The following is a 144,179-nucleotide window of genomic DNA, read 5'->3' on the forward strand; positions in this document are numbered from 1 at the left end:
TTAAGATCGGCATAGCTCTTTTGGCGATCACGGGCAGTCTTAAGTCTAGCTTGAATCTGAGCAATCTTCTCTGTCGTTTCGTGGACTACCTCGGGTCCGGTGATTTGCTTTTCGCCTACTTCGGCCCAACAAATAGGAGATCGGCACTTACGACCATACAATGCTTCAAAAGGTGCAGCATTAATGCTAGAGTGATAACTGTTATTGTACGAGAATTCGGCGAGTGGCAAATGCCTTTCCCAGGCCTTTCCAAAATCAATGACACATGCACGCAGCATGTCCTCCAAGGTCTGAATCGTTCGTTCACTTTGCCCGTCAGTCTGAGGATGATAAGCAGTACTCATGTCAAGACGAGTTCCCATGGCTTCTTGCAAAGAACGCCAAAATCTGGAAGCAAAACGGGGATCGCGATCGGAGATGATTGATAAAGGTACACCATGACGAGATACAACCTCTTTGATGTACAGCTGAGCAAGTCTTTCCATTGTATCAGTTTCCTTCATCGCTAGGAAGTGTGCAGATTTGGTGAGGCGGTCAACAATAACCCAAATAGTATCGCATCCGCCCACCGTCTTCGGCAGCTTAGTAATGAAATCCATTGTGATCCTTTCCCACTTCCATTGTGGGATTTCCGGCTGTTGAAGTAACCCAGAAGGTCTCTGATGTTCGGCTTTAACCTTCGAGCAAGTCAAACACTTACCAACATAAGTCGCAACGTCCTTCTTAAGATTCGGCCACCAATACTGTTCTTTAAGGTCGTGGTACATCTTACCTGCACCGGGGTGAATCGAATATCTCGATTTGTGTGCTTCATCAAGTATCAGGCTTCGTAGATCTCCATAGTAAGGTACCCAAATTCTTCCGGCATAACATCGGAGTCCAGACTCTCTAACCTCGAATCGAGAGACAAGTATGTTCAAATGCTCGTGAGATATGTTCTCCTCCTTGAGAGCCTCAACTTGGGCTACTCTGATCTGGTTGTTGAGGTTCGAATGGATGGTGATGTTCAGAGCCCTAACACGAAGAGGTGCCGTCCTCTCCTTTCGGCTTAAAGCGTCAGCTACAACATTGGCCTTGCCAGGGTGATAACGGAGTTCACAATCGTAGTCGTTGAGCGTCTCGATCCATCGACGCTGTCTCATATTCAATTGCTTCTGATCGAAGATGTGCTGGAGACTCTTGTGATCGGTGAAGATAGTGCTCTTAGTTCCATACAAATAATGTCTCCACAATTTGAGTGCAAAGACAACGGCTCCAAGTTCAAGATCATGTGTAGTGTAGTTCCGCTCGTGAATCTTCAATTGGCGGGAGGCATAGGCAATAACCTTTGATCGTTGCATCAGTACACAACCAAAACCACTCTTCGATGCATCGCAATAAACAACAAAGTCGTCACTGCCTTCAGGAAGTGATAGGATAGGTGCGGAGGTTAACTTCTTCTTCAAAGTTTGGAATGCTGATTCGTGTGTGGGTTCCCAAATGAACTTCTTGCCCTTGTGAGTCAGTGCGGTCAAAGGACGCGCAATCAGAGAAAATCCTTCGATAAACCTTCGATAATAACCGGCGAGACCTAGAAATTGGTGAATATGCGTTGGAGTAGTGGGGGTCTCCCACTTGCTGATGGCTTCAATCTTGGCGGGATCAACTTTGATACCCTGGTCGCTCACAACATGACCCAAAAACTGTACTTCCTTCAACCAAAATTCGCACTTGGAGAATTTGGCGTAAAGTTGCTCTTGTCTTAAGAGTGCAAGCACTAGCCGAAGGTGTTGCTCATGTTCTTCTTCGCTCTTAGAGTAGATGAGGATATCATCTATGAAGACGATAACAAACTTATCCAAGTAAGGCTTGCAGACACGATTCATGAGATCCATGAACACGGCAGGTGCATTTGTCAAACCGAATGGCATCACGAGGAACTCATAATGACCATAACGGGTCCTGAATGCAGTTTTCATCACGTCACTTTCCTTCACCCTCAGCTGGTGATATCCGGATCGCAAATCGATCTTTGAATAAACGCTCGATCCTTGTAGTTGATCAAAAAGATCATCAATTCGTGGGAGAGGATATCGATTCTTGATAGTCAATTTGTTGAGTTCACGGTAGTCGATACACATACGGAAGGATCCATCCTTCTTCTTCACAAACAACACCGGTGCGCCCCAAGGCGAGAAGCTTGGTTGGATAAACCCTCGATCTAATAGCTCTTGTAGTTGACTCTGTAATTCTTGCATCTCGGAAGGTGCGAGTCTATAAGGTGCGCGAGCTACAGGTGCAGCTCCTGGCACTAAGTCAATCTGAAACTCTACTGCTCTCTGCGGCGGTAATCCAGGCAATTCCTCTGGGAAGACATCAGAAAATTCGTTCACAATTCGTACGTCGTTCACGTTCTTCACCTCAGTTTCTACCGCCTTCACATGTGCTAGGACAGCAAAGCGTCCCTTCTTCATAATCTTTTGCGCTTTCACGCAACTAATGAGGTTCAACTTCGAGGTACATCTCTCTCCATAGATAACCAGTGGTTCACCATCTCCTTGTGGTATGCGAAGTGCTTTATCTCCACAGATAACATCGGCCTTTATCTTGCTCAACCAATCCATACCGACGATCACGTCAAAACTTCCCAGTTTGATAGGTATCAAATCAATTTTGAAATCTGCACCAGCTATGTTGATAATAGCTCCACGACTAATATGGTCAACCTTTTCAAGTTTTCCATTGGCTACCTCGACAAGCATACTTTCCTTCAAAGGAACTAACGACCAATCTAACTTATCACAAAAATGTCTACACACATAGCTCCTATCGGCACCAGTATCAAATAGGACAGAAGCTAAAAGATTGTTGATCTTGAATATACCTGTCACCAAGTCGGGGTTGTCGCGAGCGTCCCTTGCATTAACATTGAAGGCTCTAGCACGTGGTGGTCCGCCATCCTTACGCTTGTTAGGACACTCGTTTCTGAAATGGCCCGTCTTTCCACATTCATAACACTTCTTAGGCCCATTGTTGTTGTGGTTTGGCTTCACATTCAAAGTGGTAACCTTGCAATCCTTGCCAACATGTCCAGATCGTTGGCACTTCTCACAGATAACATTGCAATACCCAGTGTGGTGCTTGTAGCACCTATTGCATTGTGGTAGGGTTCCTTTGTAGTTCGGATTGGTGCGGTTGTTGTTGTTGGGGTTGGTGTTGTTGTTGTGCATGTTGTTGTTTTGCCTGAACCCTTCATGTCGCTTTGCCGGGTTTTGATCATAGTTCCTACCCTTGTTGTTGTTGTGGTTGTTGTCCCATTTCCTCTTTTCACCACTAACAGTTTCAAACTTAGCCTTCTCCGGCTCGTCCAGGATGATTTGATTCAAGAGAGTATGCGCCATGCGCATTGCTTCGGGAACACTTGGTGGCTTGGATGAGGTAACATTACCCTTGATGGACTTAGGAAGTCCCGAGAAGTATTTCTCCAAACGCTTAAATTCGGGGGTGACCATGGTTGGACACATAAGAGCCAATTCCAAAAACCTACGGTTGTAGCTGTTAAGGTCGTTCCCTACGGTCTTCAATTGCATAAATTCGATTTCCATCTTTTGAATCTCGGTTCTCGGACAGTATTCCTCGATCATAGCACATTTAAATTTTTCCCAAGGCGTAGCATACGCCTCATCAATTCCTTTCGCTTGGGCCATGGTATTCCACCATGTGAGCGCGCCATCCGAAAGTGTGCAAGATGCAAATTTCGTTTTGTTAGCCTCAGAACAATTGCTAACCCTAAATACCGATTCCAACTTTTCGAACCATCTGGTGAGACCGACGGGTCCCTCAGTGCCACTGAAGTAGTGTGGCTTGCAGTTTTGGAATTCCTTGTAAGTACACCCATCTCGGACGACAGGTGGATTGACAGGCGGTGGTGGTGGAACTTGGGGTTGTCTTTCAGCTAGTGCAGCAGCGACTCGCTCGTTAATCATTTCCTCAATTTGTGCCGCGGTGGGGATAGATCTCCCGTTGGCCATGATGTTCTATACAAACATTTTGACTCAAGTCAAAATCCATTATGCAAATAATAATAATATAGTATATAACAACCAACATGAAAGCAGCACAACACATGTTGATTAAGTAATGCAAGCATATATAAGTACCACAAAACCATGATATGATAATGTAAATAGAACACTTGCGCACAAAGTAACAACACAAATTCCATTCATTAATGATAATAAGTTCATACATTACAATAAGTTCGTACATTACATAAGTGAAATATGAAATTACAAAAAGAGATTACAATACAGAATCTAGTACAAAGTCCTACGGCGATGGTGGGTACAAGATGTCCAAAACATGAGTCATCTGCTCCTCGAGCTCAGTAACTCGAGTCTGGAGAATCTCAATCTCCCGCCTCATTTCCTCATTAGAGGAAGGTGATGGGGCAGGTGGTGCTGGCGGTGCAGGTGGAGCCGGTGGTGCTGAAGTGGATGGTCCGGCTCTGGGTGGAGACGGTAATATCAGTGGGTCGGCGGGGTACGGCACCAGCCGTTTACGTGCAGTGATCCTACGACGCCGACCATAAGCGTCAGTGACAGTACGACCAGGAATTATGCCAGCGAAGCGATACCGCTTCTTCGGCGGGGTAGAAGGTGCCTGAATCGGTCGGTCAGCGGGATCCTCCTCATCACTGGAGTCGTCAGATGAGGTGTCGTCTGAAGAAGCATCGGTGGAAGAACCGTCGTCTGAATCATGCGGTGGTGGCGCGGGTGGCTCAACATATCCGAAAGCGGCCAACATCTGTCGGTGTCGGCCTGGTGTAATCACGGCTAAGCGGCCGTCGGCAGTGCGTCGGCAAGGTGTGCGCCAGTGGTTACGGAAGGGACCTTCCCCGAACTCCGCGGGGATCTCCATGCCACCAATGCGAGCCAGTTGCCTCAGGGGTCTGGAAGAAGACGCCGGGATAGGCACACTAGAGCTAGCTCCAGAACTAGAGGCGCCGGGGTCGCCAGTGGGTGTCGGGGCCGGAATGTCAGCAGCAGCAGCAGCAGCAGCAGCAACAGGTGCAGCAGTGGGAGGAACAACGGGGCCTGAGCCGCTCGGGATGTCAGTAGGTGGAACGTCCGACATCTGAACAAGGAAAAATAAATTTTCCATGTCAGTATGTCATAAAGCAAGCAAATAATAGGCCAACAGTTTAAATCATGTATAACAATAAGTAGCATGGCAATATCAGTAATCGTACGAAACTAGCATGCAATCGAAAGCAAGTAATAGCATGCAGTAGTGAAATCACGTAGTAGCATACGGCATATAGCAGTAACAGTAAGCAGCAGCATGTAGTAAGTTCAGCGGAAACAAGTAAACTAACAAGTTGTAGATTAGCCCTATTAGTGAATCCTACTCGGGTCGGTCTTAGACTCACTAATGCATCCTAATTCCCTACAACCAATGCTCTGATACCAAATGTGACGCCCCGTACTAAATCATCATGTACGGACCATCAACAACAGGATCATTACAAGGTTAAGTACTATATGCGTTTTCAAAACAGAGTTTGCATTCATAAATAAAAGTGACGTCATAACATACGTCAATTGTTTTACAAATCAAAAGTATGCTTCGCTAAGTAGAAGCATTAAATAAGTGTACGTGACCATAATGGTCGTTACATAACATAAGTTCATAAGTAAAAAGTTTGAATGCAACATAAGTAGTCATGCGATAACAACTCTAGGCAGCGGGTTCTACAGCACGACTAGTAAGATAGCGGAAGCGACTTCAAGCACCTGAGAAAATACATGCTTAAAAAGGTCAACACAAAGGTTGGTGAGCTATAGTTTAAGTATAACAGTAATGTAGGTAGGCCACGAGATTTCAGTGCTACAACGAGCGTTTCAAAAGTATGTAAAAGTATATGCTTAACCGTGGGCACCCGGTAACTAACTTAACGTTTAATGTACCCCCTTAAAGTGCACTTGGCAAGTGCGTATAACCTCGAAGTATTAAACACTCATTAAATGCTAGCGCTACTAGCCCGAGTGGGGATGTCAAACCCTATGGATCCATATCTAAGATTCGCGTTCACGGTTCAAAAACCAATGATTAAACGTTACCGAGCTAAAGGGAATGTTTCTGCCGTTATATAACCCACACATATATAAAGTTTAAGTACTCGTGCCTAGTATGTAAAACATAAAATCCGCATGTATTCTCAGTTCCCAAAATAAGTTAAAGTAAAAAGGGAATGCTATAACTCACAATGATTAGTAGTAATGGTAAGGTAGTAGTCGGAAAGTGGTGTGCAAGTAACGGTCCAAACGTCCTCAACCTAAGTCAAATAGCACTAAGTCAATAAGTCGTCTCAAAAGGTTTACAAGTACGTAATTAAGGTCATAAGGGTCATCATCAACCATCATTAAACAAAAGGTAACAAGTAAGACTCGTTTATGAAAGTCGTTTAAAACAAAGGCTGACTTCGGTCAGTCACCACGGCCTCTACCCTTACTGAATTAAGGTGAGACCAGTGGTCATGGCTCCGTCTATGAGTCCCTTAAGTGTGGTAAAATTTACAGAAGCAAACTCGTCTTGGTTTGACCGTGGCGACGGTCTAAGTGCGAGTAGGTCAGAAATTTCTGCACAACGTTAAAGGACATGGTAACGATCGGAGGGCCATAAATCCTAAACCGTAACTCGGATTAAGACGAGTCCTATATGAAAAGTTATCTACTCGAAAAGTTCTATCTAAAAATCAAGGTTAGAACAGCCCAGGTCTACTGGTCTGTTCCAGAAATAGCTGAACAGAAACTTTTGGACAGAAACAGTGGGTTTTAGGTGAGTTCCGGTGTCTTGGTGCTTGATGCTCATCATGGTTCTCATCCTTGATGCGTATAGCTTCAAGTGTACAACTCGTTGATGTGTTAACATCATTTTGACCAAGGTTTGTCCATCATAACTCAAGTGCAAGTGTTGTAGGTGTTTGATGAACCAAGGTTACATGTAAGTTTATGAACAAGTTCATGAACACTAAGAAAGATCACAACCAAGTGTTGGATCCATGATACTTGCACCAAAGTGTAAGCTCTTGTTGGTTTCATGTCCTTGTTCAAATGTGTAGTAAGCAACTAACAATAAGAAGTAAATAAAAATGAAATGATAAGCCTAAACCAACCATGAAGGTGGTATTCTAGTAACATACAACAAACAAGAACACAAGTAACAATTATAAAGATTATAAACTTTAAATCTTTTGAAACAAAATATGTAGAACATAACTAGATAGATTATGTTCTTGGATGTTCTTGATAATACAAGATATTATGAAGAATCAAAACTAAGAAGTTTGATCTTGTAACATGAAAGTAAGTAAGTAAACAACTTAGTATCTTACAAGTAATTAACTTTAAACAAGAACAAGTAACAAAAGTTTTAACAACAAAGATTGATGATGATTATGTGATGTAGAAATCAGTTTTTACCAACAAAGAAAAGAAGAAAAGAAGTTGTTACTTACAAGAAAGAAAGAAGAACTTGAGAGAAAGATAAGAGAAAAGATGAAGCAAGTGTGTGTGTGTATATGAGAAATGAGTGAGCAAGTGAGAGTAATGAAGGAAAATGAAATCAAAACTCCACTAAATGGGGTACATGGATTCGGCATTCAGCTGAATTGGGAGGGGGGAGGACAAAGTTCTTTGGTTATTAGGGTGTTAAAGCTTCAAAAGTTGGTTAAAGAGTGGTTATACATGGGGATTATGGCATGACTAGATTCCAAATGTTCAAACCAACTAGTTACAAGTCCTAAGTAATACTTACACTTTGAAAGAGTGGGCTAAAGGTCCATTAATAAATGTAGGGTGGGCTTACACAAGTCCATTAACACTAAAAGGCCCAAGTTTGCAAGTAGTTAGCAAGTAATCCAATAAAAGTCCAACGTAAGCCCAAGTAACTAACTAATAGCTTTAGTTAATTAAAATGATTAATAAAATTAATCATGAATGTAAATAATATCTTAAAATATTATTCGTGCAAGTTCCGGGTGTCACAAAGACGTTTCGGGCATTTAAAGTTCAAGTACGGGCAATCAAAGCAATATGTAAATGTAATAACATACATTCGTTTAATCACACGTATTAATAATAATAATTATTAATAAATAACGTTGGTAAAACCAGGGTCGTTACACTTGCTCGGTGCATTCACTGAATATCCTATTAGTTTTTTTTAAAAGGAAAGAAAAATTATAATAAGTTATCCAATTAATAGACTTTTCTGATTTTGCCCACGTTTCGAATAGCCAAAAGATGCAGCAGAGGGGCAGGATTCGTTTGGTCTCAATATAATTGAGGACTGTTTGGCTCCAATAACCCGGTCCACGTACAAATCCAACTATTACTACGAACCAGAAAATTTTGATGTCTATTAATTTAACCACTTAAAATAAATTTTCGTAATTTTAAGAAATTTAGATAAGAAGTAGAATAAAAATCTATGTCCTAAAACTAGAATAGCGAGAAATAAGAAAGAAAAATAGTTCGTCGGAAAAAGATCGAAAAAGAAAAATAAGAAAGAAAGATAAAAGGCGACGGAAAAATAAAAGAAACTTATAAAACTTAAAAACACTTGACTAACCTAACCTTATTACTACAACTAACTTAAAATTATAATCGCAAATTGAGATTACTAATTGGAATGATAATTGATACATAGGTAAAAGTCGTCTAAAAATATTAAAGCTTACAGGAAAAACTAAATCCCAAATAGAAATAACTTAAAAAGAAACTAAAACTTAAAAAGGCGTCGCAAAATTCTAAAGCACCTAAATCTTAGTCTAAAGAAAAAGCACTTAAGGGATTCTACGGCAAAGCCTAAAAATTTAGAAATAAAAATAACTATGGCAAAAACTAAGTTTAAAACTAAATATGAGCTAAAAATACAAATATTACGCTAAAACGATTAAAAAGGGACAAAATATAAAAATATACAAAAAGTTGTAAAAATTACAATTTTTATAAAAATATTATTTTTATATTATTTATTTATTAAAACTATTAATTTTACAATTTAATTAAACTAATTTAACTAATTATATAAATTAAATAAAAAGTAAAACTTAAAATAAAACTAATTATAATAACAATAAGTATTTAGGGTTATAATAATAATAATTAATAATTACTCCGTAATTAATTGCAGTTAGGGTTTCTGTCGGTGTCAGGTCTCCTCCGCGAGTCGCGGTATTCGATGCAGCAAACCCCGCGAGTCACGGGGGTTCCAGAATTCAACTGACAGGTTATTTAATATTCGACGCGTTTTTTTCTTCTTCTGTTTTTATATTTTCTGTTTTATATCAAAATATTTGTATAATAAAAACTTATATTTAAAAACTTAAATAAAAATAGAACTACTTTATAATTGTAAAAATATCTTAAAAATAGATTTAAAATTTTTTTATTTTTTTTTCGGTTTTTTTTATTTATAAAATATATTTATAAAATAAATTAAATAAAACTTATATTTTTACAAACTAAAGAAACTTTATAAAACTTAAATTTTTATCAAACTCCTAAAAATATTTATATTTTTGTTTTTCTTTTTATATTTTCGAATATTTAAAACGTATTTTTATAAAAACGAATTTTAATAAAAGTAAACTAATTTTTTTTTTTTATATTAGCGTTGCGCTTCCGGCTTTTAAGAGTTCCCCGGAAGCGGCGCCAAAAATACTTGATGTTTTAGCAGAGTAGTATATAAAATAGCTATTAATTTTAGCAGAAAATACTATTAAATACGATACAATTTTACGCAAGATATTTATTTATTTAGAGAATGGATATACTTAAACCTTGCTACAACACTTATAGGCAGTGTACCTAATCGTACAGTAGTGTAGTTTTTAGTAAGTTCGGTTAGTTCCACAGGGAATCTTTTTAAACAAAGCTTAACGCTATATTAGTTTACTTTTATAAAAATACAAATATATATATAAGTAATATTATTATTATAAAGGGGGGTTTTTACCGTTTAATGACCGGTTTGTCGATTTTAAAACTTTAGTCACAGTTAAAACCAAATGTAAAATATAAATACAAGACTTAAATTAAAGCGTAAAGTAAATAACGATAATGAAATTGCGAATAATAAAAGTGCGATAAAATAAACTTGCGATAATTAAAAAGTACGATAATTAAAAGTGCAATTAAATAAAATAACAATAAAAATGCGATAATTAGAAGTGCAATTAAATATAAAATAAAGGAAATTAAATATGAAATAAAAGAATTATGCTTATTTAAACTTCCGTAATCATGATGTTTGACGTGTTGATTTTAGTTTTATGCCCATGGGTTAATTGTCCTTTATCCTGGATTATTTAATATGTCCGTCTGGTTTTTGTCCATAACAGTCCATCAGTCATAAATATAAAGTGCGAGTATCCTCGTCAAATTATCCTTATACCCGAAGTTAAATATTCCAACTAATTGGGGACTTAAATTGTAACAAGATTTTAATACTTTGTTTAATAATTACACCAGGATGTCGACTGAGTGTAACCCAAGGTTTTAATATTTTGTTATCAATTATACCAAGTGTCCTTGTACATAATTTTACCCCTGTTTTAATTATTCTAGTGGCTATTAATCCATTCCCGTGTCCGGTTAAATGAACGATTATTCGTGCATATAAATACCCCGCCCATCGTGTCCGATCGAGTGTATATGGTAATTTATAAGGACGCCCAATTGTAAATCTTTATATTAACATTAACAAACTATCATTTAGTTAAACAAATATAAAGCCCATTAATAGCCCATAGTCTAATTTCCACAAGTGTCGTTCTTTTGTCCAAACCCAATTATGATACAAAGCCCAATTACCCAATTTTAGTAATTAGCCCAACATCATGATTACTTCGGATTAAATAAGCATAATAATAACTTAGCTACGAGACATTAAATTAAAAAGGTTGAACATAACTTACAATGATTAAAAATAGCGTAGCGTTACACGGACAGAATTTCGACTTACACCCTTACAACATTCGCTAACATACCCTTATTATTAGGATTAAAATTAAAATTAAAATTAAAATATAAATATAAATATATACGATATAGATAGAGAGATGGATATTAGATGATGAAAAATGATCAGAATTCGGTTGGCTTTATAGGCAGTTTCAGAAATTGGGGCTCCGCGACTCGCGGCCCTTTTTGCCTTCAAACTCCGCGAGTCGCGGAGTTTGCTTTTACAGCTCACACAAGTTTGGCTCTTTGTTTACCGACGGTTTTAAATATTTATATAATATATAAATAATTATAAGAATTATTTAAATATTATATTATATTTATGTGCATAGTTGACTTGTAATTTTTAGTCCGTTGCGTCGAGCGTTGAGAGTTGACTCTGGTCCTGGTTCCGGATTTTCGAACGTCCTTGCGTACAATTTAATATCTTGTACTTTGCGTTTTGAATCTTGTACTCTTGTAATTTCGAGACGTTTCTTATCAATAATTGAAACCTCTTTGATTGTCTTTTGTACTTTTGAACTTTTTGGTCGTTTGCGTCTTCAATTCGTCGAATCTGTCTTTTGTCTTCACCTTTTATTATTTAAACGAATATCACTTGTAAATAGAACAATTGCAACTAAAAGCTTGTCTTTCTTGAGGAATAATGCTATGAAATATATGTTCGTTTTTAGCATTATCAGATACTATGGGAGGCCCGGAGGGGGAGCAAATTGATCGACCGCTCAGGACCCACGATTTTCAGGGGCCCAGTATTTTTAATATATACTGATATAATCGAAGATTTGAGAAGTCGTGGAACTAGTAAAACACAACTAAAAGCAGCGAAGGCAAAGCACAATAGGTCCAAAAGCAACAATCAAAGGTCTCAGAAAAAAGAGAAATCAAAATCCACTAGCATTTTAGCAAGGCCAAAAGGGCCTTTTTTAAATAGTTTATATTATTCGTTAGGGCCCAAGGGCCCTTTTCTCCACCTCGATCTAGGCCCATAAATTCTCGGGACCAGCCCTGACTGATACGGTCTCTTCGAGTCGATCAGAAACTCCTAGGATAAAGTCGATTCGAGATAGCTAATCTCTCAAAAACAATAGAATAAGAAGAGACTTTGGATTTAATCCACTTTTTCATTCATTTCTTTCAAATGCAAACAACTTACAAATTTATACTAGTACTACAATAACTGCTACTTGCAAGTTAAGTTACGAAATACGGAGTACACGATATCTTCTATTTTTAACAATAAAAGAGACTTGTAAGGAGCTAGAAAAATTGAAACATTAAAAATTGATGAAGATGAATTGATTATTTGATCTTTTTCTAATGTTTTGGTGATATAAATAATGCTTTTAAAATTGATACTCCCTCCGTCAATATGGAATATCTCAAAATAAAGGGGGCTGATCCGTACACCACTTGTTTTTTGCCATACACCACCAAAATATTTTTTTGGACTATTCTGCCCTTTCTATTAATTACAGTATATAAGTAATGCTTTTTGGACTATTTTGACCAACTGCTTTCATCTTTTACTCTATTTTAACAATTTAAATATACTTTTAACTATTTAAAAATAAATATCGTGACTAACTGCAAATAATTATCCAACATGATATTTTTGTACCTTTTATTTATGAATTAAACTACTAAAAAACAACAATAAATTACACTTCTTCTATAGAAAAAAAAAACAACGATTTGTATTAGAATACTATAATCACATTATATACTCCTTATACACATGTGTCCAGGACTACAAGAATCAGTACTCCAAATATGTCAAGCTTCAAAAAAGAAGTGTTATGGAGCAGGTAGCCATATCAAGGAGTAAGGCTACTCCTAATGACAAAATTCCACTGTCAATAATCCTCCACAACCATGCCTATGCAAATTGAGTCAAGGTCCAGAAACATTAATTATTAATTACTAGAATCATTTAAACAATCAATTACCCATACGTCATTTGAGATTACATAAAGATCAAATAGCAAGTAGTAGTCTGTCATAACTTCTAAAGTACCAAAATACTTAATAGCTATTGTACCGTTAAACTAAATAATCGACTTCAATGATAAAAAATTCCACTGGAAAGATCAGGATAAAGATTTAAACCAAACATAATGTTTTCATCATCTGTATTGCTAACCTCATCTCCCGCTTCATTGCTCCTTTGAAAAAAACAACCAACACTCGAGGGATTTTGTGATCGTGAGGATTCAACATACTCGAATCTCGATGGATCTCGTGTCGTAGAAGTTATTCCCTTTCCTTTTTTCTTTTTTGACTTTGGCGGTCTACCTTTTGGTCGATGAATCATCGGCTCAAAGTACGTATTTGATTCGTTGACAAGTTTAGTAATCACCGAAGTAGCAGATTGTTTCTTGTTTAAGGGCCACACTTGATACTTTGAATACAACTCCTCGAGCAAGTTATGAAATTTTGTTGCTTCTTCAGTTTCATTGTGTTGATCAACTTCTGAATTCAAGGAGAATGTATCAATCCTCCATTGGGGATGAATAAGCTCTAGTGGAATTGCCAAATCTATGAACTCAACCATCTTGTGTGCACATGGAAGACCCATAGTAGCCATTAAATGACCTGTGCAAGGAGTCATTATGCCTATAAAAATGACATACATAACAAAGGATGATATTAGTCATAAGTGTGTAAGAACTAATAACATAATATGCTCAAATATTACCTTTTTTCATTTTCTGATATTGTTCGGATATTTCCTTTAACGCAAACTGAGATACGCGATACAAAATATCTCTATAAACGGGGATATTGCAACAATGAGGAACTTGTATTTTCTCACTTGCTAGTTTGACTTTTATCTCATTAAACTCATGCTCAACCGCAAGACAAAATTTCTCCTTTACCTTTTGAAAACCACTAGTGGAATTTTGTAAATACATTTTGAGTTTTGAATGTGCACCTTCCGCCCTAGACGATGCACGATTACGAAAATGTAAATACTTATCGGTCCAAGGACTAACAAACTTTTCTTTCCAAGGCAACCATGTGTTCCTTATGTACTCAATAGCATCTTTCTTGTTATTATAAATTGACTCAAATTCAGCCAAATTATTCCAAAATATTGCTTCTGTCGTTGAATATACCACATTTTTCCAACTCAACATGAACATTTCAAAATCTTCAGCACGCTTAAAATACTTCTTGCAATTCGCTACTACATTCTTTTCAATGTGCCAAACACACAAAAGATTTATTGTGGATGGAAATACACTGGTTATGGCATTCATTAATGCCAATTCTCTATCTGACATAATCACCAAAGGTTGTTTCCCGTGTCCAAGAATCTCGTTAAATGCATTTAGGGCCCAAATATAATTCTCTTCATCCTCTTTATCCAAAAAGGCAAACCCAGCATAAAAAGATGTATTAAAACATGAAACTCCAATAATATCAAGAAGAGGCATATTGTATTTGTTAGTTTTATAGGTGCAATCCATCACAAATATATTAGAGAAGACTTTCACCAATTTGCTTGATAAGGGATGTACAACAAACAAACGAGTTATACGCCCTTCTGAATTTTGTAAAACATCATAGAAAAAATCACCTTTTTGGAGCTCCTCAAATAGGGCACCAATCTCTGAACGATTTCCTAAAGTTTCTCTCTGGATTTGTTTCTTCACATTGTAAATAGTTCTAGAAATTGCAGGAAGACTTGGGTCTTTTAGTCTTAGAGAAGAAAGAATCTGTCTTGGGGGTATTCCAGCCCTTGTCATGTCTTTTACAACTTGTACCTTATTAGGTGACAACTGGCGGAATGATGGATGACCAGAGATATCTGTGGATGGGTCATGGTTGTGTCCCAAGTGTTTTGGCTTTAACACCCAATTACCGTCACATCCCTTGCTACCTATTATTCTGAAAGGGCAGTTAACCAAACGAGTTGCTGTATCTTTTTTCCGTTTATCTTCAATACCACGTACATCTCGATAAGAACCTCCCCGATCACATTGCAAAGTGAAGAACTTGTCCTTTTTTGAGTTGCGGATAGATATCCCATATCCCCTACCATTATAGAATTCCCGCACCCTCTTCAATAACTCATCAGACGATCCAAATTTTGAGCTAGATATGAAAAGCTTTTCCTTTTCAACAAACAAATTTGATGAATCAACTGAATTCTGTGACATAGAATAAATCACCATTACACAACTTGGCATTAGTACAGAAACATATAATAAACAAAATCATCTTGTAAATATATATAATGTTTAATTAAGAACAATAGTAAAACAAGAATACAAACACTAGGAATTGAATGATGCAAAAAGCCATCAACGTCGATAACTACAAGTACTTATTATTGAACATAATTCGTATCATCATATAAACCAGGCACTAGTATCGATAAAAAAAACTTAACGCCTCAAATATTTCAAATAAACTAACGAATGGTTGTATTCAATCTAGGGCATTAGCAAATAAAAAATTAGACCACTAAAATTAGCAAATAATCGATTAGTATATATTCATTTAAGGGTTCAGATAATACCTGTGTCTCCATTATTATAATAGATTGAAGAAGATGCGAAAGAAGAGAAGATGACAATAGCAGGTAGCTAAAAGGACGGTGAACAGGTATTTTAATGTGAAGGGTTTCGATTTTGGGGAAATAAAGGAGCGCGAGAATTAAAAAGGGCAAAATAGTCCAAAAAAATATTTTGGTGGTGTATGGCAAAAAGTGAGTGGTGTACAAATCAGCTCCCCAAAATAAAATACTGAACTATTAATATGGAACGGAGAGAGTATGTTTTAATTTGGTGCTACTATCCAAAAAATACTTGAATACTAAATGAAAAAGTGATTGGATACAGAGACATAAATTGAAAGTTCCGTGCACAAAATTCCAAAATAAAATTAGGTAAACGAAGCACACAATTGATCGTAGTAGCACCCCATAATTAATAATAATAATAAAAAAAAAAAGTAATTGTAAATCGACAAAAACAAATTACCCATGGGAGGTTTTACCGACCTTTGTGGTCTAGTGGTTTAACGCTTTGTGTTCACACTACAAAAAACAATAAATAAAAAAACCCATCGTCGTCTACCTCCAGCTCCCAACCCTACCCTTCTCTCCCTAATTCTTTTCCATATCTGCAACATCCAATTTCTACAACCAAAACTATGATCCACACTTACGCGTACTAATTTCAGATCAACCCACCTACTTCATCATCACCGTTTGCCGTCACCATCCCCGTCGCCCCGCACCGTCACACGTTGCTCCATCACTTTCTCCGTCCCACCCAAGGTCGCTGTGTTTAGGATTTCACCAAATCACAAATTGAATGGACGATTACAGTATATACATACATAATTTGAAGGGTAATCAGGATCTTCGAAACAAATGGACATTGGTTGCAGTTGAATCTTAATGGTATATCTTATTAACTTCATTATTCACTCACCCATGTATATATCCATATATATTTTCGGTTTCATGTATATATACGTTTTGCCCTAATTCTTAATCTGGGTCATCACTTTAGAGAGTAAACAAAAATATGTGGATTTAATAAAGAGTTTGACACTCTTCTATTATGGAAGTTTGTAAAATATTGGCAAGATTTATGTCTTTATTATATAAGAATAAGAATAAGAATATATAAGATAAAATGATTGATTGTGTAAATGACCACAAGATCTGACTTGTGAAGAAACAGCTTATACACGTAAGGTTTGATCACGTTTTTTAGGTTGTAAAGTTTTATTTCAAAGCAGTGAGTAGGCAGCTCCTTTAGTAACTTAATGTAGGGATTTTTAAAAGCTTAAAAACATGAAGTAAACTTGAGATGGAACTTAGCAACTTAGGTGCTAATACAATATTAAAAACATTTAAGTTGCTAATTAACATGATACAAGTCTTGAATTACCAGATGCTTATATAGATGCTTATATAGTGTTAAGTTATAGATGAGGATTCTTTAAATTTCCTTAATTTGTTGTGTTACATGATTAGGTACCTCTATCTGTATGCTAACAAGATGTATTAGATGAAATGAATTGTGGCCAATGAAATGGAGACTCAAGTTTTTGAATTTCCAGATGAGAGGTGGGGACTTCCGTCAAACGATACCAGTAACAAAGAAGGCTTATAAACAATAAATTGCTAGTCTTTCAATTGTGTGTTGACACTTATGGCATTACTTTAAAGTGATACAATTATTTTTTTTTCTTTTTTTTGCAGGATGGAACAACCGCGAACGATAACTGAATTTAAGGTAAATCATACCAACAGGGCACTAGAAGCAAAGGTCTACCATGTATGGATGGCCCGCAATGTACGAAACAACATACCTACGGGATGCTGTTGCATTCTGCTCGATCACTATGTTAGTACTGGATATCATCCTTAACTTTTCTAAATATGCTGCATATTTTTTGAAAATAGCACTTATTCGTCGATATTCCTTGATATACATGTGTCGGAGTTTGCTTAGTTGATATGCATGTTTTTAATTACTTATTTGTCGAAATACTACCTATTTGTTGAAAATAGTACTTATTTATTGAAATAGTGCTTATTTGTTAAGTTTTTGTGCAGTACTTTTTTGTTGATATACATGCTTTTATTACTCATCTCTTGAAAATTGTATTGTAGTTCCATATTTCTCCATATATACCACACGATGAAGATACATTTTTTTTCAAAGATTAAGGCAATTTTATAAGGAAATCAGTGTGTAGGTTCAACTTTGAAGAGGAACCAAGTTTGTGAAATTAGTGGTTAGTAAGGCACTACTTGAATTCTCTGTTATTTTTAATTTCAACATTCATGTTTTGACATCAGTCAGTTTGGTCTAAATATGTCAATAAATTAAATTTTTGTGTCTATAACAGTTAGGATTAGGTTTTCGCTGTCAAATTTAGCATACTCTATTCACTTCACTATATAGGGGTGTTATTGTATAGATTAATTTCTTATTTGCAGTTTTTATCTTGATGTTTGTAATCCGTGATTTACTACGCTTTTGAATTTTCTCAGATTATATTTACTAATTCTCGGAATCTGAACATGTTTTAGTGGTGATAGACACACGGTTTAGTGGTGATAGACTGTGAAACAATGGTTACAACAATGGGGTTTGATTATAAAAAACAATTGTCACCTGCAATCAAAGCTCTCGAAGAAATCAGGCAACAGTCGGAGAACAAAAATGTGACCGCCACAACACAAGGCCTGTTTAACCGATAATCCGGGCCTGACCGGATCTCATTTAAATCAAACTAGGGGACCGGGTAAGCCCGATACGCAGGGTGCACAATGAGTCTGCCGGTTAACATGTGAATTAGAATCAAACTATTAACCCTGTTTGACATTAGTAAAATACACCAAAGTTGTATTGTCACGCTAGACGTCATGTTCAAGTTATTCAGGGCTGTCTCAATAATTGAAAGGCTCTGGACGCAGATAAAAATGGGCCCTTATGCATGTTTAACTTTTTAATACAGATAAGAGATTATACTAAAACTTATCATTACGAAAAAAGTTGTCAAGACAACCGTAATAAATTGTTTTATTATCAAATATTTATTCGACAATTTTTTATTTAATTTACTTCGGTATTCGACAATTGTTTTATTATTAAATAAATATTCAAAATTTTAAGCCCTGCTAAATTCTTGGGTACTGGGCGGTTGCCAATTCCCGAAGACGCCTCTGGAGTTATTATAACACAAAAAAACTGTTGGAACTATTATTTCTTCTTAACCAAAACAAGAAACACATCTTCACACACACACACAAAAATAATAAATAAATAATCCATGAAATAGTCTATTGGTTAAGAGATAACAGAGGACTAGGGTTAACATTAGCATAACATAGAAGCTCATAATCACGTTCAAATATCTCCATTTTATCCGGGCTCAATGTCACTGCAGCTTCAACACCACCATGTTTATGTGTATCAGTCAAAAACACCAAACTCACATTTCTTGTATTCAAAACATTGAACCATATCGGCTTCCCCCAACTGAAATCCAACTCATATATTCCACTGTTCAATACCCTGCTAGCCATTATGAAATCTCCTGGTACGGTCATATTCGTTAGCCCGCTTAATCCCTTTAACCTCTCTATAACTACCTCACTTCTCTTTTCGCCTTTCAACGCATCGATATAATCAAAGTTCACACTTGCTACCGACGTTCTTAATTCACCATAAGTGTTGCCAAGTCTGGTTGGCTTTCGGGAAAGCACACCGCACCAACTAATACAAATAGGTTACTTATCGAGTTTTCAGGTAAAGGAGGCCAGTGATGCCCTTTTTAACATATTCACGGCTGATAATAGCGTGCGAGGTGATTGTGGACTAAATGGTGTTACTGTGGATGATGCATTTGCAGCCGCCTTCCAAATGAGTGCGGTTGTGGCCTTCATACGAGTTGGTTCTCGTTCGACAGATGTGAAGGGAGCCATTTGGACCTTAGAGACATCTATAGATTTAGGATCAAACACAATACTTTTTGTACCAATTGTTGTGTTGGTTGTTAATTCGGTTGGAATGGAGTGTTCTAGACTAGGATCATTCGGGAAGACCTCGGATGCCATGAAACTTGGTGAAATTGTTTCGTGTGCGCCTCGAACTGCTGCGGCCCATGCTTTCATAAAAACCTTTTATGTATGAAAGTCCATTATCTTGTGTGACATGCTTGTGCTAATTCCAATTCCACCACAATCGAATATGTTTATCTGCCATAAATAAATAAAAAACTTAGTTCAATAGTTCAAATATAATGTCTAGATAACCGGTTTCTTCATGTTCAACTTGCATATAAGCTACATAAAACTATGTAATATGACACTTATCTTAATAGATGTAAAGTTACCTGAATCCCCAACACAAAGTTTCCTATCGAAAGTGAACGAGGGCTTTCAATCATAAGATTTTTCACATTTTTATCATCCAAACGATCAAGAATTTCTTCTAGTGTATGGTTAACTCGAGCCTCGATGTAGTTGACTCCTTTGTCGTTACAATCGACGTGCAACCTGTCCTTAACTTCTCCGGCAAGGGGATGAAATTGACGTAGAATCTGAGATAGAGTCTGTTTGAGATGTTTTGATCTTTTGGACATGACATCATTAACACTATCCTTGTTACTATTAGGAATAATGAGGATTATAGGGGTGTAGTAATCGTAAAGGATTTGGTCTATAATTGATAAGTTAAAGGTTCTTAGATGACGTGGAGTTGCAGAAGCTGGTTGATGATTTCTCTTGAAATTATTTCAAGATCTACCTTTTTTGTTTCACTTTCATTCTTGCTAGCATCCAATAACCTGCAAAATTTCTATAATAGTAACATTAGTTAAAATAAAACATTACGATAACAGTTTGTTTCAAAAAAAACAAAAACATTATCATTAACAGTAACAGTTCAGTTGCTTTGTTTTCTAGCTAGCTAGCTTTCAATATACCTATCTATCCATTACTCTACATGTCCCATTAGATTGTCCAGCTCTTTATCATACTAGCTTTCAGCCTCTTCCTTTTAACTTGGATTCTTCAGTAAATTGGTTCAGTTACAGTTGAGTGTTTGTAAATATATACAACTTTATTCGATAATTTCCATATTTTAAAGGTTTTAGTTGTATGTATCAAAAGATTTGATTATTGCTATTATATGAACTCTACTTAGAGATTAGAGATGAGTGCTTAGGATTGTACTAAATCATAGTAGAAACTCTATTCAATGGCGATTTCAGGATCAGAACACAATGGGTTCCTGAAATTTTTTTCTCGAACTAATTATATTTGAAAGTTATTTTGGTGGTTGTTTACGTTCAAAAATAATTACAAATAAAAAAATATATGTGATCCGAGTAGTTAAATTTAGTGGTGTTCTATACAATTTAACGGACAAAACTATAAATTCAAAAAATATATGGGGCCATGTAGTTAAATTTAGTGGTGTCTTATACAATTTTTAAAGTATTTCTACGTAAAAATTTTAAATTAGTGGTGTCCCGTGACCCCACGGGTTATACACGAGATTCGCCACTGACTCTATTGTATGAAAGTGTATGTTAGTATGTTGTTTGTGTTCAAAGTACTGTTTTTAGGGTTAAAGCTATACATACGCTATATACTTTCACTTTTGTTTCAATATAGGCTATATACCAAATAAATTACCAGTGTAGGTCACATACTTTCAAAAAGTGTTCTAATGTAGGCTATTGGTGGCCAGTTACCTACTGAACCAGTAAAATCAATTTTTTAATATCATTTTTTTAATTTTATATGGCTACAAATAAGTTATATACTTTCATTTGTGTTCCGATGTAGGCTATATACAAAAATGATTTATTCTGATGTAAGCTATATACTTTCACTTTTGTTCGCTCATTTTTATTTTATCCGGCTAACAAGTTTAATGTGTTCATATTAGCACACTTTTTGAAAGTATATAGCATACACTGATATTTTATTGGGTATATAGCCTACATTGGAACAAAAGTGAAAATATATATATCGTATTTATAGCTTTAACCCTTGTTTTTATTGATTATTGTATGAAATCGAACTCTTATTACTTGTAATTGATGATGTGATCAGGCGACAACACATCAGTTGACATGGTGAATATACGGTACGGTTGTCACGTCATAAATAACTGGATAAATAATTCATTCTACATATTGAAGCAATCCCAAGTTTTTTTAACAACGGTTAGAGAGTCAATGACGGGCCCACCAGAAGTGTAGCCACTCATCTGATCATATATGTGTCACGTGTCGGGATGAAACCAGGAGACCCGCACCCATAAGGTAACACGGCCAACTGAAAAACCCTCATGAGGTTCGAAAACAAGACGTTACGAAATCTAAATATACCACTGAGCTAGGCGCACAAGTAATATAACTTTTGTCCACGGCAGGATTCAAGGTTAATGAGCCTCCTTGCTAGGCCAGAAGTGGTCCGAAGCAATCCCAAGTACCTACTACTCCTGTAACATCCCGCATTTTTCCGTTAAATTATTTTAACGCCCGTCTTTTTATTTTAAATAATATCCTTCGTGACTAGATTCGTATCCTCCGTTAGCTAACATTCTTAATAATTTCGTTATTGGATTATAACGTCTCCCGTACTCTCGTGTAATTCAAAATAATTCGTTCGGTTAATTCCCACACCCGACTACAAACTTGAGGGACTAAACTTGTCAAAATGCCAAAATAGTGACTAGGTCAAAGGAGTCAAACTCCATCATCATCCATTCATTTTCTTTTATTTCCTTTTTCCTTTTTCTTTCATACTTTCACATTTTCTCTCAATCTTCAACCCAAAGATTCATCATCTAAATTCGGATTAGGAAGCTAGCAACAAAACAAATTACATATTTGAGATCCTCTCTTCATCCTCTACAACTTGATACCAATTTCACCTTATTTGGGTAACTTTTTAAAATCACTAGATTTTGTGTTCTAGATGTTTTTGAATTATAAAAGTGTTAATTAGTGTCTATGGCTCAAGTCTAACATGAATATATGATTTGTATGCTCGATCTTGTTGTTTTGAAGTAACTAGCTTGAACTTGAATTTTGGTGTGTTTATTCTTGAGATTTAATCGCTTAAATGTTGTTAGATGTTAAAAGTTCATGTTTTAATTGTGTTACTAGTATCACTAGCTTCAAATTGATGTGTAGGTTGCTTTAGAAAACTTCATAAACTTGATTATTGATTTTGGTGAATTTAGATTAGGGTTTGATGAACTTGAAATGGACTTTTGATGATTCGAATGCTATGAAACGTTGTTAGTAAATGTTTAGTTGTATTGTATGTTTAATTACCTACGAAACGGCATATCATACATGTAAATTGGTTGCCCGAATCATGAAATGCGTTTTACAAACTTGAAACTTTGATTATGAACGTTCATTGTAGGGATGGCAAAACTACCCGTACTCGATGGGTAAACCCGAAACCTGATATTATTGGTCCGGGTTTGATTCGGGTATACGGGTTTAGGGTCGGGTATGGGTATAGGTTTACTTTTTTTAGCGGGTTCGGGTTCGGGTTTGGTCTTAAATAAAAACTCATATACCTGACCCGTATGCCCGACCCATATACCCGATTAGTTTATTCAATATATTACATTGAAAGTTACAAACAAATACCAACCAGAGCTTATATCCTACTAGCCCACTTCATAAGGCCCACCAAAATGGACAAGAAAAACATGCATACATTACATCCGAATACAAACATGTAACTGAAATTAATCATTGGATGCTACTATGAACAAGCTGCACGGTAAAATTCTTTAACATTTAATTCTTTAACATTTTAATCTCAGTTAGTAATGTAGTTTGTAAATTCTTTAACATTTAATTTAATTTGATTTGAATTAAATGGTTACCCGATTATCCGTGGGGAAATCCGTTACCCGACGGTTAATTAGTTAATGGTTACCCGCCGGGTATGGTACCGGGTTTGGGAGTGAGTTTCTTAATCGGATTTGGGTTTGGTATTGCCTATACCCGACCAAACCCGACCCGATGCCATCCCAAGTTCATTGAACATTCGACGAGAATGTGATTATTGTAAATGCATGTTTTGATTGATGATATGTTCTTAGTTGTATTCCTTGTCAAAAGAGCTTTCCAACGATATAAGATACGCATTATAAGTGTTTACGGTTTGTATTTTGTGCAAAAATGAATTTGGATCAAGACTTGAACTTTTGGAACAGTGATAAGGCTAAAAAGGAACATATATTTCATAGCAATATCCCTCCTAAATAATAGATTTTTATATGTAATTGTATTATATTTTCATTGTTTTTTTTAAATAAATAAATGTGAAGACGAAGCACGAAAATTAAAGAATTGAAGAAAAAGTGCCACTAAAGCCTGAAAAGTGCCACTAAAGCCATAGTACACTTAAAAGTGCCACTAAAAAGTGAGTAAAAGACTCGCACGGATTTTGAAATTTAAGGAGAACAATTTTTGTGCAAATTACAAATCGCGAAACGTAAAGTGCACGATATAAAATAGTACGAAAGGACGTTTGAAAATCCGGAACCAGGACATGAGTCAACTCTCAACGCTCGACGCAACGGACTAAAAATTACGAGTCAACTATGCACGAGAATATAATATAATATTTAAATAATTATATTAATTATTTAAATATTATAATTATATAAATAATATGTCGGCAAAGCAAAGTTCCAAACTTGGATGAACTGTATTCACGATCTCCGCGACTCGCGGAGATCCCAGCCTTTTTCTATCGCGACTCGCAGAGCACAAGATTTCAGAAATGCCTATAAAAGGCTCGAGCATATATATATATATATATATATATATATATATATATATATATATATATATATATATATATATATATATATATAGTGTAGATTAGTGTTATATTAGATTAGTTTGGGTTATGTAAAAGTTATTTTTACGGGTTTTAAAGTCGGAGCTCTGTTCGTGTACCACTACGCGATAAATAATCAATGTAAGCTATGTTCTCCTTTTTAAATTAATGTCTCGTGCTTAAGTTATTATTATGCTTATTTGAGCCGAAGTAATCATGATGTTGGGCTAAAAATTAAAGACGGGGTAATTGGGCTTTGTACCATAATTGGGGTTTGGACAAAAGAACGACACTTGTGGAAATTAGACTATGGGCTATTAATGGGATTTATATTTGTTTAACTAAATGATAGTTTGTTAATTTTAATATAAAGATTTACAATTGGATGTACCTATAAATAACCATATACACTCGATCGGACACGATGGGCGGGATATTTATATGTACGAATAATCGTTCATTTAACCGGACACGGGAATGGATTAATAGTCTATGGAATAATTAAAACAGGGGTGAAATTATGTACAAGGACACTTGGCGTAATTGTTAACAAAGTATTAAACCTTGGATTACACGCAGTCGATATCCTGGTGTAATTATTAAACAAAGTATTAAAACCTTGTTACAGTTTAAGTCCTCAATTAGTTGGAATATTTGACTTCGGATATAAGGATAATTTGACGAGGACACTCGCACTTTATATTTATGACAGATGGACTGTTATGGACAAAAACCAGACGGGCATATTAAATAATCCAGGACAAAGAACAATTAAACCATGGGAATAAAATAAAAATCAACACGTCAAACATCATGATTACGGAAGTTTAAATAAGCATAATATATTTTATTTCATATTTCCTCGTACTTTTATTTATTGTCATTTTAATTATTGTTATTTATTGTTAGTTAAATATCGTCATTTACTTTACGCTTCGCTTAAAATATAAATCGACAAACCGGTCATTAAACGGTAAACCCCCTTTTATATATTATTATATATAATTATATATATTTTGTACAAATATAGTTGTTTAAAAATATAGTGTGCAATAAGCCCGCTCCTTGTGGAACGAACCGGACTTCCTAAAAACTATACTACTCTACGATTAGGTACACTGCCTATAGTGTTGTAGCAAGGTTTAGGTATATCCCATTTGTAAATAAATAATTAAAACTTGTGTAAAATTGTAGCATATTTAATAGTATTTCCTAGTAAAAATATAAACCATTTCGTACCCTCACGCTACGACATCAAGTTATTGGCCCGCTGCCGGGGAATCTCGGCGAAACGCTATATTTTTAATTTATTTTTGTATAAATATATTTATATATCATTTTAGAAAAACAATAAAAAAAAAAAACGTTTTACAATCTCCGCGACTTGCGGAGGTTTTCTGGTACAGGTCACCGCGACTCGCGGAGCCGTCTGACACGAACCTGGTCCAGCAATTAATACGATTTAGGTTTTAATTATTTATTATTATTATTATTAAACCTAATTAGGTTTTATATATAATATTATTTAGTTTAAGTTTTTAATTAATTTGTAATATTAAATTTTAATTAGTTTTATTTATATATAAAAATTAATACTATTATAAAATAAATATAAAAATATTATTTTTATAAAAATAAGTAATTTTATCACTTTTTATATATTTTTATATTTTGTATCTTTTTAATCGTTTATTCGTAATATTTGTATTGTTATCATTCGTAATTAGTTTTAAGAATAGTATTTTGCCGTAGTTAATTTTTATATTTCTAGATTTTTAGGCTTTGCCGTAAAATCCCTTAAGTGCCTTTTCTTTAGACTAAGATTTAGGTGTTTTAGAATTTTGCGACGACATTTTAAAATTTTAGTGCCTTTTAAGTTACGACGCGTTACTTTCTTTTTATTTTTCTCCTTTTTATTTTTCGACGTTTTTCGACGAGCATTCTTTTTCTTTCTTATTTTCTCAACACTTTAGTTTTTAGGACTTAGAAATTTTCTCTATTTCTTATCTAATATCTCAAACGGAAAGAAAAATTATTTAAGTGGTTAAATTAATGGACGTTGACAATTTTCTGCTTCGTAGTAATAGTTGGATTTGTTAGTGGCTGAGTTGTGAGCTTCCGATTTAAAGGGTTCTGGCTCCCTGCTGCATCTTTTGGCTATTCGAAACGTGGGCAAAAGTATAAAAGTCTATTAATTGGACAACTTATATAAGTTTTTCTATTTTTATAACTAATAGGATAATTAGTAAATGCACCACATTGTAGCTAAAATTTGGCCATCGCAATAAAATGGAAAATTTTGAAAACAAGGCTATGGAAACTCTTTTTGATATCCAAAATCAATTAAATCAATACTCTCAAACGGGTGTTGATGACAATTTGTTCGGTCAATCTTGGATCACGAATGACGAAACAATAACTGGTTGTGAAATCTGTGGAGATTATCACTCAACATGGGAATGTTATTATTACGTTCCTATAGAAAATTACGCACCCACGGAACCTGAATGGAATGATTATGAAGAATACAATTCAAATTGGGATTATTCCCAAGAATATTTCCAAACTCAACAACCAGTAGACGAGGAAAATTACGTGTCTGAAAATTTATTAGACAATATGAAAATCAAACTCGAAGAACTCAATGCTCAAAATGAACAAATGAGAGAGTTTGTAAACTGGCAAGCTGAAACTCTATCAGACTACACACCTGTTGATCTGAGGAGTATTGTGCAAGAAAATCTCATGTCATCGAATTTTGATGAATTCGAGAGCTCCAAAATCACCAACTATCCCGATGATACTTTTTATTCAGTTTTACCAATTTCACAACATATCGACACATTAGCCTCTACCGACGAATTCAACGATCCATCAATGGATGAAGAAGAAGAAGTAAGGGTGACAAATTGGTACTCTTGGGAAAACGATAACGTTGAAAATTTTACCCCCGAGACCAAAGTGGTGGGACCGATAAGTACCGTTAATGAAGAAGAATCTACTTCGATCCCGAAATTCACCATTCCACAAACTTCCAACCCAATATTCTCAATAGATGAGTCATCTATCGAAGATGAACTACGAGCTGTAATAGATAATGACACCTCAGATTTCACCCAATTGGGTAATAGAAGTGAAACCTTTAATCTCGAGAATAAAAGGAAGGAAATGTTAGGAATTGTCCACCCTATAATATGTATGTCGGTGTATATCGATCCATTTGACCAAGAATCAGAAAAGAGACATATCCATTTACTAAAAGCTACACTTAAAAAAGAATTAAGTAGTGACGATCGAGTGAATCTAAACTTTAAACCCATTGATATATCATACACCACCCGAGATATAAATAACTGGCTCACTATTTTAATTCGTGGAACTTATTCTACCGACTTCACATGTCGTCAGCTAAGTGTGGGGAAGTTTAACCCCACTTAACGTTAAATTAGGGGTTCGGGTTAGTGCATAACTCGTTAATAAAAATGCACGATTAGGGTAAAAGACGCATTTTCAAAAATTATCAAACAGTTCAGAAAAGCAACCGTTTTTGAAAAAAAAAACATGTGTGATAAAACAAGAAGGAATGAACAATGAGGTGCACCATCTATCATCCTGCAAATTTATGGTATCTTTAACTACTTTCTATACTAATCACCCTCATGAATTTATAATTATAGTCTGATTTCATGCAAATGAGGGCATTGCATGATCTTAAGTGTGGGGAAGGGTTATAAATTCTCTCGGATTTACACTTGGTTTTATTTGCCAAATTTTGTGAAAATTTGAAAAATTTTCAACTAAATGAATTCAAAATCATGTTTATATATATTTATGAACGGTGAAAACTAGGTGTTAATACTGAAATTATCGTTACCTCGGAAAGGACATAAATTGAGAAACAACCCAAAACGCTTGAATTCATTTAAAATGGAATATAAGAGAATAAAAAGGCAAAGAACATAATAAATAAAAGCTAAGTGTGGGAGAATATACCAAGTTATTCAATAAAAAAAAATTATCTATCACATGTTTCCGTAAAGTTATTGCAGGTGCTTTTGTTTTGGACTAAATTAACTGTTTTACCCGATGAAAGAAAAGAAAAGTTGGATCTACACGATGAATCAATTCCATCATTAAAAGGAAGTAAAGTCTTCTGAAAAAGACACGCACTTCTTGATTTAGGTCAAGAAGTTGTCGTCCAGACCAGCTGTAGGTTGACGAAAAATCTAGAAAAGTCATCACTAAAATCAGCAGGAAATCCACGGACCTCAGCATCAAACAGGGTCGCCAAGTGGTCAGACTTATCCTAACCATGAGAGGATCTGTCTTGTAAAATGGGGAGGGCGCCGTGCAAATTAGCTTGATAAGACTAATGAATCAGATCCCCAGAAAGGATAATCTCCTTAAAGATTAAAAATCAGCTTTTAAGACTGATATTACTCAATCCTTGAGATTGACCTTAAAGATTGAGAATTACAAACTCATGGAATTCGATGATATCTAAACTCGAGCTTGAACGAGAAAATATTTTGATCAAAATTATAAACCGATTTGTTTTCTGAAAAACTATTTTCAATGCGTTCATTACCATTGAACGTAAAATCCTAGGAATTCACCTGGAATTCATTAGGTCACCTGAACCAAATCAGGTGTCAACCGTAAGAACGGTGGTTGCATAGCATGGTCGGAGACAGGACTTTGTGCCAGACCGAAAAATCATAGGATGATCTTTACTATTGCTCCTACAAAGGATAGTAATAGCATCCGACACGTTTATAGACCATAATTAAAAGCAAGTCACGGGACATTGCCTTAACAGTTTCTTGTTCATCGCTTTCCTTTACAATCGGACGGTAGTTTACCGAAAGGTAATATACGGAGCAAGTATACTGGACGTGTTGCTTTCTCAATACAAGGTTAGCAAGTGGGTAACACAAAACCACAAGTGTTGAGCTAAAATTTTCAAATCTGAAACCCACACAACCCACAAAAATAATTTGCAAACACCGGTGAAGGGTTATTCCGGAAAACTTATCTAGGGTAAAAACTAGATTGAATTTTCAAAAGATCAAATGTTTTCATAAAGATCCAATTTCCTTACGGATCTAAATTTTCATAGTCATGTGGGACTGTAAACCACCTTTCAAATGTGCAATTTTCTTTGGAAACCGAAAGTAAATCGGCTATTTGATTGCAAGTGTCGTTGACCTAAACCCGAGGCAACTGTGGATGACACACCCACCTTTAACCATGGTTCTATCGTTACTATCATTGTTTATACCACCATATCAAAATCACTAATGTACAAAGTGTGATGAATAAAAAAGTGATTCATGTATGTTTTTATTTCAAGTTCTGTATTGCTTGAGGACAAGCAACGCTCAAGTGTGGGGATATTTGATAAGGCTAAAAAGGAACATATATTTCATAGCAATATCCCTCCTAAATAATAGATTTTTATATGTAATTGTATTATATTTTCATTGTTTTTTTTAAATAAATAAATGTGAAGACGAAGCACGAAGATTAAAGAATTGAAGAAAAAGTGCCACTAAAGCCTGAAAAGTGCCACTAAAGCCATAGTACACTTAAAAGTGCCACTAAAAAGTGAGTAAAAGACTCGCACGGATTTTGAAATTTAAGGAGAACAATTTTTGTGCAAATTACAAATCGCGAAACGTAAAGTGCACGATATAAAATAGTACGAAAGGACGTTTAAAATTCGGAACCAGGACATGAGTCAACTCTCAACGCTCGACGCAACGGACTAAAAATTACGAGTCAACTATGCACGAGAATATAATATAATATTTAAATAATTATATTAATTATTTAAATATTATAATTATATAAATAATATGTCGGCAAAGCAAAGTTTCAAACTTGGATGAACTGTATTCACGATCTCCGCGACTCGCGGAGATCCCAGCCTTTTTCTATCGCGACTCGCGGAGCACAAGATTTCAGAAATGCCTATAAAAGGCTCGAGCATTTGGCCGAGTAAAATAACATAATAATAATAATACTCCGTAGTATAATATAAATAAATAAATAAATAAATAAATATATATATATATATATATATATATATATATATATATATATATATATATATATATATATATATATATATAGTATAGATTAGTGTTATATTAGATTAGTTTAGGTTATGTAAAAGTTATTTTTACCGGTTTTAAAGTCGGAGCTCTGTTCGTGTACCACTACGCGATAAATAATCAATGTAAGCTATGTTCTCCTTTTTAAATTAATGTCTCGTGCTTAAGTTATTATTATGCTTATTTGAGCCGAAGTAATCATGATGTTGGGCTAAAAATTAAAGACGGGGTAATTGGGCTTTGTACCATAATTGGGGTTTGGACAAAAGAACGACACTTGTGGAAATTAGACTATGGGCTATTTATGGGCTTTATATTTGTTTAACTAAATGATAGTTTGTTAATTTTAATATAAAGATTTACAATTGGATGTACCTATAAATAACCATATACACTCGATCGGACACGATGGGCGGGATATTTATATGTACGAATAATCGTTCATTTAACCGGACACGGGAATGGATTAATAGTCTATGGAATAATTAAAACAGGGGTGAAATTATGTACAAGGACACTTGGCGTAATTGTTAACAAAGTATTAAACCTTGGATTACACGCAGTTGATATCCTGGTGTAATTATTAAACAAAGTATTAAAACCTTGTTACAGTTTAAGTCCTCAATTAGTTGGAATATTTGACTTCGGATATAAGGATAATTTGACGAGGACACTCGCACTTTATATTTATGACAGATGGACTGTTATGGACAAAAACCAGACGGGCATATTAAATAATCCAGGACAAAGAATAATTAAACCATGGGAATAAAATAAAAATCAACACGTCAAACATCATGATTACGGAAGTTTAAATAAGCATAATATATTTTATTTCATATTTCCTCGTACTTTTATTTATTGTCATTTTAATTATTGTTATTTATTGTTAGTTAAATATCGTCATTTACTTTACGCTTCGCTTAAAATATAAATCGACAAACCGGTCATTAAACGGTAAACCCCCTTTTATATATTATTATATATAATTATATATATTTTGTACAAATATAGTTGTTTAAAAATATAGTGTGCAATAAGCCCGCTCCCTGTGGAACGAACCGGACTTTCTAAAAACTATACTACTCTACGATTAGGTACACTGCCTATAGTGTTGTAGCAAGGTTTAGGTATATCCCATTTGTAAAAAAATAATTAAAACTTGTGTAAAATTGTAGCATATTTAATAGTATTTCCTAGTAAAAATATAAACCATTTCGTACTCCTACGCTACGACATCAAACAGACCACGTACCAGACCACGTGTATTGCCGCGGCGCGGCACCCCTGGTCGCGATGCGACATAAAGCGTGTTCCAGATTCTGTTTGCCTTATCACTTTTACTAAAAATGTTTGCTATACTATGGACCTCCGATTCACATGTAACTTGTTCTAACATGCTTATATATGATTAAAAATCTCAAAAAAATAGTTCGGGACCCGACCCGAATGTGCTGACTTTTTCGTTGACTTTGACCCGACCAAAGTTTGACTTTTTGTCAAACTTAACTAAATGATTATGCAACCTTTCTAACATGATTCTATACTTGTATCTTGCATGAAAATTGACAATTTGATTCACATGCTATATAATCGAGTCGTAACGAGCCATATGACTAATTGAACATCTTTGACCGATCGTGTTTACCGTTATTGATACAACCCTATTTGTTTAGGTCAAGACTAGCATTTGTACTTTGCACGATTACTTGTTGAAGTAGCTTTTTACTCTTGCACTCAAGGTGAGATCATAGTCCCACTTTTACTATTTTGAACTTACATTTGGGATGAGAAAACATAAACGTTTCATTTTACAAAGTGAACACAAGTTCAAGGAAAACAAACATTCTACAGCGAGTTAGAACAAAATCCTCAATTCGATTATCATTAGTTACACTTGCCGGGTGTAAGCGAGAACTTATGTTATATGGCCATATGGGTTGACAACCCTCATTCAGACGGTTCGCTACCGTCTACGAATGAAATATATTTTCGAGAAACAGTGTATGTTCTAACACTATTGTGATGGGGTTCTATGGAGGAAAGTTAAGCCTTGATAATTGGGTGCTCGTGAAACAACTTTTGGAATGTTTTACTATTATTTCAATATTATAAATCTTGTGGTTCATTTGTACTTACTTACTTACTTAAACCTATGATTTCACCAACGTTTTCGTTGACAGATTTCTATGTTTTTCTCAGGTCTTTGAACGATATGTGATACATGCTTCCGCTCATTATTTTGATACTTGCATTGGATGTCTAGTATATGTGCATACATGGAGCGTCTTTTGACTTTATTTAAAACTGTGTCGCATAGGTTTCATTTGTACTTATAACTTTGTAACGTAACTTTTGGCTGAACAATTCTTGTAAACTTGGAAACAATCTTTACTTTTGAAATGAATGCGACATATTTTGGTCAAACGTTATTTTAAAGACTTATGACAACGTAACGGGACCTAAGTAGTCGGCGCCGTCAATGACGATTTTGTCGGGTCGCTACAAGTGGTATCAGAGCCTTGGTTGTAGGGATTTAGAGTTTATTTGTGTCAACCCCGAGTCATAGGGTACATTAGTGAATCTAGACTACAACCGGCATATGGACTTAAAGTAGGAATTACTTGACTATTTGTGCATTTATACTAGAACTCTTCTATTATGTCTAACTCTTATTCAATCTTAATCGCACGTTGTCTAATTTGGTTGACACGCCACCTTGACTATATGAACTAATGTCGAATGCACATATGAATCAGGGTAATATAATTTCCGGGATTATAGTACGGTGACTCATATGAACGTTCCGACATTATGACATAAAGAATTTAAGGCGAGTCAAGTAAAATTTTCTCTTTATCGTGATTCCATATCATGATTAGTATTGTTGATAATACTAATCAACGGTATTCTTGTGTCATGAAGGAACAATGGCTCACCAAGGTCAACACAATACTCCTCCCGAAACTCTAGAACAAGCTCTTCAACGAATGATAGCCACCGCCGTGGGTGCGGCCGTGGCCGATCACTTTTCCAACAACAACAATCATGGAGCCGGTAATTCAAGCGAAGGTTGCTCCTACAAAAACTTCATGAAGTACAACCCTCCCATTTTCGATGGAACCGAGGGACCGGTTGCTCTCACCAAGATAAGGTCAAGTTTTCCACCCTCACTTTCACCAGTATTGCTCTCTCATGGTGGAACACATATGTACAATCGGTGGGTATCGATGAAGCCCTTACACTCCTTTGGACCGAATTGAGAGAAAGAATGATCACTGAATACTTTTCGCGCGAAGAGACTCGAAGGCTCGAACAGGGGCCAAGAAATTTAAAAGTAGCCCGAAATGACCTCGACGCTTATAATCAACGTGTAACATCCGTCCCACATCGGTTGGAGAGGGGAACGAAGCATGCCTTATAAGGGTGTGGAGACCTTTCCTAGCATGATGCGTTTTGGGACCACAAGTGCAGAAGATCTCATGAGAACTCTGCAGTTAAGCGTGCTAAGGCGAGAGCACTACCAGGATGGGTGACCTCCTGGGAAAGTGCTCGTCGTGTGTGGTTGCCAAGAAAAATCCGTGCGCCTACGGGCAAAGCGGACAATATCATGCTACGGGGAACATGTTACCTGGGATGTTACAGATGGTATCAGAGCCAGGTCCCGGACCAAACGTGCACAGCGAGGACGCTGTGTCCCATTAGGGGGGAGGATTGTAACATCCGTCCCACATCGGTTGGAGAGGGGAACGAAGCATGCCTTATAAGGGTGTGGAGACCTTTCCTAGCATGACGCGTTTTGGGACCACAAGCGCAGCAGATCTCATGAGAACTCTGCAGTTAAGCGTGCTCAGGCGAGAGCACTACCAGGATGGGTGACCTCCTGGGAAAGTGCTCGTCGTGTGTGGTTGCCAAGAAAAATTCGTGCGCCTACGGGCAAAGCGGACAATATCATGCTACGGGGAACATGTTACCTGGGATGTTACACAACGGTTTGCCGAACTAACCTCAATTTGTCTAAACCTCAGGGCTCCTGGGCCCCAAGGAGTTGAGTTTTACATGGATGGCCTCCTTAAGAGCATTCCGCACGGGGTAATGCCATCAAGACCCGCCGACCTACAAGAGGCTGTGATGATAGCCCGCCGATTTATAAAAACGGTAGACGAAATTGAAGCGCCGGCACCAACGGTCGAGGACCAACCGGATGACAACAAAAGAAAACGGGAAGCCTCTCCATTAAGCAACCACAACCACCACGACTCCACCAAGAAGCATTTCACCCCCGGCGGCAGGAAAAGTTATGCCGGAACTCGACCTTTTTGCAACAAGTGCCACAAACATCATTATGGCGGATGTAGCAAACCATTATGCAACAAGTGCCGCAACCGTCATTTCGGTAAATGTGGCAAACCATTTTGCATCAAGTGTCAAAGAAGGGCCATATGGCCCATGTTTGTAAGAGTACCGTTACCGTCGCTCAAAGGGTGCCCAACGCACATAGGACGGGTGTTTGTTTCGAATGTGGCCAATCGGGTCACTTTAGGAATGCGTGCCCAAAGAAGAAAATCAACCCCAACGCACGCGATTGAACTTTCAACATTAACACCGAGGAAGCCCGAGATGACAACTAGTCACGGGTACGTTTCTTCTCGAAATTCTCATATTTCATGCTTATTCGATTCGGATGTCGATAAATTTTTTGCATCCGAGGCTTTGGAGCCTACTATTTGCACTCCACCACTCCCCTAGATGTTACTTAGGCCATTCAAGTGACCAACGGAAAACTATTGCTGCCGACAAATTTTATCGGAGGATGTATGTTAAACTTATTGGGTAGATAATTCGAATTTTGACTTGATATCTATAGAACTAGGGAGCTCAAAACCTATTCTGTAACATCCCAACCCGATATACAATCGACCACGAGAAATTTACCAAAATAAAAAAAAAATTTCTTTGTTCAGCAGGTGGCGCAGCGCGCCATATGGCCGCGCGACGCGCCAAACTGGCCTGTCCAAAAAGTCATGAAGTGCGAAAATGTTTGGCCACTTCCCGGCGTATTTAGACAAAACACTTTTAACCATACATTAATATATGTAGAACTAACACGTCCCATTAATAAAATTAGTTTTACGAAGACCGGGCCCACATCGGCCGTTTTACGACTTTCGTACGAAAATACAAGTTTTTAACCACATGATTTGTAATACAAAATAAAGGCCGAGCATGGCGATTGGGGATACGCTACCCAATCCTAATAAATCCAAAAGCAAGCCTTCTAAAGTAACTACGCAAGTCCACTAGTCCCCGCTTACCCGAGCCTCCGCATCCATGCAATCTATAAAAAAGTCAACAACGAGAGGGTAAGCTAACGCTTAGTGAATGCAATACTTATACATATACATATGTAATTTACCTACACGCATCCACTTACAATACCATGCAAACAAAATGCATAAACGAGCTAGCAACACCAAACATACGACTAGCAACAACGTTAGTATATAAATCGCCACAATAATATACTAAATCGCAATAATGCATAAATATAACAAACCGTTCCTCGCTATGGCACTACCGACTTGTAGACGACCAATAACGTCGAGTCTCACTCGTATGTTGTCACCGACTTGTGACTCATCAAAGGGTGTCACCGACTTGTGAACTACCCACCAATATCTATGGGTCACCGACTTGTGAACGCCATGTGACATCACCGACTTGTGAAGCGCCACTAAGTGTCACCGACTTGTGAACACTATAGGGTGTCACCGACTTGTGAATCACCCAAGGGTATTACCGACTTGTGAATAACCTGTCGAGACACTACCGACTTGTAGTTCCCATCCCATCATACCAACAAATGTGTCACCGTCTTGTGACATAACGCCCACTACTTACGATGTGGCACCAAAGGCCCACATCGCGTACGAGTAAATAAACCACATACATACATGTATAAATATTCCACTCACCTTTTGCCTTAAAGAAATGCCACCGAATAATCCGCAACACACCGATGGAATGTACCTATTCCATTATCACAAACACCACAACATAATTAGGGTGGATTTACAAATCAACCCAAATTGACAACTAGTGCAATTTCGACCCAAATGCACTTCCAAGCACAAACCGTGCCCAAACTAACCAATAATCACTAACACAAGTGAGAATGGTCCTAATACGCCAATTAGACCCAATCATAGGTGTTAAACACCTATCTTGCCCAAAATGGCACTTAAACACTAATTTGACCCATAAGAAGTCAATATCGCGCCATTATCAAGTTTTAACAACAAAACATATTTAACTCGGTTTTATACTTCAACTTAATCCATTTTAAGTTTATAAACCTTATTAAATCGACAATTGGGTTATAATCATCACCAAACCCTAATCTTTGACTCTAGTCAAAGTTAGTCAACCAAACATACCCAAAAGAGTTTCAACACTACTAGAATCACTAATACTAGAGATTACACACTACATACAAGCCTTAAACATGGTTAAATCATTAACCAACCCTAAACCCACCAACATCAACAATAACTAGTTACAATTTCCCATTTCACCTCCTAAATGGGTTTTATAACTAACTAGTTCAAAACCCTAAACTTGAATATCAAATTACAAAGATGAAGTTCGGAGTTTGAACTTACCAATACCGCCAAAATGATGCCGTTGACGAGTAGAACAACTTTAATACCCGAGGTTTGACCCGAAACACCCTTCTTCTTCTCCAATTGGAGCTCTCTCTCTCTAAAACTCTCCTCTCACTCTAGGGTTTGAAGATGAGAGTGTTTGATGAGTGAAAATGAGCTCCAATGGAGTTCTAGGTCAGTCTTGATGACCCCAAACCGACCCTAATTAAAAAGACCAAAGTACCCCTCATTTAAACCTTTTAAAAAGGCTGAAAATTGCCTCTGCAGCAATCGGCGCGCCGCGCCAGAAGGTGGAGCGCCGCTCCAAATAACTGGAAATTGTGGTCGAGCCCAAAACAGGTTTCAGCAACTTGTTTTGGCCATAACTTTTCGACCGTAACTCCGTTTTCGATGAATAAAATATCGTTGGAAACGTAATAAGATATTCTATCCAATGGTAAGGCTTTGAAACATCAACTCAAAATTTATTTGGGGTTGAAAAGATACGTACACACCTTGTCACTTCGAACAACGTCCAGTTTCCTTCGACGTTCGAGCAAGCAACACGTACACTTCATACACGCATCGTACACCATAAATACATTATGTACAATAAATATTTGGGTCTTACAACTCTCCCCCACTTAAACTCGATCACGTCCTCGTGATCTTCTCCACTTAACCAATCCGGACCTACTCAACGATCCTCACTCAAGTCCCAATACGAACTTTCCTAGACAATTCTTCCCAATGGATCACTTTTAACAACTAAAATCGTCAACCGTGATTTATCAAAACCACAATCCGAGCACTAAAACCTGCTCAATTTCCCATATCGGGAAAAACTCAACCAACCTCGTACCGAGATATAAATTCCTTAGCGTACCTTTACCACGGACAACGCTAAAAGTGACCAAGTCTCAACCTAAAGTCAACAATCCGAACGTTGAAGATCGAACCACATGAATCCTCACGGATTACTCTTACCACTAAACATCCTTTGTAGTGTGCAATACAACCAATACGCCACTATCCTAGCATCATAAGCAACGACTAAAACCAAAAGCGCCCAAAACGACTATGGCAACGCTAATCCTAAGGTGTCCAAAATCGACTATTGTCACACCCGTTACAACACGTGAGCGAAACACGGCTATCGCCTCACTAATCCCACGACGTGGTCCTCACGACCCCACTCTCGACGTATAAAACCACCAATAGATCACACATCCAACAATCATGAAGACTGGCCGAAAACTACACACATCAAAGATAGTCAACATCCGTGACTCTTCTTGCGCACATACTTGGTCAACGTAAACGCCTCTCGAACGGCATATAATTTCTACGCTAACCATTATGGAGAACAATACAAGTAACCCTCTAATCACCTCGTGGTTACACCCGACTTGGTTAAGCCTCCACACCAAAACAATTAACCCGAACTCATTAGTCAAACACACTTGGTCAACCCGCCTCGATTAACACCTATCACCTAATTGATTAACCCGACTTGGTTAAGTCAAACTTACTTGGTCAACCCGACTTGGTCAAACCTCTAACGACAAATGATTAACCCAACTTGGTTAGTCAAACGCATTCGGTCAATACCTAACATCAAATTGATTAACCCGACTCGGTTAGTCAAATACCTTAGGTCAACCCAACTCGGTCAATGCCTATCATCTAATTGATTAACCCGACTTGGTTAGTCAAACTCGCTTGGTTAACCCGCCTCGGTCAACACCTAACATCTAATTGATTAACCCGACTCGGTTAGTCAAACTCACTTGGTTAACCCACCTCGGTCAACACCTAACATCTAATTGATTAACCCGACCCGGTTAGTCAAACTCACTTGGTTAACCCGCCTCGGTCAACACCTAACATCTAATTGATTAACCCGACCCGGTTAGTCAAACTCACTTGGTTAACCCGACTCGGTCAACACCTAACATCTAATTGATTAACCCTACCCGGTTAGTCAAACTCACTTCGTTAACCCGCCTCGGTCAACACCTAACATCTAATTGATTAACCCGACTCGGTTAGTCAAACTCACTTGGTTAACCCGACTCGGTCAACACCTAACATCTAATTGATTAACCCGACTCGGTTAGTCAAACTCACTTGGTTAACCCGCCTCGGTCAACACCTAACATCTAATTGATTAACCCGACTCGGTTAGTCAAACTCACTTGGTTAACCCGCCTTGGTCAACACCTAACATCTAATTGATTAATCCGACCCGGTTAGTCAAACTGCAATGGACTAACTCGACCTAGCTAGTCACTACATCACACTAGAATACCTTCGTGCGAGAGTATAAACTCCCCCACCTAGAACTCCGTTCCGTAAACACATCGTCGAAATAATAGCATCCCATGGAATGGCCACTCATCAACATACACAACCAATATCCTCATTGGTCATAGTCCTCGAATTCTCACGAATTCGTCTCCAACAATAGCTCCCGACGATAAACACATGCTCACTCTCACGGAAATAGTGACCACTAATCCGACAACTAATGCGCCAATCGCATTATCATAACTCCTAAAAGAAAGACGAGGTTCACCCGTCTTGCATCTCTTAATACGCACGTCAACAAACCTTGCTCCAACCTTGAGCATACGAAGGATTTCGGATTATCCTTTGCTACTTCAACCGAAGCACTTACCGAACCGTACGGGTATTACTCTAGCAATCATCGAGTTGCTATCGCTTGTAACTTCCACACCGCCACTCGAACACCTAAGGGTTTTCTTGCTGGTACCCTATGCTCAATGTAACCGTAACACCATCGGAGTCGAATACCACGCTAGTAGGTATGAAAGAGGCACCTAACGTTGCGTCCCGTAGACTCCATTACCAACATTTATCTAGATCAAACACTTGATCTCAGGGGTTTCATCCACCCGACGAACCTCATGGATCATCAACTTCAACACGAAAGCGAACACACTCTAATATCCGAATACTACTACAATCACCTAACATACGTGTAACTCTAGCATTAAACTCAGCGTCGTTCGTCTCGATCCCATTTCCCGTCGCCATTCTAAGGAATGCAAAGCGATTAGATCACGAACGTATAAAGCACACACACAATACCACCCCGTCTTGCTAAACACTCGTCGTACATCACTTGCTAGACACGATTTGCACCCGTAATAAGGTTTGCAAGTCCTTATTACGCATACACGTCGTATCGACTCGTTAGTACAACGACCGCCTCTCTTGATGATATATGCAACCGCAAACACAAACAAAACATAACACAAGAATCATTATCACAACACAATAGCATATTAATAATATCCGCATTACTAATATAAATGTTAGTCAACCTATAAACAAGGCACTAACTAAACCCATTCTGACCCGTAATCCTACAAGTCCCGCAACAATTAAGCACACACACAAGTCTAAGTCTAGGCACCTATCTCAAGTCACCTAAATCCCTTAGACCATGCTCTGATACCACTTGTAACATCCCAACCCGATATACAATCAACCACGTGAAATTTACCAAAATAAAAAAAAAATTCTTTGTTCAGCAGGTGGCGCGGCGCGCCATATGGCCGCGCGACGTGCCAAACTGGCCTGTCCAAAAAGTCATGAAGTGCGAAAATGTTTGGCCACTTCCCGGCGTATTTAGACAAAACACTTTTAACCATACATTAATATATGTAGAACTAACACGTCCCATTAATAAAATTAGTTTTACGAAGACCGGGCCTACATCGGCCGTTTTACGACTTTCGTACGAAAATACAAGTTTTTAACCACATGATTTGTAATACAAAATAAAGGCCGAGCATGGCGATTGGGGATACGCTACCCAATCCTAATAAATCCAAAAGCAAGCCTTCTAAAGTAACTACGCAAGTCCACTAGTCCCCGCTTACCCGAGCCTCCGCATCCATGCAATCTATAAAAAAGTCAACAACGAGAGGGCAAGCTAACGCTTAGTGAATGCAATACTTATACATATACATATGTAATTTACCTACACGCATCCACTTACAATACCATGCAAACAAAATGCATAAACGAGCTAGCAACACCAAACATACGACTAGCAACAACGTTAGTATATAAATCGCCACAATAATATACTAAATCACAATAATGCATAAATATAACAAACCGTTCCTCGCTATGGAACTACCGACTTGTAGACGACCAATAACATCGAGTCTCACTCGTATGTTGTCACCGACTTGTGACTCATCAAAGGGTGTCACCGACTTGTGAACTACCCACCAATATCTATGGGTCACCGACTTGTGAACGCCATGTGACATCACCGACTTGTGAAGCGCCACTAAGTGTCACCGACTTGTGAACACTATAGGGTGTCACCGACTTGTGAATCACCCAAGGGTATTACCGACTTGTGAATAACCTGTCGAGACACTACCGACTTGTAGTTCCCATCCCATCATACCAACAAATATGTCACCGTCTTGTGACATAACGCCCACTACTTACGATGTGGCACTAAAGGCCCACATCGCGTACGAGTAAATAAACCACATACATACATGTATAAATATTCCACTCACCTTTTCGCCTTGAAGAAATGCCACCGAATAATCTGCAACACACCGATGGAATGTACCTATTCCATTATCACAAACACCACAACATAATTAGGGTGGATTTACAAATCAACCCAAATTGACAACTAGTGCAATTTCGACCCAAATGCACTTCCAAGCACAAACCGTGCCCAAACTAACCAATAATCACTAACACAAGTGAGAATGGTCCTAATACGCCAATTAGACCCAATCATAGGTGTTAAACACCTATCTTGCCTAAAATGGCACTTAAACACTAATTTGATCCATAAGAAGTCAATATCGCGCCATTATCAAGTTTTAACAACAAAACATATTTAACTCGGTTTTATACTTCAACTTAATCCATTTTAAGTTTATAAACCTTATTAAATCGACAATTGGGTTATAATCATCACCAAACCCTAATCTTTGACTCTAGTCAAAGTTAGTCAACCAAACATACCCAAAAGAGTTTCAACACTACTAGAATCACTAATACTAGAGATTACACACTACATACAAGCCTTAAACATGGTTAAATCATTAACCAACCCTAAACCCACCAACATCAACAATAACTAGTTACAATTTCCCATTTCACCTCCTAAATGGGTTTTATAACTAACTAGTTCAAAACCCTAAACTTGAATATCAAATTACAAAGATGAAGTTCGGAGTTTGAACTTACCAATACCGCTAAAATAATGCCGTTGACGAGTAGAACAACTTTAATACCCGAGGTTTGACCCGAAACACCCTTCTTCTTCTCCAATTGGAGCTCTCTCTCTCTCTAAAACTCTCCTCTCACTCTAGGGTTTGAAGATGAGAGTGTTTGATGAGTGAAAATGAGCTCCAATGGAGTTCTAGGTCAGTCTTGATGACCCCAAACCGACCCTAATTGAAAAGACCAAAGTACCCCTCATTTAAACCTTTTAAAAAGGCTGAAAATTGCCTCTGCAGCAATCGGCGCGCCGCGCCAGAAGGTGGAGCGCCGCTCCAAATAACTGGAAATTGTGGTCGAGCCCAAAACAGGTTTCAGCAACTTGTTTTGGCCATAACTTTTCGACCGTAACTCCGTTTTCGATGAATCAAATATCGTTGGAAACGTAATAAGATATTCTATCCAATGGTAAGGCTTTGAAACATCAACTCAAAATTTATTTGGGGTTGAAAAGATACGTACACACCTTGTCACTTCGAACAACGTCCAGTTTCCTTCGACGTTCGAGCAAGCAACACGTACACTTCATACACGCATCGTACACCATAAATACATTATGTACAATAAATATTTGGGTCTTACATATTCGTTAGGAAGAAAATGTTTCCCCGCATATAAGTATTGATTATAGCGAACTAAATAATTTCCGGTTAAGAATCGATATCCTCTTCCTCGTGTCAACGACCTCTTGGTCAAGTGCAAGGATCATGTGTATATTCCAAACATCGACCTCCATTTCGGTTATCATCAATTGAGGGTTAAGGTAGAAGGTATCTCCAAAACCGTTTTCCGAACTCGTTACGATAGTTATGAATTTCTTTTAGTGACCGTTCAGTTTAACTAAGGCTCCGTCCGTATTCATAGACCTCCTGAACCGCGTATGCAAACTTATCTAGACAAATCCATTATCGTATTTACAAATGATTTCTAAACCTATTCAAGTAAAGAATAAAAACGAACAACGTCTCCGTCTTACTCTCGAACCCTTGAGGAAAGAGCAATTCTATACCGAATTCTCCAAAAGAGAATTTTGGTTAAACGAAGTTCAATTTCTAGACCATGTTGTTAGTGGTCAAGGTATTACAAGAAAATCTCGCAATCGAAGCCACACGTAGTCGGGAAACCCTCACGACTCCGACTTGTATTCGTAAAATCTTAGATCTCGCCGATTATTACCGAAGATTCATTTCCGACTTTTTCTCGTGTTGCTCGTCCTTTAACACCGTTAATTCACTAAGGGAAAAATTTAAACCTCTCCGTGTCCGAACCTTGAACGTGATTATTCACACTAACCTTACTAGCTAAATTCGTGAAGCACAATGGAATTTAAATATGGAAATATCTCTACTTGAACGCCTGAAGGGCATACTCTCTCGACTCGAAATCAAGGAAACTGAAATTCGTTATTTTACACGAAGAATTTGAACACTTAATTATGGATCCGATAAATCTTCTCATCACCACGTACCATGATACATAACTCTGTCATTTCACTATGACCATCTGATATTACTGGGACCCAAGATAACACACAATCCAAGGATACCTCTTTCTTTGACTTATCGTCCTTATACTTCTGATAATTGGCCATCTACTACTCAACCCCGAACTATACAACTATGGGTACTATCTCGTTTCCCACCCAGTCTCAACATTTGACCACAAGATGCGCAATATGGCTACATCGAGGTGTAAACTCATCCTATTCTAAGTTCTCATTTCACTCCTATCTTTTCGTTCGCACTTCCGTATAAGGAAACTTTTTATATAATTTCTCAATGGAGAGAGAGACTCTTCATGTATTACTAGTATTCGCCACGAGGGTGACTAGCCCTGACGAACGTTTTCGGTAGCCGATAAGAAACTTGTACCAACAAACGCTTTCGAGCCCTACCAAACTTGTTCAAACATATCTTAAGAAATTCTATTCCAACACGGTGTACCATTGTCAATTATCCCGGATCGAAATACTCGTTACACATCTAGTTTGCAAGAAGCCTTAGGAACACGATTAGACATGAGTACCGCGTATCTTCCACAAACCGACGAACCAAGCAAACGAACGATTTACATCTTGGAAAGACATGTTACAAACTTGTATTGTCGCCTTTAGTTGATCCTTCTTACAACAGTAGTTACCACTCGTGTGTTAACGCCGCACTTTCAAAACCTTACAGCACCACAATTGTTGTTCTCCTATTCGTTGGACCGAAGTAGGTGACAAGCAAATCATCAGATCCGAAATCATTCAAGAAATAACCGTTGAGATAGTTCAAGTCCAATAAGGGCTCAAGACGGCCCGTAGTCTCCAAAGGAGTTATACCAATGTTAGATGAAAATCTCTCAAGTTCAAAGTCAGTAACCGTGTATTATTGGAAAATCGCACCTTGGAAAGGTGTAATTCGTTTCGGGAAATTGAGGAAAGTTATATCCGTAATATTGACCCTTTTAAAATCTTGGGGCGTATTGGAACCGCTTCCTACCGTTTAGGTCTCCTGACTCAATTAAGTGTCCGTTTACCTTGCGTTCCATGTAACAAACTTAGAGACGTGTCCTGCGGAACAGGAACGTGCTATCCTTCTAGATAAACTTAGTATTGATGACAAACTCCTCTTCATAGGAAAACCAGCTGAAATTGTGGATCGTAAAACCAAGCCTTAATACAACGTGAAATCCCGAATGTCAAGGTTCATGAGAATGCCCAAGGATGTATCTTCTACTATTCATAGCATTGATGACACGAGGTCTCGAGTAAGAGACATCGACTATTACTTCCAACTAAATTTCGGGACAAAATTTCTTTTAAGGTGTGGGTAATGTAACATCCCGCATTTTTTCGTTAAATTATTTTAACGCCCGTCTTTTTATTTTAAATAATATCCTTCGTGACTAGATTCGTATCCTCTGTTAGCTAACATTCTTAATAATTTCGTTATTGGATTATAACGTCTCCCGTACTCTCGTGTAATTCAAAATAATTCTTTCGGTTAATTTCCGCACCCGACTACAAACTTGAGGGACTAAACTTGTCAAAATGCCAAAATGGTGACTAGGTCAAAGGAGTCAAACTCCATCCTCATCCATTCATTTTCTTTTATTTCCTTTTTCCTTTTTCTTTCATACTTTCACATTTTCTCTCAATCTTCAACCCAGAGATTCATCATCTAAATTCGAATTAGGAAGCTAGCAACAAAACAAATTACATATTTGGGATCCTCTCTTCATCCTCTACAACTTGATACCAATTTCACCTTATTTGGGTAACTTTATAAAATCACTAGCTTTTGTGTTCTAGATGTTTTTGAATTATAAAAGTGTTAATTAGTGTCTATGGCTCAAGTCTAACATGAATATATGATTTGTATGCTCGATCTTGTTGTTTTGAAGTAACTAGCTTGAACTTGAATTTTGGTGTGTTTATTCTTGAGATTTAATTGCTTAAATGTTTGCTATACTATGGACCTCCGATTCACATGTAACTTGTTCTAACATGCTTATATATGATTAAAAATCTCAAAAAAATAGTTCGGGACCCGACCCGAATGTGTTGACTTTTTCGTTGACTTTGACCCGACCAAAGTTTGACTTTTTGTCAAACTTAACCAAATGATTATGCAACCTTTCTAACATGATTCTATACTTGTATCTTGCATGAAACTTGACAATTTGATTCACATGCTATATAATCGAGTCGTAACGAGCCATAGGACTAATTGAACATATTTGACCGATCGTGTTTACCGTTATTGATACAACCCTATTTGTTTAGGTCAAGACTAGCGTTTTACTTTGCACGATTACTTGTTGAAGTAGCTTTTTACTCTTGCACTCAAGGTGAGATCATAGTCCCACTTTTACTATTTTGAACTTACATTTGAGATGAGAAAACATAAACGTTTCATTTTACAAAGTGAACACAAGTTCAAGGAAAACAAACATTCTACAGCGAGTTAGAACAAAATTCTCAATTCGATTATCATTAGTTACACTTGCCGGGTGTAAGCGAGAACTTATGTTATATGGCCATATGGGTTGACAACCCTCATTCAGACGGTTCGATACCGTCTACGAATGAAATATATTTTCGAGAAACAGTGTATGTTCTAACACTATTGTGATGGGGTTCTATGGAGGAAAGTTAAGCCTTGATAATTGGGTGCTCGTGAAACAACTTTTGGAATGTTTTACTATTATTTCAATATTATAAATCTTGTGGTTCATTTGTACTTACTTACTTACTTAAACCTATGATTTCACCAACGTTTTCGTTGACAGATTTCTATGTTTTTCTCAGGTCTTCGAACGATATGTGATACATGCTTCCGCTCATTATTTTGATACTTGCATTGGATGTCGGGTATATGTGCATACATGGAGCGTCTTTTGACTTTATTTAAAACTGTGTCGCATAGGTTTCATTTGTACTTATAACTTTGTAACGTAACTTTTGGTTGAACAATTCTTGTAAACTTGGAAACAATCTTTACTTTTGAAATGAATGCGACATATTTTGGTCAAACGTTATTTTAAAGACTTATGACAACGTAACGGGACCTAAGTAGTCGGCGCCGTCAATGACGATTTTTTCGGGTCGCTACAAGTGGTATCAGAGCCTTGGTTCTAGGGATTTAGAGTTTATTTGTGTCAACCCCGAGTCATAGGGTACATTAGTGAATCTAGACTACAACCGGCATATGGACTTAAAGTAGGAATTACTTGACTATTTGTCCATTTATACTCGAACTCTTCTATTATGTCTAACTCTTATTCAATCTTAATCGCACGTTGTCTAATTTGGTTGACACGCCACCTTGACTATATGAACTAATGTCGAATGCACATATGAATCAGGGTAATATAATTTCCGGGATTATATTACGGTGACTCATATGAATGTTCCGACATTATGACATAAAGAATTTAAGGCGAGTCAAGTAAAATTTTCTCTTTATCGTGATTCCATATCATGATTAGTATTGTTGATAATACTAATCAACGGTATTCTTGTGTCATGAAGGAACAATGGCTCACCAAGGTCAACACAATACTCCTCCCGAAACTCTAGAACAAGCTCTTCAACGAATGATAGCCACCGCCGTGGGTGCGGCCGTGGCCGATCACTTTTCCAACAACAACAATCATAGATCCGGTAATTCAAGCGAAGGTTGCTCCTACAAAAACTTCATGAAGTACAACCCTCCCATTTTCGATGGAACCGAGGGACCGGTTGCTCTCACCCGATGGTTCGAACAAACAGAATCCATTTTTAGCATAAGTGGTTGTCGGGACCAAGATAAGGTCAAGTTTTCCACCCTCACTTTCACCGGTATTGCTCTCTCATGATGGAACACATATGTACAATCGGTGGGTATCGATGAAGCCCTTACACTCCCTTGGACCGAATTGAGAGAAAGAATGATCACTGAATACTTTTCGCGCGAAGAGACTCGAAGGCTCGAACAGGGGCCAAGAAATTTAAAAGTAGCCCGAAATGACCTCGAAGCTTATAATCAACGTGTAACATCCGTCCCACATCGGTTGGAGAGGGGAACGAAGCATGCCTTATAAGGGTGTGGAGACCTTTCCTAGCATGACGCGTTTTGGGACCACAAGCGCAGCAGATCTCATGAGAACTCTGCAGTTAAGCGTGCTAAGGCGAGAGCACTACCAGGATGGGTGACCTCCTGGGAAAGTGCTCGTCGTGTGTGGTTGCCAAGAAAAATCCGTGCGCCTACGGGCAAAGCGGACAATATCATGCTACGGGGAACATGTTACCTGGGATGTTACAGATGGTATCAGAGCCAGGCCCGGAACCAAACGTGCACAATGAGGACGCTGTGTCCCATTAGGGGGGAGGATTGTAACATCCGTCCCACATCGGTTGGAGAGGGGAACGAAGCATGCCTTATAAGGGTGTGGAGACCTTTCCTAGCATGACGCGTTTTGGGACCACAAGCGCAGCAGATCTCATGAGAACTCTGCAGTTAAGCGTGCTCAGGCGAGAGCACTACCAGGATGGGTGACCTCCTGGGAAAGTGCTCGTCGTGTGTGGTTGCCAAGAAAAATCCGCGCGCCTACGGGAAAAGCGGACAATATCATGCTACGGGGAACATGTTACATGGGATGTTACACAACGGTTTGCCGAACTAACCTCAATTTGTCTAAACCTCAGGGCTCCTGGGCCCCAAGGAGTTGAGATTTACATGGATGGCCTCCTTAAGAGCATTCCGCACGGGGTAATGCCATCAAGACCCGCAGACCTACAAGAGGCTGTGATGATAGCCCGCCGATTAATAAAAACGGTGGACGAAATTGAAGCGCCGGCACCAACGGTCGAGGACCAACCGGATGACAACAAAAGAAAACGGGAAGCCTCCCCATTAAGCAACCACAACCACCACGACTCCACCAAGAAGCCTTTCACCCCCGACGGCAGGAAAAGTTATGCCGGAACTCGACCTTTTTGCAACAAGTGCCACAAACATCATTATGGCGGATGTAGCAAACCATTATGCAACAAGTGCCGCAACCGTCATTTCGGTAAATGTAGCAAACCATTTTGCATCAAGTGTCAAAGAAGGGCCATATGGCCCATGTTTGTAAGAGTACCGTTACCGTCGCTCAAAGGGTGCCCAACGCACACAGGACGGGTGTTTGTTTCGAATGTGGCCAACCGGGTCACTTTAGGAATGCGTGCCCAAAGAAGAAAATCAACCCCAACGCACGCGATTGAACTTTCAACATTAACACCGAGGAAGCCCAAGATGACAACTAGTCACGGGTACGTTTCTTCTCGAAATTCTCATATTTCATGTTTATTCGATTTGGATGTCGATAAATTTTTTGCATCCGAGGCTTTGGAGCCTACTATTTGCACTCCACCACTCCCCTAGATGTTACTTAGGCCATTCAAGTGACCAACGGAAAACTATTGCGTGCCGACAAATTTTATCAGAGGATGTATGTTAAACTTATTGGGTAGATAATTCGAATTTTGACTTGATATCTATAGAACTAGGGAGCTCAAAACCTATTCGTTAGGAAGAAAATGTTTCCCCGCATATAAGTATTGATTATAGCGAACTAAATAATTTCCGGTTAAGAATCGATATCCTCTTCCCCGTGTCAACGACCTCTTGGTCAAGTGCAAGGATCATATGTATATTCCAAACATCGACCTCCATTCCGGTTATCATCAATTGAGGGTTAAGGGAGAAGGTATCTCCAAAACCATTTTCCGAACTCGTTACGATAGTTATGAATTTCTTTTAGTGACCGTTCAGTTTAACTAAGGCTCCGTCCGTATTCATAGACCTCCTGAACCGCGTATGCAAACTTATCTAGACAAATCCATTATCGTATTTACAAATGATGTCTAAACTTATTCAAGTAAATAAGAAAAACGAACAACGTCTCCGTCTTACTCTCGAACCCATGAGGAAAGAGCAATTCTATACCAAATTCTCCAAAAGAGAATTTTGGTTAAACGAAGTTCAATTTCTAGACCATGTTGTTAGTGGTCAAGGTATTACAATAAAATCTCGCCATCGAAGCCACACGTAGTCGGGAAACCCTCATGACTCCGACTTGTATTCGTAAAATCTTAGATCTCGCCGATTATTACCGAAGATTCATTTCCGACTTTTTCTCGTGTTGCTCGTCCTTTAACCCCGTTAACTCACTAAGGGAAAAATTTAAACCTCTCCGTGTCCGAACCTTGAACGTGATTATTCACACCAACCTTACTAGCTAAATTCGTGAAGCACAATGGAATTTAAATATGGAAATATCTCTACTTGAACGCCTAAAGGGCATACTCTCTCGACTCGAAATCAAGGAAACTGAAAATCGTTATTTTGCACGAAGAATTTGAACACTTAATTATGGATCCGATAAATCTTCTCATCACCACGTATCATGATACATAACTCTGTCATTTCACTATGACCATCTGATATTACTGGGACCCAAGATAACACACAATCCAAGGATACCTCTTTCTTTGACTTATCGTCCTTATACTTCTGATAATTGGCCATCTACTACTCAACCCCGAACTATACAACTATGGATTCTATCTCGTTTCCCACCCAGTCTCAACATTTGACCACAAGATGCGCGATATGGCTACATCGAGGTGTAAACTCATCCTATTCTAAGTTCTCATTTCACTCCTATCTTTTCGTTCACACTTCCGTATAAGGAAACTTTTTATATAATTTCTCAATGGAGAGAGAGACTCTTCATGTATTACTAGTATTCGCCACGAGGGTGACTAGCCCTGACGAACGTTTTCGGTAGCTGATAAGAAACTTGTACCAACAAACGATTTCGAGCCCTAACAAACTTGTTCAAACATATCTTAAGAAATTCTATTCCAACACGGTGTACCATTGTCAATTATCCCGGATCGAAATACTCGTTACACATCTAGTTTACAAGAAGCCTTAGGAACACGTTTAGACATGAGTACCGCGTATCTTCCACAAACCGACGAACCAAGCAAACGAACGATTTACATCTTGGAAAGACATGTTACAAACTTGTATTGTCGCCTTTAGTTGATCCTTCTTACAACAGTAGTTACCACTCGTGTGTTAACGCCGCACTTTCGAAACCTTACAGCACCACAATTGTTGTTCTCCTATTCGTTGGACCGAAGTAGGTGACAAGCAAATCATCAGATCCGAAATCATTTAAGAAATAACCGTTGAGATAGTTCAAGTTCAAGAAGGGCTCAAGACGGCCCGTAGTCTCCAAAGGAGTTATACCAATGTTAGATGAAAATCTCTCAAGTTCAAAGTCAGTAACCGTGTATTATTGGAAAACCGCACCTTGGAAAGGTGTAATTCGTTTCGGGAAATCGAGGAAAGTTATATCCGTAATATTGACCCTTTTGAAATCTTGGGGCGTATTGGAACCGCTTCCTACCGTTTAGGTCTCCTAACTCAATTAAGTGTCCGTTTACCTTGCGTTCCATGTAACAAACTTAGAGACGTGTCCTGCGGAACAGGAACGTGCTATCCTTCTAGATAAACTTACTGTTGATGACAAACTCCTCTTCATAGGAAAACCGGCTGAAATTGTGGATCGTAAAACCAAGACTTAATACAACGTGAAATCCCGAATGTCAAGGTTCATGAGAATGCCCAAGGATGTATCTTTAACTATTCATAGCATTGATGACACGAGGTCTCGAGTAAGAGACATCGACTATTACTTCCAACTAAATTTCGGGACAAAATTTCTTTTAAGGTGTGGGTAATGTAACATTCCGCATTTTTCAGTTAAATTATTTTAACGCCCGTCTTTTTATTTTAAATAATATCCTTCGTGACTAGATTCGTATCCTCCGTTAGCTAACATTCTTAATAATTTCGTTATTGGATTATAACGTCTCCCGTACTCTCGTGTAATTCAAAATAATTCGTTCGGTTAATTCCCGCACCCGACTACAAACTTGAGGGACTAAACTTGTCAAAATGCCAAAATGGTGACTAGGTCAAAGGAGTCAAACTCCATCCTCATCCATTCATTTTCTTTTATTTCCTTTTTCCTTTTTCTTTCATACTTTCACATTTTCTCTCAATCTTCAACCCAGAGATTCATCATCTAAATTCGGATTAGGAAGCTAGCAACAAAACAAATTACATATTTGGGATCCTCTCTTCATCCTCTACAACTTGATACCAATTTCACCTTATTTAGGTAACTTTCTAAAATCACTAGATTTTGTGTTCTAGATGTTTTTGAATTATAAAAGTGTTAATTAGTGTCTATGGCTCAAGTCTAACATGAATATATGATTTGTATGCTCGATCTTGTTGTTTTGAAGTAACTAGCATGAATTTGAATTTTGGTGTGTTTATTCTTGAGATTTAATTGCTTAAATGTTGTTAGATGTTAAAAGTTCATGTTTTAATTGTGTTACTAGTATCACTAGCTTCAAATTGATGTGTATGTTGCTTTAGAAAACTTCATAAACTTGATTATTGATTTTGGTGAATTTGGATAAGGGTTTGATGAACTTGAAATGGACTTTTGATGATTCGAATGCTATGAAACGTTGTTAGTAAATGTTTAGTTGTATTGTATGTTTAATTACCTTCGAAACGGCATATCATACATGTAAATTGGTTGCCCGAATCATGAAATGCGTTTTACAAACTTGAAACTTTGATTATGAACGTTCATTGAACATTCGACGAGAATGTGATTATTGTAAATGCATGTTTTGATTGATGATATGTTCTTAGTTGTATTCCTTATCAAAAGAGCTTTCCAACGATATAAGATACGCATTATAAGTGTTTACGGTTTGTATTTTGTGCAAAAATGAATTTGGATCAAGACTTGAACTTTTGGAACTGACCACGTACCAGACCACGTGTATTGCCGCGGCGCGGCACCCCTGGTCGCGGCGCGACATAAAGCGTGTTCCATTTTTTGTTTGCCTTGTCACTTTTACTAAAAATGTTTGCTATACTATGGACCTCCGATTCACATGTAACTTGTTCTAACATGCTTATATATGATTAAAAATCTCAAAAAAATAGTTCGGGACCCGACCCGAATGTGTTGACTTTTTCGTTGACTTTGACCCGACCAAAGTTTGACTTTTTGTCAAACTTAACCAAATGATTATGCAACCTTTCTAACATGATTCTATACTTGTATCTTGCATGAAACTTGACAATTTGATTCACATGCTATATAATCGAGTTGTAACGAGCCATAAGACTAATTGAACATCTTTGACCGATCGTGTTTACCGTTATTGATACAACCCTATTTGTTTAGGTCAAGACTAGCGTTTGTACTTTGCACGATTACTTGTTGAAGTAGCTTTTTACTCTTGCACTCAAGGTGAGATCATAGTCCCACTTTTACTATTTTGAACTTACATTTGGGATGAGAAAACATAAACGTTTCATTTTACAAAGTGAACACAAGTTCAAGGAAAACAAACATTCTACATCGAGTTAGAACAAAATCCTCAATTCGATTATCATTAGTTACACTTGCCGGGTGTAAGCGAGAACTTATGTTATATGGCCATATGGATTGACAACCCTCATTCAGACGGTTCGCTACCGTTTACGAATGAAATATATTTTCGAGAAACAGTGTATGTTCTAACACTATTGTGATGGGGTTCTATGGAGGAAAGTTAAGCCTTGATAATTGGGTGCTCGTGAAACAACTTTTGGAATGTTTTACTATTATTTCAATATTATAAATCTTGTGGTTCATTTGTACTTACTTACTTACTTAAACCTATGATTTCACCAACGTTTTCATTGACAGATTTCTATGTTTTTCTCAGGTCCTTGAACGATATGTGATACATGCTTCCGCTCATTATTTTGATACTTGCATTGGATGTCGGGTATATGTGCATACATGGAGCGTCTTTTGACTTTATTTAAAACTGTGTCGCATAGGTTTCATTTGTACTTATAACTTTGTAACGTAACTTTTGGTTGAACAATTCTTGTAAACTTGGAAACAATCTTTACTTTTGAAATGAATGCGACATATTTTGGTCAAACGTTATTTTAAAGACTTATGACAACGTAACGGGACCTAAGTAGTCGGCACCGTCAATGACGATTTTGTCGGGTCGCTACAACTCCCTTTTGGTTATATTATTTATACTAGTAATTGTAAATAAGGTAGAAGGTTTTCTCTGTTAGGGCTACTCGAGAGAACGAGTAATCCGACCACATACTTTGATGTACGCAGCCCAGCAGGATTATTCCCTGATTGTTTCTAACCCATCCCCGGCCACCACTAAATATTCGCCCTATACTAGTAAATTGCACTTATAAATCACAACCTATATCACATGACCTACAAGTTTTAGACCAGAGATAAATTCATAAGGAAACAACAATAAGATTGAGGTTACTAACCTGCATCTGGTTTCACTTGTTGTATTATATCGATGACAAGAATTTGCAGACTGCATTTGATAGCTAGAATACGATGTAAGTTCCATCGCTTTTGACCACACCATTGATTCGCACCTTTGAACATATCGAAAATGGGAATCAGATTTCGAACTTACATGAAAATCAAATCGTTGAGAGTTAAGGACTTGGCGTGTTGCTTTACGAGCTAGGAAAAACCACTTCATTGTCAATCGATCAAGAAAGCTTTATCGGGGATGCAAAGTTTTTTTAATTACTCGATGAATGATGATCAACTTAACTGCTTATATTTTCATTACTTCTTTCACGTTTTATAATCTAATACGTACGTGCTTTTTTTTGGTAGTCACTTTTATGTACATGAATGAATATTCACATGACTTTAGTGTTTATTTGTCTGGCTCTCTATGATCTGGAGATTCTTCACAATAAAAATATCAATCGATTAATAAAGTGTTATTGGGGATGCAAAGCTTTTTTAATTACTTGATGAATGATGATCAAATTAACTGCATGACTTCTTTTACGTTCTATAATCTAATACGCTTTTTTTAGTAGTAACTTTTTGCAATAACTACTTTTTATTTGTCTAGCTATGATCTGGAGATTCTTAACAATAAAAAATAACCCTTGTGCACCATGCAAATTAAGTTATAGATGGATTAATTAATGGTGTAGAAAATCATTTTGTATGTCACCTAAATACTAATGCAAAACCAGTTCAATATATAAGCTCATGAGTTCCTTAGTACTCTAAAACTAATTAATGATAGAGAGGGTTCCCATAGACTTATATACTTGTTGGGTTATTGGTTTCCAATTAATGTGAAAGGCCCAAGCCCAACAAAATAGGCCCAAGATAAAGGTTGACTTGGTCAAGCATCTGTGGGTATGATTTAGATCAGTTGTGTGCAGCTGTTATTCACTCAAGAGTGCAAGAGAGATCAAGAAAAAGAGTAAAAACCCCAATTCCAGTCTACAGTGACAGCATGCCAGAAAACCTTCGATCTCCGGAGATCCGACCGTTGAATCTTCGCAATTTTTGGGCTGTGTCTTCCTGACATCAGTGCCAACATTTTTAACCGTTGAATTCGTCTAATAAGGTCTGTAGGTCGTGTTCTTGCTGCTGGAACCGAGAGCAGATTTTTGGGTGAGATAATTTCTCTTTTATCTTTTAGGTTGTTCATATACTTGTTGATTATTGTAGTTCAAGAGTATGATGATGTTGTATACCTCTAGATGATCTAGAGAAGACCTATTGTATTGTTCTCTTGTTGATGATAGTAGAATTTAAGTGGCTTACGAGTCCCGTGGTTTTTACTCTCGATTTTGAGAGGTTTTCCACGTAAAAAGGTTTCGTGTGTATTGTGTGTGCTCAATTATTTTGTATTTGCTAATTTGGGACAGAATTAGGTTGGATTTGGTATAGTTTATTTGTTAGCATCCTCACGGTTTCATACGGGTCGGGAAAGTGTTGGTCAAACGGGTTGGTTTCCGCTTTGTAGATTATCCGTTGTGACCTATTTTCCCATCAAATTGGTATCAAGAGCTAGGTTATTTGATTTGACTTGTGTGAAAGATGGAAGCTAATACAAGTAAAATGATTAGTTTAAATGGTTCAAATTATCATGTTTGGAAAGGCAAGATGGAGGATCTTCTTTATGTGAAAGATTACTATTTGTCTGTTTTTACTGAGGATAAACCTGAGGAAAAATCTGATGCTCAATGGAAAATTTTGCATAGACAAGTATGTGGGTATATTCGGCAGTGGGTTGATGATAATGTTGTGAATCATATTACTGGAGAGACTGATGCTAAAGCCTTATGGAAAAAGCTTGAACAATTATATGAACGAAAGACTGGGAATAACAAGTTGTTCTTAATTAAACAGTTGAAGGGTTTAAAGTATCATGATGGGACTCCTATTACAGATCATCTAAATGCATATCAGGGTATTATTAATCAGCTTGCAGGAATGGGTATCAAGTTTGAGGATGAGATTCAAGGTCTCTGGTTACTTGGTACGTTACCGGACTCTTGGGAGATTTTTAGGACATCTTTGTCCAACTCTGCACCGAATGGTATTATCACCATGGAATTGGATAAGGGTAGTATTTTGAATGAATAGATGAGAAGAAAGTCACAAGGTTTCTCTTCACAGTCAGATATCTTGGTCACAGAAATGCGGGGGAGAAGTCATAGTAGAGGTCATGGTAAAAGAGGCAAGAATCGCAGTAGCTCAAGAAAAGGAAAGTTTTCTAATGTTGAGTGCTATCATTGTCGTGAAAAATGGCACACAAAGTGGTATTGTCCACAGTTAAAAAATGAGAAGAAAAAGGCATATGACAAGAATAAACAAAAGAAAAGTGATGGTGGTGATGATGATAAGGTTGAAGTTAACACTATCACGGATGAATTCTTTGTTTGTATTGATTATGATATGATTAATCTTACTCATGATGACACGAGTTGGATTGTTGATAGTGGTGCTACATGTCATGTTGCAACATGTAGAGACCACTACTCATCTTATACTTCGGGTGATTATGGATTTGCTAGGATGGGTAATGCCGGGTTATCAAAGATCGTTGGTATTGGAGATGTTTGTTTGAAATTTGACACTGGAATGGAGTTAGTTTTGCATAATGTAAAACATGTTCCGGATATGAGACTTAATATTATTTCAACAGGAATTCTTGATGATGATGGTTATTATAACGGTTTTGGTAATGGTATTTGGAAACTAACTCTTGGTTCTATGATAGTGGGAAGAGGCAAGAAAGACTCAAGATTATACATCACGCGTCCGAAGATCATCCAGAACATTGTTAACGCAGTGGACAATGTTGATTCTACTGAGTTGTGGCATAAAAGACTTGGCCACATGAGTGAAAAGGGGATGTCTATCTTGTTTAAGAAGAATGTGTTGTCGGGTGTTAATGATATTAATTTGAGTAAGTGTTCTCACTGTTTGGCAGGAAAACAGACCAGAGTTGTGTTTAAGAGTCATTCTCCTTTTCGAATGGAGAACGTACTTGATCTAGTTCATTCGGATGTTTGTGGGCCTATGAAGACTAGGACACTTGGTGGATGTTCCTACTTTGTTACATTCATCGATGATCATTCCAGGAAGGTGTGGGTTTATACCTTAAAGTTAAAGGATCAAGTATTTGAAAAGTTTAAGGAATTTCATACACTAGTTGAAAGACAAACGGGGAAGAAACTCAAGTGTATTCGGACTGATAATGGCGGTGAATACATTGGCAGATTTGATGCTTATTGTAAGGAGAATGGTATTCGGCATCAAAAGATTCCACCAAAGACACCTCAGTTGAATGGCTTAGCAGAAAGGATGAACAGAACTTTGGTTGAGAGAGTTAGATGTTTGCTTTCACATGCAGGGTTGTCCGATTCCTTTTGGGGTGAGGCTTTAAATACGGCAGTTCATATTATTAATCTAATCCCTTGTGTACCTTTGCGTTTTGATGTTCCTAACAGGGTTTGGAGCGGCAAAGATGTTTCTTACCGTCATTTACGAGTCTTTGGATGTAAAGCATTTGTTCATGTTCCCAAAGATGAAAGGTCAAAGCTTGATATGAAGACTAAGCCATGTGTATTTCTCAGCTATGGTGAAGATGATTTTGGGTACAGGTTATATGATCCAGTTCAAAAGAAACTTGTACGAAGCCGAGATGTTGTTTTTTCAGAAGATCAAATGTTGAAAGATGTTGAGAAGACAGAGTCAGTTCCTCAACATAATTCCGATCTTGTTGATTTGGATCTAGTTCCTCCACAACACGTTGATTCAAATGTTGGAGATGATGTTCATGATAATGAAAATGGTACTGATGATAATGATGCTCCGGAGCAGGTAGAGATTTCAGTACCAGATATTCCTTCATTTGTCCCACTTAGGCGGTCTACCCAAGACCGTCATCCTTCTGTTAGATATTCTGCTGATGAATATGTACTACTCACTGATGGGGGAGAGCCAGAGTGTTATGCAGAAGCTATGAAAGATGAGCATAAGAAGCAGTGGGGTGAAGCCATGCAAGATGAGATGAATTCCTTACTAGAGAACAATACTTATGAGCTGGTGAAGTTACCTAAAGGCAAGAGAGCTTTGAGAAACAAATGGGTATTCAAAGTGAAGACAGATGAGCTTACTTTAGAACCAAGGTACAAAGCTAGGTTAGTCATTAAAGGATTCAGCCAGAAAAAGGGTATTGATTTTGATGAGATTTTCTCACCGATTGTGAAGATGGGATCTATTCGAGTGGTTCTTGGGTTAGCTGCTAGTCTTGATCTTGAGGTTGAACAGATGGATGTCAAGACTGCTTTTCTTCACGGTGATTTGGATAAGGAAATCTACATGATGCAACCTGAAGGTTTTCGGGTTAAGGGTAAAGAAGATTACGTTTGTAGACTTCAGAAAAGTCTATATGGGTTGAAGCAAGTATCGAGACAGTGGTATAAGAAGTTTGAGTCGGTTATAGGAAAGCAAGGCTACCGAAAGACAACTTCAGATCATTGTGTTTTCTTTCAGAGGTCTGGTGATGATGATTTCATCATATTGTTGTTATACGTTGATGATATGTTGATTGTTGGTAAAAATATTAAAAGAATTGCGCAGTTGAAGCGAGAATTGAGCAAGTCTTTTGCAATGAAAGACTTGGGACCAGCAAAACAGATTCTTGGCATTCGGATTTCTAGAGATAGAGGTGCTAAGACGTTACATATATCACAAGAGCAATACATTGAAAAGGTGCTTAGTATGTTCAATATGGAGAATGCTAAAGTGGTTAGTTCCCCTCTTACTAACAACTTTAAGCTAACAGATAGAGATTGCCCTACTTCAAAGGAGGATGTTGAGGAGATGGATAAAGTTCCATATGCTTCAGCGGTTGGTAGCTTGATGTATGCTATGGTGTGTACTAGGCCTGATATAGCTCATGCGGTAGGTGTTGTTAGTCAGTTTATGTCAAATCCGGGTATGAAGCATTGGGAAGCAGTTAAATGGATTATGAGATACTTAAGAGGTACTTCAAAGTTAGGTATCACATTTGAAAATGGAAAGCCGATGCTTGTTGGTTATACAAACTCAGATATGGCAGGAAACAAAGATAACATGAAATCCACTTCTGGATATATGATGACCTTCGCAGGGGGAGCAGTTTCATGGCAATCAAGGTTACAAAAGTGTGTTGCGTTGTCTACGACCGAGGCTGAGTATATGGCAGCAACAGAAGCGTGCAAAGAACTATTGTGGATGAAAAGGTTTCTACAAGACCTTGGATTTAAGCAATCACGATATGTGGTTCTTTGTGATAATGAGAGTGCGATTCATTTGGCTAGAAATTCTATGTACCATAAGCGGACAAAACATATTGATGTGAGGTATCATTGGATTAGAGAACGTCTTGAAGATGGTTTATTTGAACTTGATAAAGTTCATACCGATGATAATGGTTCCGACATGTTCACAAAGGCTTTAGCAAGTGAGAAGCTCAAGGTATGTTGCTCGATCGCCGGGATGGCGATTCCTTCCTCATAATTGGAAAGGCGGAGATTTGTTGGGTTATTGGTTTTCAATTAATGTGAAAGGCCCAAGCCCAACAAAATAGGCCCAAGATGAAGGTTGACTTGGTCAAGCATATGTGGGTATGATTTAGATCAGTTGTGTGCAGCTGTTATTCACTCAAGAGTGCAAGAGAGATCAAGAAAAAGAGTAAACACCCCAATTCCCGTCTACAGTGACAGCATGCCAGAAAACCTTCGATCTCCGGAGATCCGATCGTTGAATCTTCGCAATTTTTGGGCTGTGTCTTCCTGACATCAGTGCCAACATTTTCAACCGTTGAATTCGTCTAATAAGGTCTGCAGGTCGTGTTCTTGCTGCTGGAACAGAGAGCAGATTTTTGGGTGAGATAATTCCTCTTTTATCTTTTAGGTTGTTCATATACTTGTTGATTATTGTAGTTCAAGAGTATGATGATGTTGTATACCTCTAGATGATCTAGAGAAGACCTATTGTATTGTTCTCTTTTTGATGATAGTGGAATTTAAGTGGCTTACGAGTCCCGTAGTTTTTACTCTCGATTTTGAGAGGTTTTTCACGTAAAAAGGTTTCGTGTGTATTGTGTGTGCTCAATTATTTTGTATTTGTTAATTTGGGACAGAATTAGGTTGGATTTGGTATAGCTTATTTGTTAGCATCCTCACGGTTTCATACGGGTCGGGAAAGTGTTGGTCAAACGGGTTTGTTTCCGCTTTGTAGATTATCCGTTGTGACCTATTTTCCCATCAATACTAACATTATTTCTTTCCTACTAACGACGTGAGATGACTTTCATCTTTTTATAATCAATTATACTTCAACATATATATCAAATCTCCTATTTATTTGAATCATTTTGGGCTTCCTGCTTAGGATGTGATTCGATGGTTTTTTGCGTGCAGTAAACGAATTATATGTACAAATTGGATTGAAGCAGTTTCTAACTTCATTAGATGGTTTTCTGCGTGAGCTTTAACGGTTTATCGAAAGTGTTTTCTTGAAACGGGTATGCTAAACATTCAAATTAAAGCATATTGTACCATTCTTGTTACAATTCAGTTTGATCTATAAAGAAATTGATGCAATTTCGTTGGTGAATTTAAAGCATCCCTCTTATTTCCAGATTATACTGTTAATCATTTTAGACGTTAATTTACCCGATTTTGACACCTGTGTTTATGCAAATTCGTGTGCATAGTTCATCACTTCACCAATTCATAACCAATTTGCTATCAGACTAACAGAAGTAGAAATGATTCGGTGTATATGTTGGTATTTATTTAAATCGTGTTATATTTTGTTTTACTTTTTTTTTTTGTTGGTAAAATACATTAAATTACCAAAGGGCCATTGGTCCAACGGTATCGAAGTGGCCCTTTCAACCAGAAGGTTGAGGGTTCGAGTCCTGCTTAGGACAATTTGTATATAGAATTCGTGATTAATTCGTGTAGTGGGTGTGTGTGAGTTTGCCTTTCAAAAAAAAAAAAAAAAAAAAAAAAAAAAAAAATCATTAAATTATATTAAGGCGATTCAAGAATCGAATGAGTTAGAGTTGATGCAGACTTACTTCAAGTGATCCAACGATCACCAAATCAAAAACAAACACAAATGAACTAATATAAACAACTTCAAGTAGACCTACAAATGCCCACACATCAATTAAAGTAACGTAAACAACATTGAAAACATACATAACGAATAATTAAAAACTATTGAAGTCAGTAAACCCTGAATCATAAAGAGCTCAATCATCAACTAACAACGTTTCGTGAATAAAAATTAAAAAGCATGAGGAGAATTATCAACTCAAAATGTTAGCTTTTCTCTTGCTTGCTTTTCCAAATTGCAGCCAGCCAGGGCCCCAGCACCGAGCTCCGCTGGTTATAAAGCAACTAGCAAAGCATCGAGAGTAGTCTTCGCGTACCCAATGTAATTCGTGTTATATATGCAACAAACAACGTTGTAACCGGACTTTATCACCCTTGGGAACGAGAATTTGGCAAGCCGTAGAATGGACGTGTGCATACTTGATTAGAAAGAATTGTAACCAAAAAGTTTTTGCAAATAAAAATTGGAATGGGCCTACGGGAATGATGGAAGTACAACTTAAATCGTTTGAATGGATACCTAATCGCATCAAGAATCGAAAATTAGATTGGCTACTCTGAATCTCTGATCTTTTTTCCTGTTTTGTGTAAGCATTAAGGTTAAGTTGTTCTCTCTACAACTTGTCGGGTATCCGGTTGCCTAGCGTCTGTATTTGTTCATATGCTCGAGTTGTATAGCCATAGGCGAAACTACATGGGGGCAGAGGGGGGCGCCCGCCCCCAGTGGAATTTTTTTCAGTGTAAAAATTTTGGGTTTTTCGACTTTGCCCCCGGTGGAAAAAAAATTTTGCCCCAAAACCTACATATTTTGCCCCAAAACTTTCAAATTTTGCCCAAAATTCTCCAACTTTTGCCTTAAAACCTTCAAGTTTTGCACAAAAACCTTCAAATTTTGCCAAAAACCTTCATAATTTGCCTAAAAACCTCAATTTTTTGCCCCAAAACCTCCATATTTTGTTCAAAAAAGTGCTACGCTTTTAATTTTTTTTTTTTTAGCCCCGGTGAAAATAATACTAGTTCCGCCACTGTGTATAGCGTATGTCATATGTATCTTATTCTCAATTTCGTGTAATAAACAGAAGCCCAGTTTCTGCTCGTGTCTGTATGTAATGGGCCGACCCCCCTATTGGGCCTTCGAGTTAATATATATGCGTTTCGAAAAAAAACAAACGTTGTAATTACAATATACTATAATGTGTAGCTTGTTTTGTATGTCACAAACAGTTTTTCACTTATTATTATTATCATTTTATTATCATTATCATTATTATTATTATCATTATTATTATCATTACTATTATCATTATTATTATTATCACTATACACTATCAACACTAAACTTTTGGTCGTTTGGCCTCACCTCCCCCCAAAATCTTGGTCAAAACGACAACAAGGAAAGAAATGGGGAAAAAACCAAAACACCCCCCCAAAAAATGTTTCGACTTACACCCAAACCCTCAAAACATGGGTATAAAGTGTAACATCAATATATTAATTAAAAAATTTAAACAAACTCCACCTATATTTTCAACGGGACATATCTTTCCGCTCGCCTCGCGTTAAATTTTTTCGAACCCGCTGTTCAACTCAAAAAATCTAACGAACACAACGGGACTAACTATACGCGAAACGGACACTTCTAAAAAAATGCTAAATACCTCGGACTATATTCAATACATACACACACCTCTAATAAACTACCTAAACTAACTACACCATATCAATATTTCTGTTTCCCTTTTTTTTACGCAATCTTTCTGGCGTTAAAAACGCATAGGCCATTACGACTAGGTACTAATTACGTGTATCTAAAAACACCCATACCAAAAGGTTTTTACTTCTATAAACCCAAAGACCCCGCGACATCGCGCGGACCCATTTTACTAGTTGGATATATAATTTCAAGAAATGTTTGATTACATGTAAGAATCATCACTACTTATCATCATATTTTAATCACGTTGAAGACAGTGTAAAGTGTAATAATACATGAGACTTGGTATCATCGTAAATGGCCGAAAAATACCATATTCGTAAAGGTGAAATTTTTTTTTTTTTTTTTTTTTTTTTTTTTTTTTTTTTTTTTTTTTGAAAGGCAAAGTTAGTTGTTAGTTGTTAGACTCGAACCTGGGTCACTCTCGAATCCATGAAACATGGATACCAATGAAGCAAGGCCTCATTGGCTAAAGGTGAAATATTTTATTTAACGAACATTAATTCAAATTTCAAATCAATATATATATTTTGCTAACACGTTTTGACAGTGAAAAGAAAAATGAACTCGAGTAAGGATCGGATGTCTTCACATCTCTACCTCTTTTATTACTAAGTGATGACCCATGGCAAGAGCACCGTCATAAAAAATCCCGAGTGCTTTTGATTACTCTCGATTATTTCTTTTTTTAAGAACTTACCGATCTGATTTTTCAAAAGCTGTTTAATTAAGTGGTCAGTGTCGGTTGGTGGGCAAAAGTGAATTTGTTAGCCAAAGTCAAAATTTGTCAATATATTAATATGAATTTAAATTCGGATTTTAGAGTTTTTGAACAAATAAACGATTATGTTATATTTTTAGACAATTATGTTAATGTTTACGTTTATGTGTATGGTTTTGTGCTATATTTACTCATATAATTCTGTAATATATTATTTAAATGTATAAAAAGTTTAATCTGATTAATTCCTAACTAATCTTTGATTAATTCCAGAATTGTCGATTACAACCTCCAAAGTCCTACCATATCCTTTTTGAGTAGTGTGTTTTGCAACCTTTGACAAGAGTTTAACTTGTTCAAAACTTAATATCATCTTATGTAATCATAGTGTCTATAGAAGAAAAACATATTATAGGTAAAGTGAAAATGGGTATCGTCCTAAAGAAACATTAGTTTCGGTTACAACATAGTCACGAGGTTTTTGGTCTATTTCCGTTCACGTTATTCACTACCCATTTAACTAATGTGCTACTTTTTTCCTGCTAGATGACCCATTTTAAGGCTTTAAAACATCTTTTAATTTGTTAAAGCCATATATATATATATATATATATATATATATATATATATATATATATATATATATATATATATATATATATATATATAATGTATGGGATATCTATATATACACCTTTTAATTATTCATTTTTTCTAGGATTTATAGTTTTGGAGATTTCATCAATTCATTTGTAAGTTTTTCTTCCCCATTTTTACGTTCTAAGCTTTTAATTTTATGTTACTCGCTAGTTAAGACCCAATGTAATTTTCGCTATGGAGGTTTCCTAATATTTATGTACGAATCTTGTTTAATATGTATAAATTTGTACAATTTAAGCTTTAATATGTTAATTTGATTAGATTGATTGATCATCCCTACAAATTTGTACAATTTTATGCTAGATTTGCGGGGTATAAATGAATTTAGCTATTTGAGCTCGACTTGTTAAAAGTCCGATTTAAATCGAGCTTAATAAAGAAGCTCAATTGTTTTTTTTTTTTTGATGTTCCAATACTGTAAACACAACTCTTACTAAGTTTAATTTTTAAGCCCGATAGGTCTTCGAAACATTTAAGGATTTTTAAGGTGTTTCGTACCTCCATTTGTTCCATTTACCCAAAATTATTGTATCATCCGCGTATTGAAAATGAGAAACAATGACTTTATTGTTTCCGACTTCCACTCCTTTTATTAATTTTTTACTCACAGCCATGTTTAAAAGATAATTTAACCCTTCACTAGCAATGATGAATAAAAATGGTGAAAGAGGGTCCTTTTGCTAACCCCTCTTTCCGAGAAAAATTGATCGGTTGGTGACCCATTTATAAGAACATGATATGGAAGTTGATATTAGACAGGAACATATCCATTTTTGCCCAAAGCCCCGTAAAACTCATTATCTTGAAGAGAAAATCATAATCGATGCAATTAAAAGCTTTTTCAAAATTCACTTTAAAAATAATTTTTTTTTGTTTTCTAGCTTTGAGGTCATATATCGTTTCAAGGGCTATTAGGAGATCGTCGAGAATAGATCTATCACTTATAAAAGCACTTTGTTCGTCACCTATTAAACACGGGATTACTTTCCTAATTCTGTTGCAAGGACTTTTGAAAGGATTTTGTAGTAACTATTTATAAGGCTAATAGGACGATAACTCGAAAAATTTAAAGGATCTTTTACCTTTGAGATGAGAGTGATAAAGGAGGCATTGCATCCTTTAAATATTGACCCCGATTTCCAAAACCAATTGAGAGCTCCCATGAGGTCGTCCTTGATGATATCCCAAAATTTCGAATAAAACAATAAGACTATTTCTAATCCTGCCTGTGACATCACAGGCAAAAATGCATTTTTTGGCCCAAAAAGTGTACACTAACTCTGACTGGACCATGTCAAATTTTGACCCCCAATAACCCAAAATGTCAAGTGTATGGTGTCAAATATTTGTAGGGTCCACTAATTTATTTATTTTATTCATTTTATTTATTTTGTTCATTTTATCATATTATTTTAAAACATAAAATTATTAAAACTAATTTACTTTATTCCAAAAAAAAAAAAGGTACAACGTTTAAAAAAAAAACACACACCGAAATAAAAAAAAACCCAAAAAAACATAAAAAAGATAAATAATTAAATAAAACTAATCTTCATCGGATTGTTCTTCGTCGGTGTCTAGATTTTGTGGTTTCGGTGGGTTGTCGAGCAAAGGCTTAAAATTATCAAGGTACATTCGCTTAAGCCTAGTGAGAAAGTCTCGTTGTTCCGGGTCGGTGATATCTTCGGTTTTCACCGATAAAACACTTGCACCCGTTAAAGCGGTGCGGAGGAGCTCCTGTTGATCTAAAAGTTTAATACTTTTAGTTTGTGCCTTTATGCTTCGAAATTGCGTTCAAATCATCCTCCGCTTTTGACGAACGAGACGAACGAGACGATTGACTAGAATCGGAGTCATGTGATTTTTTGGCCTTCTTTTTAGCCTTGTCACGTCCCATTGGCCTACGAACAAAATCATCATCAAAAAGATCGTTTTGAGACAACGAATGTTCAAAACTCTCGTCATCCGCACTAAGATCAACTCGACCACCCGTGCCCGGAACATGCCACTTTGATTTATCTTTCAACACATACCAAGCGGCTAGGTTGTTAAACTTTTTCCCTTTTGTATTTAACACGTAGATTTGGTGGGCTCGTGTCAACACATCGACATCATTTGATCCACTTTTCCAATTGCGTTCCGCCTCGTTGAACGGCGCTGCAAACTCACTACAAGCCTTGTTGATGTTTCGCCATTTTGATGACAATTGGTCGTCACCTCGTACCCACCCATTGTTATTGTTGTTGAACTTGTTGTGAATCGTACCCCACAAAGAGCCATACTTTTGATTATTTCCCTTTCGATTATCCTCGGACGAATCAACCCAACACTGAGCTAACCACTCTTCTTCCTCAGGTGACCACGCCGTGACCTTCTTGGTTGCCGGTGTGTAACGAACTTGATCCTCGCCTGCAAATATAAACAAACAATTAACAAAATACAACAAATACATATACATATACTTGAAAAACAGAAAATAAAATATATATACAACAAAAAAAACCGAAAACAAACAGAAAAAAACAGTTAAAAAAAACGAAGAAAAAAAATAACATAAAAAAAATTGGGACAAAAATAATACCTAATTAATAAATATATAAACATATACATATACTAACAAATACATATACAGATGTACATATTTTAATACAAATATGTAAATTCACATACAATTGCAAAAAAAAAAAAAACAGAAATATATAGCAGGGAAAAAAAACAGTTGGAAAAAAATGAAAAAAGAAATAAAAAAAAGAAAAAAAAATACGGAAAAAATAAAATTTGGAAAAAAATAATACCTAACTCGACGTTCTTTTTTGTGTGCCTTCGTTTGGCACGATCTTGTGTTTCCGGAACCGTTTCGGTAGGAGTTTCCGGCACCGTTTCTTGGTAAATCGGAGTCATCAGGGTTTGAAAGTTGCGAAATTGTTGGGCTTCTTCAATACGCCTTTGTTGTTCCAAAAATAATTGATGTTGTTGTTCGGGTGTCAATACTCGGAATTGAGACGCGATCAACGGAACTTGTTGATAGTTGTTCGGGTTTGAAGAACCTCCTCCCATGTAAGTTCCGTACCAATTGGGTGGAGTATTTGGTCGTTGATTTGGATGTGACATAGTATTTTTGTAGAAGATTGAAAAAAAAAAAAATTGAAAAGGTTGTAGAGGTAGAGGAAGAAGATGAAGATGGTAGAAGATGAAGATGGAAGATGGAAGGGATAAATTAAATAGATAAATTATTTTCGGAATTAAAAAAAAAAATCACAAACGGATATATATCCGTTGTAATCTCCAGCCCATCACGCGTTGCCACCTGTCCCTGACGGCTTTCTGACCCGACGTCAAATAGTGAACTGACGCCCCCACGCGTCAGATTCTGACGCCGCGTTGGAGGCGTCAGGGGCGTCAGATTTGGCCACCTCGTCTGACGCGATGGGTTTTGACGCTGCATTGGAAAGAGTCTAAGTTGAGACCGTCGAGACCCGACGCTTTATTTTTTCCACACCCATTAATTGCATCTAGGACCTCTTGCTCATTGAATTTAGTCTGTAAACTTGCTGCCTCTGTTTGATCTAATTTCATGCCATCCCAACTGTTAAGTTTGAAGTTGTTCTTTTAACATTTGGTGAATAAGGATTTAAAGTGGGAGTGAGCCTTGGCTTTTATAACAGAAGGATTTGTAGACCATAGGTAGTTGATGTTTACGAAGTGTATGTTATTTTTATGGTGTCTCCTTCAAATATAGGAATGAAAAAATTTGTTATTTTCCTAATACCCATTTGTATCTCGATTTTTGTTTGAGCATTTCCGTTTGGATTTTTTCTTTATGTAACAAGGCTTCACGATCTAGTAACCAATTTTGTAATTGTTTCTCATTCAAATTGGCCGTCTCTGCTGCAATTTCCGAGCCTTTTACTTTATGTGCGAGTTCCTCAATTTCTGTTTTCAAATTACCTTGTGTGGTATTTTCGTAACTCTTGCTTGACATTTTTGATTTTATCTCGAAAAATACAATCCGGCTTCCAACTGTCTACCTTAATTTCTCACGCTTTTTCGATAATGTCAGGAGCATCTTTAATTATGTTTTAAATGCTAAATACAAACATCCAACACAATTTTTTTTATACAAATATATATTTAATTAATGTCAACAGACATCTTGATACTATCAGACCAATGGTCCTTTAGTAAAATGGTGTGCACATTTAACACGATTATTACCACTTATTCCTACACTTTTATGAACTTTATTTTAAGAAATTGATAACTGCATGACTTGAACCTTTTTAAACTAGTAGCACCGTATGTTACCTTTTGTTCTTTTGTATTAAGTTTTAACTTGACCCTTTTAATGGTTAATGCTTATAATGGGAGTATTAAATGAACATAATAAAGCCATAGCAATCTTCCTAATGTTTTTATCTTTATTGATCCTTTGCGATTCGATAAATGGGTTCGTTAAAATCAAATTGAAGAAAATGAAGTCGAATGTTGTGTCGCACCAGGAGATAAGTACTCATTTGTTGAGTGATCTTCGTGAAAATGATCCAAATGGGTCTAATATCGTACAGTTAAAGAACTACAAAGACACTCAATACTATGGAGAGATCGGTATTGGTACCCCTCCTCAAACATTCACTGTAGTCTTTGATACTGGTAGCTCTAATCTTTGGGTGCCATCGACAAAGTGTTTGTTATCAGTGAGTTTGATTTATTCGTTTATGTAATTTTATGGATTTGTAACGTTTATAAACTTGATTGGATTGTTGTATGTAGATATCTTGCTACGTTCATTCAAAATACAGTTCAAGAAGGTCCACTACATACAAGAGAAATGGTTAGTCAACTACAATAGTACTTTTGGCACAATTTCATATATGTATTAAAGAAAACCCTAATATATGAACAAATGTATGAAAATATTTATCACAAAATTATCTAGAGGTGTACGTACTAAGCAATGATACCTCACAATTTGGTGTTATATTCAAATTTGACTAGCTTGTGGTACATTGCACATCTTGGAGTGTTGAGTAAAGGGTTGAAAATGGTTACACAATAGAATAATCATAAAAATTTAATTATGATACATACATGTGAGGAAAAATACTTGCTCTTTTTGGTAATTTGAAAAGCAGGGATCTTATCTCTTTTTCCATTTTCATTTTCTGTAAAAAAAAGTATAAGAAATTGTTTATTATGCATTGAACTAGATGTTTAATAATTTCAGGTAATGATATACACAAGAATTTCAATTTATTTACTTACCAACAAGCCAATCATTGTGGTCAATGAGTCATGATCCTTTGTATAAGTCAATGAGTCATGGTCAATCAAGTTTTAACTGTACTTAAATATTAAACATTCTGAAATATATACATATATATTTCATTTTGAAGCCTAACAAATCAACAAAAATAAGTTAGAACGTGTTTCTTATAAATCAAACATGAGTGTGAATTATATAATGAAAAACATTACATATTTCAAAAGGAATGTTGCTAGGTATGTACTTTTATTTTCTTCTTTTAATAGTTTTATTAGCACTTCAAAATTGTTTATATTTAAATATTTGAAGGTTAACTCCCTCATTTTACATTTGTTATTACATACAAGATCTCTATAATTAGATGCGTATATACTTTTCTCATAATTATATATTTATATATAAATTTGTATTCTTTTTTTTTTTTTTTTTTCGTGTCAACAACGGAACAACATGTAAAAGAAACCCATTTCAGCTGGTTGCATTTTATTTTAATACTCATTATATTATATTTATGTCACATGTGTGATCTTGATTATTTTAAATTGTAATGTATAGGAAAATTTGCGTCAATTGAGTATGGTAGTGGATCAATATATGGATATTTTAGCAATGACAGTGTTAACATTGGTGATTTGGTTATTAGCGACCAGGTGAATAATTTTGTGATATATGTATATGATACGGAATATATGATATACGATCCTTTAAGTTATGATTTTTTATTATAATGGAAGAAATCTGATATTTATGGATCAGGAGTTTATTGAGGCTACATATGAGCCTGGTGTGACATTTATGAATGGAAAGTTTGATGGTATACTTGGACTTGGTTTCAAGGAGATTTCTGTTGGGAATGCTACCCCAATATGGTACACATATATATCTTCATCTTTTTTCATAGTATCACTATTACTATGACATTTTACTTTTTTACTTTTTTGACAAAATTTCATGACTATCTATGTGATTTATGACCGATTTCATGTGGAATCTCTAAGCATTTTTTTACGTGCAGGGTCTACGTACTTTACACTCGTTTTGTAAGGAGTCCTTGTGATTTACGGATACAACTTAACAAGTGTAAAGTACAGGGACTCCGAACGTCACTCACAAGGATGTTAGGATTAAAAAGCATAAAACGATAATGTAAACATAAAGTACACATGGATTTAACGTGGTTATATCACAACTCCAAACACAAAGAAGAGTTTATTATACCGACGCAAATATTCTACTATAAATTCATACACATAATTACACGTTACATAGGGTTATATGTATAGTGCTAAACGAGTTAGAATCACAACGCAACAAGGACTCCTAATCGTGTTCAAATTCTGCCCACAAGGACTTTCTCGCGATCACGAGAAACTCATCCCGGTCGCGAGCCTTCCTCAGTCAGAGAATCCAATTTGCTTCGATCACATAACTCACATTTGTTCCTTGTTTAAACCGACTTCGAACTTCAATAATCTCCCACTCGAAAAGGAGACTTTAAACAACCACATACCGATCTTCAACCGAAAATCCATCTCAACTGTTAATTATGTTTATACAACCCACAACAACCCATATTAGCTGATTAATAACTCCTTTTGATACCGCTGGATGGGACACCCGAATCACACCGCACTTCCATCGCTATGCTACAATGGAAGGAAGTCTTTCCAAAACAAAAACACCGTTGAGCGATAATCCAATCTCTTAGTTACTAGCTTGAGCCATCTCGGTCGACCATCTTCTTAAACTAGATGATATCTTTTACACTTAAAGACCCTTTGAAGTATTTGAAACTTCAATTACATATGTATCAGGTAGCTACAAATCCTCACTCATCCCTCTAGATACATCCAACCCTGTCACTAACATGTCAACGATCACCCGTACATATTACCCCATATATCTATGATTTTCTTCCCATCAACCAGAAACCCCAAACAGGCGCCTTCGTAGATTCTTCATCAAGATACCAGTGAGAACGGAGTCACCACCTCGAAATCAACCACATTTTCTGAATTTTCGCTTTGGTACACTAACCTCCTTATACCTATGAATTTCACAATTCTCATTTCTCACCCAAGCATACGCTCCCACTGTACGAGTAAGAATTAAAACGCGGCTTTTCGAGAAGGAACTTTGGTTCGTAGCACAAGTCAGTCGCAAATTACTTTGTCATTGAAGAGTAAAACTAGTATTTGAAGCCCCTGTGTTATCTGGAATAATTGCACTAATCTTGAGAACATTGTAAAACAACGTAGCATAAACATCTCCACAACTCCACTTGTCGTCTAACTCTCACTAGCTCGTTAACTTCTGGGGGTTACCAAACTCACATCGAATTCCTTACACCCTCAACAATCTTAGAAAGCTCAAGTTCTGGGACTTACACGATGTGTCTCATTCATTACAATACCGCCCAAATCAGAGTTAAACCACCCTACAGAGCTTCCGTAACAAAACTATAGCATGTATCGCCTGAAGTTTTCGAGACAAAATCGTCTTGTCACTCCCGTCATCAAACTCGAAAAGTTCTCCCAAGTCTGCATACAAATAGAAAATTGATATCTAAAAATCCAACGTTCTGATCATTGCCAAATTTTTACCTCACGTAGATTTATATGTGTAGCACCTCCAGTCCAAATTCCAGGTCGATCCAACGGTAACGAACTGGCAATGGTTTTACTCTTACATCTACATAATCAAATTCTAAAGAATTTTCCTGAGTACCAGCAACTTCGTAAAAATCATATCTCATAATTTAATGTTCCGATCACAACCAAATTTTGACCGTATTTATATTTATATGTCTAAAAGTGACTGTATAATTATAAAGTAGATCTAACAGTTAACGGACCCGTTATAAATTTCCTACCATAGCTACGCCAAAACCTCCGAACTTAGAAAATCTCTCTCACAACAAAACCTATCGATTCGACCACCGACTCCGTTACCGCGGCGAACCACCACAATAGCCTATTTTAAATCGTATACCAATTTTAATAGACTATCTCATTAGTACATAGACATACCCGTGAGTTCGCCATCTCCTAACTAAGCCCTTTGATCTGAATACATGTTGCCCAAACCCTTCGTTCATTCACCATGCTTTCAATCCACCATCGTGCCCGATCTTCAAACTTTGAAGACTTGTTTTGATTTGTAGAACCTAACAAGACAAGTGATATTTACCAATCACTACCTCACAAACGCCAAACGAATAAATAAAGCATAAAAAGATAATGTAAACGTAAATGTCACAGGAGTTTAACGTTGTTATTTTCTAACTCCAAACAAGGAGAAAGGTTTACTACACGGGCGCAAACCAGAGATATTTTACTATAAATTTCTTGCACATAACTACAGGTTACATAGGCTTATATTTATAGTGCTAAATGAGTTAAAATCACAATGCATTAAGGACTCCTAATCGCGTTCAAATTCTGCTCGCCAGGTACTTTCTCGCGATCCTGAGAAACTCATCCCAGTCGCGAGCCTTACTTGGTCAGAGAATCCAATTTTCTTCGATCACATAACTCGCGATAGTTCCTTATTTAAACCAACTTTGCACTCCAATAAGGGATCCCTCACAAAACGAGTGTAAAGTATTGAGGCCTTGCATGTCAAAATAAAAGTTTGGGTACCCGCATGAAATCTAGGTGATGTGCGTAGTGGTGTATACGAAATAGTTATATTTTTACTACAAAATACTATTAAATATGATACAATTTTACACAAGTTATTTATTTATTTATAGAGTGGATATACCTAAACCTTGCTACAACACTTATAGGCAGTGTACCTAATCGTACAGTAGTGTAGTTTTTAGTAAGTCCGGTTCGTTCCACATGGAGCTAGCCAAGTTTAACGCTATATTTTTAAAACTATATTTGTATAAATATAAATATAAGTAGTATTATTATTATAAAAGGGGGGTTTTTACCGTTTAATGACCGGTTTGTCGATTTTAAAACTTAAGTCGCAGTTAAAACCTAATGTAAAATATTAAAAATAAATATAACATAATTTTAAGCGTAAAGTAAATAACGATAATGAAATTGCGATAAATAAAATGACGATAAATAAAATTGCGATAATTAAAAAGTACGATAATTAAAATGACAATAAATTAAAGTGCGATAATTAAAAGTGCAATTAAATATGAAATAAAGGAATTATGCTTATTTAAACTTCCGTAATCATGATGTTTGACGTGTTGATTTTAGTTTATTACCATGGGTTAATTGTCCTTTGTCCTTGTGTCACACCCCCAAAATAGGGCCTAGGGTATTTGTGACTAATTATATCAAATCACAGTTGTATATACGAGAACGACTCTATATGAGACGTTTTGAATAAAACATTTATTAATAAAACAGCGGAAGCATTAAAAGTTTTACATCAAATTTAAACTGAAATAATAATAATAGTCTTAATGCAAAGTAAATGTAATGAAATGAAGACTCCATGTAGCAGCATTCAATTCATCAGGTAGCAATCATGGCAATCATCTTATTCGTCACCTGAGACAAAACATGCTTAAAGTGTCAACCAAAAAGGTTGGTGAGTTCATTAGTTTATCAAAATCAATCATTTCCGTTATAATAATAGGCCACAAGATTTCAGTTTCATTAATATCCGTACACTAGCAAGTGTATAAAAGCATTCTATAAGTTGTAGGCACCAGGTAACAAGCCTTAACGTTCATGTTTTACCCTCTGAAAGTACACCGAATCAGGTGTGTTATATAAACCTCGAAGTACTAAAGCATCCCATAGTCAGGATAGGGTTGTCAGGCCCAATAGATCTATCTTTAGGATTCGCGCCTACCGTACATAGACAGGTAGTTTAATGTTACCAAGCTAAGGGTATATTTCTGGTTTAAACCCACATAGAATTAGTTTTAGTACTTGTGCCTATTTCGTAAAACATTTATAAAACAACGCATGTATTCTCAACCCAAAAATATATATAAAAAGGGAGTAATGAAACTCACATTAAATAGCAGTTGAAGTATTCCACGCAAGAAAGGAAAGTAAAGCAAGTAAGTGACTGAGATATCAATTAGAAGTAGTTCTTAAGAGAGAAATGAGAGATTAAGGTGTAAGTTTGAAATGAGAAATGTATGTGGTATTTATAGTTGAAAATGTTAGGTAAAAAAAAATTAAAATAAAATAAGTAAATCTTAAAAGTTAAAATAAGAAAAAGTAGTTTGTATTTTTATTAAAAGTAAAATCTTAAAAGTTAAAATGAGAAAAAGTAGTTTGTATTTTTATTAAAAGTAAAATCTTAAAAGTTAAAATAAGAAAAAGTATTTTGTATTTTTATTAAAAGTAAATCTTAAAAGTTAAAATAAGAAAAAGTAGTTTGTATTTTTATTAAAAGTAAAATCTTAAAAGTTAAAATAAGAAAAAGTAGTTTGTATTTTTATTAAAAGTAAAATCTTAAAAGTTAAAATAAGAAAAAGTAGTTTGTATTTTTATTAAAAGTAAATCTTAAAAGTTAAAATAAGAAAAAGTAGTTTGTATTTTTATTAAAAGTAAATCTTAAAAGTTAAAATAAGAAAAAGTAGTTTGTATTTTTATTAAAAGTAAATCTTAAAAGAAAAGTAGTTTGTATTTTTATTAAAAGTAAATCTTAAAAGAAAAAGTAGTTTGTATTTTTGTATTTATTTATTAAAAGTAGATATAGTTTTTATTTTTATTTTGTATAAAATTCTAAAAAAAAATTGTTTAATATATCTCTAAACATTTTATTTCTATATTTGTTTAATTATTAAATACGAATTTTATATAAAAATTATTATTATATTTAGTTTTTATAAAAATTAAAATTTATGATTATTAATTTATAGTTTTTATTAGTTTTATAAATGTTATAATATTATTTATTATTTAGTTAATTATATATTCTATTAACTAAATAACAAAAGTAATATAAATATTATATATATATTCATTGATGTAATTATGTTATATTATATATCATAATCTTATTTATAATATTTATAATTATATTATTTATTTTAAGCGTACGTTTATTCGGTCAACGTTAAATTTATTCGTATATAACAACTCTAGGTATTTTAGTAAAATCGGAAGTCGAAAAGTGAGGGTTGTTATAGTACCTACCCGTTAAAAGAAATTAGGGTAGAAAAAAACAGAGAGTAGTTCATGAAAATTATAGTCGTGAAGTTTGATAGAGATCATCATTGTTTACAACAAGAATATTGTAATGATGAATATAAGTTGAAAAAATAAAGTTTTATCACTACTGAATAATATGGATAAAACGATTTGATTATAGGAAGCGTATAAACGAAGCTATTGTAAAAGAGTGAATGAGAAATTAAATGTTCGCCTTAACTTTTGACGTAGTCACGATTGATTTCCGGAATTTAAGGGATTAAAGGAAATCTTCGTAATCCATAAGATTTGATTCTCCGGTAATTAAGGAATTTGAAATTTTCTTTGATTAAATGAGGTGAATTGCTTCAATTGCTGTGTTTGGAATTTTGCTATAAATTAGCTTCTTCCGTTTCATTATCTTCACCACTTCTATACTGTCTTCCTCAATTCATACTTCCAAAGATTGTGAGAATGCTCCATCCAGTTCTTATCCTGGATATTTTTCTGACTATCATTTCAGTCATTCTTCTTTTTCATTTACCACCAGAGGAATTTGTTTTCTTCTACTATTACCTTGGGGTTATAGTGTTTTTAATTCTCCCATGTCTTTACGTTGCAATACGTATTGATATACACGATTTATAATTTCGGTATCGTTATCGGGCTACATATTTTCCCTTATATGTCGGAGCTCTTTGCCTTTTTATTCTCCTCTCGACTCTAAGTAAAGCGAGTAATGGTCCAGAATTTGTAGGTATGAAGTTTCGAATGGACCTACTGTTCTAAGCGTAATATCACAATTTGATTTGGTAAATTACCAGAATTACTGAGGATAGAACTATCAAAAATATATTTTCTTGATATGTTCAGAGATTAAGTAGAATGTAAGAGTCGTGTAACATGGCAAATGATGATTATAAAGTCTATGAATCATCATCTTCCATTAAAAATTTAGCATGACTTACTGTAATATAATCACGTTGGCCTGACGTCATTATATTATACTAACTCATGCTTCAATTCTCAACACTACTTCAAATCATTCAAAATTTGAATTTAAATTTTACGGAATATAGAAACTTAAACAGTTTTCCTTTATGATGTAATAAAGATATTGCAAAGAGATAATTAATTGCGGACAAGAATCGTTATGAAGATATCTTTAGAAATATCGAGGATATTTATAACGAAAGATACGATGATATTTTAGAATTTCTAAAATCGATGGAAAATGAAGAAATTCTTCTGTAAGGATTTAGAATGCGTAAAAAGATCTTCTGTGATTTCCTTCAGAAATCGAATCATCTAGATTCTTTGGTTATAGGTTTAGTCCTTGGGATTTGTCCTTGGTCTCCTTCATGTTTTGCTCAATCCATCTTTCAATACCAGATTTTCTTTTGAGCTTTTCCAACACACAATTCTTTATTATCAAGCTTCTGATCATTAAGGCCATCTACAGCTTTTGCTGCTTCATCAGCATTCTCAAGGTTAACTGATCTGAATCATTGATTATCAATCCGATATGTTTTCAAGGATTTTGAAGAATGTACAATGTAATATATTAATGTGAATGTTAGATATTTCTTGGGTATTACCTACCCGTTAAAATATTTTCACAATCAACAGTTTGTACAAAAGAATTTTTAAATACAATCTTTATGAAAATATACATACATATATATTTTCTTCAGATGTAATTATGGATTTAATAAGTTAATATAATATTAAACTCATTTGATTTATGGTTGAAACGAGAATAAATAATCTCCAAAACTTTAGAGATTACATAATCGTCGCGGAATATTTCTTTAATGAAGTTATGAATCAATACTTCATCGTTCATTGTTATTAATATACCTCAGTATATGATGTTGATGCTCGTGGATTTCTTGTGAAATTCATAAGGCACAAATGATGTTTTCGAGAAATTTTCGAGTACATCGAAAATAGGAGTGTAAAATCACACATGCATTTGAATAATATACTTAGTTTATTATGAAATGGAGTTTATTGTACTGAAGCAGTGATTAATGATTGTTAAGTCATTAACTAAGGATGTACATCATAGCGTATTAGTGATATGAATTAACCAAGTAGTACATACTAGTTAAGATTCACACGTAATAGTTTAGTACGAAAAGATTTATTATTGTTCCAAACCATATATATATAAAGTATACATATATAATTCTTCAGGAAGAATGAGTCAATACATCTTAACTCATTATTACTAATATTCCTTAGTATCTATGGGCGTATGATGTCGATGTTTGAGGTACCGATTATGATGTTGAGACGTGGGATGCTGATGTTGTTGTTGGTGAAGCTGATGCTGTTGGTGGTGATGCTGATAGTACTGGTGGTGCTGGTGCTGCTGTTGGTGCTGCTTGTGGTACTTGGTTAGTAAATGTGAGCCTAGCTACCAAATCGAGCACTATTTCCTCCAGGGTTTCTACTTTACGCTCGAGTCTATGGATTTGTTCTACCCATTCCTCTGTAAGGTTTGTCAATTCTTGATATTTAGTTCAAAGTCTTCTAACTTTTTCTAATAACCCTTTCTGGTTAGAATTCGGGAGTAGAGGACGAATATTGTCGTTGGTTACATCGAGTCGACCTTCGAGGCGGAAAATCCTTGCGAAAAGAGTGAAAACGGTATTGCGAACAGGTTCGCCGGTAAGTGGATCGAGTACTCCGACGTTTGGTGGTAAGTTTGGCTCGTGATAAGGAGTACCTTCTTCATTTCTCCATAGAGTGAGTATTTCGCGTACCCATATATATATATATATATATATATATATATATATATATATATATATATATATATATATATATATATATATATATATATATATATATATATATATATAATTGATCGGTGGGTGTGCTCCTGTCACGCTATCTTTGGAGCTAGAAGAACTTGAGGAATCAGGTGAGAAATCCATATTATGTGTTTGGAATAGGGTTTGATATGAAATGGGTGTTGAATATTGAATGATATATTCATCTCCTTGAATACGTATATATAGCAGAAAGATTTCCGTAATTTACGGAGGAAATTTAGGAAAAGTGTTAGACAAGGTCTATTGGGAATAGATATGCTAAGATATGATTTGTCTATACTCCAATAATGGCAGTATGACGTGTCGAGATTATAAAATGATAAGTATGTAATATAATAATCTTTCGATTAAAGACTTTCAATTCGTATACTGTGATAACCCAATGACATTTCCTGGTTCGCAAACCGATGCATAAAGGCATAAGGCATATAGGTACGTGATATAACAGGGAGTTATATACGTTTGAGTATGAATTATAGGAGTTTCAAAAATCTTGGATAATATTTCATGTAATACATATGTAATACACAAAACCAGGATAGATGACTAAGTGAGTTGTTCTTAATAAGTTCACCACTTATTAAGTGCGTAAGTGACTAAGTGTTGTATGATCACTATAGTCAGGTTTGATATTGTGCACCATACCCAAACATCTATGCCACCGCCGAGTCACTTGAATGATCAATTGTTACCGGTTGGCCCAGGAATTCTCGACCAAAATCTAAGTTTGGCATTCGAAATCCACAAGCGTCCCATAGTGGTACCAAGGATCACCCTAGGCCTTAAGTAGCGTTGACGTTCGAGTAATTTCACATTATCGTGTATGTTATAATCTTAAGATTTAAGTATAGTTTCTAAGGTATAGTGTAACATTTATCAATTAAAGGCAACAATTAAAGGCACTATGGTCAAGGAAAGTTGTAGTCCTACATTGCTAAGGTACCTAATTGTATAAGGCACACATAAAATGCAATCCTGGTTCTCTACAACAACCTGCTCTGATACCAATCTGTCACACCCCCAAAATAGGGCCTAGGGTATTTGTGACTAATTATATCAAATCACAGTTGTATATACGAGAACGACTCTATATGAGACGTTTTGAATAAAACATTTATTAATAAAACAGCGGAAGCATTAAAAGTTTTACATCAAATTTAAACTGAAATAATAATAATAGTCTTAATGCAAAGTAAATGTAATGAAATGAAGACTCCATGTAGCAGCATTCAATTCATCAGGTAGCAATCATGGCAATCATCTTATTCGTCACCTGAGACAAAACATGCTTAAAGTGTCAACCAAAAAGGTTGGTGAGTTCATTAGTTTATCAAAATCAATCATTTCCGTTATAATAATAGGCCACAAGATTTCAGTTTCATTAATATCCGTACACTAGCAAGTGTATAAAAGCATTCTATAAGTTGTAGGCACCCGGTAACAAGCCTTAACGTTCATGTTTTACCCTCTGAAAGTACACCGAATCAGGTGTGTTATATAAACCTCGAAGTACTAAAGCATCCCATAGTCAGGATAGGGTTGTCAGGCCCAATAGATCTATCTTTAGGATTCGCGCCTACCGTACATAGACAGGTAGTTTAATGTTACCAAGCTAAGGGTATATTTCTGGTTTAAACCCACATAGAATTAGTTTTAGTACTTGTGCCTATTTCGTAAAACATTTATAAAACAACGCATGTATTCTCAGCCCAAAAATATATATAAAAAGGAAGTAATGAAACTCACCTTAAATAGCAGCTGAAGTATTCCACGCAAGAAAGGAAAGTAAAGCAAGTAAGTGACTGAGATATCAACTAGAAGTAGTTCTTAAGAGAGAAATGAGAGATTAAGGTGTAAGTTTGAAATGAGAAATGTATGTGGTATTTATAGTTGAAAATGTTAGGTAAAAAAAAATTAAAATAAAATAAGTAAATCTTAAAAGTTAAAATAAGAAAAAGTAGTTTGTATTTTTATTAAAAGTAAAATCTTAAAAGTTAAAATAAGAAAAAGTAGTTTGTATTTTTATTAAAAGTAAAATCTTAAAAGTTAAAATAAGAAAAAGTATTTTGTATTTTTATTAAAAGTAAATCTTAAAAGTTAAAATAAGAAAAAGTAGTTTGTATTTTTATTAAAAGTAAAATCTTAAAAGTTAAAATAAGAAAAAGTAGTTTGTATTTTTATTAAAAGTAAAATCTTAAAAGTTAAAATAAGAAAAAGTAGTTTGTATTTTTATTAAAAGTAAATCTTAAAAGTTAAAATAAGAAAAAGTAGTTTGTATTTTTATTAAAAGTAAATCTTAAAAGTTAAAATAAGAAAAAGTAGTTTGTATTTTTATTAAAAGTAAATCTTAAAAGAAAAGTAGTTTGTATTTTTATTAAAAGTAAATCTTAAAAGAAAAAGTAGTTTGTATTTTTGTATTTATTTATTAAAAGTAGATATAGTTTTTATTTTTATTTTGTATAAAATTCTAAAAAAAAAATTGTTTAAAATATCTCTAAACATTTTATTTCTATATTTGTTTAATTATTAAATACGAATTTTATATAAAAATTATTATTATATTTAGTTTTTATAAAAATTAAAATTTATGATTATAAATTTATAGTTTTTATTAGTTTTATAAATGTTATAATATTATTTATTATTTAGTTAATTATATATTCTATTAACTAAATAACAAAAGTAATATAAATATTATATATATATTCATTGATGTAATTATATTATATTATATATCATAATCTTATTTATAATATTTATAATTATATTATTTATTTTAAGCGTACGTTTATTCGGTCAACGTTAAATTTATTCGTATATAACAACTCTAGGTATTTTAGTAAAATCGGAAGTCAAAAAGTGAGGGTTGTTATACCTGGATTATTCAATATGTCCGTCTGGTTTTTGTCCATAACAGTCCATCAGTCATAAATATAAAGTGCGAGTGTCCTCGCCAAATTATCCTTATATCCGAAGTCAAATATTCCAACTAATTGGGGACTTAAACTATAATTACACCAATTTTCCTTGTATATAATTCACCCCTGTTTTAATAAGTCCATTGACTATTAATCCATTCCCGTGTCTGGTTAAATGAACGATTATTAGTACTTATAAATATCCCGGTCATCGTGTCCGATCGAGTGTATATGGTTATTTATAGGTACGTGCAATTGTAAATCTTTATATTAAATTAACAAACTATCATTTAATTAAACAAATATAAAGCCCATTAATATCCCATAGTCTAATTTTCACAAGTGTCGTTCTTTTGTCCAAACCCCAATTATGGTACAAAGCCCAATTACCCAATTTTAATATTTAGTCCAACATCATGATTACTTCGGCATTAAATAAGCATAATAATAACTTAGCTACGAGACATTAATTTAAAAAGGTTGAACATAACTTACAATGATTAATAATAGCGTAGCGTTACACAGACAGAATTTCGACTTACACACTTACAACATTCGCTAACATACCCTTATTATTATTAAAAGTAAAATTAAAATTAAAATTAAAATTATAATTATAATATATATATATATATATATATATATATATATATATATATATATATATATATATATATATATTACGTTGAGAGATAGAGAAGAGAAAAGGATGTCTTTCATTCGACTGAAACTGCGCCTTTTATAGGAATGTGGCTAGAAAAAGTAGGCCATGCGATCGCATGGGAATTAGGCCTCCAGGCCATGCGATCGCATGGAGCAGGAATCCAGCTCACATACTTTGTTTTCTTGTTTGCCGACGGTTTTAATATATAATATAATATATATATAATTTTTAAGAATTAATTATATATTATATTATATTCATGTGCATAGTTGACTTGTAATTTTTAGTCCGTTGCGTCGCGCGTTGAGAGTTGACTCTGGTCCAGGTTCCGGATTTTCGAACGTCCTTTCGTACTATTTAATATCTTGTACTTTGCATTTTACGGCTCGTACTCTTGTAATTTTTAGACGTTTCTTATCAATAATTTGAACCACTTTGATTGTACTTTGTACTTTTGAGCTTTTTGGTCGTTTGCGTCTTCAATTCGTCGAATCTGTCTTTTGTCTTCACCTTTTATTATTTAAACGAATATCACTTGTAAATAGAACAATTGCAACTAAAAGCTTGTCTTTCTTAAGGGATAATGCTATGAAATATATGTTCCTTTTTGGCATTATCAAATATTCCCACACTTGAGCGTTGCTTGTCCTCAAGCAATATAGTCTTGAAATAAAAATACTAGAATTCACTTCTTTATTCTTCACACTTTGTACATCAGTGATTTTGATTTGGCGGTATAAACAATGATAGTAACGATGTGGTTTACAGTCCCACATGACTATGAAAATTTAGATCCTTTAGGAAATTGGATCTTTATGAAAACATTTGATCTTTTTGAAAATTCAATCTAGCTTTTACCCTAGATAAGTTTTCCGGAATAACCTTCACCGGTGTTTGCAAATTGTTTTTGTGGGTTTTGTGGGTTTTGTGGGTTTCAGATTTGAAAATTTTAGCTCAAAACTTGCGGTTTTGTGTCTCCCACTTGCTAACCTTGTATTGGGAAAGCAACACATCCAGTATACTTGCTCCGTATATTACCTTTCGGTAAACTACCGTCCGGTTGTAAAGGAAAGCATTGAACAAGCACTTGTTAAGGTAATGTCCTGTGACATGCTTTTAATTATGGTCTATAACGTGTCGGATGCAATTACTATCCTTGGTAGGAGCAATAGTAACGATCACCCTATAGTTTTTCGGTCTGGCACAAGGTCCTGTCTTTGACCATGCTATGCAACCACCGTTCTTACGGTTGACACCCGATTTGGTTCAGGTGACCTAATGAATTCCAGGTGAATTCCTAGGATTTTACGTTCAATGGTAATGAACGCATTGAAAATGGGTTTTCAGAAAACAAATCGGTTTGTAATTTTGATCAAAATATTTTCTCGTTCAAGCTCGAGTTTAGATATCATCGAATTCCATGAGTTTGTAAATCTCAATCTTTAAGGTCAATCTCAAGGATTGAGTAATATTAGTCTTAAAAGCTGATTTTTGATCTTTAAGGAGATTATCCTTTCTGGGGATCTGATTCATTAGTCTTATAAGCTAATTTTCACGGTGCCCCCCATTGTACGAGACAGATCCTCTCATGGTTAGGATAAGTCTGACCACTTGGCGACCCTGTTTGATGTTGAGGTCCGTGGATTTCCAGCTGATTTTAGAGAAAACTTTTCAAGGTTTTTCGTAGACTCTACAACTGGTCTGGACGACAACTTCCTGACCTAAATCAAGAAGCGCGTTTCTTTTTATTTCGGAAGACTTTACTTCCTTTTAAATTTCATTTATATTACAATAAACTGGGTAAAACTGATTAAAATTGTCCAAAACAAAAGTATCTTCAATTATTTGTACAAAAATATGTGACATATGTTCTAAATAACTTGGTAAATTTTTCCCACACTTGGCTTTGATTTTCCTTTCTTTGCCTTTTTATTGTCCTCTATTCCATTTTAAATGAATTCTAACATTTTGGGTTGTTTCTCAATTTATGTCCTTTCCGAGGTAACAATAATTTCGGTATTAACACCTAGTTTTATCGTTCATAAATTTGTATAAACATGATTTTGAGTTCATTTAATTGAAAATTTTGAAAATTTTTACTAGAATTGGTAGTCAGTATATAAGACTAGGGATGTTCTTTATTATCAGAGAGCACTAGATTCTAATACAACTACTGTGTTACTAGTATTTTTTTAATGGTAACCAAGTGTTTAAGTTAAAAATTTTAAAAATCCGAAAGAATTTAACCCCTTCCCACACTTAAGATCTTGCAATGCCCTCATTTGCAAGAAATCAGTAACAATTTAAATTATTGAGGGTGATTAGCGTAGAAAACTGATTAAATTTTATCAAAGTTTCCAAACATATTGGCGTTTGTTTGTTGAATGATAAATGGTGCACATCATTTGTTCATTCCGTCTTGTTGTTACATCACATTTGTTTTTCGTTTTGTCATCAAAATTAGTAGCTTTTGCTGAACTTAATGCCAGTCTTTGAAAATGTGTTGTTTTACCCTGTTGTGTACATAAGATAAACTACAAACATACATATTATTATTATTATTATTATTATTATTATTATTATTATTATTATTATTATTATTATTATTATTATTCTTTTATAAAATCTTTATTTATTAAAACAATTTAAATGAATAATTTTTTAAAATTTTGTTTCCTTTTACTTTAGGTAGTTTCGGTATGTTTACCTAGTCCGTCTCTCGACAAAATTTAAATTTTGTCGTTTTTAAAGCGATTGTTTTAAAAGCAAAGGTTTTTGATTTTTTTTAAATGTTTTTGGCATACCTTAAATCAAATAAGATTAAAAATAATGATAATAAAATTTCTCGTCCCGCCCTCGGGTAAAGCAATTTCGGTTCAACGACCTAGTCTTCAACTCACGACGAATTTTAAATATCAAATTTTTAACTTAATGAAATAAAGTAAATTTTTGTTTTTAAATTCACACAAAACTTAAATTTAAAATGCATAAAATTAAAAATTCATATAAATATAATTAATATTTTTATACATTAATTTTACAAACTTATATTAAAAATATTAATTTTTAAAATATTTAAAAACTTAAATATATTGATTTTAAAAATTTACATTAATAATTTAATATTTATATATTAATTTTAAAAACAAGGTAAAAATTAAAATTAAAAATCTTTTTGGTCTTTTATCCCACTTTAATCAATCAAATATTATCAAAAATATACGCCCCTCTTTTCGGTAAAGTAATTTCGGTTCCATTACCTAGTTTTACTCCTGACGAATTTCTGAAATATTTTGGATTGATTGATTAAAGATATTTATACCTTAAGAATAAACGGTAAATTTCGCAGTGATGTAATAAATTTTTGTATGATATCAATAATTTCGGTTACGCATACCTAATTTTATTGAATACCAATTTAATACTTTTTAGCGAATGATTCAGCGTTTATTATCAAAAGGGTAAAAGTAATAAATAAAAAATAAAAACTGTACATACTTACCTGTGAGAAAGAATTCTCAGAGACATGCTTTAGCCGACTCATAGGAGAGTCGTGTGATTTGATTTTCCATAGCTACATAAGCGTAACCTCGATTCTTCAATATCTTTTCTTCTAAACATATGAACGGTCCTTCTCTGCATAGAGTAACAAATTGGGTATTTGAATATGTTTGATTATTTGAACATTTACATTCATGTGACCATTTTCCGCATTTATAACATCTTTCAAGGTGTCGTGCTCTTCTTTTTGTTGCGAATTTTGATTTTCCTTTCCAAAATGTATCTTATGATGATCTTTTCTGAGTTCTTTTCTTACTCCGTCCATTTTGCCTCTTATGAATGATACCAGTTCACTCGGAAGGGTGTCATTATTACGTTTAGTAATCATAGCGTGTAGCATTAGACCATGGTTCAGATCAAAGGAATTCTTCATCTCGTAAAACCTAAAAAAAATAAAAATTCAGAATGGAGGGAGAAGACTAATTCTTTAGGGTCTGCTAGGGAAAGACCATTTGGATTCCATTCTCGGAGACTACACGAAAACAGAATATCTAACTCTAACATAAATATATATTACCCTAAAAATATTCGAACCTTCCCACACTTAGTTAGCTGTGGTGTCGAAATTGTGATTAACTTCATCTTCAACTTCCATCGGACTATCTATGTAATGTTTAACTCTGTGACCATTAACTTTAAATTCAACTCCATTTGAATTTATTAATTCTACTGTTCCATATGGAAAAACTCTTGACTATGAATGGTCCAGACCATCTTGATTTCAATTTTACAGGAAATAGCTTGAATCGTGAATTGAAAAGAAGAACTTTGTCTCCTTCTTTAAATTCTTTTGAACTTCTGATTCTTTTATCATGCCATTTCTTCGTTCTTTCTTTATAGATTAACGAATTTTCGTATGCTTCATGTCTTAATTCTTCTAATTCGTTTAATTGACTTAACCGTAGAAGTCCAGCTTCATGTAAATCAAGATTACATGTCTTCAAAGCCCAAAATGCTTTGTGTTCAATTTCTACTGGAAGGTGACATGCTTTTCCGTAAACGAGTTTAAAAGGTGTGGTTCCAATTGGAGTTTTATAGGCTGTTCTAAAAGCCCAGAGTGCATCCTCCAATTTCATGGACCATTCCTTCGGATTTGATCCCACGGTTTTCTCTAGAATACGTTTTAAAGCTCGGTTGGTATTTTCAACTTGTCCACTTATTTGTGGATGATACGCGGTTGAGATTTTATGAGTTACTCCATATCTTTTGAGAACTTTCTCAAGTTGATTATTACAAAAATGAGTACCCCGATCACTTATTAAAGCTTTCGGTGTTCCAAACCTAGCAAAAAGACCTTTTGAGAAGTTGACTACAACTCGTGCATCGTTAGTTGGGAGAGCTTGTGCTTCCGCCCATTTAGATACATAATCAATGGCAACGAGAATGTAGAGATTATTATGAGATTTTGAAAATGGACCCATAAAGTCAATACCCCAAATGTCAAATACTTCACATACTTGAATGACATTTTGTGACATTTCATCACGTTGACTTATTTTTCCGGCCCTTTGACAAGCATCACAGGATTTGCAAAGAAGGTGTGCGTCTTTGAAAATTGTAGGCCAATAGAATCCAGCATCGTAAACTTTTCTTGCTGTGAGTTGAGGCCCATAATGCCCTCCTGTTGGTCCTGTGTGACAATGGTTTAAGATTTTAATAGCTTCATCCCTGAATACACCTCGGCGTATTATTCCATCGGGACAACTTTTAAACAAATGTGGATCTTCCCAGAAATAGTGTTTTATATCACTAAAGAATTTCTTTCATTTTTGGTACGACAACCCTTTTTCAAGGAATCCACATACTAAGTAGTTTTCATAGTCTGCAATCCATGAAATTTCATTATAATCTATCTTCAATAGATATTCATCAGGAAAGTTATCTTGTACGGCCGATTCATTCAGAACTTCTAATTCAGGATTTTCAAGACGAGAAAGATGATCAGCGGCGAGATTTTCTGCTCCCTTTTTATCTCGGATTTCAATATCGAACTCTTGTAAGAGTAAGATCCAACGGATTAATCGTGGTTTAGCATCTTGTTTCGAAAATAGGTATCTAAGAGCAGAATGGTCGGTATAGACCACCGTTTTAGCTAGAACGAGATATGAACGAAATTTGTCAAAAGCAAAGAGTTCTTTTTCAGTAGTTGTGTAATTTGTTTGTGCTCCTTGTAATGTCTTACTAGCATAATATATAGGTTGAAATCGTTTTTCAATCTTTTGTCCTAAAATGGCTCCCATTGCAAAATCACTTGCATCTCACATGAGTTCAAATGGTAGATTCCAATTTGGAGTTATCATGATCGGCGCATTAGTGAGTTTTTCTTTAAGAATTTTAAAGGATTTGATGCATTCATCTGAAAAGATGAATGGAGCATCCTTTTCTAGGAGTTTATTCATAGGAGTGGCAATTTTAGAAAAATCTTTTATGAAACGTCGGTAAAAACCGGCATGCCCTAGAAAACTCCTAACTCCTCTAACATTGGTGGGATGTGGAAGTTTAGCAATTACATCTACTTTAGCTCTATCCACTTCAATTCCTTCCTTTGAAATTTTATGACCAAGAACGATGCCTTCTTTAACCATGAAATGGCATTTCTCCCAATTCAGTACTAGATTTGATTGTTCGCATCTAATAAGCATTCGTTCAAGATTGACTAGACATGATTCAAATGTATCACCGAAGACTGAAAAGTCATCCATGAAAACTTCCATGCATTCTTCTATCATGTCGTGAAAAATCGCCATCATGCACCTTTGAAAGGTTGCAGGGGCGTTGCAAAGTCCAAATGGCATGCGTTTGTAAGCAAAAGTACCATAAGGGCACGTGAATGTGGTTTTCTCTTGGTCCTCGGGTGCTATTGGAATTTGAAAATATCCGGAGAAACCATCAAGAAAACAATAGTAACTATTTCCGGCTAATCTTTCCAACATTTGATCAACGAAAGGTAAGGGAAAGTGATCTTTTTTGGTGGCGTCATTTAATTTTCTATAATCAATACAAACACGCCATCCTGTTACAGTCCTAGTAGGAATAAGCTCATTTTTTCATTTGTGATGACAGTCATGCCACCCTTCTTAGGTACGCATTGAACTGGGCTTACCATGGGTTAATTGTCCTTTATCCTGGATTATTCAATATGTCCGTCTGGTTTTTATCCATAACAGTCCATCAGTCATAAATATAAAGTGCGAGTGTCCTCGTCAAATTATCCTTATATCCGAAGTCAAATATTCCAACTAATTGGGGACTTAAACTATAATTACACCAATTTTTCTTGTATATAATTCACCCCTGTTTTAATAAGTCCATTGACTATTAATCCATTCCCGTGTCCGGTTAAATGAACGATTATTAGTACTTATAAATATCCCGCCCATCGTGTCCGATCGAGTGTATATGGTTATTTATAGGTACGTCCAATTGCAAATCTTTATATTAAATTAACAAACTATCATTTAATTAAACAAATATAAAGCCCATTAATAGCCCATAGTCTAATTTCCACAAGTGTCGTTCTTTTGTCCAAACCCCAATTATGGTACAAAGCCCAATTACCCAATTTTAATATTTAGCCCAACATCATGATTACTTCGGCATTAAATAAGCATAATAATAACTTAGCTACGAGACATTAATTTAAAAAGGTTGAACATAACTTACAATGATTAATAATAGCGTAGCGATACACGGACAGAGTTTCGACTTACACACTTACAACATTCGCTAACATACCCTTATTATTATTAAAATTAAAATTAAAATTAAAATTAATATATATATATATATATATATATATATATATATATATATATATATATATATATATATATATATATATATATATATATATATATATAACGTTGAGAGATAGAGAAGAGAAAAAGATGTCTTACATTCGACTGAAACTGCGCCTTTTATAGGAATGTGGCCAGAAAAAGTAGGTCATGCGATCGCATGGGAATTAGGCCTCCAGGCCATGCGATCGCATGGAGCAGGAATCCAGCTCACATACTTTGTTTTCTTGTTTGCCGACGGTTTTAATATATAATATAATATATATATATAATTTTTAAGAATTAATTATATATTATATTATATTCATGTGCATAGTTGACTTGTAATTTTTAGTCCGTTGCGTCGCGCGTTGAGAGTTGACTCTGGTCCCGGTTCCGGATTTTCGAACGTCTTTTCGTACTATTTAATATCTTGTACTTTGCGTTTTGCGGCTCGTACTCTTGTAATTTTTAGACGTTTCTTATCAATAATTTGAACCACTTTGATTGTACTTTGTACTTTTGAGCTTTTTGGTCGTTTGCGCCTTCAATTCGTCGAATCTGTCTTTTGTCTTCACCTTTTATTATTTAAACGAATATCACTTGTAAATAGAACAATTGCAACTAAAAGCTTGTCTTTCTTGAGGGATAATGCTATGAAATATATGTTCGTTTTTAGCATTATCCTTGGGGTAAACCAGTAACTTTTCCTTTGTTTTTTTAAGGCAAGGCCCGAATTGTTTTTGCACACATTTTTTGAGACTGGTTATTATAGCTTCAGTGATATAATCAGGAGACTAGGTACTCAGATAAACATTTTGATAATGCATTGTGCTAAGCTTCATATGTAATTATCTCGTAATAATCAAGTACTTTAATACAGGGACAATATGGTTCAACAAGGTCTAGTTAAGGATCCGTTGTTCTCAATTTGGTTGAACCCTGGTGCTAACCAAGAAGTAGGTGGTGAAATCGTTTTTGGTGGTGTTGACCCTAACCATTACAATGGTGATCATACTTTTGTTCCGATCACTCAAAAAGGTTATTGGCAGGTTTGTTAATCTGCTCTGAAGCACTTATTTTTATCGAGTACTGATAGTTAATTCATGTGTGACCTCTTGATGTTTTACTCTTTCGTAGTTCGTTTTGGAAGATGTACTTATCGATGGCCAATCAAGTGGTAAGTTACTATTCACACCTATATAATAATTTCGGTCTAATTGCATCAAGATACCAGTAGTGTTCATCGGGCGGGCTTTGAGTTTTCTCATTTTATTCAGTTCGGTTGGTTGGGTTTTTGAAAATTTTTGGAAGTAAAACTAAATACCGAATTAAAATCCGAATAATTCAAACTGAAGCCGAAAACCCAAATACAAATTGAATTTGAATTTGGTTCGGTTTTCATTAAAATCGAAAAACCAGAATAATTATATTTTAATCAAAATAATCATAAAAGTTTTTTTTGAACAGCGATTGGGATCCGAGGGGACTAAACCACCCGTTGCTATCATCTCCCGTTTCGACTATGCCGATGCAGCGATAATAACCCCGACCCCATCGCTGCCCGAGAGGAAACCTTGAAACCGATCCAAGGGCACGACCAAGTAAAACCCCCTCCCCTTTACCTCCTCAAACGATATGGGAAATGTGCCATGGGTGGATACTTCATGGCAGGGATGAAATTGTATTTTTAATATGTAGCCAGCGGGGGTCGAACTCCTGACCTCCCCTAAAGAAGGCAGGCCACCAACCGCTGGACCATATCTTGATTTCGAGTTCGACTTTTAGCTTGAAATTGGTTTGTGGTCTATATATTAAAAATTTGATATATTATTAGTTGAATTTAGTTTAACCCAAGTCAAAAGAGTAATACCGAGAATCGAATCAATTTGTTAACTGAACCGAACTGAAGCAAATCGTAAATCGAATTCAAATTCGGTTTGAATATTATTATTATTATTATTTTATTTTATTTTATTTTTTTTTTTTTTTTTTGTGTGTGTTTTCATTCTGTTCGGTTTTCAGATGACACCTTTTGAAACCGAATATTAAACACCCCTACAAAACACTATCTACTTTACCTTTACATACTTTCATTGCTTAATGTGAGATAATTACATTTCATTGCAAGTATGCTACATACAATGGGAAACATGAAGTTTTCTAATGTTGCTTATATGAGGATAATCAAATCAAAAAGCCATACAATTTTTATCAAATTTATTTTATTTGATACACAATTGAAAGATGTGTCTTTACAGGATATTGTCAAAATGGATGTTCTGCTATTGCAGACTCGGGAACTTCTTTGATAACAGGCCCATCGGTATGCTTAAATCGAACTTACATTTATCTTGATTTCGTATTAGCGTAATGATCATTAATCAAGATGAACGCGTTTAGTTACAAAATGTTTACATTCAGGCTGTGATTACTGAGATCAATAAAGCTATCGGAGCTAAGAGCTTTGCGAGTCAGCAACTAAAGTCTAAAGGGGTATAGTATAAACTTGACTAACTTTTTAATAAAATTTGTAACTCGAACGATGAACTGAAAACTAATAAGTTTACAAAACTGATAGGACTCTGATCATTCTGTTGGCGCAATGGGCGACTTTGGTGAACCTTGTGCTAATTTTTCGTCTATGCCTACTATTTCGTTTAAAATTGGTGGCAAAGATTTCGTACTTTCGCCAAAAGAGGTATGTACAAGTTGTGCTAATGTAAGTTTGTTGGAAATTGAAACTTTTTTTCAATGATTGTTTACTTTTTGTTGGATGGTATTTGTAGTATGTTGTTAAATATGGCGAAGATGATAGTGGTAGTAACTGTATTAGTGGCTTCATGCCTTTGGACTTCCCTTCTCCGCAAGGCCCTCTATGGTACGTATGTTCATATGTTCGTAGTATTTTAGGACCACTTAATTAGCCCAACAACAAGTCGAACATATAAGCCCACTTAGGATCACTCTAAAATCAGTTGGTTATAGAGTGAGTAGATCATGACCATATGATATGCATACAGTCATTTATTATTCATATTCCCATATGGGACATGGGTTTGCACCTGACAATCATTCCCCTCAAAACCAAGTCCTTTGGGTCTCCCAACCTTATTGAGTATTGCCACAAACTCGGAACTCAATCCGAATCAAGTTGGGGTACGTCAAGGAGACTTTCACTACAAGACTCCAAAACCGACTCGTCGCTCAATAAGGTCACATACAACTTTAACCGCCGTGTTTTTACCTTTACATGTGCGCTTGGCAAAGACATAAGAAAATAAAGAGTGAAATTTAATAAGTTTTAGTTTACTTTTTGTATTTAATGATTAAAAATAATATTATGTACAATTTTATACTATCTTTGATTCTTTGTAACATTTTGTGTAACTAAAAGCACACACTTTCCTAATTTTAATATTGATAATAAAAATAAATAGTAAAATACATAATGAATTGGAAATGAATGACTAGAATGATCATACTCTCTTTCTGGCTTTGTCAATGTTTATGCCTTAATGGTATTGTGTGAAGTAACATGTGTGGTCATGTTTTAGGATCTTGGGAGACGTTTTTATGGGGAGTTACCACACTGTGTTCGATTATGGAAATCTGCAAGTTGGATTCGCTAAGGCAGCGCAACATAAACCAGACGTATTAGTTAACTAGAATTCGCTGGTTCGATATCTTGTTTTCGTTATTAAGCTCAAAAAGGTCATGTAAATGCGTATTTGTTTGTGGGTATAATCTTGTATGAATCATCATTTTGGTCAATAAAAAGAACTCACTTATGTTTCACCATTATTATGCATGATAATTAAAGAACTCAATTATCATGTTTCACCGTTATTCAGTTGTTGTCGTTATTGTTGAAGGGTATTCTGTTTTACGGATTTTAGTATAATATGACCAAACCCGGGAATGCCTGAATTAACCGAGTTTGGTGTTCATGTAATTGAAGTTTATGATAGGTCAGAGAAAGGGTTCGATTGAAGGTTGTAGGAGTTGTTCCGACTGTTTGGGTTGTTCGACACTCTTATAACGTATGAAATTATATAAAAAAGTGGTAGAAGAAAAAGAAAAAGTTTGTCTGATTTGATTTGCACCGCCACCACCACTAATGAATCCTCCCTACTCGTTGCCTACGCCAATATCACTTTCTTCTTCTCTGTTGATGAGTTCTTTATCTATTTTAAAACTTGACCGATTAATCCTAGTTTGACCGATTAATTGTTAGTTTGTTTGACCTATAATCGTTGTTGACAGATGTTGACCAATTTTTGAATCGATTTAATTCCGATTATCGCAACACTAGGTATAAAGTGTATTACTCTACTCTTATATTTACATCTAGCACAACATTACTTGATGGTTTTATCAGGCTTTACCAGCATTTATCAAGCACTAATACATCTTTCATACCTATCTTTGGTGTGCCTAATTTCGTACCGTGTTGATGATTTATATGCATATATATAGTCTACATACCTCTTCGTTAGTAGCACATCTTGGATGACAACTAAAAAGGTAAGAAACGGTTACATGTTAATGCAGTTATAGACCACATACATCGGAGTAAAAATACTCCGTCATATATGTATTCAAAGTGTAAAACACTTGTTGAAAAAACTTATACTAAGTGAACACGTATTGGAGTCCGAACACGTACAACAGTTTCCGGGCCATTTAAAAATCCGCTTGTTTTGACACACTGCGATAATCTAAACCAATTAGTTCATTAATTTGTACCCAAAGGGTTTTTGCAGGCTAGTCAACTGGCACTTAGTAACTATAGTCTTTGTTGGTGAACCAAAAACATACAGGCAAATGATCATATATTTATTGCACTAGCTAGACTCATTTCATGAGCTAAATAAACTACTAGTATGATCAACCAAGCTTACTGTAGCACATAAATTTAACCATGTCATTGATTCTGATAGATCTCTGTTATACACATAAATTAATACAACCCAAGCTTAAAATTTAAGATAGAAAATAACAAGACTGAAAAGCCAATAATGCTGTTTTCGCATATCTTAAATAATGAAAAAAAAAAAAAAAAAAATGGTGGTAAGAACAACCATGATAATAACTAAGAGCTACAATAACAGCCAATTCTGCATATTAGCAGCAGCAGAAGAGATTATTTGAGATGATCCTTAAACTTTGTTTAATCTTTGGTCAAAGTCAATGATCTTGCTTTTAGACTCAAGAATATACCCCTAAAAAATATTGAAAGCACAACAAAAAAAATGTTAGGTCTTGCCGTCGTGGTTGTCAATATTGTCACCAAAAGTAACACCCGATAAGAAAATGCCAAAAAAACTGACATAAACAAATAGAAGCTTGTACAATTACCAACAACAACATTGAAAATCATTATGAAGATTTTATATATAATGTTTTTCGATTTGATTCGTAAACTGATAACACGTACCAGCACATTGCAACAGCGCTTTGGACAATAACACGGAATTGCGGAGGAACGTGTCGGTGGTTTATCCACCCGATTACTGGCCAGAACTGCAAATGCGAGTATTATATAATTGTTAAAATATTTAGGGTGACCAGATAAATTTTTTACAAAAGAAGCATTAAAAAGGGAACCATAAAAGTACCGTCCATGAAGCATACTGTACTGTCGGATATTCCTTCTTAATTTTAGATTTCACTTGTACCCACTGTCTTCCTGCGTATACGATAACACAAGCCTATGTTATTATATCACTTGAGAACACTGTAAAGCATTGTTGTATATATATATATATATATATATATATAAATATATATATATATATATATATATATATATATATATATATATATATATATATATATATATATATGTATGTATATATATATATATATATATATATATATATATATATGTATGTATGTAGTAACATAAATTATCTTTTTCACTTTTTTCATAATGAAAGGTCAAATTAATCATTTTGGGTCAATATAAACAGGAATGGTTTATTTTAGTTGATCAAACCGTAGACGCTGCTAGCAATAACAAGACCTTACCCTCAATAATGAGCCCATAGTAGACCATAAACATCAAGTTGTTCCATGGAGAAACCGTCACTTGTTCGAGTACCACCTGCAATTGTAGATGAGATTTCACCAATTAGCAATCACATAACTTCGTTGTAAGCATGTAGAATTCCATTTCTACCCTTGATTATAGATTCGTAGAGTACCTTCTTGGCTACTGTTGCCGAGTCTTTTTTGCCCTTGAACAACTTATCCAACAATGTATGGAAATAATGCCCAAATGGTCCAAGATACGCGCACCCAAAAAGCTGCATCATTTCACAAGTTAATCATCCATAGTAATCACAAATCCAACCATAGAAAAATATACGGGCAGATAGGACTATGATCAAGCGATCAACTGCAAGTGATTTTAGCATAAGAATTACACATTGGCTATTGACTATATATATTGTTTTGAGGGGTGTAAAAGATTTTTTAATCGCTTGTTTGACTTACCTAATCCATATTGATATTTCATCGATTATTGTCATCGTCATTAATCAAGTAAACACTAAATATACAACAATATATTAAATCAACGGGTTGACTTTAAAGTAATTAACAAAAAAAAGTTAAATGTTAGTTATGTAAGATACCAATAACTCAATTAAAGTCAAAGATAATAGATAATCAGATCATACCACTTTGAGAAGAAGTCGACGGATTTGTAGTTTCGGGATACCGGAGAGCTTTTGAGACACTACATCACTAATCGCCGACAATACTCCAGCTGTCAGAGCCTTCGATATGGAAGAAAATTCAGTAGTTAGTTCTGATAAAAATAACCCAATCCATGATAGAACAAAAAACATATACAAAAAAAAAAAAAAAAAAAAAAAAAAAAAAAAAAAAAAAATTCACAGCTCATCAAGTAAAACAACCCCCAGTTTATGTAATATATAATATAATTTATCATAATAAACAAACACAAAATCAATATGATACATAAGCTCAAATTCATCAAATAAAACAAACCCAGTTTGAGATTCTTAAAAGGAACAAACCCCAGTTTACAATTAATCTAAATAAACAAACCCAATTTTTCTTAATCCAAAAAAGTAAATAAAGGCTATAACTTTTTTTACTATTGATAATTAAAAAAAACCTTTTTATCATCAAGAATCACTAGACCCAGTTCATTATCATCTACAAAACACTAAAAATAATATATTAAATAGTTCAAACTTGATCAATTAGCACAAACCCCAGCTTACAACTCATCAAGGTAAGCAGAACCCAATTCTTTTAATCCAAAAAAGTATATAAAGATTGAAACTTTTTGATTAATAATAATAAAAAAAATCTTTTATCATCAAGAATCACTAGACCCAGTTCATGATCATCTACAAAACACTAAAATAATATATAAAATCGTTCAAACTTCATCAATTAACATAACCCCAGTTTAGGATTCATCAAGATAAACAAAACCCAATTCTTTAAATCTAAAAAAGACAAAGGACATCATTAAAAGACAGCACCTTTGTTCTTAAAGGATGTTGTTGAAGCTGTTGCAAGTATTGTTGAAGCCCTCTTTTTGCGATCGACATTTTTGAGGAAGATTTGTGATCAAGATTGTGAGTGTTTTTGGTAATTGAAAGTCGTCTAGTGTGTAAATGTATCTACCTCTACCTATAATTAAATAAATGCGTTAGTTATTAATTATTAATTAAATTAATATTAATACAATAATTATTTTATTTGGTTTCAGATTTGAAATTGGAACTTACGAAACTATTTTGCCCTTTTGACCCTTACCAAACCGCAGCCGGCAGTGCAAGATAATTTGGGAAGTTAATTAATTTATTAGTACCAATTTTAGTCAAAATCGTGGGTCTTGTATTCCAACATGGTCAAAAAAGATGACTACAGATTTTTATATTTATTTTATTTTATTTATTTATTAAAATACAAAGAGAAATAGAAATTATATAACGAAATTTTCTGATGTGAGATCAGACCTCTTCTTAGCTGCATTTTGAGTTTTGAAGGAGCTCATGTGATCTTATTTTGTTATAGCTTGTTGCTAATTTTTTATATATAAAATTTTGTCTTTTTTTAAGAAATAAAAACATTGCAATTTAAGTTAAAACTGTTGTAAATTTAGTAGTTAAATATGGATAGTAAAATTTGTATTATATATATGTGCATAATGTAAGTTACAAAAACACACATATACATTAAATACATCACACCTCTCTTCAACCTCTTTCTCTCCTATATCTTCTACAACACATCTCTCTTTTATTGGTTCTTTCAATTTGAATATATTGAACCAGGCCACTAAAGGTAGTTATAAGCTTACTGAAATATAACACGTTATCAGCACGAAGAGCTTAGTGTAATCAAAGGATATCTCAAACGATCACGAGTCACTAATCAAGGTATGAAATTATTAATAATTTTCATACTCGAATATATCAAATTTTGGACTACTAACATTTATGGGTGATGATATTTCCAAACAGCTTTTTTTTATAAATCCACTACTTTTTTTTGGTTAACTTCCTAAAATACCATCTAGAGTCATTATTATTTGATTACTCGCTTCTTTCTAAAACGTTCACAAGAGTTTTCTACCTACCTCTACTACAATTCCTCCTTTTATCTCTTCAACTTCATTTATTAATATCAAAATAAAAATAATAGTAACACCTACATCAAATCCTTTATTTCTTTCTTGAAGTATACCCACATAATAATTGATATAAAGTTTGAGATTTTATATCTCTCAAACACAGAGTTATTTTCTTACCGGAAAGAATGGAGGATTTATAAAAAAATGGTTTGGAAATATCAATTCCTAACATTTATATTTATGTTATTTAAGTTATATATGATCGGTTATATCGCCTGAATTATATTTATGTAATCTAACTTTTATTAACTTCACTAACATTTATATTTATATTATTTAAGTTATATATGGTCGGTTATACCGCCTGAATTATATTTATGTAATCTAACTTTAATTAACTTCACTAACATTTATATTTATGTTATTTAAGTTATATATGGTCGGTTATACCGCCTGAATTATATTTTCTGTAATCTAACTCTTATTAACTTCACTAACATTTATATTTATGTTAATAAGACCTCATGATTGTACGCAACACGTCATTTGACAACACGGTACTTTATGTACGCAACACGTCATTTGACAACACGGTACCATAGGTCGAGAATAATTCCGATCAATACGAATACGATGGGGTCTTTATATTTATCTAACATTTATGATTACTTATGCAATTAATCATTATTTATTTCATGCATACTAATGTTTATTCTTAAAAGTAAATCTTAAAAGTTAAAATAAGAAAAAATAGTTTGTATTTTTATTAAAAGTAAATCTTAAAAGTTAAAATAAGAAAAAGTAGTTTGTATTTTTATTAAAAGTAAATCTTAAAAGTTAAAATAAGAAAAAGTAGTTTGTATTTTTATTAAAAGTAAATCTTAAAAGTTAAAATAAGAAAAAGTAGTTTGTATTTTTATTAAAAGTAAATCTTAAAAGTTAAAATAAGAAAAGTAGTTTTGTATTTTTATTAAAAGTAAATCTTAAAAGTTAAAATAAGAAAAGTAGTTTATATTTTTATTAAAAGTAAATCTTAAAAGTTAAAATAAGAAAAAGTAGTTTGTATTTTTATTAAAAGTAAATCTTAAAAGTTAAAATAAGAAAAAGTAGTTTGTATTTTTATTAAAAGTAAATCTTAAAAGTTAAAATAAGAAAAAAAAATCTTGTCCTTTATATTACTCATACGCGTTTTGATATAGTGACTTTATTCGTTAACGTCAACTAACGACGTTACAACGGTCATATATACATAACGGTTGTTAACGTCAACTGACGACGTTACAACAACTATATTTTTCAAATATAAAATAAACATCTCCGTTTTCACATTTTCACAAATCAATCTTCATTTTTCAGATTACTACTCTCAAAAAGTTTTTGTAAAAATGATTCACACAAGGATGATTTTTCCTATTGTATTGGTCATATTAACTATCATCATTGTTGCTAATATACCACCGGGTGAACCTATATTCTATCCTGCCCTCGTGGTTTTATTATTTGTAATCATACCATTATTCTGTTGTTTGCTACTTATGAATTTAAAATGATTCTAATTTCATTTTATTATTTGTCTATGAATAGAAGTTGATTATGATTATGATTTATGTTATTCATCTTTCTGATAATAGAAAATGTCGAATTTGAAAAGGCTTAAATTTGCTCATTTAGAACAAGTGGGAACAACTACTTAACATGGGTTATGAATGTAGAAAAATATCTCGAATCAAACGGTATTTTAGAAAACCTGAATGAAAATAACAATTATTCCGAACAAGAGAAAGCAATAGTAAGTATTTTTCTTAGCAAATATATTGACGAGTCCTTAGAATCTACATATTATATGATCGAAAATCCAAGTGTATTATGGAAAATACTCAAAGATAGATACGATATTAATTATCAAAAAAAAAAATAATAATAATAACGGTGATCCATGAAAGAATAAAATTAAAGATATTAGTAGACGCTCTTATAAGAATTCCGTAGATTCTTATTAATGATCTGGTAACGTGGATCATCAGTCTAGTATTTCTTGAATACATGAACATCTTGTTTAGCTCTACAAATAAGTCTCAAAAGAAAAGAAAACGAGAGTGAATCTGTTGACAAATCTTGATTAAATTAACCCTGAGCTACCTTGAGACTTGAATGGTTTGAATTTTCTAAGATGCCTAGTTTTTTTTATGTATCACTCATAAATAAATGGTTTTAGACCATAACGCATATGTTTTATTAAGTGTTATCTTTTATGTACTTCAGATTATAACTTGTTTGCAGGTAATATAATTTGATTATCTTGCTGAAATATAACTCATTATTTGCTTATCTTATTTGAAGTTTTAGTATGAATCCTGCAGAAATACAACATCAATTAAATGGTAAAGACCTATGTATTGCAGATAGTAGTAACATACACACTATGATCAAATCTAAGAAATATTTCATTGATTTAAATCAAATGAGGGAATTATAAATACTATATCAGCTCTTGCAAACTTGATATAAGAAACGAAAAAGGCAAAATTTCATATTACCAAATGGTACGAATTTTTTGGTAAACAATGTCTTGTTTTCTCCCAAATCAAAGAGAAATTTGTTAAGTTTCTCTGATATATATCATAATGGATATGATTATCAGTCAATGATAATCGAAAATGAGAAATATCTATGTAGCACCGAAAAGCGCATAGGATTAAAAGCGCATATGATAAAAAGCGCATATGATGAAAAGCGCAGCGCATATGATTAAAAGCGCATATGATAAAAAGCGCATATGATGAAAAGCGCATCGCATATAATTAAAAGCGCATATAATGAAAAGTGCATATGACGAAAAGCGCAGCACATATGATTAAAAGCGCATATGGTGAAAATGATATATGATGAAAAGCACATATGGTGATTAATGAAAATCACATATGGTGATTAATGAAAAGCACATATAGTGATTAATGAAAAGCACATATAGTGATTAACGAAAAACACATATGGTGATTAATGAAAATCACATATGGCTATTAATGAAAAGCACATTGAGAAATAATCACCAATGTTTCTTGAAAGAATTCAAGGGTATATATATGGACCAATTCATCCATCATGTGGACCATTTTTCTAATAGACGCATCTAACGCATGGTCTCATGTTTGTGTGTTATCAAGCCATAATATGGCATTTGCAAAGTTTCTTGCACAAATTATTAAATTAAGAACACATTATTCTGATTACACCATTAAAAGAATGAGACTTGATAATGCTGGTGAGTTAACATCTCAAGCTTTTAATGATTATTATATGTCTACAAGGATTGTTGTTGAACATCTAGTTGCTCATGTGCATACACAAAATTGGTTTAGCTGAATCAATAGATAAACGCTTACAGCTAATAAGTAGACAATTAGAAATGAGTACAAAACTCTCAATATTTATATGGGGACATGTAAATTTACATGATGTGACATTAATTCGCATTAAATCAAGTGCAAGTTATAAATATTCTCTATTACCAACTTAATTTTGGTGGAGACCAAATATTTTCCATCTTAGAACATTTGGTTGTGCAGTGTATTTTTAATTGAACAACCACAACAAATGGTTCCTCAAAGAAGGATTGAAATATATGTTAGATATGAAACATCTTCAATCATAAGATATATTAAACCCATGACGGGTGATGTTTTTACAACAAGTTTTGTCGATTGTCACTTTAATGAAACATTGTTCCCTATATTAGGGGGAGAAATGAAATATAAATAAAATGATGTTTCATGGTGTGAACATCAATTAAGGAATATTGATCATCGCACAAAAGAATGCGAAAAGAAAGTTCAAATATAATGCATATGCAAGAACTTGCAAATTAATTACTTTATGCATTTAAAGATACAAAAAATAAGTGACTAAATCATATATACCAGCAGTAAATGCTTCAGCTAGAATTGAAATTACAAAAGCTGGCAATAATGTCACTCATGAGTCTTTGCTACGGCAGAAACGTGGGAGACCAATTGGTTCCAAAGATAAAAATCCTCGAAAAATAAAATCAGCTGATAATGAGGTAAAAGAAAGTGTTCAACAAGAACCACAAATCAATACTCCTTCTGCAGAGGATATTGATAAATGTAAATACATAAATTGCAATAAATTATGCAATATTATGAAACTGAAATGAAATGAAAAATCTTGATGAGATATTTTCATATAATGTTACAATGACATCATGAATAAAGATGATGATCTGGAACCAAAATCTGTCATTGAATATCAAAATAGACGTGATTGAACTCAACGGAAAGGAGCAATACGAGCTGAATTAGAATCGCTCAATAAAAGAAAAGTTTTTGGATCAATCGTTATCACTTTTAAAGATGTGAAACAATGGGATACAAATGAATTTTTATCCGAAAAGAAATGTGCAAATGAAGTTACAAGAAAAAACTAGACTTGTAACTCAAGATTTCCCACAAAGACCAGAAATGAATTAGGAGAAAAACTTATCCTCCTATAATGAATATAATTACTTATTAGATACTTAATCAACCTGGTAGTTATTTAAATGCATCTCATGGATGTTGTTACTACTTATCTGTATGGATCACTTAATAGTGATATATATATATATATATGAATATACCTGAAGGGTTAAGGTATCATAAGCATCTAATGCAAAACCCAAGGGAATATATTCCATTAAATCACAAAGATTTCTAAATGGGTTTATACAATCGGGACGTATGTGGTATAATCGATTAAATTACTACTTGATAAGAAAAGGGTATACATATAAACTTATTTGCATGTGTGTTTTATAAAAACAATGTTCGGATATGTGATCATAGATGTTTATATCAATTATCTTAAATAAATAAATCTATGAAGCCATTCAACTTCTAAAGAAAAATTTTAAAATAAAAAAAAATCAAGTATTACGTTGATTTACATATTGAGCATATAACTAATGACTTACTTATACATCAAACAACTTATACCGAAAAGATTTTAAAATATTTTAATATGGACAAGACAAAAACCATTAAGTACTCATATGGTTGTTAGATCTTAATATTGATACTAATCCATTTCATCCTCTAGAAGATCATGAAGATCTTCTTGGTTCAGAAGTTCCATATTTTAGTGCAATTGGGGCTCTTATGTATCTTACAAATTATACAAGATCTGACATTTCTTTTGCAGTTAATTTGTTGACAAGGTTCAGCTCAGCCCCTACCAAAAGACATTGGAATGGGATCAAACAAATAGTTTGATACCTTCGGGGAACCACTGATTTATAATTATTTTATTCTAACAACTCGAAACAAGATTTGTTTGGTTATACAGATGCAGATTATTTATCTGATCTACATAAAGCTAAATCTCAAACTGGATATGTATTCCTAAATGGAGGCACCGCAATATCATGACGTTCTCAAAACAAACACTTGTTGCAACATCATCAAATCATGCCGAAGTGATTGCATTACATGAAGCTACTCGGGAATGATTTTAGTTAAGATCAATGATACAAATCATTATTGATTCTTGTGGACTAGAACACTATAAAAACCCAACAACTATCTATGAAGATAATACAGCTTACATAGTACAAATGAAAGAAGAGTATCAAAAATGACAGAACAAAACATAAATGCTGACGAGGCGCTAAAGCTATAAACGGTCTTAACGGTCATAAGTTTGATGGAAAAGAATGGTATATTGGTAAGGCTCAGAAAAAGACTGAAAGGGAATAGGAATTGAAACAACAGTTTGAGCAAATCATGAAGGAGACTGTAGACAAATCACAAGGGTCAAACTTGTATATAAAAGATTTAGATGATACAGTTTCAGATGAAAACCTCAGATTCTTCTCATATACTCTAGATCTCGTAAAAGACAACCAGATTAAAATGAGATACGTTCAATCAACAACTCTGCTGATCTTTATACCAAAGCACTGTCAATCGCTGTTTTCAAAACATACGTTCACAATATTGGCATGAGGCAAGTTCAAAAGATGTGACGACTCAGCGTTGTCTACTTGAGGGGGAGTCAACTCTATGCTGCACTCTTTTTCCCTTAGCTAAAGTTTTATCCCACTGGGTTTTTTTAGCAAGGTTTTTAACGAGGCAGTATTAATTGCTCTTTAAAAAAAAATTACCATCCAAGGGGGAGTGTTGTAAATTTAGTAGTTAAATATGGATGGTAATTAGTCAAATATGGATAGTAAAATTTGTACTATATATATGTGCATAATGTAAGTTACAAAAACACACATATACATTAAATACATCACACCTCTCTTCAACCTCTTTCTCTCCTATATCTTCTACAACACATCTCTCTTTTATTGGTTCTTTCAATTTGAATATATTGAACCAAGCCACTAAAAGTAGTTATAAGCCTACTGAAATATAACAAAAACTAATTGATTGACCTGTAAAAAAGCGGATTTTTAAATACTTTTAAAATGAAGTAAAAATACCAATCATTCAAGATGATCAAAACTAAACATAAGACTGTGTAGAATATATATTTCTATATAAGACCACTCTCAATGGTCCGCCATTGGACGCGCCGTTGAGAGTTTTCACCAACGGCGCCGATGTTAGCACGACCGCCGTTGGTCCGCCGTTAATGACTGTGGTTCTCTTTTTCACCCGTTGATCGAACGAAGGACGGATTAAAGCCTGCGATTTTGCATGTTTACGTTGGATTTTGCATGCTTAAGTTTAAAATTTAAACTTATAACGTATATATTACAGTAAACTTCATCTCTCTATATATACACATAAACTGATATGCATATATACACACTTCTGTTTCAGTTTCATATACACACACACACTGCAATATAGCGAATTCAAACACACACTCCAAACACACACTCAATCCTCATGGCACGTTTAACTTGTTCGATGGATGTTTGGCACGGGGGGTTGTTGAGCGGAGACTGGAAGGTTTATGAAAACGGGCAGTGTAAATCGTTCGAGAATCTCGATATCACTTACTGGGACACGGGCCGTTTGTTCGACTACTTACGCGAACATTTTGACTTTGAGGACTCGGATTTCGAGTACCTTGATCCCGAGACCGATAAGTTCGAGTTCCTCATGACCGAGCTAGAATGGGAAAGAATTGTCGGGCAAGCCAAACTCAAATGCAACCGAATCGAGTTGTATTGTATTGGTATTTGGGTACGACAATTTTTCCGTCGTCCTCAGCCTGACTACCCGCACACCAACGAGGGGTACGTGAGTGACGATACGATCGGGTCGCGTTGAACGTTTAATTTTTTTTTATTAATGCGTGTAGTTTTTTTTTTTAGGAATTTGTAATGGTTTTTTTTTTTTTTAAGAATTTGTAATTTTTTTTTATTTTTAGGAATTTGTAATGGTTTTATTTTTATTTTTAGGAATTTGTAATGTTTTTATTTTTTATTTTTAGGAATTTGTAATATATTTTTTTATTAATAAAAGTTTAATTTGTAGGAATTTAAATCTTATATATAAGTTATTATATAAGTTTATAAAAAAATAAAAATTGTGATGATGACGGCCGTCATGGATGTTAGTAATTTAGTGATGAGAAGGAGGTGCTGATGTGGCGCTGATGTGGCAGTCAGTGATCTCATGACGGACCGTCATGGTTAAGAGTGGTCTAAATTCTTGGGTGGTGGAGACAACATTTAGTACAATATTAAACTAAGAAAATTAACTTTTGAGAAATGAATAATTTATATGTCAAATCTGATATAAGGCCATGCATCCAAAAATACTGATCTCCTGTAATTTAAATTGGTAGCATATTCCAAAATTGGATTCTCTAGTTGGGTTTTCACAAGCTTGATAAGACTACTCTCAACCATAACACCCGTCATACAACCACATTGGTGTCACATCAACGTCACCTTAGCAACTTATTCCTTTCACTTTACCAACCACATTCACTAAGAGCACTCGGTGTCCACTACAAAATCGACCGTCCCCTCCTAAATCGACGCCGGGATCGACGGTCGGTCGACACCGGCACGGCGTCGATCCCGCCGTCGATTTTCGACCTCCAAAATTTGACGGTGGCGTTTGTGGGTGAAAACATTGAAAATTTAAAAAAACTAGCCGTTTAACGGCTAGTTTTGGTTTTTTTTTATTTCCTTTTTACTCTATAAATAACACTACATTTTCTCATTTAACACACACACTCATTATTCACCTTTCACAACATTTTATCTTTATTCATCAATTTTTTTTTTCTTTTTTTCCCAAAATATGTCATATTCTTCGAGTACTTCCAGCGACTCGTTCACAAACTATACACTAAACGTACTTGTAACGACCCAACCCGATATCCAACTGAATACGCAATATTTTTTTTTATACCCAGGTGCGCGGCGCGCAACCCTCTCTGTGCGCGGCGCGCACAGAGCCTGATAAGTTCTGTCCGGATTTTCCAATTTTGGCTTAATGATCTCCCACTTCCCGACACTTTTAGACCAAAAGGTTTTCACAACACATTATAGTACGTAAAACTAACACGTTTTTATAATAAAACAAGTTTTACGACACCGGGCCCACATTGACCGTTTTACGACTTTCGTACAAAATTACAAGTTTTCAACCACATGATTTTTAACACAAAATAAAGACCGAGCATGGCGATTGGGGATACGCTACCTAATCCTAATCAATCCAAAAGCACGTCTTCTAAAGCAACCTACGCGAGTCCACTAGTTCCCACGCTTACCCGTGCCACCGCATCCATGCAAATCTATAAAAATGTAAACAACGAGAGGGTAAGCTAACGCTTAGTGAGTGAGAATATACTACATACATATATATGCATAAAATGGACACGCCACATAAATAATCAAATAACACATACCGGAGCATCCAAGTATAAGGCAAGCTAATCTAAGCATACCGTACGAGCGCTATACTACAAGCTAAGAAGTCAACAAAGTAAGTTCACCAACGACGATGTGAACAACTCCAACAAGCTACACCCGGAGGGTTAGCTACATCACAACGATACAACGATACATATAACAATAAAGCATACAACACCCAAGGTTAACCCCTTAACCCAATACCAAAAGCCAATTACTACAATGAAGATTGGCCGAACTTCATGAGCCATAGTAAATCCACATCCACACGAGACTACTATCTTCATTACCACAACAACATCGAGGTTGGCCGAACTATACGAGCCTTAGTGAATTCGCAACCACACGAGATCACTACCTCAATAAGATGACCGAGCTACATGAGTCATCGTGAATCCGCATCCACACGTGATCCACTTCTCCAATATCCAAACCCTAGGTCACGGGATTATGAGATCCACCACATCGGGGTTATCCAATTTACAACTCAATATCAACCCTTCGCCATTGGTGTTATATAATCGACATCACAAGCACATGTGATAACGTACACATGAAGTGTGCACCTCGCCAAAGGTGGTCAACCAAAATGCACAACCGTGCCAATTAGACATATTACGCAAGTCCATCAAATCCACCTATATGTGAAGTGAGCTCTATAACCGAGAACCACTTCACCCGACCCGCACCCATCCTATACATACATATGTACATAGGATATTAACACTCACTTAGTGCAATTTTGACCAATTGCACTTCCAAGCACGAAACGCCCCCAAACTGTAACATCCCGCCTTTTTCCGTTTACTTTTCCGTTTAATTATTTAAAGTCCGTTATATGATTATAACATCCCTCGTTAATACGCGTTTTAAAAATATCTCGTTTAGGTAATTCACGCACCCGCAACCGAACTCGAGGGACTAGTTTCGCCAAGGGAGCAAAGATGTGACTAGCTTTTGACTAGTCAACACCCTCCTCCCTTCTTTTTCTTTTTCATTTCTCTTTTCTTTCACTACTTCCATATTTTCTTTCAATTATCCATTTCCAAGATTCATCATCTAAATCACATCTAGCAAGCTTTAATCAAAACAAGTTACATATTTGGAATCCTTGCAACTTCCTCTTCGATTCCATACCGATTTCATCAAGTTTGGGTAACTTTCTAAAATTACTAGATTTTGTGTCCTTGATGTTTTTAACTTATAAGTTGTTAATTAGTGTCTATGGCTCAAGTTTAACATGAATATATGATTTATATGTTCGATTTTGTTATTTGAAGTAACTAACATGAACATAAACTTTGGTGTGTTTGATTTGGTGATTTGGTTGTTTGAATGAGGTTAAATGTTATAAATACATGTATTAAATGTGTTCCTAACATCACTAGCTTCAATTTGATGTATAGGTTGCTTTAGAAAACTCCATAAACTTGATTAGTAATTTTGGTGAATTTGAGTTAGGTTTTTGATGAACTTTAAATGCATTTTTTTGATGTAATGAATGCCATGAATTGTTGTTGGTAAGTGGTTAGTTAGATTGTATGTTTGATTACCTACGAAACGGCGTGTCATATGTATGCATTTAATTTTCCCGAATCATAAATGTGCATTTATGAATTTGAAGCATTTATGGTGTGCATTGATTGATCATTTAACTTGGAAAGTCAATTGTTGCAAATGATGTTTTCGGTTGGTGAGATGTATTTAGTTGTGTTCTTTGTCAAATTACCTTTCTAACGATATAAGATACGAGTTCTAAGTGTTAGCGGTTTGTGATTTATGCTTGAAAGAGTTTTAATTTGAGACTTGGACATTTGAGACTGACCAGGTACCAGCACACGTTAAATGCCGCGGCGCGGCAGTCTTGGGTCGCGGCGCGACCTAAGGCGTGTCCAGGTTCTGACCTACATGGTCAAAATTCGAAAAATGTTTGCTATGCTACGCACCTCTGATTCACATGTAACTTGTTCTAACATGCTTATATATGAATAAAAACCTCAGAAAAATAGTTCGGGACCCGACCCGAACGTGTTGACTTTTTCGTTGACTTAGACCCGACCAAAGTTTGACTTTTTGTCAAACTTAACCAAATACTTATACAATCATTCTAACATGCTTTTATACTTGTACCTTGCATGACACTTGATAATTTGATTCACATGCTATAATGATCGAGTCGTAACGAGCCATAGGACTAAATGAACACTTTGACCTATCGTGTTTACCGTTATTGATACAATCTATTTGTTTAGGTCAAGACTAGCATTCGTTCTTGCATACGTTTACTTGTTGAAGTACTTTTACATACATGCACTCAAGGTGAGATCATAGTCCCACTTTTACTCTTTTGAACTTACATTTGGGATGAGAAAACATAAACGTTTCTTTTTACTAAGTGAACACAAGTACAGGAAAACAAACATTCTACATACGAGTTCGAACAAAAATCCTCAATTCGATTATCATTAGTTACACTTACCGGGTGTAAGCGAGAAGTTATGTTATATGGCCATATGGGTTTGACAAACCCTCATTCAAACGGTTCGCTACCGTTTACGAATGAAATATATTTTCGAGAAACAGTGTATGTTCTAACACTATTGTGATGGGGTTCTATGGAAGGAATGTTAAGCATTGATAATTGGGTGCTCGTGAAACAAACTTTTGGAATGTATTACTATTATATCAATGTTACAAATCTTGTGGTTCACTTGTACTTACTTACTTAAACCTATGATTTCACCAACGTTTTCGTTAACAGATTTCTATGTTTTTCTCAGATCCTTGAACGTTTTGTGATACATGCTTCTGCTCATTACTTTTGATACTTGCTTGGATGTCGAGTATATACATGCATACATGGAGCATCTTTTGGCTACTTTTAAATCGTGTCGCATAGATTTCAATTGTACTTATAACTTTGTAACGAAACTTTTGGATGAACGATTCTTGTAAACTTGGGAACAAATCTTAACTTTTGAAATGAATGCGACATATTTTCGGTCAAATGTTATTTTAAAGACTTATGACCACGTAATGGGACCTAAGTAGTCGTCGCCGTCAATGATGATTTTATCGGGTCGCTACAGATGGTATCAGAGCTGGTTTAACCTTAGCCGTAAAGGTAGTCACGCGCACCAGCTGTCAGGCCGGGCACCCATACGGACTATGCTTTTTGGCGGGTTAATCGTAGATGGGGTTCTCACAGTGTTACCTGTGACGAAGCATTGACTCTTACCCCTTGCGATCCCTTAGAATTTGAGGGTTGGCAGTTTGGCAGAAATGCGGGCCGTAAAATCAGTGTCTGAGGTACACTCAGTGGTCACCAAGCGGTTAGCTGGAAAGGCACTGGGTGGGTTTCTACCCCATCTGTCGCTACAGATGGTATCAGAGCGTTGGTTGTAGGGATTTAGAGTTCATTGGTGTCAACCCCTAGTCATAGGGTACATTAGTGAGTCTAGACTATAACCGGCATATAGACTTGAAGTAGGAATTACTTGACTACTTGTGCATTTATACTCGAACGTTTCTACTCATATCTACTCTTTGTTCATCTTAATCTCACGTTGTTTAATTTGATTGACACGCCACCTTGACTATATGAAATGATGTCGAATGCACATATGAATCAGGGTAATATAATTTCCGGGATTATATTACGGTGACTCATATGAACGTTCCGACATTGTGGCATAAAGAATTTAAGGCGAGTCAAGGAAATTTTTTCCCTCTATCCTTATTCCATATCATGATTAGTATTATTGAAAATACTAATCAACGGTATTCTTGTGTTTTGAAGGAACAATGCCTCCTCGTCGTGTGCCACGCCACGAGACTCCCGAACAAGCCCTACAACGAATGATAGCCACCGCCGTGGATGCGGCCATGGCTGGTCACTCCTCCAACAACAACAATAACAATAACTACAACAACAACAATCAAGGAGCCGGTAACTCAAGCGAGGGGTGCTCCTATAAAGCCTTCATGGGGTGCAAACCTCATACTTTTGATGGGACCGGGGGACCGGTTACTCTCACTCGATGGTTCAAACAAACGGAGGCCGTCTTTAGCATAAGCGGTTGTCGGGACCAAGATAAGGTCAAATACTCCACTCACACTTTCACCGGTGTCGCCCTCACATGGTGGAACACCTATGTACAATCGGTGGGTACCGATGAAGCTCACGCCCTCTCTTGGGCCGACCTAAGGGAAAAGATGATCATCGAATATTTCCCTCGTGAAGAAACCCGAAGGCTCGAACAAGAGCTAAGAACTTTGAAAGCGGTCGGAAACGATCTAAGGCTTATAATCAACGATTTTCTGAACTAGCCTTGATGTGCCCAAACCTTGTGAACCCCGAAGCTTTAAGGGTTGAACTTTACATGGATGGTGTAGTGACCCGAACTTTTTCATGTTTATATATATTAATTGAGATTGATGTTTACATGATTAAATGTTTCCAACATGTTAAGCAATCAAACTTGTTAAGACTTGATTAATTGAAATAGGTTTCATATAGACAATTGACCACCCAAGTTGACCGGTGATTCACGAACGTTAAAACTTGTAAAAAAACTATATGATGACATATATATGGTTATATATATAGTTAACATGATATTATGATAAGTAAACATATCATTAATTATATTAACAATGAACTACATATGTAAAAACAAGACTACTAACTTAATGATTTTGAAACGAGACATATATGTAACGTTTATCGTTGTAACGACATTTAATGTATATATATCATATTAAGAGATATTTGTACATCATAATATCATGATAATATAATAATTTAAAATCTCTTTTGATATTATAAACATTGGGTTAACAACATTTAACAAGATCGTTAACCTAAAGGTTTCAAAACAACACTTACATGTAACGACTAACGATGACTTAACGACTCAGTTAAAATGTATATACATGTAGTGTTTTAATATGTATTTATACACTTTTGAAAGATTTCAATACACTTATCAAAATACTTCTACTTAACAAAAATGCTTACAATTACATTCTCGTTCAGTTTCATCAACAATTCTACTCGTATGCACCCGTATTCGTACTCGTACAATACACAGCTTTTAGATGTATGTACTATTGGTATATACACTCCAATGATCAGCTCTTAGCAGCCCATGTGAGTCACCTAACACATGTGGGAACCATCATTTGGCAACTAGCATGAAATATCTCATAAGATTACAAAAATATGAGTAATCATTCATGACTTATTTACATGAAAACAAAATTACATATCCTTTATATCTAATCCATACACCAACGACCAAAAACACCTACAAAAACTTTTATTCTTCAATTTTCTTCATCTAATTGAACTCTCTCAAGTTCTATCTTCAAGTTCTAAGTGTTCTTCATAAATTCCAAAAGTTCTAGTTTCATAAAATCAAGAATACTTTCAAGTTTGCTAGCTCACTTCCAATCTTGTAAGGTGATCATCCAACCTCAAGAAATCTTTGTTTCTTACAGTAGGTTATCATTCTAATACAAGGTAATAATCATATTCAAACTTTGGTTCAATTTCTATAACTATAACAATCTTATTTCAAGTGATGATCTTACTTGAACTTGTTTTCGTGTCATGATTTTGCTTCAAGAACTTTGAGCCATCCAAGGATCCATTGAAGCTAGATCCATTTTTCTCTTTTCCAGTAGGTTCATCCAAGGAACTTAAGGTAGTAATGATGTTCATAACATCATTCGATTCATACATATAAAGCTATCTTATTCGAAGGTTTAAACTTGTAATCACTAGAACATAGTTTAGTTAATTCTAAACTTGTTCGCAAACAAAAGTTAATCCTTCTAACTTGACTTTTAAAATCAACTAAACACATGTTCTATATCTATATGATATGCTAACTTAATGATTTAAAACCTGGAAACACGAAAAACACCGTAAAACCGGATTTACGCCGTCGTAGTAACACCGCGGGCTGTTTTGGGTTAGTTAATTAAAAACTATGATAAACTTTGATTTAAAAGTTGTTATTCTGAGAAAATGATTTTTATTATGAACATGAAACTATATCCAAAAATTATGGTTAAACTCAAAGTGGAAGTATGTTTTCTAAAATGGTCATCTAGACGTCGTTCTTTCGACTGAAATGACTACCTTTACAAAAACGACTTGTAACTTATTTTTCCGACTAGAAACCTATACTTTTTTTGTTTAGATTCATAAAATAGAGTTCAATATGAAACCATAGCAATTTGATTCACTCAAAACGGATTTAAAATGAAGAAGTTATGGGTAAAACAAGATTGGATAATTTTTCTCATTTTAGCTACGTGAAAATTGGTAACAAATCTATTCCAACCATAACTTAATCAACTTGTATTATATATTATGTAATCTTGAGATACCATAGACACGTATACAATGTTTCGACCTATCATGTCGACACATCTATAATATTTCGGAACAACCATAGACACTCTATATGTGAATGTTGGAGTTAGCTATACAGGGTTGAGGTTGATTCCAAAATATATATAGTTTGAGTTGTGATCAATACTGAGATACGTATACACTGGGTCGTGGATTGATTCAAGATAATATTTATCGATTTATTTCTGTACATCTAACTGTGGACAACTAGTTGTAGGTTACTAACGAGGACAGCTGACTTAATAAACTTAAAACATCAAAATATATTAAAAGTGTTGTAAATATATTTTGAACATACTTTGATATATATGTATATATTGTTATAGGTTCGTGAATCAACCAGTGGCCAAGTCTTACTTCCCGACGAAGTAAAAATCTGTGAAAGTGAGTTATAGTCCCACTTTTAAAATCTAATATTTTTGGGATGAGAATACATGCAGGTTTTATAAATGATTTACAAAATAGACACAAGTACGTGAAACTACATTCTATGGTTGAATTATCGAAATCGAATATGCCCCTTTTTATTAAGTCTGGTAATCTAAGAATTAGGGAACAGACACCCTAATTGACGCGAATCCTAAAGATAGATCTATTGGGCTTAACAAACCCCATCCAAAGTACCGGATGCTTTAGTACTTCGAAATTTATATCATATCCGAAGGGTATCCCGGAATGATGGGGATATTCTTATATATGCATCTTGTTAATGTCGGTTACCAGGTGTTCACCATATGAATGATTTTTATCTCTATGTATGGGATGTGTATTGAAATATGAAATCTTGTGGTCTATTGTTACGATTTGATATATATAGGTTAAACCTATAACTCACCAACATTTTTGTTGACGTTTAAAGCATGTTTATTCTCAGGTGAATTTTAAGAGCTTCCGCTGTTGCATACTAAAATAAGGACAAGATTTGGAGTCCATGTTTGTATGATATTGTGTAAAAACTGCATTCAAGAAACTGATTTCGATGTAACATATTTGTATTGTAAACCATTATGTAATGGTCGTGTGTAAACAGGATATTTTAGATTATCATTATTTGATAATCTACGTAAAACTTTTTAAACCTTTATTTATGAAATAAAGGTTATGGTTTGTTTTAAAAATGAATGCAGTCTTTGAAAAACGTCTCATATAGAGGTCAAAACCTCGCAACGAAATCAATTAATATGGAACGTTTTTAATCAATAAGAACGGGACATTTCAGTTGGTATCAGAGCGTTGGTCTTAGAGAACCAGAAAATTTGCATTAGTGTGTCTTATCGAGTTTGTTAGGATGCATTAGTGAGTCTGGACTTCGACCGTGTTTTCTTTAAAAATGATTGCTTAACATTTTTGTTGGAAACTATATATTTTTAACATATGAATATTATGTGATATATTAATCTCTTAACGTGTTTGATATTATGTGATAGATGTCTACCTCTAGAACAAGTCCCATTGACTCACCTAATAATAATGAAGAGTCAAATGTAAATTGGAATGATTTGTGGACTGATTCACAAGTTCCCGAAGAGGAACCGGAAGAAGAGTCGGAACCGGAAGAAGAATCGGAACCGGAAGAAGAATCGGAACCGGATGAAGAAATAGAACCGGTGGGGGAAATAATAAAACGGTTAAGTAAAAGAAAATCCTCAACCAACCGACCAAAGTTAATTATGGTCAATGGTGTTTCCGCCAAGGAAGCAAAATATTGGGAGGATTACCAATTCTCCGATGAATCGGATTCCGACGAGAATTCCGATGATGTTATAGAAATTACCCCAACTGAATTTAAAAAGGCAAAAGAAAATAATAAGGGAAAGGGCATAAAAATAGAGAAATCTAATTCCAACCCCGATGAACTTTATATGTATCGTCAACCCCCGAAGTCCTTAAGTTGTAACAATGACCCGGGAACCTCTAAACCACCAGGTTTTTCTAAACCAATGTGGACAACGACGGCTCGTATTAGGGGAACATCATATATCCCTAGAAACTTGGCAAAACGAACCAAAACCGAAGAATAAGAAACGAGCGAGTCGGAATAAGATAGTTGTATTCGTGTGGTGTAATATATGTAATATAGTGTTCTTATGCTTTATGATATATGTAAAAATTGCTTGTATTAATAAGTATTTTTTTATGAATCTAACTCTTGTCTATTTTACAGTTTAAAAACACAAAATGGATAGACAACCCAATATTTTAAGAGACCTACTGATGTCGAACGAGGTGTATATAAAATAGCTTATATTTTACGCAGAAAATACTATTAAATACGATACAATTTTACACAAGATATTTATTTATTTATAGAATGGATATACTTAAACCTTGCTACAACACTTATAGGCAGTGTACCTAATCGTACAGTAGTGTAGTTTTTAGTAAGTCCGGTTCGTTCCACAGGGAAATCTTTAAACAAAGCTCAACGCTATATTAGTTAACTTTTATAAAAATACAAATATATATATAAGTAATATTATTATTATAAAGAGGGGTTTTTACCGTTTAATGACCGGTTTGTCGATTTTAAAACTTTAGTCGCAGTTAAAACCTAATGTAAAATATAAAATAAATACAAGACTTTAAATTAAAGCGTAAAGTAAATAACGATAATGAAATTGCGAATAATAAAAATGCGATAAAAATTAAATTGCGATAATTAAAAAGTACGATAATTAAAAGTGCGATAAAATGAAATAACAATAAATAAAAGTGCGATAATTAGAAGTGCAATTAAATATAAAATAAAGGAAATAAAATATGATATAAAAGAATTATGCTTATTTAAACTTCCGTAATCATGATGTTTGACGTGTTGATTTTAGTTTTATGCCCATGGGTTAATTGTCCTTTGTCCTGGATTATTCAATATGTCCGTCTGGTTTTTGTCCATAACAGTCCATCAGTCATAAATATAAATTGCAAGTGTCCTTGTCAAATTATTATTATACCCGAAGATAAATATTCCAACTAATTGGGGATTCGAATTGTAACAAGGTTTTAATACTTTGTTTAATGAATACACCAGGTTATCGACTGCGTGTAAACCAAGGTTTTACTACTTTGTTAACAATTACACCAATTACCCTTGAATGTAATTTCACCCCTGTTTTAATTATTCTAGTGGCTATTAATCCATTCCCGTGTCCGGTTAAATGAACGATTATTCGTACATATAAATACCCCGCCCATCGTGTCCGATCGAGTGTATATGGTAATTTATAGGGACGCCCAATTGTAAATCTTTATATTAACATTAACAAACTTTCATTTAGTTAAACAAATATAAAGCCCATTAATAGCCCATAGTCTAGTTTCCACAAGTGTCGTTCTTTTATCCAAACCCCAATTATGGTACAAAGCCCAATTACCCAATTTTAGTAATTAGCCCAACATCATGATTACTTCGTTTTAAATAAGCATAATAATAACTTAGCTACGAGACATTAATATAAAAAGGTTGAACATAACTTACAATGATTAAAAATAGCGTAGCGTTACACGGACAGAATTTCGACTTATACCCTTACAACATTCGCTAACATACCCTTATTATTAGAATTATAATTAAAATTAAAATATAAATTATAAATATAAATATATTACGTATATGAAGAGGAAGAGAAAAAGGATATAAAACTCGTCAGAAAACTGGCTATTTATAGGACCTGACCAGCAATCTTACACCATGCGACTCGCATGGTTTTGTGCTTCTGGCCATGCGAGTCGCATGGCCACCCTGGATTCAGCCAACTACTTTTGTTTTCTTCTTGCCGACGTAATATAATAATAATAATATATATAATATATAATTATATATAATTATATATATATTATATTATATTCTTGTGCATAGTAGACTAGATATTTTTGGTCCGTTGCGTCGGGCGTTTCTTCTTGGCTCAGGTCCCGGTTCCGGATTTTCGGACGTCCTCGCGTATTATTTTAAATTGCGTACTTTGCGTTCCGCAACTTGTACTTTTGTCATTTTTGAGACGTTCCTCATCAATATTTTGAACCTTTTTGATTGTATCTTGTACTTTTTAGCTCTTTGGACCTTTTTGTCTTCATTTTGTCGAATCTGCCTTTTGTCTTCACCTTTTATTATTTAAACGAATATCACTTGTAAATAGAACAATTGCAACTAAAAGCTTGTCTTTCTTGAGGAATAATGCTATGAAATATATGTTCGTTTTTAGCATTATCAAATATTCCCACACTTGAGCGTTGCTTGTCCTCAAGCAATATTGTCTTGAAATACTAGAATCACTTCTTTATTCTTCACACTTTGTACATCAGTGATTTCTATACGGCGGTATAAACAATGGAAGTAACGATATGGTTTACAGTCCCACATGACTATAAAAATTTAGATCCATTAAGGAAATTGGATCTTTATGAAAACATTTGATCTTTTGAAATCTAGTTTTTACCCTAGATAAGTTTTCCGGAATAACCCTTTACCGGTGTTTGCAAAATATTTTTGTGGGTTTGGTGGGTTTCAGATTTGAAAATTTTAGCTCAAAACTTGCGGTTTTGTGTCACCCACTTGCTAACCTTGTATTTGGAAAGCAACACGTCCAGTTTACTTGTCCCGTATATTACCTTTCGGCAAACTACCGTCCGGTTGTAAAGGAAAGCGTTGAACAAGCAACTGTTTAAGGCAATGTCCCGTGACATGCTTTTGATTATGGTCTATAACGTGTCGGACGCAATTACTATCCTTGGTAGGAGCAATAGTAAAGCTCACCCTTATAATTTTTCGGTTTGACACAAGGTCCTGTCTTTGACCATGCTATGCAACCACCGTTCTTACGGTTGACACCCGATTTAGTTCAGGTGACCTAATGAATTCCAGGTGAATTCCTAGGATTTTACGTTCAATGGTAATGAACGCATTGAAAATGGGTTTTTCAGAAAACAAATCGGTTTATAATTTTGATCAAAATATTTTCTCGTTCAAGCTCGAGTTTAGATATCATCGAATTCCATGAGTTTGAATTCTCAATCTTTAAGGTCAATCTCAAGGATTGAGTAATATCAGGCTTAAAAGCTGATTTTTGATCTTTAAGGAGATTATCCTTTCTGGGGATCTGATTCATTAGTCTTATCCAGCTAATTTGCACGGTGCCTCCCCATTGTACGAGATAAATCCTTCTCATGGTTAGGATAAATCTGACCACTTGGCGACCCTGTTTAATGCTGAGGTCCGTGGATTTCCTGCTGATTTTAGTGATGACTTTTCTAGATTTTTCGTCAACCTACAGCTGGTCTGAACGACAACTTCATGACCTAAATCAAGAAGCGCGTGTCTTTTTCGGAAGACTTTACTTCCTTTTAATGATGGAATTGATTCATCGTGTAGATCCATCTCTTCTTTTCTTTCATTGGGTAAAACAGTTTAGTTTAGTCCAAAGCAAAAGTATTTTCAGTTATTTGTTACAGATATATGTGACATATGTTTAAGATAACTTGGTAAATTTTCCCACACTTGGCTTTTTATTTTTCTTTTTATCGTCCTCTATTCCATTTTAAATGAATTTTAACATTTTAGTTTGTTTCTCAATTTATGTCCTTTCTGAGGTAACAATAATTTCGGTGTTAAAACCTAGTTTTATCGTTCATAAATATGTATAAACATGATTTGAATTCATTTAATTGAAAATTTTAAAAAATTTTACTAGAATTGGGTAGTCAGTATATAAGACTAGGGCTGTTCTTTTTTTATCAGAGAGCACTAGATTCTAATACAACTACTGCTTTACTAGTATTTTTAATGGTAACCAAGTGTATAAAGTAAAAATTTTTAAAATCCGAAAGAATTTAACCCCTTCCCACACTTAAGATCTTGCAATGCCCTCATTTGCAAGAAATCAGTAACAATTTAAATTATTGAGGGTGATTTGTGCGAAAATGATTAAATTTTTACCAAAGTTTCCAAATATATTGGCGTTTGTTTGCTGAATGATAAATGGTGCACGTCATTTGTTCATTCCGTCTTGTTGTTATTTCACATACATTTTGCATCATTGTCGTCAAAATTACTTGCTTTTGCTGAACTTAATGCCAGTCTTTGAAAACGCGTTGTTTTACCCTGTTTTGTGCATAAAATAGAATACATACAATACAAATATAATCATACATGCAATTTGAAATGGAACTTTGGCATCCCACTTTCAAACTATAAGAAAATTATTAGTACACAATAATAATAAAATATCCAACATTACATAAACATAATAAAATGTTAAGTGTTTAAAATAAAAATAAAAATTACCACTTATCTCTACTGATCAGGAGGTGGGTTAGGAGGAAAATTAGGATATGGATCCCAATTCATGTTCGCGTCCGGGTTCCATGGCTGATTATAGGTGTACTGGTATGCTGCGTCATAATCATATGAATCATAGGGTGGTCTCATCTCTGGCTGATGTGCGGGATAGTATGCGGGTCGGGTCGGATAATACATCTCACCAGGCTGCAACTGGCTTATAATTTGGCGCTGATGATAATCCCATCGGCCATGCTCTCGTTGCCGGGAATGCTCGTAGTCATTCCGGCGTTGCCATGCCTCGTACTGCATATGCCTATCATAGTTCGTCATGTATTCATCCTCCATACGAATACCTAAATCAAGAGCAGTCTCCCGAACAACTCCTATAATGTTGTTCGCCTCCTCCATCTCGTCATCCGAACCTCTCTCTACCTGTCGCTGAGGTCCCTCGTATCGATGTACCCGACCACGTCTCATCAATAATACCCTTGCACCGTGATAAAGGTTTGAACTTATGGTTTCACCTCCGTCCTCTATTTCGTTCATTGGACCCCCTTGGTGCTTATCTACACCTAAATACTCTCCAATGAGAGTAATGAAAATACCACCACCTATAATACTCCCCGATTTCATCCCCGAAACTACATTAGCGAGATAATAACCAACACAATAGGGAATGTTAACGAAACTCCTCGGGTCTCTAATACACTTAAGGTAGAACAAATCGTTTACGGTCAATTTCTCCTTATTCCTACCCCTTTGTGTAATTGTGTTTGCTAAGAATCTATGAATCACCCGGAGTTCAGCTCTGTCTATATCTAAGTATGTATGATTTCCACTGGCGTGAAATTCATTAAAGTGTGACATACGCCTCCAGACAGCGTTAACATCAAATTCCCTATCTACCCTTTCTCCTTGGGCAATCAGGCTATTACAGTCGGGGCTCAAAAGTTCAGCAGGGGTGTAAATCTGTAAGGCCCTGGCTAAATCTATCATGGACATTCTGTACATGCGTCCACCTAACAGAAACCTAATAAAGCTTCTATCATCTATCCTCCTAACATCACTGTTTAACTTAATAGTACTAAGTAATTCTATACACCATTCCCTATATATGGTTCTACGAATGGAAAATAGGCGCATCCAATCGTTAAACTGAGAATTACCATACCTTTGCACCAATAATTGCCGAATCGGTTCGGCAAGGTCAACTGTTTCCAAAGGTACCCAGTCAATTGCCCTTGGCATTTCAACAACCTTATTGTAGAGAATGTGCATGTTCTTTTGATAATCTGGATACTCTATCCAACATCGATCAAATCTCAGATTTGGATGTAACTGATCTTCATTAATGTCTAAGCTCAGAATCCTTTGATGTGGAGCAAATTGACGAAACTGATTCACGAATAATTGATCTTGATCGTGATAAGGAATATGTTGCTCCTCCTGTTCTTCTTCTTCTTGTTGCATATGTTGTTCTTGTTCATGAAACATTTGCGGTTCGGGCTCTGGTTGCCTGGACGATGATGCTCCTGAACCTCCAGTATCGGCTTTCTGCAAAACACATTAAACACAAAATTTTTGCATCCAAATATGCATTAGTGTTAGCAAAATAATAACTTGAAACAATTATGATGACCTGTTCAATTCATAACACATTTTATACACATTTTCTTAACAATAACAATTCTACACTTTTACATACGAAAATGTGTACAATGTTTTATCACATTTAAACTCTTAAACATGTCAACAATAATCATTATAGCAATTAAACACTTGTTACATGGCATTCAAATCAAACTAGTGCTCATTTTCATATTTTTGTCAAGTCTACACTTTGTCAAATAAGCCTATACGAAAAATGTACATCAAGTTCATAAGCATTTATCTCAAATAACATGCCAAATAATCACTACTAGCAATGAAACAAGTTTCAAATGGCCTTTATATCAAATTATCCAAGTTCATGAATTTTTAGGCTTAAAAAGTCTACTTTAATTCTCAAAAACATGTTTAGGCTCAAAGTTTGGATCAATTAACTACCTAAACATGTTACACTACTTAATTTAGCAACAATTCATGACAAAAATCGGCCATAACCTGTTTATATCAAAAAGCCCCAAATTTCTCAAGAACACAAACCCTAGATTCTTAAAAATTTGAAGTTTTTAGCTTCAATTCATGTTAAATAGCTTCTATCTAGGATATACATGCATAATATAACATCAATTTAGCTCTAATTATACCTAAATTTAACAAAATCAAAATATAAATTTTCTAGCTCAAGAACACAAAAATTCGAATTTAAAGAGATTAGGGGTGAAATCTTTACCTTTCTCCTGAAGGGGTTGAGACTACTGAATCTAGGCATGATTATTGTGAAGTTTTGCAAGAAATTTGGTGAAAAATGGCGGATTTTTGAGAGGATTTGGGAGAGTTTTCGTGTATATGTGTGTGTGTTGTGAAAGAAGCAGAACTCGGCTGCCTTTTGATCCTGTCCAGTTTTTAACAGCCATGCGAGTCGCATGGCTTAAGCCTTTCCCCCATGCGACTCGCATGGGGGTATTTTCCAGAATTTTTTTGTGTTTTTTTTTTTTTTTTTATAAACCTTATACTTTTAAAACATATAATTAAATAAAATTTTAAAAATTTTGTTTCTTTTTAAGACGAGGTCGTTTCGGGACTATGCCCTAGTCCGTCCCTCGACAAAATTTTAAAATTTGTCTTTTTGTAGCGATTGTTTTAAAAGCTAAGATTTTTGGGTTTTTTAATGTTTTTGGCATATTTTAAATCAATAAGATTAAAAATAATGATAATAAAAGTTCTCGTCCCTCCCTCGGGTAAAGCAATTTCGGTTCAAAGACCTAGTCTTCAACTTACGACGAATTTTAAAAATCATATTCTTAACTTAATGAGATAAAGTAAATTTTTTTTTTTTTTTTTTTTTTTTTTTTTTTTTTTTTTTTAAATTCACACAACTTAAATATAGAATTCAAAATTAATATTAAAAATTCACACCAAACTTAAAATTTGAAATGCATAAAATTAAAAATTAATATTTTAAAAATTCACACCAAACTTAATTTAAAAATTTATAAATTCATATCAAACTTATATTAATTTTTCAAATATTTACAATTTTAAATATATTGTTTTTATAAAGTTTACAATATTAATTTAAGGTTTAAATATTAATTTTAAAAACATGGTAAAAATAAAATTAAAAATCTTTTTGTCTTTTTATCCCTCTGTAATCAATCAAATATTATCAAAAATATGCGCCCCTCTTTTCGGTAAAGTAATTTCGGTTCCAAAACCTAATTTAACTCATGACGAATTTTTGAAATATTTTGGGTTGATTGATTAAAGATATTTATACCTTAAGAATAAACGTTAAATTTCGCAGTGATGTAATAAATTTTTGAATGATATCAATAATTTCGGTCGCCAAACCTAATTTTATTTAATACCAATTTAATACTTTTTAGCGAACAAATTAGCGTTTATTATCAAAAGGTTAAAAATAAAAATAAAAATAAAAACTGTACAGACATACCTGTGAAATAGATTTCTTAGTTATATGATCTATTGTATTCATAAGATAGTCGGTTTAATTGGTCTTCCATGGCTGCATAGGCGTAACCTCGAGCATTCATTGTCTTTTCTTCTAAACATATGAACGGTCCGTCTCTACATAAAGTAACAAATTCGGTATTTGAATAGGTTTGATTATTTGAACATTTACCTCCATGTGACCATTTTCCGCATTTGTGACATTTTTCTAGGTGTCGTGCTCTTCTTTTCGCTGCGGATTTCGATTTTCCTTTACCAAATTGTAACTTATTATCTTCGCATCTGGATCCTTTTCTAACTCCGTCCATTCTTTCTCTGATTACTGATACTAATTCACTCGGTAGTATGTCATTATTACGTTTAGTGATCAAAGCGTGTAGCATTAGACCATGGTTTAGTTCACAGGCAGTCTTCATTACGTAAAAACCTAAAAAAAAATAAAAATTCAGAATGGGGGGAGAAGACTAGTTCTTTAGGGTCTGCTAGGGAAAGACCATACGTGTTCCATTTTCGAGAACTACACGAAAACAGACAATCTAACTCTAACAGAAATACATATTATCCTTTAAAGACTTGATTCTCCCCACACTTAGTTAGCTGTGGTGTCGAAATTGTGATTAACTTCGTTGTCGACTTCCATCGGACCATGTATGTAATGTTTAACTCTGTGACCATTAACTTTAAATTCAATCCCATTTGAATTTATTAATTCTATTGTTCCGTATGGGAAAACTCTTTTGACTATGAATGGTCCAGACCATCTTGATTTCAATTTTCCAGGAAATAGCTTGAATCGTGAATTGAAAAGAAGAACTCTGTCTCCTTCTTTAAATTCTTTTGAACTTCTGATTCTTTTATCATGCCATTTCTTCGTTCTTTCTTTATAGATTAACGAATTTTCGTATGCTTCATGTCTTAATTCTTCTAATTCGTTTAGTTGACTTAATCGTAGATGTCCAGCTTCATGTAAATCAAGATTACATGTCTTCAAAGCCCAAAATGCTTTGTGTTCAATTTCTACTGGAAGATGACACGCTTTTCCATAAACAAGTCTAAAAGGTGTGGTTCCAATTGGAGTTTTGTAGGCTGTTCTAAAAGCCCAGAGTGCATCCTCCAATTTAATGGACCATTCCTTTGGATTTGATCCTACGGTTTTCTCTAGAATACGTTTTAAAGCTCGGTTGGTATTTTCAACTTGTCCACTTGTTTGTGGATGATATGCGGTTGAGATTTTATGAGTTACTCCATATCTTTTAAGAATTTTCTCAAGTTGATTATTACAGAAATGAGTACCCCGATCACTTATTAAAGCTTTCGGTGTTCCAAACCTTGCAAAAAGACGTTTTAAAAAGTTTACTACAACTCGTGCATCGTTAGTTGGGAGAGCTTGTGCTTCCGCCCATTTAGATACATAATCAATGGCTACGAGTATATATAGATTATTATGAGATTTTGGAAATGGACCCATAAAGTCAATACCCCAAATGTCAAATACTTCACATACTTGGATGATATTTTGTGGCATTTCATCACGTTGACTTATTTTTCCGGCCCTTTGACATGCATCACAGGATTTGCAAAGAAGGTGTGCGTCTTTGTAAATTGTAGGCCAATAGAATCCAGCTTCATAAACTTTTCTTGCTGTTAGTTGAGGCCCATAATGCCCTCCTGTTGGTCCTGTGTGACAATGATTTAAAATTTTACTAGCTTCATCTCCAAATACACATCGGCGTATTATTCCATCGGGACAACTTTTAAACAGATGTGGATCTTCCCAGAAATAGTGTTTTATATCACTGAAGAATTTCTTTCGTCTTTGGTACGATAATCCTTTTTCAAGGAATCCACAAACTAAGTAGTTTGCATAGTCTGCAAACCATGGGATTTCTTTATAATCTATCTTCAATAGATATTCATCAGGAAAGTTGTCTTGTATGGCCGATTCATTCAGAACTTCTAATTCGGGATTTTCAAGACGAGAAAGATGATCAGCGGCGAGATTTTCTGCTCCTTTTTTATCTCGGATTTCAATATCAAACTCTTGTAAGAGTAAGATCCAACGGATTAATCTTGGTTTAGCATCTTGTTTTGAAAATAGGTATCTAAGAGCAGAATGGTCGGTATAGACCACCGTTTTTGCTAGAACGAGATATGATCGAAATTTGTCAAAAGCAAAGACAATAGCAAGGAGTTCTTTTTCAGTAGTTGTATAGTTCGTTTGTGCTCCTTGTAATGTCTTACTAGCATAATATATAGGTTGAAATCGTTTTTCAATCCTCTGTCCTAAAACGGCTCCCATTGCAAAATCACTTGCATCGCACATTAGTTCAAATGGTAGATTCCAATTTGGTGTTATCATGATCGGTGCATTAGTGAGTTTTTCTTTAAGAATATTAAAAGATTTGATACATTCATCTGAAAAGATGAATGGCGCATCCTTTTCTAGGAGTTTATTCATAGGAGTGGCAATTTTAGAAAAATCTTTTATGAAACGTCGGTAAAAACCGGCATGCCCTAGAAAACTCCTAACTCCTCTAACATTGGTGGGATGTGGAAGTTTAGCAATTACATCTACTTTAGCTCTATCCACTTCAATTCCTTCTTTTGAAATTTTATGTCCAAGAACTATGCCTTCTTTAACCATGAAATGGCATTTCTCCCAATTAAGTACTAGATTTGATTTTTCGCATCTAATTAGCATTCGTTCCAGATTAACTAGACATGATTTAAATGTATCACCGAAGACTGAAAAGTCATCCATGAATACTTCCATGCATTCTTCTATCATGTCATGAAAAATCGCCATCATACACCTTTGAAAGGTTGCAGGGGCGTTACAAAGTCCAAATGGCATGCGTTTGTAAGCAAAAGTACCATAAGGGCACGTGAATGTGGTTTTCTCTTGATCTTCGGGTGCTATTGGAATTTGAAAATATCCGGAAAATCCATCTAGAAAACAATAGTAACTATTTCCGGCTAATCTTTCCAACATTTGATCAATGAAAGGTAAGGGAAAGTGATCTTTTCTGGTGGCGTCATTTAATTTTCTATAATCAATACATACACGCCATCCTGTTACAGTCCTAGTAGGAATAAGCTCATTTTTCTCATTTGTGATAACAGTCATGCCACCCTTCTTCGGCACGCATTGAACTGGGCTTACCCATGGACTATCAGAAATTGGATATATCAAACCTGCATCTAGCAGTTTAATAATCTCTTTCTTAACTACATCTTGCATATTAGGATTTAGTCTTCGTTGGCGTTGCACATACGTTTTATGACCTTCTTCCATAAGGATTTTATGTGTGCAATACGAAGGACTTATTCCTTTAATATCATGAATCTTCCATGCAATGGCTGGTTTATGAGCTTTCAACACAGAAATGAGTTGTGATTTTTCATTTTCAGTAAGAGAAGACGATATTATTACAGGTAATTCAGATTCACCATGTAAATAAGCGTATTCCAAATGGTTTGGAAGTGGCTTTAACTCTAATTTCGGAGGTTCTTCTATCGATGATTTATATCGATATCTGTCTTCTTCTTTTAGCATTTGAATTTCTTCTGTTGTTGGTTCATATCCATTAGCTATAAGTGTAGCTAACATTTCAGCTTCATCAATTGGTTCATTTCCTTCTCCTAAGAAACATTCTCCTGTTCCTTGTAATTCTGGAAATTCTTCTAATAATTCTGCATGTGCATCTATAGTTTTAATATAATAACATTTATCATCTGCAGATTGTGGTTGTTGCATTGCTCTATCAACTGAAAAGGTAACACTCTCATCCTCTATACTTAGGGTCAGTTTCTTACCGAACACGTCTATCATTGCTTTAGCCGTGTTTAAGAATGGTCTTCCTAATATGAGAGGAACTTGAGAATCTTCTTCCATGTCCAAAACAACAAAATCTACTGGAAATACTAAAGTACCAACTTTAACTAGCATGTTCTCCATTATCCCTCTAGGATATTTTATTGATCTATCGGCTAGTTGTATGCTTATTCTGGTTGGTTTCAATTCTCCAAGGTCTAGTTTAGCGTATAGTGAATACGGCATTAGATTTATACTAGCACCTAAGTCTGCCAATGCTTCTATTGAACTAAGACTACCCAGAAAACATGGAATTGTGAAACTTCCTGGATCAGATAGTTTTTCTGGTATCTTATTCAACAGCACTGCTGAACAATTAGCATTCATAGTAACAGCCGAGAGTTCTTCCATTTTCTTTCTATTCGTGATTAGATCTTTCAAGAATTTAGCATATCTTGGCATTCCTGAAATCACATCAATGAAAGGAAGATTTACATTTATCTGTTTAAACATATCCAAGAATTTGGATTGCTCGGCTTCAAGTTTTTCTTTCTTCATTTTACTCGGATAAGGAAGTGGTGGTTGGTATGGTTTAACATAAGGTTTATCCTTAACTGTGTTATCTTCATTAACCTTTTCAACTACCGGTTCTTTTTCCTTATCTTGATCAGGTTGTGGTTCTTGTGGAGTAGGAATAGTTTCATCAGAAGTTACAGGTATTTCAGGTGGTTTAAGTGTTGTACCACTTCTTGTGGTAATAGCTTTAGCTGTTTCGTTCCGGGGGTTAGCATTTGTATCACTAGGTAGACTTCCCGGTTTTCTTTCACCTATTAACCTTGCTAGGTTACTTACTTCTTGTTCCAGATTTTGAATAGAAGCTTGTTGATTTCTAAATGCTTGAGCATTTTGTTCATTGGTTTGTTTTTGAGATGTGAAAAACTGCGTTTGAGTTTCAACTAGCTTCGTCATTATTTCTTCTAAATTCGGCTTTTTATCATCGGTTTGTTGTGGTGGTTTGTTTTGAAAATTAGGTCTTTGCTGATTATAAGTATTATTGGATATTTGTTGATTGCTAGGACCTTGTTGGTTGTTGTATGGAATATTTCGGTTATAATTCTGGTTTTGATTGTAAATTGGTCTTGGCGGTTGATAATTATTCTGATAATTATTTCCAGGCCTTTGGTTTATGTATGAAATATTCTCTCTTTGTTCCATTGTTAATTCAATATTGAGACAATCTTTTGTCAAATGTGGTCCTCCACACTGCTCACAACTAATTCGTATAGCATGAATATCCTTAGTCATCTTTTCCATTCGTCTCTCGAAAGCATCTATCTTTGCGGAAATGGAATCTAAGTCATGGCTAGAATCGGCTCTAGCTGCTTTAGATGATCTAATGATATCTTTTTCTTGGTGCCACTCATGTGAGTGGGAAGCAGTATTATCAATAATTTTGTAAGCATCAGTTTCGGTTTTCTTCATAATAGAACCACCAGCTGCTATATCTATGTCTTTTCTTGTAGTGATGTCGCATCCTTGGTAGAATATTTGTACTATTTGACAGGTGTCTAAACCATGTTGCGGACATCCTCTTAACAACTTTCCATATCTTGTCCACGCCTCATATAGAGTTTCATTTGGCTTTTGTGTGAACGTAACAATTTCTGCTTGAAGTCTTACGGCTTTAGATGCAGGAAAGAATTGTTTAAGAAATTTATCAATTAAAACATCCCATGTATCAATTGCCCCTTCAGGTAACGATTCCAACCAATCTTTGGCTTCTCCCTTTAAAGTCCAGGGAAATAACATGAGATATATCTGTTCATCCTCCACTTCTCGTATTTTAAATAGTGTGCAGATCCTATTAAAGGTACGTAGATGTTCATTTGGATCTTCCTTCGGCGCACCACTAAATTGGCATTGATTAGTCACCATGTGTAGAATTTGTCCTTTGATTTCATAATCTGGCGCATTAATGTCTGGATGAGTAATTGCGTGACCTTGGCCAGTGCGTTTAGCTCTCATTCGGTCTTCCATACTTAAAGGTTCCAGATTCTCCATAATTGAATTTGAATCGGTATCACTGAATGATTCTGATTTAATAGTTCGTTCCTCAACAATCTCTGTTTGAATGATTGGTGGTTCCGGAGGAAAGTTTAATGGTTCAGGATCTACGAACCGTTCCTGAATATTTTCTGGATTCTCAATTGTGAGGTTTGTTTCAAAAACTGGATTATCGGAAATTTGAACTGAAGTACTTGGTCGACTGGATGACGATTCTAAAGAAAAATCAACGGCGGTTATATTTGTTAAACGATGTCTTGATCGAGTTACAGGTGGTGAGCGTACAAAAGGTGATGAACGTCTTGCTCGGTGCATTCACAGAATATCCTATTAGTTTTTAAAAGGAAAGAAAAATTATAATAAGTTATCCAATCAATAGACTTTTCTGATTTTGCCCACGTTTCGAATAGCCAAAAGATGCAGCAGAGGGGCAGGATTCGTTTGGTCTCAATATAATTGAGGACTGTTTGGCTCCAATAACCCGGTCCACGTACAAATCCAACTATTACTACGAACCAGAAAATTTTGATGTCTATCAATTTAACCACTTAAAATAAATTTTCGCAATTTTAAGAAATTTAGATAAGAAGTAGATAAAATTCTAAGTCCTAAAACTAGAATAGCGAGAAATAAGAAAGACAAAGAGTTCGTCGCAAAAGGTCGAAAAAGAAAAATGGTTAAAAAATAAAAGGTGACGGAAAAATAAAAGAAACTTATAAAAACTTAAAAATACTTAACTAATTTAACCTTATTACTACAACTAACTTAAAATTATAATTGCAAATTGATATTACTAATTGGAATGATAATTGATACATAGTAAAAGGTCTAAAAATATTAAAGCTTACAGGAAAAACTAAATCCCAAATGGAAATAACTTAAAAAGAAACTAAAACTTAAAAAGGCGTCGCAAAATTCTAAAGCACCTAAATCTTAGTCTAAAGAAAAAGCACTTAAGGAATTCTACGGCAAAGCCTAAAAATCTAGGAGTAAAAATGACTATAGCAAAAACTAAGTTTAAAATTAAATATGAGCGAAAAATATAAATATTACGCTACAACGATTAAAAAGGGACAAAATATTAAAAGTTATAAAAAGTTATAAAAATATTAGATTTTATAAAAATATTATTTTTATATTTTATAATAAAAGTATTAAGTTTTAAATATAATAAAACTAATTAAAAGTAATTAATTAAACTAAAATCTTAATTAATAATAATAAAACTAGGGTTTAAATAATAATAATAAATAATATCCGTAATTATTACGAAATTAGGGTTCAGATGTGGTCCTGTCAGACCCTTCATGCGAGTCGCATGATTTAAGCCGGGGGGTCATGCGAGTCGCATGACTAACTGGACCGGTTCAACTGGACAGGTTCAATTTGACAGGTCACGTATATTTAATATTTATTTTCTTTTTTTCTGTTTTATATTTAAAATATAAATATATATATATAATTAAAATAAAATTTAATTTTTAAAACTAAAAATAAACTTAAAATACTTTATAATTTTGTAAAAAGAAAAGAAAAACTTAAAAATACACTTTAAAATACTCTTTTTTTTTTTTTTTTTTTTTCGATTTTAAAAGCTTATATATTTTTTTTTTTATATCTTTTTAATTTTTAAACAAAAATATAAATTTTACAAAAACTAATTATAACTTAAAAATTAAAAATATGGCGTTTCGCTTCGGCGAAGAGACTCCCCGGCAGCGGCGCCAAAAATACTTGATGTCGAACGAGGTGTATATAAAATAGCTTATATTTTACGCAGAAAATACTATTAAATACGATACAATTTTACACAAGATATTTATTTATTTATAGAATGGATATACTTAAACCTTGCTACAACACTTATAGGCAGTGTACCTAATCGTACAGTAGTGTAGTTTTTAGTAAGTCCGGTTCGTTCCACAGGGAAATCTTTAAACAAAGCTCAACGCTATATTAGTTAACTTTTATAAAAATACAAATATATATATAAGTAATATTATTATTATAAAGAGGGGTTTTTACCGTTTAATGACCGGTTTGTCGATTTTAAAACTTTAGTCGCAGTTAAAACCTAATGTAAAACATAAAATAAATACAAGACTTTAAATTAAAGCGTAAAGTAAATAACGATAATGAAATTGCGAATAATAAAAATGCGATAAAAATTAAATTGCGATAATTAAAAAGTACGATAATTAAAAGTGCGATAAAATGAAATAACAATAAATAAAAGTGCGATAATTAGAAGTGCAATTAAATATAAAATAAAGGAAATAAAATATGATATAAAAGAATTATGCTTATTTAAACTTCCGTAATCATGATGTTTGACGTGTTGATTTTAGTTTTATGCCCATGGGTTAATTGTCCTTTGTCCTGGATTATTCAATATGTCCGTCTGGTTTTTGTCCATAACAGTCCATCAGTCATAAATATAAATTGCAAGTGTCCTTGTCAAATTATTATTATACCCGAAGATAAATATTCCAACTAATTGGGGATTCGAATTGTAACAAGGTTTTAATACTTTGTTTAATGAATACACCAGGTTATCGACTGCGTGTAAACCAAGGTTTTACTACTTTGTTAACAATTACACCAATTACCCTTGAATGTAATTTCACCCCTGTTTTAATTATTCTAGTGGCTATTAATCCATTCCCGTGTCCGGTTAAATGAACGATTATTCGTACATATAAATACCCCGCCCATCGTGTCCGATCGAGTGTATATGGTAATTTATAGGGACGCCCAATTGTAAATCTTTATATTAACATTAACAAACTTTCATTTAGTTAAACAAATATAAAGCCCATTAATAGCCCATAGTCTAGTTTCCACAAGTGTCGTTCTTTTATCCAAACCCCAATTATGGTACAAAGCCCAATTACCCAATTTTAGTAATTAGCCCAACATCATGATTACTTCGTTTTAAATAAGCATAATAATAACTTAGCTACGAGACATTAATATAAAAAGGTTGAACATAACTTACAATGATTAAAAATAGCGTAGCGTTACACGGACAGAATTTCGACTTATACCCTTACAACATTCGCTAACATACCCTTATTATTAGAATTATAATTAAAATTAAAATATAAATTATAAATATAAATATATTACGTATATGAAGAGGAAGAGAAAAAGGATATAAAACTCGTCAGAAAACTGGCTATTTATAGGACCTGACCAGCAATCTTACACCATGCGACTCGCATGGTTTTGTGCTTCTGGCCATGCGAGTCGCATGGCCACCCTGGATTCAGCCAACTACTTTTGTTTTCTTCTTGCCGACGTAATATAATAATAATAATATATATAATATATAATTATATATAATTATATATATATTATATTATATTCTTGTGCATAGTAGACTAGATATTTTTGGTCCGTTGCGTCGGGCGTTTCTTCTTGGCTCAGGTCCCGGTTCCGGATTTTCGGACGTCCTCGCGTATTATTTTAAATTGCGTACTTTGCGTTCCGCAACTTGTACTTTTGTCATTTTTGAGACGTTCCTCATCAATATTTTGAACCTTTTTGATTGTATCTTGTACTTTTTAGCTCTTTGGACCTTTTTGTCTTCATTTTGTCGAATCTGCCTTTTGTCTTCACCTTTTATTATTTAAACGAATATCACTTGTAAATAGAACAATTGCAACTAAAAGCTTGTCTTTCTTGAGGAATAATGCTATGAAATATATGTTCGTTTTTAGCATTATCACCTACCCGGAGACATGATTGATGAAATCTTGTCTAGAGTCGGCCAGAATTCTTCGGCACAACTATTTAAGGCGAGATCAGTTTGTAAGACATTCGAAGAACGTTCCAAGAATGTCTTGGTTTATAAGAGACTTTCGTTTGAAAGATGGGGGATATCACATTGGGAAACCCATAAGTTACGATGCGTTTACTTTGACGCATATATTGCGGGGAACCCAAATGCTATTTTACGCAACGGGTTAAGAAATTATTTTGACTCAATATATCCGAATATTGGACTTCGTGATTTAGAAAAAGCGGCTAACATGCAACATAAAGAAGCATGTTATGCTTACGGATTAGTAATGTTCGCTTCTCACCAAAGTGAGAACAAGAACATCGGGCTACAACTATTAAACAAAACGTTTCCACAAGTGACGGAGTCGGTAATTGGGGTAAGAAATGAGGTTTTTAGATTATTACGGGACTGTTGGACATTACGTAACCCTCGTCCCTTTGATGACGTTACAACACGCTGTCTTATCAACGGCCATAACGGTTATGTTGCACAAGACCAAGGATGGGAAGTAGTCCTAGTAAAACCAGAATGCATGACTTGTTTCTGGACGTATGAATTACGTGTCTTTATTGCCTTTGCTGAACGACTTGTGTACTAGCTAGAATTGTCTTCACAACTATCTTGTATCAAAGTTATTGTGTGCTATATTTCATGCTTTATGTAAAATAAGCGGTATTGTAAGTTTGTAAAATATTGTATAAAAGTTTGGACGCGAAATATTATTATAATCAGTTTTTCATATAGAATTGTAGTAGTTGAATTGTATATTAGCTACTAAGTATGAACTTAACGGGTAGGTACTACCCGAATTTAAACTTATAAAACGCTAATATGAAGAAAAAGCTTTTATAAATGAGTTCATATTATGCTACGAAATACTATTAACTACTCTTAATATTCTGTATGATTAACTTGTTCCATTTAACTATTTTGAAGGAAATGGCACCGACTACTCGACACACCGTGAATATGAATGAAGAGGAATTCCGTACTTTTCTAGCTTCAAACATAGCCGCAGTACAGGCTGCGCTACATACCAACAATAACCTTGGATCTAGCAGTACAGGAAATCGTGTAGGATGCACCTACAAAGAATTCACTGCCTGCAAACCTTTGGAATTTGATGGAACCGAAGGACCGATCGGATTGAAACGGTGGACCGAGAAGGTTGAATCGGTGTTTGCCATAAGTAAGTGTACTGAAGAGGACAAAGTGAAGTACGCTACGCATACCTTCACAGGTTCTGCGTTAACATGGTGGAATACCTATCTAGAGCAAGTGGGACAAGATGATGCGTACGCACTACCGTGGTCAGCATTCAAGCACTTGATGAACGAGAAGTACCGTCCCAGAACCGAGGTCAATAAGCTCAAGACAGAACTTAGAGGGTTATGAACCCAAGGATTTGATATTACCACGTACGAAAGACGATTCACAGAATTGTGCCTATTGTGTCCGGGAGCATTCGAAGATGAGGAAGAGAAGATCGACGCGTTTGTGAAAGGATTACCGGAAAGAATCCAAGAAGATATAAGTTCACACGAGCCCGCCTCCATACAACAGGCATGTAGAATGGCTCACAAACTAGTGAACCAGATTGAAGAAAGAATTAAAGAACAGACTGCTGAAGAGGCCAATGTGAAGCAAGTCAAAAGAAAGTGGGAGGAAAACGGTGATAAGAATCACCAATACAACAACAACAGCAATTACAACAATAATCGCAACAATTATCCCAACAATCGCAACATCAATCGCAACTACAACAAACGGCCCAACAACAACAACAACAACAACAACAACAGCAACTACAACAATCATCCCAACAACAATAATAACCGCAACAACAACAACAATCAGAAGCAACTATGCCAAAGGTGTGAAAAGAATCACTCGGGGTTCTGCACCAAATTTTGCAACAAGTGTAAAAGAAATGGTCATAGCGCGGCGAAGTGTGAGGTCTACGGACCAGGGGTTAATAGAACGAAAGGAACAAATGGTGTCGGAACGAGTAATGGCGGAGCAAGTAGTGTCGGAGCAAGTTATGCCAATGTAGTTTGTTATAAATGTGGAAAACCAGGCCACATTATTAGAAATTGCCCGAACCAGGAGAACACGAATGGACAAGGCCGTGGAAGAGTTTTTAATATTAATGCGGTAGAGGCACAGGAAGACCCGGAGCTTGTTACGGGTACGTTTCTTATTGACAATAAATCTGCTTACGTTTTATTTGATTCGGGTGCGGATAGAAGCTATATGAGTAGAGATTTTTGTGCTAAATTAAGTTGTCCATTGACGCCTTTGGATAGTAAATTTTTACTCGAATTAGCAAATGGTAAATTAATTTCAGCAGATAATATATGTCGGAATCGAGAAATTAAACTGGTTAGCGAAACATTTAAGATTGATTTGATACCAGTAGAGTTAGGGAGTTTTGATGTGATAATCGGTATGGACTGGTTGAAAGAAGTGAAAGCGGAGATCGTTTGTTACAAAAATGCAATTCGCATTATACGAGAAAAAGGAAAACCCTTAATGGTGTACGGAGAAAAGGGCAACACGAAGCTACATCTTATTAGTAATTTGAAGGCACAAAAACTAATAAGAAAAGGTTGCTATGCTGTTCTAGCACACGTCGAGAAAGTACAAACTGAAGAAAAGAGCATCAATGATGTTCCCATTGCAAAAGAATTTCCCGATGTATTTCCGAAAGAATTACCGGGATTACCCCCACATCGATCCGTTGAATTTCAAATAGATCTTGTACCAGGAGCTGCACCAATAGCTCGTGCTCCTTACAGACTCGCACCCAGTGAGATGAAAGAACTGCAAAGCCAATTACAAGAACTTTTAGAGCGTGGTTTCATTCGACCAAGCACATCACCGTGGGGAGCTCCTGTTTTGTTTGTCAAGAAGAAAGATGGTACATTCAGGTTGTGTATCGACTACCGAGAGTTGAACAAACTTACCATCAAGAACCGCTACCCACTACCGAGAATCGACGACTTATTTGATCAACTACAAGGCTCGTCTGTTTATTCAAAGATTGACTTACGTTCCGGGTATCATCAAATGCGGGTGAAAGAAGATGATATTCCAAAGACTGCTTTCAGAACACGTTACGGTCATTACGAGTTTATGGTCATGCCGTTTGGTTTAACTAATGCACCAGCTGTGTTCATGGACCTTATGAACCGAGTGTGTGGACCATACCTTGACAAGTTTGTCATTGTTTTCATTGATGACATACTTATTTACTCAAAGAATGACCAAGAACACGGTGAACATTTGAGAAAGGTGTTAGAAGTATTGAGGAAGGAAGAATTGTACGCTAAGTTTTCAAAGTGTGCATTTTGGTTGGAAGAAGTTCAATTCCTCGGTCACATAGTGAACAAAGAAGGTATTAAGGTGGATCCGGCAAAGATAGAAACTGTTGAAAAGTGGGAAACCCCGAAAACTCCGAAACACATACGCCAGTTTTTAGGACTAGCTGGTTACTACAGAAGGTTCATCCAAGACTTTTCCAGAATAGCAAAACCCTTGACTGCATTAACGCATAAAGGGAAGAAATTTGAATGGAATGATGAACAAGAGAAAGCGTTTCAGTTATTGAAGAAAAAGCTAACTACGGCACCTATATTGTCATTGCCTGAAGGGAATGATGATTTTGTGATTTATTGTGACGCATCAAAGCAAGGTCTCGGTTGTGTATTAATGCAACGAATGAAGGTGATTGCTTATGCGTCTAGACAATTGAAGATTCACGAACAAAATTATACGACGCATGATTTGGAATTAGGCGCGGTTGTTTTTGCATTAAAGACTTGGAGGCACTACTTATATGGGGTCAAAAGTATTATATATACCGACCACAAAAGTCTTCAACACATATTTAATCAGAAACAACTGAATATGAGGCAGCGTAGGTGGATTGAATTATTGAATGATTACGATTTTGAGATTCGTTACCACCCGGGGAAGGCAAATGTGGTAGCCGATGCCTTGAGCAGGAAGGACAGAGAACCCATTCGAGTAAAATCTATGAATATAATGATTCATAATAACATTACTACTCAAATAAAGGAGGCGCAACAAGGAGTTTTAAAAGAGGGAAATTTAAAGGATGAAATACCCAAAGGATCGGAGAAGCATCTTAATATTCGGGAAGACGGAACCCGATATAGGGCTGAAAGGATTTGGGTACCAAAATTTGGAGATATGAGAGAAATGGTACTTAGAGAAGCTCATAAAACCAGATACTCAATACATCCTGGAACGGGGAAGATGTACAAGGATCTCAAGAAACATTTTTGGTGGCCGGGTATGAAAGCCGATGTTGCTAAATACGTAGGAGAATGTTTGACGTGTTCTAAGGTTAAAGCTGAGCATCAGAAACCATCAGGTCTACTTCAACAACCCGAAATCCCGGAATGGAAATGGGAAAACATTACCATGGATTTCATCACTAAATTGCCAAGGACTGCAAGTGGTTTTGATACTATTTGGGTAATAGTTGATCGTCTCACCAAATCAGCACACTTCCTACCAATAAGAGAAGATGACAAGATGGAGAAGTTAGCACGACTGTATTTGAAGGAAGTCGTCTCCAGACATGGAATACCAATCTCTATTATCTCTGATAGGGATGGCAGATTTATTTCAAGATTCTGGCAGACATTACAGCAAGCATTAGGAACTCGTCTAGACATGAGTACTGCCTATCATCCACAAACTGATGGGCAGAGCGAAAGGACGATACAAACGCTTGAAGACATGCTACGAGCATGTGTTATTGATTTCGGAAACAGTTGGGATCGACATCTACCGTTAGCAGAATTTTCCTACAACAACAGCTACCATTCAAGCATTGAGATGGCGCCGTTTGAAGCACTTTATGGTAGAAAGTGCAGGTCTCCGATTTGTTGGAGTGAGGTGGGGGATAGACAGATTACGGGTCCGGAGATTATACAAGAAACTACCGAGAAGATCATCCAAATTCAACAACGGTTGAAAACCGCCCAAAGTCGACAAAAGAGCTACGCTGACATTAAAAGAAAAGATATAGAATTTGAAATTGGAGAGATGGTCATGCTTAAAGTTTCACCTTGGAAAGGCGTTGTTCGATTTGGTAAACGAGGGAAATTAAATCCAAGGTATATTGGACCATTCAAGATTATTGATCGTGTCGGACCAGTAGCTTACCGACTTGAGTTACCTCAACAACTCGCGGCTGTACATAACACTTTCCACGTCTCGAATTTGAAGAAATGTTTTGCTAAAGAAGATCTCACTATTCCGTTAGATGAAATCCAAATCAACGAAAAACTCCAATTCATCGAAGAACCCGTCGAAATAATGGATCGTGAGGTTAAAAGACTTAAGCAAAACAAGATACCAATTGTTAAGGTTCGATGGAATGCTCGTAGAGGACCCGAGTTCACCTGGGAGCGTGAAGATCAGATGAAGAAGAAATACCCGCATCTATTTCCAGAAGATTCGTCAACACCTTCAACAGCTTAAAATTTCGGGACGAAATTTATTTAACGGGTAGGTACTGTAGTGACCCGAACTTTTTCATGTTTATATATATTAATTGAGATTGATGTTTACATGATTAAATGTTTCCAACATGTTAAGCAATCAAACTTGTTAAGACTTGATTAATTGAAATAGGTTTCATATAGACAATTGACCACCCAAGTTGACCGGTGATTCACGAACGTTAAAACTTGTAAAAAAACTATATGATGACATATATATGGTTATATATATAGTTAACATGATATTATGATAAGTAAACATATCATTAATTATATTAACAATGAACTACATATGTAAAAACAAGACTACTAACTTAATGATTTTGAAACGAGACATATATGTAACGTTTATCGTTGTAACGACATTTAATGTATATATATCATATTAAGAGATATTTGTACATCATAATATCATGATAATATAATAATTTAAAATCTCTTTTGATATTATAAACATTGGGTTAACAACATTTAACAAGATCGTTAACCTAAAGGTTTCAAAACAACACTTACATGTAACGACTAACGATGACTTAACGACTCAGTTAAAATGTATATACATGTAGTGTTTTAATATGTATTTATACACTTTTGAAAGATTTCAATACACTTATCAAAATACTTCTACTTAACAAAAATGCTTACAATTACATTCTCGTTCAGTTTCATCAACAATTCTACTCGTATGCACCCGTATTCGTACTCGTACAATACACAGCTTTTAGATGTATGTACTATTGGTATATACACTCCAATGATCAGCTCTTAGCAGCCCATGTGAGTCACCTAACACATGTGGGAACCATCATTTGGCAACTAGCATGAAATATCTCATAAGATTACAAAAATATGAGTAATCATTCATGACTTATTTACATGAAAACAAAATTACATATCCTTTATATCTAATCCATACACCAACGACCAAAAACACCTACAAACACTTTTATTCTTCAATTTTCTTCATCTAATTGAACTCTCTCAAGTTCTATCTTCAAGTTCTAAGTGTTCTTCATAAATTCCAAAAGTTCTAGTTTCATAAAATCAAGAATACTTTCAAGTTTGCTAGCTCACTTCCAATCTTGTAAGGTGATCATCCAACCTCAAGAAATCTTTGTTTCTTACAGTAGGTTATCATTCTAATACAAGGTAATAATCATATTCAAACTTTGGTTCAATTTCTATAACTATAACAATCTTATTTCAAGTGATGATCTTACTTGAACTTGTTTTCGTGTCATGATTTTGCTTCAAGAACTTTGAGCCATCCAAGGATCCATTGAAGCTAGATCCATTTTTCTCTTTTCCAGTAGGTTCATCCAAGGAACTTAAGGTAGTAATGATGTTCATAACATCATTCGATTCATACATATAAAGCTATCTTATTCGAAGGTTTAAACTTGTAATCACTAGAACATAGTTTAGTTAATTCTAAACTTGTTCGCAAACAAAAGTTAATCCTTCTAACTTGACTTTTAAAATCAACTAAACACATGTTCTATATCTATATGATATGCTAACTTAATGATTTAAAACCTGGAAACACGAAAAACACCGTAAAACCGGATTTACGCCGTCGTAGTAACACCGCGGGCTGTTTTGGGTTAGTTAATTAAAAACTATGATAAACTTTGATTTAAAAGTTGTTATTCTGAGAAAATGATTTTTATTATGAACATGAAACTATATCCAAAAATTATGGTTAAACTCAAAGTGGAAGTATGTTTTCTAAAATGGTCATCTAGACGTCGTTCTTTCGACTGAAATGACTACCTTTACAAAAACGACTTGTAACTTATTTTTCCGACTAGAAACCTATACTTTTTTTGTTTAGATTCATAAAATAGAGTTCAATATGAAACCATAGCAATTTGATTCACTCAAAACGGATTTAAAATGAAGAAGTTATGGGTAAAACAAGATTGGATAATTTTTCTCATTTTAGCTACGTGAAAATTGGTAACAAATCTATTCCAACCATAACTTAATCAACTTGTATTATATATTATGTAATCTTGAGATACCATAGACACGTATACAATGTTTCGACCTATCATGTCGACACATCTATAATATTTCGGAACAACCATAGACACTCTATATGTGAATGTTGGAGTTAGCTATACAGGGTTGAGGTTGATTCCAAAATATATATAGTTTGAGTTGTGATCAATACTGAGATACGTATACACTGGGTCGTGGATTGATTCAAGATAATATTTATCGATTTATTTCTGTACATCTAACTGTGGACAACTAGTTGTAGGTTACTAACGAGGACAGCTGACTTAATAAACTTAAAACATCAAAATATATTAAAAGTGTTGTAAATATATTTTGAACATACTTTGATATATATGTATATATTGTTATAGGTTCGTGAATCAACCAGTGGCCAAGTCTTACTTCCCGACGAAGTAAAAATCTGTGAAAGTGAGTTATAGTCCCACTTTTAAAATCTAATATTTTTGGGATGAGAATACATGCAGGTTTTATAAATGATTTACAAAATAGACACAAGTACGTGAAACTACATTCTATGGTTGAATTATCGAAATCGAATATGCCCCTTTTTATTAAGTCTGGTAATCTAAGAATTAGGGAACAGACACCCTAATTGACGCGAATCCTAAAGATAGATCTATTGGGCTTAACAAACCCCATCCAAAGTACCGGATGCTTTAGTACTTCGAAATTTATATCATATCCGAAGGGTATCCCGGAATGATGGGGATATTCTTATATATGCATCTTGTTAATGTCGGTTACCAGGTGTTCACCATATGAATGATTTTTATCTCTATGTATGGGATGTGTATTGAAATATGAAATCTTGTGGTCTATTGTTACGATTTGATATATATAGGTTAAACCTATAACTCACCAACATTTTTGTTGACGTTTAAAGCATGTTTATTCTCAGGTGAATTTTAAGAGCTTCCGCTGTTGCATACTAAAATAAGGACAAGATTTGGAGTCCATGTTTGTATGATATTGTGTAAAAACTGCATTCAAGAAACTGATTTCGATGTAACATATTTGTATTGTAAACCATTATGTAATGGTCGTGTGTAAACAGGATATTTTAGATTATCATTATTTGATAATCTACGTAAAACTTTTTAAACCTTTATTTATGAAATAAAGGTTATGGTTTGTTTTAAAAATGAATGCAGTCTTTGAAAAACGTCTCATATAGAGGTCAAAACCTCGCAACGAAATCAATTAATATGGAACGTTTTTAATCAATAAGAACGGGACATTTCAGATGGTCTCCCAAAGAGCATCAAACACGGGGTAATGTCATCCAAACCCACTAATCATCAAGCAGCTTTGAACATGGCCCGCAAGTTGATAGAAACGGTGGACGAAATTGTAGTGCCGGCACCTAAAGCCGAGGATAAGTCGGGTAACAACAAAAGAAAATGGGAAACCCCCCAATCAAGCAACAACAACTTTGCCAAGAAGCCTTACACCTCCGACGGCAAGAAAGGTTATGCCGGAAACCTACCTCTTTGCAACAAATGCAACAAGCACCACTTTGGTGAATGTGGCAAGCTAATTTGCCATCGGTGCCAAGGAGTTGGTCATAAGGTCAACGAATGTAAAAGTGTCGCCCCCACCGCTCGAAAGGGGCCCAATGCACCAAAAACGGACACTTGTTACGAATGTGGCCAAACGGGCCATTATAGAAATGCATGCCCGAAGAAGAAAGATAACCCCAATACGCGCGGCCGAGCTTTCAACATCAACACCGAAGAAGCCCGAGATGACAATGAATTAGTTACGGGTACGTTTCTTCTCAACAACACTTATGTTACTTGTTTATTCGATTCAGGTGCCGATAAACGCTTTGTATCCAAGACTTTGATTCATTCTTTTAGCACTCCACCACTCCCACTAGATACCACTTATACCATTGAAGTGGCCTATGGGAAACTATTGAGTGCCGACACATATTACCGGGGGTGTACGTTAAACATTTTGGGTAATGAGTTTGAAATTGACTTGATACCCATGGAACTAGGAAGCTTCGATGTAATAATCGGTATGAATTGGCTAGCCAAAACGAAATCTCACATCCTTTATGATCTTAACGCAATCCGGATTACTATCGAGAATGGTGAACCTTTGATTGTTTATGGCGATAAGAGTTGCACCGTACTCAACCTCGTTTCATGCATTAAAGTTAGAAAACTACTCCGTAAGGGTTGATTTGCGATCCTTGCTCACGTTAAGAAAGTCGAGTCCGATGAGAAGCACATCGATGATGTGCCAATTGTTAGTGACTATTCCGATGTATTTCCCGACGAATTGCCGGGTCTTCCACCTCATCAACCGGTTGAATTCCAAATCGATCTTATTCCGGGAGCCGCACCCGTAGCACGTGCACCATATAGACTCGCTCCATCCGAAATGCAAGAATTGCAAAGTCAAATCCAAGAACTACTTGATCGTAGTTTTATCCAACCTAGCCATTCACCTTGGGGTGCTCCGATTTTATTCGTTAAGAAGAAAGATGGATCCCTACGAATGTGCATTGACTATCGTTGAAATGTACCGTTCTTATTGATTAAAAACGTTCCATATTAATTGATTTCGTTGCGAGGTTTTGACCTCTATATGAGACGTTTTTCAAAGACTGCATTCATTTTTAAAACAAACCATAACCTTTATTTCATAAATAAAGGTTTAAAAAGCTTTACGTAGATTATCAAATAATGATAATCTAAAATATCCTGTTTACACACGACCATTACATAATGGTTTACAATACAAATATGTTACATCAAAATCAGTTTCTTGAATGCAGTTTTTACACAATATCATACAAACATGGACTCCAAATCTTGTCCTTATTTTAGTATGCAACAGCGGAAGCTCTTAATATTCACCTGAGAATAAACATGCTTTAAACGTCAACAAAAATGTTGGTGAGTTATAGGTTTAACCTATATATATCAAATCGTAACAATAGACCACAAGATTTCATATTTCAATACACATCCCATACATAGAGATAAAAATCATTCATATGGTGAACACCTGGTAACCGACATTAACAAGATGCATATATAAGAATATCCCCATCATTTCGGGACACCCTTCGGATATGATATAAATTTCGAAGTACTAAAGCATCCGGTACTTTGGATGGGGCTTGTTAGGCCCAATAGATCTATCTTTAGGATTCACGTCAATTAGGGTGTCTGTTCCCTAATTCTTAGATTACCAGACTTAATAAAAAGGGGCATATTCGATTTCAATAATTCAACCATAGAATGTAGTTTCACGTACTTGTGTCTATTTTGTAAATCATTTATAAAACCTGCATGTATTCTCATCCCAAAATATTAGATTTTAAAAGTGGGACTATAACTCACTTTCACAGATTTTTACTTCGTCGGGAAGTAAGACTTGGCCACTGGTTGA

General features: G+C 35.0%; 3 protein-coding genes and 1 pseudogene across 3 annotated transcripts; 1 reads left to right on the forward strand and 3 right to left on the reverse strand.

The window, feature by feature from the left end:
* Positions 1-12,897: 12,897 nt before the first annotated feature.
* Positions 12,898-15,236, reverse strand: LOC139877032 (uncharacterized). The gene is made up of 4 exons (XM_071864438.1): positions 14,914-15,236; positions 14,593-14,706; positions 13,708-14,364; positions 12,898-13,625 (listed from the first exon to the last, which is right to left on the reverse strand). Exons 1-4 carry the CDS (start codon positions 15,203-15,205, stop codon positions 13,072-13,074), a joined length of 1,617 nt encoding a protein of 538 aa, XP_071720539.1. The 5' UTR covers positions 15,206-15,236; the 3' UTR covers positions 12,898-13,071.
* Positions 15,237-18,825: 3,589 nt separating this feature from the next.
* On the reverse strand, positions 18,826-54,566 carry LOC139874817 (stemmadenine O-acetyltransferase-like; annotated as a pseudogene).
* A 14,414-nt stretch (positions 54,567-68,980) lies between these two features.
* Positions 68,981-93,435, forward strand: LOC139874818 (cardosin-F-like). Its single transcript, XM_071862211.1, has 11 exons — positions 68,981-69,313; positions 69,390-69,450; positions 70,438-70,532; positions 70,639-70,751; positions 90,650-90,818; positions 90,907-90,946; positions 92,028-92,092; positions 92,191-92,262; positions 92,348-92,467; positions 92,556-92,647; positions 93,324-93,435. Exons 1-11 carry the CDS (start codon positions 68,981-68,983, stop codon positions 93,433-93,435), a joined length of 1,272 nt encoding a protein of 423 aa, XP_071718312.1.
* A 1,235-nt stretch (positions 93,436-94,670) lies between these two features.
* Positions 94,671-97,466, reverse strand: LOC139877063 (peroxisomal membrane protein PMP22). The gene is made up of 7 exons (XM_071864471.1): positions 97,293-97,466; positions 96,453-96,551; positions 95,976-96,077; positions 95,800-95,875; positions 95,388-95,458; positions 95,207-95,292; positions 94,671-94,991 (listed from the first exon to the last, which is right to left on the reverse strand). The coding sequence occupies exons 1-7, from the start codon at positions 97,359-97,361 to the stop codon at positions 94,940-94,942; spliced, it is 555 nt and encodes a 184-aa protein (XP_071720572.1). The 5' UTR covers positions 97,362-97,466; the 3' UTR covers positions 94,671-94,939.
* Positions 97,467-144,179: the final 46,713 nt, after the last annotated feature.

Source organism: Rutidosis leptorrhynchoides, chromosome 11, assembly GCF_046630445.1.
Source record: "Rutidosis leptorrhynchoides isolate AG116_Rl617_1_P2 chromosome 11, CSIRO_AGI_Rlap_v1, whole genome shotgun sequence".
In the NCBI taxonomy this organism is placed as follows: domain Eukaryota; kingdom Viridiplantae; phylum Streptophyta; class Magnoliopsida; order Asterales; family Asteraceae; genus Rutidosis; species Rutidosis leptorrhynchoides.

Bases quoted from the DNA above. Each gene is read 5' to 3' on its own strand.
- LOC139874818 (XM_071862211.1), top strand. From the start codon at position 68,981: ATGGGAGTATTAAATGAACATAATAAAGCCATAGCAATCTTCCTAATG. The intron at 92,263-92,347 runs GTATAGTATAAA...CAAAACTGATAG, and splicing joins AGCAACTAAAGTCTAAAGGG to GACTCTGATCATTCTGTTGG. The intron at 92,468-92,555 runs GTATGTACAAGT...TGGTATTTGTAG, and splicing joins TCGTACTTTCGCCAAAAGAG to TATGTTGTTAAATATGGCGA.
- LOC139877032 (XM_071864438.1), bottom strand. From the start codon at position 15,205: ATGCCAAGTTGTGTAATGGTGATTTATTCTATGTCACAGAATTCAGTT. The intron at 14,365-14,592 runs GTGATTTTTTCT...AAGAGGATGAAG, and splicing joins ATTTGAGGAGCTCCAAAAAG to AGAATTATATTTGGGCCCTA. The intron at 13,626-13,707 runs GTAATATTTGAG...TCATTTTTATAG, and splicing joins ATATCAGAAAATGAAAAAAG to GCATAATGACTCCTTGCACA.
- LOC139877063 (XM_071864471.1), bottom strand. From the start codon at position 97,361: ATGTCGATCGCAAAAAGAGGGCTTCAACAATACTTGCAACAGCTTCAA. The intron at 95,876-95,975 runs GTACTCTACGAA...CTACAATTGCAG, and splicing joins CGGCAACAGTAGCCAAGAAG to GTGGTACTCGAACAAGTGAC. The intron at 95,293-95,387 runs GTACTTTTATGG...TCGCATTTGCAG, and splicing joins TACAGTATGCTTCATGGACG to TTCTGGCCAGTAATCGGGTG.